The sequence below is a fragment of the Glycine soja genome, chromosome 11 (genome assembly GCF_004193775.1).
Source record: "Glycine soja cultivar W05 chromosome 11, ASM419377v2, whole genome shotgun sequence".
NCBI classification, from domain to species: domain Eukaryota; kingdom Viridiplantae; phylum Streptophyta; class Magnoliopsida; order Fabales; family Fabaceae; genus Glycine; species Glycine soja.
In genome coordinates this window covers 4,585,669-4,706,090 of record NC_041012.1, presented here as the reverse complement: position 1 = coordinate 4,706,090, position 120,422 = coordinate 4,585,669, and the positions used below count along the sequence as shown (strand labels likewise).

Genomic DNA, 120,422 nt, shown 5'->3' with positions numbered 1-120,422 from the left:
TCAGCAGAATTACTTAATGCACCTCTATTTTGTTTGGTATACCCAAAAATTCTTTATATTCCCTTCTTATCCTTCTCCTTCCAAGCAGCCTCTCCTCCAAACCTCCATGACCACTGCACCCAACCTCCACCCAATCTCCCAACACCACCATTGCACTCAAACATCTCATTGTAACCACCTAATGCCGCCTCCACACCGCATCATACCCATCATGGTGTCACCACCTAACCACCGTGACCCATGAACCTCCATGCATTGTGCAACACCATTCGAATATTAAGAGGATTGGACAATCCGTAACACAAATTTGTTTGGAATGATTAAACTATACTTTGATACATCAATGTTAATTTTATTTCTGTCTATTTGTTTTTCAACAAATATTGCGAAATAAACCTTCCAAGCAAATTTATGGGAAAAAAATCCTATGAAAAACGTATTCTAATGATTTGGTTAAGACTTATTCATGGAAAGACCGAATTAATCAAATATTTGAGTACACGAAAGAAATTTACTATTACAACTTTACTATATTTTTCTCAAGTGCATATCAAAATCTATTTTAAAATGTTTAACGTTTGTCATTTTTTTATTATTTGAAACCAGGGATTATAGAATGTTTTTATATATAAGAATAAAGTGAACTTAGAAATATCACATATCCTTATTTGGTACATATTTTGAAAAGACACAAGTAATTATTATTTTTTTGATAAAGCATAAGTCAAAATTATTAAATATTCATATGTATCTTACTTCTTATTTTAATTTTCAGTAGTGAAAGGTTAATATTTTACATTGTCATGAGAATAAAAATTACTTTTTACAATAATTATATACCTCTATTCCATTCATTATTTTTATTTATTTTTAATTATTTTTTCTTGAAATGACTTAATGCTAATCAAACATATAAATGAAAATCAAATTAAAGAGTATAACTCAATTGATTGAGTAGTGTGGGAATTGATAATTCATAAAAAAATATTAATGAGAATAATATTCTTAGGCATAGTTTGTACTTTTCTACGTACCATTTTTGTTTTCAAAGTTGGTTCAATGACTGTTGTTTCCCTTATCTTCAGCATATAAGTTAAGAAAAATTACTTTTCACTGTGATTGATTGGGGGTACAAACTTCAAAATCGTGTATTTCTAAGTTTTAGTGATAGACGTACTTAATAATTTTGATGTGAAGGATGGTAACTGTAGAAGTTAAAAACTTCTCTGCACGGATAAATAAATACATTATTATCATAGCTTATACTCATAGGGAAGGTGCATGAATGCATGGTGTCAATGTAAAAACTAAAGTAGTGTGGGTAAGCAAATTAAAGCACCCGGAAATTTTGGAGTGAAGTCTTATGTAAATTAAGAAAAGTAAAGAGGAAAAGGAAAAAGGACATAAAGACAATGAGGTGGTTCCTGGATGATGTTATGCGCCATCTTCAATTCTTCACTAGGATTAGACTAAAGATAAAGCCTGTGAAGGATGTCAGACCCTTTTGTCAAAATCTCCATATGCAAAAGGCCTTTCTGCCAATTTGTTCTTGCTTCACATGTGATTTCATGCCCCCAAATTCATTTGCCTATACCAACTCCATGTTGGAGCAGTTTGTTCATGCACAGGAACGAGTTGGCATGCAGCAAAAGTACAATTAAAGGTTATCATCCACACTAAAGTATATGTTTAAATACTATTAAGTATATAGATGAATTGACTTGACTGCATATATAATTTGTTTCAGTTTAATTGGTATCTTAAATTTAAATCGTGAATATGTAATTACCTTAAATATTAATACAAATAGAATTAAAAGATATTTGTAATTTAAAAAAAGCTTTAATTTGATAAAGTTAAATAAACTATACTGTAAGGAAATATTTGGTCTGAGAGTGATCAACGATGCCTTGATACTTGCTGTTGCTGGCGCTATAAAGAAGAATGTTAAGGAACACCATGAGAACATTAATAAAATATTTTACTGGATTTATTAGATCTCTAAACGCCATCCTGAAACCACTTGTTATCTGGATTCAAAGAATTATTACAAAAGATTGATTTTTTTTGTTTTGTTTTCTAGCGAGTTAGGGGGGGAGGGGGAGAGAGAGAAAGAATATGCCTTTTGATGGATATATATGATTGGCATTCACTAGTTTGTCCAAACCTATTTGGAAAGCTCACTTGTTCTGTCCCACAAATGGGATTCTAGTCTACTAGGCCTCCCCAAGCCCAAAACCAAAACCAGTATGTGTCCATATTAGCCTCTTTTCCACTTTCCCTCTAGGACATACACAAACAGTTATTCACTGTCTCTTTCACCCTTTCCCCATTTTAACTCGAAGCATCCTTATCAGATCAGAACCCCCTCTCCTAGAAGATGCATGATGCATGATGCTGCATTAGCCAAATTTATGACTCGCATTTTGGAACAGCACCTGTGATTTGTTTTGGTCACTTAGTGGTCTCAATAAGTAAACTTTGTTCGACAAGTCACTTTCATTTTATCTATAATTTATTTTCTCCCATAGCAAGTTGAAGCATGCTGTGCCACCACTTGCCAAGTGAAAAGCCTTGCCAAAAACTAAAGACTAAATACAAAATTATCACTCACATAATGAATGATTGAATGACATTGTTCCACTAGCTAGTGCCAGACATGGTACGTACGCTATGTGCTTATGTAACAAGTTCGTATGAAGACCAACTTTAATTCTGTTTTAAATTATGTGTTCAACATTATTTTGGTTCTCATATGAAAACAAACAAACACTACCTAATATAATATAGCTGGCCAACAACGACAAAACATCACAAATAACAAGTACCATTCTACACACTAGCTTAGAAGCCCTCCGAGCTGCTTTTGAATTTACTTGCCTATGAAAAACTTCTAATTTGTCTTCTTTTATTAGTTCTGCTAAAAATTAACCGTCTTCTTATGTTAAAATAAGTATTTGACCGTTTATGCATAAAATACAGCCAAATCATTTGAAGATGTCTCTGTAAAAACAACAATTTTACCATTTAAGCATGTTCACCTAACCTTATCTTGTGTTTATAAACTGGTTTTTTTAAGGAGAATCTCAGTGCTATAGAACTTAGATCCTTGTTATAGGGATGGCATAATTTGTACTTTTGTAATCCTGTTCCTCAATTAAAGAGGTTGCTATATATGTTTTTCGATGATTACATGGATCAAGGAAGCATGTCTGTCAGATTAATTTGAAATTTTACCCATTACTTGATCTAAAACCATATACTACACTACACATTTCTCTTGTTATATTGGTGTTTTCTGGCATTGAAAATCGTCCCTCTGACATGTATACAATTTCTATAATAAGATAAAATAGAAGTTTCATTTGTTTATTTGTTGGGACCTGAAATGAAAATTTCCACTCTGCAGTGAAGCTTATAATATATGATGCGTCCAAAGAAGAACCCCAGCATTTTGTTTTGTTGTTACTCAGTCTATAGGGAGAATAACACCACAAGGATTATGTCAAATTTATCACTTACTTTTATTATATGCAAAAATTAAATTAAAGTTCAAACGTTAATATTCATTTTCCCTAGAAGTAATGCCATCATTGCCATGTGTTTTGACATAATCTCCTTCATCAGGAAAATAGATAACGCTGTTTGGGCAAAACGCTTGTTCTCTAGCCTATCAAAGAAGTTTACTAGTCTTTTTCTGTAGCTTTTGTTGGCTCTGCTTTTCCACCTACCCTCTATGCCAAAAAAACAAGTTAGGTTAAGATAATTTTGTGCACTGAATATCAAAACGGTTAATCACCCTCCTTTCCTCAATTGTCAATATATAAAATATTTTCATTAGATAATAATTAATATAGCATGTGAAGATTTCTTAACAATGATCCTTTGTTTTTTCTTTTATCTTTTCCCAGCTTCAGCTTCTTTTGAGTCTCCTAAGCTCCTTTTTTTCTTCTTTCTTTTTTACCTTTTCTTGCTTCGTCTATATATGTCTAAACAAGTGTGCAGCTAAAAAAGAAACTTTTTTTGTCAATAGGTCTGTATGATTACAATAAGCAAGAAACTTTTCTTTTTGTATTGGTTTTGGAACCAAAAAGGTCAAGCCCCATTAGTATATTATTATATTTTTAGATTCGTTGACAAACGTTAGTCTCTATGATACTGAAGGACAATATGGGTATCTCCCAAGTCATCATCCCTCAAAAAGCCATTTAGACAAAGAGAAACCCCACAATGTAACCTCTATTCCTTTCAAGCATCCAATGTTCTTTATCCCTTACCTTTCATCCCTTTTGAGGTAAATCTTTGCTTTTTCTTTCTTGCAATCCAGTATTTTTGTTACGCTCACTTGTTTTCTCATCATTGATTATAATCTGTAAAACTTGAGTATAGTCTAACCAAGACCGTAGGCCTAAAAACTAGAAAAGTACGAAATAAAAAAAAAGACAATGATTAAGCACTTAAGCAAGAGAAAACAATTATTATACAAAATGTTTGATTCGTGATACACATGGAATTTACATGTTATAGTAATTATAGTAAAATAGTACCGCTCTAAGTATGAAGATTTTAACTAAGGCTTTCTAACACTGTACACAGATTGCTCCAATACACCTAAAAAATAAATAATAGCCATTTTACTTGGATCATAATTTATCTTTTCAACCAAAAATAAACCTCTATCTAATATTAGTGCCAATATTTTTTTGTCTTCATTGTGTTCTATCAAATCAACTGGCTTAATGTCTAAGGTTTAATTAAATGAAGGGTGCAAAATGAGACGAAAGGGTGGACGGACGGTCACCAACTCCCACTTGTTTTTCCTAACAAAGAGAAGAGAATGTTGAAAATAAATACGCTGCTATTCACACATACACTCTCCACTCACGACTTAACAGTTGACAGTACCCCAGCCACTATTTATTTTCTTCTTCTCGTTGGTCACACCTTGGATTGGATCTCTAGTCAGACTTTAAGAGTGAGATTTGTCCACTTTTTTATGCTTTGACATTTTCCTCTCGTTCACCATTGTCAAAGTTATTCTATAAAGACTTTGTTCTTGAGTTAAAGCACACTCCAACAACTCCTTTTCATGCAAATGCAAAAAGGCCATCCTTTACCAAGGCAAGTAGTGGCTTAGCACTAGCAGGAGGGTCTTGATAGAGAAGACTAACAATCTTTTCTCCACATTCATGCTCATGTCATAGACACTTAACAGCCAATGATCACTTTGTGGGAACATGTGAGGTGAAGTATTTGAATCTGTTTAGTAGTCTCTGGCAACTAAATTTGTAGTGTGGAGTCTTGACTAGTGCTTTTAGCTAATTTCTCAAGTGTGCTTCATCTGAGTTCTGACCTGTGAAGTTCCAAGGTAGGATGGTTCATGGTATCTTTGTTGCTTGGTTTTTCCACAGTTGCAGTTGTTATTTCTGTGAATTGTCAATTGTAACTGCTTTACTGTGTGAACAACTCTGATTTGGGTGGCTTTCAGGTATGATGGTTGAAAGCGTAGGAGAAAATAGAATGCTGGGACTGAGATTTACTCCAAGGCACAAACGTTCAAAGAGGTTTCTATCTGTTTCTCATGCTTATGCTTCTCTAAAAAAACTGATTTTTAACTTGTGTATAAAACTATTTTTAGTTTATGGGAGAAACTTATTTCTTTTTTTCCTTCTATAAGTGTTTGTGGAGAAACTTATCCAACAGGGTCATGCTTAAACAGGGCTTCTTTGGTTATTTTATTTGTAATCATGTATATCTATAATATCCAGATTTGGAACCATACAAGAGGACTTGCTTTTTTCTTATCTTTACTGTGTTTTACATGGCAGTCTTCCTGATAAGAAAAGAATTGAGGAGGATAATCCAGATAATCACATTCAGGCCTCAGATCGAATGAAGCTGGTATACTCAAATCACTTCTTCTATTTTTTTTTTCTTTCTAATTCTTAGAAATTGAAGGCACTACATGTAGATAAAGTACATTCTTAGGCATGAATGAGGCGTGTATGATGCTGAAAAGAAATTTCATCATTTTTTCTTTTGACTTTTCAGACAAATCTTTATCATGAATGATGTCAACGGTGGCCCAAAATATAATAGCAACTAACTATATTTCCAAAAATTTAATGTAAGATGGACAAATAGAGAATTGGTTTTGGCCAACAGTGTAGTTTGATTTCATTAATCACATTCCATACTGTTGGAACATTGATGACTATTTTGATTTTATTCTCTGTAGTCCCCACGCACAACAAAATTCATTAACTTTTACGCCTAAGTATGGGTTTGATTTGATTCCAGGACATGGGATACCTCACGGAATGTGATAAAGCTAGGAAAAACCGAACCCCTACAAATGAAGTCCACAGTACTCTGAAGCAAGAGGTACAATACCAGAATTGCTGCTCATCAATCATCATAATTCTTTTGATGCATATTTTGCTGCAATCATATTTATTGCACTGTGGCCCGTTTATCCGTGTCCTTTTTGGGTTTTTATTTTGGTTCATTTACATCTATTATTGAGTTTGTGCATCCCGCGAGTGTGACTTGGACCGTATTCTTTTAATCATGCTCCTGCTTCGCGAAGTGACTCATCATACTTTTGCCAAATTACTATGTATATTTCGTTCATGTTATTTATTTATTGTTAAATTACCCTGTTACAGATTCTACAGCTTGAGAGAAGATTACAAGACCAATTTCAGGTCAGATCCACGTTAGAAAAGGCACTTGGATTCAGATCTTCACCTCTCGTTAATTCAAATGAGATGATGATACCCAAGGTAGCAACAAGTTCAATAAATATGCATATGAAAAAACAGTGTCATATATGTGTCTTGGATCATAAGATTTTTGTGCAGCTTATACATGATTATACACTGATATACATTTCTGTTGGTCTTAAAAAAAATTGTTACTTTTTGTATTCCAGCCAGCCACAGAATTAATTAGGGAAATTGCAGTGTTAGAGTTGGAAGTTGTGTATTTGGAGCAACATCTTCTCTCCTTGTACCGTAAAGCTTTTGATCAACAATTATCTTCTGTATCTCCGACTTCTAAGGAGGAAAGTGTAAAGTTCCCTCTAACAACACATAGCGCACGATTCATCAATGTTTCTGTGCCTGAGGTCTTAACCAAGAGAGAATCTTCTACAGAACAATCTAATGAGCATAAGCTTGAGACTTTGAGCAAGGAGTATGACATATATGAGCCTGAGACTTTTGGGAAGGAACATAATAGAAATCTGCTAGAAGAAAAGCATTTAGGTTCTGGTGTTTATCGTTGTCATTCCTCTTTGTCCCATTGTCCAGCATTTACAAGAGAATCTCCTCCAGCAGATTCTTTAGCTAAATCTCTGCGTGCCTGTCATTCCCAGCCGTTGTCCATGTTAGAGGTAAAAATCTAGGTCTTATTTGGATAAACTTTTCAATAAACACTTATAAGAGAAGAAAATAAGAATACAAAATGAAATAAGGTTCTTTGGAGTTAAAATTAGCTTATGCACTGAGTTGCTGCATAACAATCACAAAATACTTTTGACATTCACTGGTTTCTGACCGAGTGCATGATTGTATGCAGTATGCTCAAAGCTCTTCATCAAACATAATCAGTCTAGCAGAACATCTTGGCACACGAATATCTGATCATGTTCCAGTGACACCTAACAAACTTTCTGAGGATATGGTCAAATGCATATCAGCTATATATTGCAAGCTTGCAGACCCTCCTATGACACATCCAGGACTTTCATCTCCAAGTTCATCCTTGTCCTCAGCAAGTGCCTTTTCCATTGGAGATCAAGGTGACATGTGGAGTCCAAGGTTCAGAAATAATTCATCTTTTGATGTGCGCTTAGACAATCCTTTCCATGTGGAAGGACTTAAGGAGTTTAGTGGGCCATATAGCACCATGGTTGAAGTATCATGGCTTTATAGAGAAAGTCAGAAGTCGGCTGATACTGAGAAGCTGCTCCTGAATTTCAGGTGAGGCTGTTATATACTTATACTTGATTGAGATAGTAGAGTTGAATGAACTCTTTGGTTCTAGGTTGAGTTTTAATGAGCATGTCCTTTTATGTTGTTTTAGGTCACTTATTTGTCGGTTAGAAGAAGTAGACCCCGGCAGGTTGAAGCACGAGGAGAAGATAGCTTTTTGGATCAACATACACAATGCTTTAGTGATGCATGTAATTTATTATTATACTATCAAGAATATGTTTCAGTGTAATATTTTTCCCATTTGATTAGTTGTGTTATAATTTGTTCTTTCGTTTCTAATAGGCATTTCTGGCTTATGGGATTCCACAAAACAATGTGAAAAGAGTCTTTCTTCTTTTGAAGGTAAACATTGAGAGAGTGGTAGCTTAAAGTCATTAATTAAAGGATGAAACTCTTAAGCACATTTACTTGCTTGGTCTTTGCAGGCTGCATATAATGTTGGGGGTCATACAATTAGTGCAGACACAATACAAAATACTATACTCAAGTGTCGGATGTCTCGCCCGGGACAGGTGAATCCTATGTTCCCAATTACTTCCCTATGAAAAAACAAAGGAGAGAAAAAATACATTTGAAATTCCATTCAAATATACTTTTAAAACAAAGGAGTATTTGTTATTATTTATTAATTCTAGACACTGGTGATTTACATGGTCGCTTCTTCAAATTTGCTTCCTCTTGCAGTGGCTGCGCTTGTTATTTTCTCAAAGTACAAAATTCAAAGCTGGAGATAGACGACAAGCCTATGCACTGGAGCAAGCTGAGCCTCTTTCACACTTTGCACTCTGTTCAGGAAACCATTCTGATCCTGCGGTATTCCCTTAATTCTCATGGGTGTGCAATTTCGTTACTCATTTTTGCAAAGCTTGATTATATGAATAATTGATATTTGTTTGGGCAATTCCTTATACATTGGCAAGTAGTCAAGCACAACCATTTGGAGAACATGGAAATTTTCCATGCCTTAATTTGACAACGCCATGTGTAATGCTTGCCTTGGAGGTGTTATTACACATGGAAGAAAATTACTTTTAACTGAGTTAAACAATTAACATGGAATGCACTTTGACAAGTGAACTATTCTCACAGGTTTCCCCTCTCGTTAATTAGACTATTTTGGGGTGGGAAAGGGGTGAAAAAAGGACAAAAGATTTTATTTCAAATATGCCATGCTTTCTATAAGAAGATAAAATGGATCATTCCATGTTGTAAAACCACAACATCATCATGTACTAGTTATGTTAACCAAACAAGTTGTCTATAGACTACAGGGGATTACGAAATAAATATATGGACAAACAGATTAACATACGATAATCAATTTTCAAATTTGACTTGCTTAACTCTAATAAGTAATGAGTTGTTTGTATGAACCTTCACAGGTACGTGTATATACACCAAAGAGGGTGTTTCAAGAGCTAGAAGTTGCAAAGGACGAATATATTCGAGCTAACTTAGGCATACGCAAGGACCAAAAAATACTCTTACCAAAGCTTGTTGAGTCATTCACCAAGGACTCAGGTTTGTGCCCCAATGGTGTCATGGATATGATCCTAGAATCACTACCCGAATCCCTGAGAAAGAGTGTTAAGAAATGTCAGCTTGCAAAATCCCGCAAGAGCATAGAATGGATTCCACACAACTTTTCTTTTCGATACCTCATATCTAAGGATATGGTCAAATGATTACTTTGCAGCGTTACTTCTTACTGTGGCAAGAAAAGAGCATTTGTTTGATCTATGTATAATTCTTTTTTGTACAAAGTAGAAACGGTACAGCGAAATACAATATTGCAGTGTGACAACACTGTAAATAATCTTTGTTGCTACTCTAAATCTGATGTTAACGTGCCTTGAATTGGACGATTAAAAAAAGGACAAAGGATTTTATTTCAAACATGCCTTGCTTTCTGTAAGAAGATAAAGTGGACAACTCCATCCAACAACAGAACAAATTTTAAAGCTTCAGGAAGAGGCTGCAGTTTTAAAAGACAAGATTAAATATAAATTAAGAATGATGAATTAGTTATGAATGATGATTATTTTCGCAATCTAATCTGATAGAATTGATTCTAATCTTTAATCGGATTATTTGTTACTGTAAAATAATATCTAAGATTTTTAAATGGTTTATCAATTAAACCGTTAGTTTTGATTAAAAGATAAATTTAATCGGATTACTATTTTTTTAAAGAAATCGAATCACTATATTTAAATGGCAAGAAATAGGATCCGACAAAAAAAATATTAAATAATGGATTAAAAAATTATTATTTTCATCATCTAATTTAATTTTAAGTTCAATTTAATTCTCTTATTTTTAAAATATTTAATTTAATTTGATTCCTTAATTTATTTATTAGGTTTAATTTAGTCATTTTATTTTTAAAATGTTCAATTTAATTCTTTATTTTTTAAAGACTAAAACATTTAGGAGATCTTTGATAAATACTTGAATTTTGTGTTTATTTTCTAATATTTTTTTTTCATTTTTTCTATCTGATAAAACAAAAAATTTGTTTTTAGTCTTGGACACTTTTTTTAATTGAAAAAGACTAATAACAAATGAAAAAAAAATTATTTGGAAGCAAATATAAAATTTGCTAATTTGTTGAGGACTAAAAACAAGAAATATCAAGCATAAAAAATAAAATTATTATTTTATTATGAATTCAATAAAAAAATTTATTAAAGAACTAATATAAAATTCAAATATTTATTAGAGACCAAAAACATATCTTTTTCAATCAAATCAATTAAACCCCTTTAAAATATATTCAATTTACTTATATTTTCTTTGATAAGCTACTCACCTTTTTTCTCAAAATAATACACACACTCTTTAATTATTATTAATTATTTAATTTAAATTTAAATCGATGATTGTGATAATTGATTTTTTTACTCTTAATTTATTTTAATTACTTTTAATTATTTGGTTTAGATCAATTTTTAAAATCAAATCCAAAAAAAATGATTTTTTAATTTTTCAATCAGTTTGGTTTTCAAACTTTTGGATCAATTTTTTCAGCTGTGTTGAATTAGATTAGGATATGAATATTAAAAATAAAAAAAAGATCAGTACATGAACATTCCTAAAGATTTTTTTTTAATTTATTAAAAAATGTGTCGATAGTATTTTGGATAGAAGAAGAATCGTTCTTCATTCACTAAAAGAAATTTTCTTCACCATGCTCTCCCGAAGGACTCCACAGACATCCATAAGCCAATTCATTAGCAAAAAGGCGCACTTAAAATTCAGCAACGAGGGAAGGTGAAGGAGCTAAAGTGGATTTACCAAGTTGCCCTTCATATATGTTGTTCCAAATCCACTTGCCACACCATACATGGACATTGAGTGCAAGCTGTAATGCAGATTGCAAGATGAGATCACAAGTTTATTAGTGAAAACTTTAAAAGACGTATGTATTGAATTTTACATGGCTAAAAAGATATTTTTTAACACAAAAAAATAGAAATTAAACCCATATTTTATTTCATTATATTTTTAAAATTGTTTCATATTGGTCTAATTAACGATGGCCTAATCACGATTGGGATCGGCTACGTCCAGATTGGATCAATATCCATTTGTATGTAATATAAGTCAAATTGGATCAACCCAAGTCTTCTATCCGCCAGGAATTTTCTTCAAGCATCCAACAAATCTCGTATATACTATTCAATTTTTCTTTAATTTCAACACTGTTCTTACACATAATTTATATAAATTAACAATTCGTATGGATCATATGAATTAACAACCCATATCAACCTTACGGATATATGTAAAAAAATATATTGTTAGATTAAAATTAATTGTTACAAAATTTATTATATAAACTTATATTTGTATTAAATATATATTAAAAAATTTAATATTATATATTGTGACATTAATTATTTTTTATTATAACTAACCTATTAGTTGAGTTGGTTAGTAAGGGTGTATGGATTGTCAGTATATATAAGGATATTTTTATTTTTATTTTCTCTAACTGCTTGGTGTATAAAGAAATTTGCTACGTGGAGGAAGAAAAAACCTCCGCTTCAAGTCACGTTAGTTGCATGCAGATTTGCAGCCCAGTTTAGAATATTCTAACCTCTTACCAAGGCTTCGGCTCCAAGGAGTTCCTATATTTCACGAAACAATATTCTGCACATATCAATCCCTTACAGTGTGTTTTGTTTTGGTTGAGATTATGAAAAAAGAAAATGAAAATAAAAGTAGAACGTAAAAGATGTAAGATCCACATAAGCCTTGTTTTACTTTTGTATCTCTTTTTTTTTCTTTCCTTTCTTCCTCTATCAAACACATCATTAAGTTTAGTGTATCTTTAGTTTGATCCTTTTTAAAATAATTTGTCAGATTTTATTTATTTTTTGGTTGAACTCCAAATCAAGCAAAGATCTTTTTTCATGAACGAGAGGGCTAAGATCAAAAATCTCTATTAAGTTTGTGTTTGACAAAAATAATTTTATCATAAATTAAAAACTGAAAAAATTAACAGTTAAAATTTAAAAATTATTGAACTAATTTATTAAATTATAAATATTTCATGAAATAGATCCCATTATTGATTAAAAAAAAGAGTTCTCATTATTATGTATCTCACTCTCTTGAAACTTACATCCATCTCATTTTCTCCTCTATTTCTACATTAGAATTATATAATCTTTCCTTCTTTTTCTTTACATAAATATATTAATAATATGTTAATCATGGAGTTGATAAGGTCTTGCTGCGTGTAGGGACGGATCTAGAAACTTAGTATAGAGGGGGCTGATTTTTTTTAGTAATAAGTATTAAATAAACATTGAATTATAGTAATTAAATACATCATACCGTTATCTAGGTTGTAGACGTCGATCTTTTCTATCATCGAATTTATTTATAATAAAATATGTACCAATCATAATTCATCATATATATATATATATATATATATATATATATATAGTTTGATATTTGTAAAATAATTTTATATTATTGTCCAATCATAATTCATCATTTAAATTATTTTACGATAATTATTTAAAAAAGTAAATAAATTGAGTATCATACATGATGAGTTGTGATTAGATAAGTATATAAAATTTTATAAAGTATATAATTATTTTTCTCTTCATTTAAAGAATATTCTAATTAAATACTACTCCAATCCCAAATATAAAAAAAAATCATTGTATCTTGATCTCAAATATAAATAAATCTCAACTATTTTAAAAATATCTTTCATTTAATAAAAGATTTATGTCTGATATCAAAATTTAATAAAGTTTAATTTAAAAAAAATATTTTTAATTGAGATTCAGACAATTTAATAAACATAACTAATTTCCATTATTACTTTTTTCTTATAATTTTGATTGAAGGAAATATGTATTTTAAAGTAATTTTTATGAGCATCAATTATCTCACTATATTACACTGTTGTTATATTGTGACAGTACAAAGTGTAAAATAATTTTATATTATTATTTAATCATAAATTATTAAATTATTTTAAAATAATTATTTTAAAAGTCAATAAATTTATTATACATGATGTATTATGATAGAATGATTCTCTAAAACTTTTATAGTGTTAGTGTATAACTTTTTTTCTCTTAAAAATATTTAAATACTTTTCTAATAAAAAATTTATATTTAAATATTTTTGCTAATTTCTTCCGTTTTGGGGTAGCATTGTTTACTCGCGTAAGGGATGAAAAAGCACGAGAGGATATGAAACATATTTCCAGCTGCCTTAATTTTACTTTCAGCTGGTGTGTTCAATTTAGGAATGTATCAAGTTCTCAAAGGAAGCTAGTGGGAGGGGGGCTAAACCCTATAATAACAACGCCTTGCAAATAAAATTAATCTTTGATTTAAGGGTTAAAAGTCACATAATTGATTCTTAAAAAAATTAGAAATATATTACCTTTTGCATATATTCATAACATTAAAAAACAATATATTCCTAATATTTGTAATAAATATATTCCTAATTAATACTACTATGTCAAAGATGTGGTATCATTATTACAAATAAAAAGGGAAACTATTGCAAGTTCCAACTCTGATTGAGGTACATGTTGGATATTGGACAGCAAATGGATAGAATGAGGAAGGATGGTGCATTATTTCATTATTCCCGTGGGGGCAGGCACACCAATTCACAGACTATTCTTGTTTTTCAACCAATTACTCTCATTTGGGCCCTTGCTCGTACAAATTTAATTAATTGCCCACCTCTTCCAAGTAAATCGATTAAAACCACAAACCAAACATAAAATCATCAAAGTTCAAAGAAAACCAACTTACACGCTGACGGCACAAATTTAACGGCGCTTATCGGCGGCTTTTTTACCCTGACCATAGTAACGGTTATTATTAGGGTTGGGAAGAGCGGAACCAGCTTTAACGGCGAGATCACAGAGGAGAGGGAGTGAAAGTGGGGTATCGGAATGCGAGAGAGGGACAAGGAAGTAGATTCGACCGGCTAGAAGCTCTTCTTCATCGGGGACACGTGGCATGCACGTGCCGATGTGCACTGACTCCGAGTTGCAGAGGTAGTAATGAGGATTCTCCGAAAGCACGTTTCTCGCGGGGATTGGTTGCTTGTACTCATTGATGCGACCGACCATGTCCATCACCATGATCGACGACGGTCGTCGGAAAGATTCCGACGCAGGTGCACCGCCGCCGCCGCCGCCACCACCCTTATTCACACTTGCTGTTGTCGTTTCCATTTCCACGGAAGCAGAAGATGAGCACGCGCCCATTGCGCAGAAAGAAATGATGGTGCCGTTTTCAGATTTCTTCTTCTTCCACTTTTTATCTTGCTTAGTGGATCTAGTTTCTTCAAGGATGAGGGATCAGTGTGACGTTGATGTAGATGTCACATAAGCCTTTGACCTGTGCGCGTGCGTTAAGGAAAAAGACTTTACGCAAATAAAAACAAATAAATTATTAAATCCTTAAATTTGAGACATTCTAGTATTATTTTTTTATTTTTTTCTTATCATAATATTAATATAAAATGATTATTTTCTATTGAAAATATTAACGATTTATTTCAATTTTAATAGTGAATTAAAATTTGAACTGTAGTATTGAATTGATAAATATAGAAATTGACATGTTTTTTATTTTAATGATTTTTTTATAAAAAGAATAATTAATTTTTTAGTTATTAACTTTTTTGGATTCTAAGTTATAATCCTTGGTATGTTTTTTTTTTGTTAACTTTTAGTTATTTATTAATTTTTAAGTATTTTTTGTTCTTCTAAATTTTTTTGTTTATTTTTAATCTTTCATTTACTTTTATTGCTTAAAATTAAATTTTTTACTCATTTTTAGTTTATCATTTATTTTATATTAAGACTAATTTTAAAAAATAAAAATAATGAAAGATTAAAAATGGATAAATTTTTTTAAAGGGACTAAAAATGCAACAAAAAATTAATAAATAACTAAAGGTTATAAATTTTTTTGACAGACTAAAGTTTAAAATCGAAAAAATTCAAGGAATTAAAAGCTTAATTAATCCTAATAAAAATATTTTATTTTGCTAGAACATATGTAATGTAAATTTTCTAGAGGAAAAAAAATTCGTGTGGATGAACATCATATCATATAGCGATAAAATAAAAGTAGATAAAATAAAAGTAGGGTGAGATTATTATTTCAGCTTAATATAGACTTATCCTTGATATTACATTTAAACTGAATTACTATATATTATGTTTAATTCAAATCACTTATTTTTTCTAAAACCACACCAAGTATCACTGTGATTAATACCCGTCATATAATCTCCAATTAAATAAGTAACCAATCCAAGTTATAAATGTTAATGCATTTTTGTTAATTATGTATTTTGAAATCAGATAAAAACTCATTTTAATTATAAATTTTATAATTATTATAATATTACAACATAACGCTAAAGTCGGTGACGGTCACTTCAAAACTGTTTTTGATTAAGGTTTTTTTTCCACAACTAGTACTGTTTTTTTTTTTTAATTAAGGTCGAGATAGATTGGATGGTCATTTTTCATTTCGGAGTTAATGCTAGGAATTACATTATTTTGACGATATACAAAGTCCAAGTGCATGTTCTTCTAGCTTTAATTAAGGGCGATTGAAATATGTAGTAGTACCTTTCTTTGACCACGAACTGAACGTTATTAACATTTAGCGGCATTAAAAATGAGAAAGAAGAAAAAAAAGTTTAAAATTTAAATTAAGAAAAAAAAATTAAAAAAAATGTTTTTCAAATTAATCTTCTTGTCTTTTCATTTCCTTTTTAATTAAACATATATGAAATATCATTATTTGCATTTTCTTTTATCTTTACATCCAAACATACCATTAAAATTCAGTAGTATTTGTGCGTGTAAAATTCAGTAGTGGCAGCCTATTTTGAGAAATATATAGACCATATAAGTATTTCTTTCTTCATCAATAAAAATCGAATACATGTAACTTACGCATATATCCAAGCTCAACCAAATGAGCTAATAATTTAATTTTTTTAAAATGTAATTTTCGTCTTTTTTTAATTTTTTTTTACCATTTTAGTCTTCTTATTCTTTAGTTGGGACATTTTGTTTTTCACTGTTAAAAAAATTATATTTTAATTAATCTTCCTCCTACTTTTTAATTTAGATATTTCATCTTTTATTTTTTAAAAATATGTGATTTTGATTCCTTTTTTTAATTTCAGACTTGAAAATGTACTTTAAAAAAAAATTAAATTTGTTAAAAATTAAATAATTTTAATAAAAAAAATTGTCATGTGGATAATAAATAAACATATATTAATAAGTATTTGCATACTACATAAATCAATGTTTGAAATTAAATACAAAAATTAAAATTATAAATTTTTTAAAAGTACGAGATTAAATGTTTGAATTAAAAAATAAATGACTAAAATTATCCACTTTTAAAAAGTAAAAAGTAAAATATCTCAATTAAAAAATAAGAAGACAAAATTATATATTTAAAAAAATAAGAGACAAAAATTACATTTTAATCTTTTGTAGTGAATTTTCATCAATCAATTGTTAAATTTATTAGCTCATAGTGCAAATTCCAACCATGCATTTTCTGTGTCATGTATTAATTGTTTGTGGAAAGTAAGAATGCTCACTTTCTAAATAAACGGGGGAAGTGAAAAGCACCCACAATTTGCGATCTATAATCCGTGGTAGGTTAAAATAAGCTTAGTATAAGAAAGATATCTAGTCAATTCCACTAACGAAAAAGACGACCAAAGAAAAAGTGATCCACTTGATGATGGGTGAAGAGCTTCATGCATGTGCAGTTTGATATACCTAGGTCTTCTAACAGGAAAAATAACAATCTACAGTAAAATGTAGACCTTTCTTTTTCATTCTCCTGCTCCCTTTTATTTTACTATTAACAAGTTGCTTGGCAAGTTGGGGTCCCAATCGCACTCACGTTCACGTAGCTGAAAATTTTCTTAACACTGAAGGATCCGTATTTTCTGGGTTTAAATTGACAACGGATAAGAATGAGATACCACACCCATGCCGGAAGGAAGAGGCATCAATGATCAAATTGTTTTTGGTACAGATCACACACACACACATATATATATATATATATACATTATTTGGTCTGTAAGTTAGCTTTTTTTGTTTCCTCTGTTCGACTTTACTTTGTTGTGCATGCGACTATCGAAATCCAATCTTATTAACTTTATGTTGAGTATAAAGTTCTGTAAAAAAATGTTAAAAGTATAAATTATATATTTTATTCAATGAAGGAGTAGTTTTCATATTTTATCGTACGCCTTTACTACTAGAAAATATGACTTTGATGGGAATTTGATGATGATTTTACAAAAATTGTCGTCGTTAAGGAGGTGGTGACATTTTTGCAAATATCCATACTATTTCAATAACAATTTTTTAAAAAAATGTAGAAATTACAAATCAACATAATTTTTAGGAGAATTATCGATGAAATCAATAATTCAAAGATAACTTTAAAAAAAAGTCTTTGAAAGTGAAGTATTTTTCGTATTCTCAGTTCAAATAGGTTTAAGAGTCTCACTCCCTCGATCATACCCTAGCCTCTTAGTCTCTTTGTGACCTGTATCTCTCGCCCTATATCTTCATCTCCATCGAAGTTTGTTTGTGTCGTTGGCGACGGCACATGCCCTTGCTTTTCGTGGTCGCTTCACTCACATTTGTCTTAACATTTGAATTGAGCCTGTGCGGTGATTCATGAAATGTCGTCGTGAGGCTGATGGAGGAGAGTGACCTTCCGCTGTCGAAGCTCATGGACGAGATTAACGACAAGTTGAACAGAGAAATAAGTAACAGCGCAATCAAGGAAGAGCTTGAAGATGATGGTGGTGATGGTGATATTGGATATGATTTAATTAGAGGATTGACAGACATTTAAACAATTTCTATGTTTTTTAAATGCTTTTATTTTAAGGACTTATGTTTTATATTTTATGAATTTATGTTTGATTGGATGTGAACTATGTTAGTTTATTGAATTATTGTTGAAGTTTTTAATTTTGATTTATTTCAGGATTAAAATATTTAGTTATGATTTTATATATAGGAATATTAATATAGTTTTTATATTGAGTAAACTCTTATGAATTTATGAATCAATTATTGGAGTTGAACTTATGGAATCTCCAGAAATTTATATAGAATTGTGAGTTTGATAATCTTGTGTATGCTTCTTGACTGTCTATTTATATATAATTTGACATTTTTTTATGTTAAATCTTAAGAGTTGCTTTATTATAAAATCTGTATTAAAATTAATTTATTCTACCATGATCTTCATTTTTACCAAAATCAATGACATTTTTTTCCAGCATAGCTACTATTCAAATTAAACCACAAATAACCAATCTTAAATTTAATCCAGACATGAGTGATTTTTTTTAATGATAAATACGAGTGAATTTAATTCATTACAAACTAGCTATAAGCTTTAAATTTTTTTCTTCTAATTATTGTCAACTCAAATAGAATATAAGTCATACTCATAATATTATGTCGTGCCATTTATGTTTACTACTATTTTACATAATATCATATATTTTTTTTATAATATATAGCATCCTATTTGTTACTATCCAAAGGTTTTTAAACAATTCTTATTTCATAAGCTATCAGCTATCATCTCCATAGATTACTTGCTAGTAAATTATTAAAAAAACTTGTTTATTGAAAGGTTAATCAAATTTTTTATCCAGTAAGAAAAATTAAAAGTTAGTTGAAATATTTTATCAAACATAGCCTATGATAAACTATAACTAAAAAGGTTTGGATTTTTACCAAAGAAATTTAACTTAGTTGGTTGAAAAGAGTGAGTGAGTGAGTATTGTAAACTCTTAATATCATGTTCAATTCATATGGATAAAAAAGATGTTTGAATCTTTTAAGTGTGTCATTTTATTATATTTTACTTTAAAAAAATTATGTATGTAAAATATATTATTAGTGCAAAGGATACTATAAGAAAAAATTAGACTTAAATAAGTTTTTGAGCCTTATAAATGTCTTATTTTTTATTTTGTTCCTTTAAAGTTATTTTTTAAAATTTAGTCTATGTAAAATTGATTTTTTTGGGTTTAGTTCATGTTATCAAATAACAATAATGTTGATAGTTAATTAATTTGTTATGTTGTAAAAAAAAATCTAATAGGATAATCAAATGTATTTTTTAATAAATTATATTTTAAATTTCTCATCAAGTAATTTACTGTCATATTATTCTAAACAAATAAAGATTTTAAAACACGTTTTATTAAAAAAATACACATAATTATTTTTTCCTACCCCTTAATAACATAGAAAGTCAATAAGTTACAAACACCATAATTATGCCATTAGCTAATACTTAATATTGTTACTTAACAATAGAGACTAATATATAAAATTTTAAATTTGACATAAACTAAACCTAAATTTTATCCTTAAAGTATTAATAAAAAGATATTTTATAGAACCAAATTGTCATTTAAGAAAAAAAAACTGCAAAACATTAAAAATCTACCATGACTACCTTTATAAATTAAAATAAGCTAAGAGATGACAATGATTTTTCAAAAGTATGTGTTTTGCTTTTTAATATGTATTTCTGCTTCTTGATTAATGCTTAAATTAAGATTCTCGATCGTCAGCATGCATACAGAATGTATATACGTGCCAAAGCAATTGAGTTTACGCGATTTATTTTAAAAAAAGAAACATTATTTGACTTAAGTGATGAAGTAGGACCCCCGGATATCAAATAAGTTTATAACTCAGAAGCAATACCTTCCTCAATAATAATCCATCAACTAGGGATTATGAGGTGAAGGGTGCAAAAGTGATAGGTTTCATATAGTGTTTCTGTGACTTAGTCTACTCCACTTTACAGGAGTAGATTTTATTTTAAAAAAAAGTTTGTAGAATTTTGGTATTATAATTTAATTTATGCTTGTGTATATATTTGTGATAGTTTCTGGTGATTTTCTTTTACGTAATTGGTGATGTCTCATTTCTCTTTTATTGATCATGATTTTACGAATATTTAAAAGGATTAAAGTGAAGATTTAGAGGAGATGTTGACAGCTTATTATATCAAATTTGAATAGAAAACTTATTAACAGAGACGGTGTTAATGTCTAGATCATGAACTAATTCTGTTTATGGGATTGAATGGATTATAGAAGTACTGGTTCGTTTTTGTTTTTATGAGGTATCCTATTCGACTTACTTGAGGTTAAGGTTTTAGATTTATTTTACGAATCCTTAAGAAAATTTGTTATTGTATTCATGTTTATTATCATGAATCACTGTGTTCATGAACTTTTTTTATATTTACATTTTTCTTTATTCTGTGTTTTTGTTTTAATTTTGAATTTTTATTTTTTAAATTAAGAGAACTAACACATAAATCAATTTGAGTCAACCACCATGGGAGTGGTATATTGCCTCAATTTTTTTTACTACCTATTTTTTATGTTTGATTTTAATACTTATCACTAGTAAATATCTATTTAAGTGATTATATGATAAACTAAAAAAATATTATATCATCATTTAGTAGACATTAATTGATAATAGATACTAAAATCAAATATAAAAATATTTCAGATAGTAAATTAAAAAGAAGTAAAGTTTAAATATAATAAAATCAAAACCAACTATATATTACTATGAAAAACATATTTAAGTATTTATAAAATTAAAAATTAAAGTGTGTGATTAAAAATGAACTCACTAAATTATAAAAAGTCATTACTAGGTGCTAATATGTAATTTGTGGCTTATTATGGGTGAATCTTAGCCCACAGGAAACAGCTACTTGCTTTCCCAACTCACCTATTGCCATTCCACAGTTTTAATTACTATATCGATAATGTTTTAGCACAGATTTCAGATACCGGTAGCTGGCTTTCCTTCGCGATGAAACATTTGCTAACCTACGGGACCTATTATTATAATTATAATTATGTAAATAATTCACAAAAAAATAATTATTATAATTATGTATAGTAAAACTCCAACCTTAGGTGTTGCCATGAACTTTCCCTGTCTTGTAAAATAAATAAGTCTAGTAAAAATGAATTTATATAAATTTAAAATATTATCATAACACTTACTTATTTTTTGCATAGTGTGACATACAAAAATTCAAAAAATCAAAATTTCTTTTGCCTAATTACACTTTTTTTATATTATAATTTTCAATGGAATAAATCTTATAGATCAATTAATAAAAAAAACTTAACTTTGTTATTTATTAACCCTAAACACCTCTTATTATAGACCCAATGATTAAGCACATATTATTTTCTCACACTAATCACAATTAAGTATACAAAACCTGTAAATAATTAATCATATTATTATTAGTAGACTTAAATTTCGTCAAATAAATTATAATATCAGTCTATTTTTGATAAAATAAAATATTATAATTAGTTGTATCACACATTAATATATGAAAAAATTCTAACACGCTAAAAAAGCTTATATATATATATATATATATATATATATATATATATATATATAACATATACCCCTTAAACAGCAGCATACATTGGTGATTGGCGTGATCAAAATGGCTGTCTGTAAATCGATTATATCTTTAACTGAAAAAAATGTTTAAATTTAAATTTAATACAAGTTAAATTCAAGTTTATAATTAATTTATATATGTATAAACACAATTTCAATAAACAAATTAAATTGTAATTTTAACTAAGAAAAAAACACACATAATAATTTTATCTATCATAAATATTGTTTAATGAGTTATAATATTATTTGTTAAATTATAATTTTCTTCGTTGTCTATTGCATTTCCCAATTTTTAAGATGTCTCTTGCTCTCTTTTATTTTTAAAACATTCATCAAATATTTAAGTAAGAAAGTAAAAATAAATAAAAATCAGGACCATATTTTCTCCAATGTATAAAACATTTTGAATAAGCTAAATTAACGAACTAAATCCAAAACTTTAAGTCTCATCTTTTTGAGATAAATGAATCATTTAAACTTCGTTATTCTTTTAAAGTAGCATACAGGGAATTTTATTACAACTAAACAAATAAGCATCACCATTCACTGGGATACCATGCTCTTCCATAAGCTTCAAACAGCAGTCAACTAAGTTAGGATCCAAGAAATCAACATATCTATCTTTATTGGAGCCTTATCTTTACACCGAAACATATATATAATGAATGATATAAATGCTTCAAAATTCATTTTATCCATAGATTATATATTATATATAGAGAACTAAAGTCCACTCATGCTTTGAAGTTTAAACTCAAAAGTCCTGCAATTTGACTAAAAAAACAAGTCCTGCAACTCATTTAAGGTGGATTACGGTACAAAGGACCCAAGCAAAAGCTCGGGAGCCTTTCCCTGCTTAATTTATTAATTTAAGGAAAAAACTCCAACATTGTACCTACAAATAACATCCATTATTGCCAATATGATTAAACTCCCAAAAGGTCACACCGTCCATTAATTTACAAGCACAACGGCCATTAATGCAGCTGCCTCCACACAGGATTCTGAAAGAACTTAAAACTTTTGCTCTCCCTGAACAATTCCCACTAGATAATTTTGCATTAAAAATTCACTTCTTTAAGTGTATCTTAATCAATGAGACAAAAAAAAAGAGTTATTTCTTCTCTTTAACCTTGTTCCGTCCAAAATTAGTTCTATAAATTAATAGCGAGTGAGCCGGGCCTTTTTTACACGAAGTGCTAGTTTGCAAATGTAATAAAAAATTTCATCTTACCTGCTTTACCGACCACTAAGCTAATGCATGCAATATATTTATCAGAAATAGTAACAACATATTCTTTATCAGTTTTTTACACACTCTCCTACTAAGTGAAATTTACTTGAGTTTCACTATGTATGAGAGTCCCCTTTTCTATTTGATAAATCATATTCATAAACTAGCAAAAGACACACAAATTTCAATTAATAAGTACTCTGCGAATTTTTTAAAAGGTATTATTAACACTTCCTGTGCAAGAAAGTTATAAGTTTGATTTGATAATAAAAGAAAAATGAAGAATGAAAAAAGTGATGGATTTAATTCTCCCCTTAACAAAAAAAAATAAAATAAATTTATAACTTATATTTGACTATAAAAAAACACTTATCGTGTATTGTATCAAAACTAAAGCCCCACAGTAATGGCGGTAGACCAACACCATAGACGTAACCGTAAATCAAACGTGTGTTTTATTACTCTCCTTCATTCTTTCCCCGGTTTTATGCTATGCAAAGTAGTAAACGAATGCTACTTCTGGCTCCACTTTACCTGAATTTTAAATATGCAAGCGACATTCAATGGGACTAGTTTTACAAGGGTGTTGTATTTTGAGGATTCTAAAACTTATGGTGTTTATAGAATTTGGTCTACTTTTTAGGTATCTGATGGGTACCATTTTGAAAAATAATGTTTATAATAAATCTTAATTAATTACACATTTTATCTCAGCAGTTATAGTCATAAGTGAACCCCTGATTTTGAATCACGACAGTCAATGGGACTAGCTAGTTTTATATAGAGAAATCCTCTTATATACAATACAATTATAAATTCAAAATAATTTGTGAAATTTATTTATTTTTTTCTTTTGAAAATATTGATGGAATGCACCTATATTTTGTTAGAAATTAAATTCGATTTGGCATAACTGTACCCGAGTCATAAGTCATGGCATCATGACAGCTGTACAAGGGAGAGCATTCTCCATGCACTAAACTTAATTGTCATATTAATTAGTGACAACCTAATATGTAATTGATTTAACAAACTTTGGGACCTCAATCTCCCAATTATTCCACATCTAACCAAAATAGAAATATAGAATGGCCGAAAACAAAATGGCCTTGTCCAAACAAACCTTATTCAGGTTCGGTAAGTGTGGTAGTAGCAGTAACTAGTACGTGCTGAGTGGTCACATTTGCATTGTCACGACAGTACGATTTTATATGCAGCACCTTCCCAAGTTGCACGTACCAGCTTAATTGGGCACTCATCCATCACCATCATCATCTCAGCCTGTAACTGTATTTTTTTACAAATTTGGCTTTTTTACTGTCTTCTTTTCTGTACTGTACTTATATTACCTTTCAAAAATATATAATTTTTATAATTTTTAAAATTAAATATCATTATTAAGTATTAACATAATTGTTATATATTATTATTTTAATAAAACAACATAAAAAAAGACAACAAAAAAGTCAGATCCAAATTTATATTTTGTGCATGCACACGAGATGGGGCTCTGTTTGATTCACTCTCATTCGTTTGAGCTAAGTTAGGACCCATATGAGTCATGACAAGTGTAAGCCAATTTGATCTGATTTTTTTTTATATTATTATTATTATTATGAGTATCCATTCACCCATCATTTTTCATTTCATATATCCCATTAATATCTCTCATTTCTTTTCTTATTATATCTATATTTTTCCTATTTTTTTACTTTCTTTCTAAGTGTTGAATTTTTTGTGTTAATCCTCTTATTTAACAGAAAAAAGTATGACTAATATAAAATTTAGTCAAAAAATAAGTAATTAAAAATTATTTTCACCAACAAAAAATTAAATTAAGATACTACTTGCAAATTTCAATTTCAACTTTAATACATTCTTATGTTGAATGACTTAATTTTAACTCTGTGTAAGTGTTTAATAACATATTAATTGTTGACGAAACATTTTCTTATTACTGTACGAACAGGCTTGTTACAGCTGTAAACAATTCCACAACGGACAGATAGTACTCTCACCTAATACCCTCATCCCACCCTTCCTACTCTGACTCGTTATATTGGGTCCGGCATGGCCTATGATTTCTATGCCAATTTGTACTCTTTACTTGCTTCTCCACCACTCTTTGCTATCTTGGGTCCCCGCCTTTTAGTTTTTAGTTTTACACATAAAATGGAGGGTAAATTGATCAAATGAGGTTAATTTTACAAATTATTTTTTAAAAGTAGTCTCTTTTGAAATTAATTAGAGGGAATCTTTTTTTTTAAAGACATTCTGATAAGGAGACTTGTGAAACACGGTCGAGACGCGATATGTGAGAGATTCACTGATGTTACTAGCGATTCTGTCAAGTTGACTCGCGATACAATTGATATACGTGATAGACAGCAAGAAGAGTGTATTTCACCATTACAAATAGCGAAATACATTGTGCCTATTGTCATGTGTATCATCTGTATCGTCAGCCTCCTTGATGAAATACAAATAGCGAAATACATTGTGCCTATCGTCAGTCTCCTTGACGAAATACCTTAAAAAAAAAAAAAGATCCCCTGAAATTAATCTCAAAAGAGACTCCTTTTGAAAAATAGTTTAAAAAATTAACCCAATTTGGTCAATTTGCCTAAAATGGAGACATTTATTTGGCTCAACCAAGATTTCTTCTCCTTCCTTCAATCGTCCTATAGCATGCCACCCCTCCAATTGTTCATTCCCTTCAACACTCACCCGTTTGGTATCTTATATATCAAACTATTGTTCACCGTAGATCTCTTTAATTTAATTATATATAGTACAAAATATAATAGCCTCAACTCAACTGTCAACCTTTGGAAGAATTGGATCAATATGAAAAGTCCAAAACTGGAAAAGAACATTTTACGTGCATAATTATATTTCTCTGTCCCATCTCTTTGGATTTTAAGCTGCCTAAGGATCGGATAAGGATAAGGTTACGTTCGTCAACCCATTCAATCATACCTAGGTTTGCTTATTTAACCCTTTGAGTAATCCATCCGAAAATGTATTCCGTCGTTTTTCTCATTTCACCATGGATCCAGAATTCCTTCCGTCGTTTTTTAGTCTCACCTCATTCTTGCTCTCTGTTTCTTATGCTGTCCTCTACTACGTTCTACTTTTGTCGCAACACGACTACACCAGGCCCGTCTTTATCTTAGTTTGCATTATAATACATACGATTCTTCCGTGTGAAGTTGTATTTAGTTTATAATCATGAACTCCTTTTTGCGTACAAGGCTGGTAATTATATAATAGGAAAATTGATTACACTTATATATGCCTGAGTGATTACACTTATATTACTATTCATAATTAATTTTGAAATAATATCATTTATCATTAAATATTTTTATTGTAAAATTAAAGTAAGAGTGAGATTCAGTAAAACAAAAGTTATCCAACATAAAAACTACTCAAAATTATTTAAATTCATAATCAATTCTAAGCTTAAAATTAAAATCAATTATCCATGTAATCGAACATACAAATAAAGAAAATGTTTTGCAAAATACTATCGTATATAAGAAATAATCTTACTCAACTTTTATAGAATTACTTGAACACAAAGTCTTTTCTCCAAATCTATAATATAATTATATATTTAAAACTTAACTTAAAGCAAAAAGAATGTTAAAAAAAAGAAATAAAAAACATTTTCATGCTAAAACACGAACGACTTAGTTCATCTCCAAGAATCTAATCGCTTCATCTGAAACAGCTTTTTTTAGAAAAACTATTTATATACAAACGAACAAAATCACCACCGTATAATTTTCTTCCAAAACAGCCCCTACTCCGGTATCGAACTCAACAACGCCGCAAACCTCCCCTTACCACCGGAAGCGCCAGTGGCTCTTCCTCTCCTATGTACAGTTCCGGCATCAGCAGCGAGTGTGGGAGACACGCGCTTAGGGTTAGAGTCATATTCGTTAGAGAACAAAATCTGTTTTCGGCGAGAGCCGCATTTGTGGGCGGTTTTCATGAGCGCGGAGCTGGCCTTGACGGCCAATGCAGCCATCTCGTGAGGCTGCAAAGAGTGCCTCAAGAGACTCAATGGAAGCGCGAAATAGAGTTGTCCGGGTTGCAGCACTTGGTCCTCGTGGATGGGCGAAACGACGTCGTGGAATTCCATTTCGTCGGAGTTGCATATGAAGCAGGCGGGATAGTTGTGCAAGAGGAAGGAAACCTTTACCGGATAGGAGAACTCCTGCAGCCTCCCGTCTTGCAGAAGGAGTTTGGCCGTGGCAAGCTGAGTGGAATCGGAGGAGCTGCAGTTTCCCATTATGGGTGGTAATTACTAATTAGTTGGAGAAGGGACAATTTATATAGTCAAGGGAGTCTGGGAACATTTAAAATTATCTTCATTTTCCAACTTTCCAGCCTGTAAGTTGGTGTTGACAGGCTCGCATTACTGTGGTTTGTTTTGAATTGAAGCAAGTGCAAAATGTGAGGTCTGGGTTTTTTTAGGATACTATGTTAATGCTAAAAATTATATTTATTTTTTAACAATAAAATATTTTTAAGATAATTAATGAGTTTTTTTAAATAAATAAATATTTAGAAGTGAGATATAAAATTTATTTTTTATTATATATATTTTTTAAAATAAATAAGTTTCTAGTTTTCAACTTAATAGAAAATTAGTTAATATTTAATGTAAATTATGATAATAATTTCTATAACTTTTGATAAAAGTATTTTTATTCAATAATTAGTTTGTAAGTAATTTTGATAATAATAAAAAATAGAGATTAAAAAAATAAAATTTTGAAAAAAATTAAAAATAAATTTACAATATCAACGATCAAATTACATTATTTCAATGTCTACATCTAACTTTAATAATTACCTTCGCATAACTTTTTTACAACCATATAAAATAGTATTTTGATTTGTAAAAAATATTTTACTTTCCGTTGCTTTTCAATCTCAGATATGAATGAAATCATCAAAATTCACATTTTTAATCGAAATAAATTCTTTTAATTGCATGGTCAAATTTCTTTGAATTTTTTTATTCTGATTGTTTTTTAACAGATTCTTCTATCTCTAAATAAGTAAATAAAAAATCAAATTTTACCTAGAGATAACACCTTCATACCTAACCTTTATTTGGTGATGCTGGATTGATCTTCTTATCCTTCCAAATTAAGATTGGGATGCAAAGATAAATGTGATAAAGTAGTGGAACGGTAAATTCAATTTTTTCTCTGACATGGATGGAAATTCAATTACTCATTCTTAATGCAAAGTAACTCTTGGAATAATTTGTCAGATTTTAACCTATCTTGACTCAAGGACTCAAATACGTATGAGCGAATAATAATTATGTTTTCGAATAGCACGCCATCGCGTTCGCCAGAAGGATAAGTATGTATTTGGTTTCATGCTCATAAACTAATTTTAGATTCAGAATTATGTTGATACATTTTTATATGCTTTATTTTATATTTTAAAATTTTAGAATTGATTTTGAATTAAAATAACTTTAAATAATTTATGTGTTGTATCTAAAAAATTTCAATTAAATTTTACTCTTAACTTGATTTTTAAGAATGCTCATAATTTGGATATTTATATAACTATAATCATATCTAATAAATAACTAGATTATAAGTGAGTATTATAAGTATAAGAATAACTAATTTTTAAAATATGAGTATAATTTGATATAACTATTTTATTCATGACTAATATAACTCTTTTTTTTTTTTGTTCTAACACGTGAAAATCAATCTCTGGCTCTCTCGCTAGTCGCAATGTGCATTATGAGCACTTTATTTCATAATGACGATGCTGAGAGATTTAGCAGACTGACTTTAGTGTTTTGTTTTTCTTGATTATATTAAAGTAGTACATGGTGCTTTTCGCGATATCATGTTGAAAATTAGAGAATTGCTAGGTCAATATTAATGCTACCATATCAAACAGTTTATTGCTTTTACTTTTATATAGCACTAGCAGTATAAATTTGTGTTTCATTATTTATTTATGTAACCTGGTACTACATTATGAGGACCCAAATGTGTGGAGAGTGGCAAGGCAGATGAGAAGCCACGTGGAGGCAAATAAAACAATACTAACATTAATGATTGAAAAATAAGTAGCTTCGACAGAAGCTGGCGTAAGGTGGTCTGGGTTAAACCCCTGCAGCCTCTCCAGCCACCATAACCCATTCCTGCTACTGCTTAGCTTCTTTTTCCGGATCCAACATTATATATATATATATATATATATTTTATGCATATGCAAAGCAAACAAGTTATGTTCCCATAACCTTGTGTTTGATAAAGGTTTAGAAAATTGATTTTAAAATTATATAACTTATGTTTGAATATTTTATTATAAAATTAAGTTAGAAGTATAGTTTAATATAAAATGTTAAATTCAACATAAAAATTACTTAAAATTATTTTAATTAAAAATTAATTTTATATTATTTTTTAACTTGAAATCAAATATATAAAAATATATTCAAAATTAATCATGAACTCATAATCAATTTTACAAATCACAAACTAAAAAATGACAAACTAAACAGACACTAAATATTCCTCTAATGTTGTTTTACTTTCAAATAGTAACAGCAAACATACTACTGCAGGGACTAAGAATAACACCTACCTTCATTGATTTCACTCTTTCTTGAATGTTATGCTTAATCTAATCAAGAAATTCTTCTCTACGAAGTAAAGAGAAAGTATACATCAATGCCTCCCTTTTATGTGGTTTTCAGTGGGGAACTAAAGTGCAATAATCTTTTTTCAATGTATGTAAATTCGAGGTCCATGATGTTGTTCAAAAGGACTTGTCTTTCTTTTCCTTTCAAATATTTGGTTGTTATATTAATAATGATCGACCTGACCCACCCCTCAAACCATAGCATGAAGCTTCTTCACTGATTCCCTTCCCCACTCAATCATTGTCTATATCAGCAGAGAATTCTTTTTATTTAATTTTGAATAAATAATTATTTTTATCTTTAAAAGATAAAAATTTAAATTTTAGTTCTTAAAAGTAGAAAAATATAACAAATTCATCTATTCGTTAATTTTTTATTTGTTAATGAAAGAGCCTATGTGACACAAAGAAACAAAAATATCACAAAAATAATTGTCAACATGATTACAGAATAAAATGAATCAAAATGTCAATAAATTTTTATTTGACTAATTTTTCAGACTCCAAATTTAGTTTCATTTAAAGATAAAATATAATTTAATCTTCATTTTTTTATTATAATAAACATAACATTATAATAAACACTTAAAATAATAGAGAAGTAAACAAAAGTTAAAACAAACATAATAATAAACATAATCTGTTTATTGTTATGAAATTTCTAATGTGATAATACCTTATAAAAAATATGAGACTAAAAAAAATGTATAATCATTAAGTTAATCCTTATAAAAAAATATTATAACAATGTACCAATCATTTTTTTGTAACGATGAACTTAATGACTACATTTTTGTTTGAGTCTCATTTTTTGAGTAATGTATAGTCACATGAGAATTTTTTTAAAAAAATAGACAAATTATATTCATTAATCAATATTATGCTTATTATTATGATTGTTCTAACTTATATTTGTTTCCCTATTTCTTTTAAGTACTCTTTATAATGTTATGTTTGTAACTATAGAAAAAGGGGAGAGAAAGATAAAAATTAAATTATATTTTATCCTTAAATAAAATAAAATTTGAGGTTTGACATTTTGGTCAAATAAAAACTTATTAACACTTTGATCCAATTTATTCAACAACTATATTGACAATAATTTTTGTGACATTTTCGTTCCTTTGTGCCACATAGGTTATTTCATTTACACTAACTAACATAAGAAAGTTTACGGATGAATAAATTTGTCGTACTTTTTTCATCTTTGAGGACTAAAATTTGAATGTCTATCTTTCGGGGATAAATTTATCCATTCTACAACTTTAATAACGAAAATAACTTGTTTACCCTTTAATTTTTCAAAACCATATTCCTTTTATACCCTTTTCACATCCGTGACACCAAATTATAATAAATTCATTCATTTATTAATCTTTTAGACTTTTTAATATTTTAAGCTGTATTTGGATAATTAGATCAATTTTTCAAAAATATTTTAAATCTTCTTTATAAAAAGTACTCTTTCTAATTCATGAAAAAAATTGTAATTTTTTTAAAAAAATTACACTTAAAAATTATATGTTTTGTTAAAGAAAAACAGAGAAGAAATGAATAAAGAAATAGAAAAAAGAAGGAAATATGTCACACTATTTTTTAAAAATATTTTCACCCTTTGTCTTTCTCACCAATCAACTCATATTATATCCATCTTATCTGACTTTCCTATTTCTATCCTATCAAATAAGGGTTAAAATTTAATTCAAATCATATGTTAATATTTATTGAGTTGAAAGTAAAATCTAATAATTGATTGTGAAAACTGAAAACGACATTCATATTTATTCTTTTCTCTCGAAAATGACTTGGTGTACTTGCTGATTATCTCCCTGCTGTCACTATAAATTTTCTGTTTATTTTGAGAATGCTATGTTTAACTCTTTAATGTTAGAGTTTGTAATGGCATATTACATTATTAATCTGACATGTTCATGCTTAAAGGTTCGCAAATTACCAAAATTCCATATTTGAGCAAAATGTCTTTCAAAAAAAAAAAAAATTGAGCAAAATCCCTTGTCAATCTTGGCGTTTATTTCCTTTCGCCATTTACAAAGTTTGAAGGTTGAGTTGGAAGTATTGTGACACGTTTCCGGCATGAATAGTGGTGGGGAGGGGGAGAATCAATAGCCACTGTAATTATATGAAGGACAAATTGGTAGAGCCCCACATTTATAGAAAGTACCTACCTGTATTATTTTAGTACTTTAATGAAATTAGTCTTATTAAAAAAATCATTTTTTAAATGTCGACTGATACGAAAATTGTATTCAATAAATATAATAATAAAAAAGATTGTTTCTTAAAATATTTTTTCTTGATTAAAACCATTTCTCTCTCCATTCGTATATATACACTCATTCTTCTTGATTAATTAAAAATAACAATTGTTACATTTCTCATAAAAAGTCATTTGTGCAAATGGCATTACTGTTATATTTTTTGCAAACAACTTTTTTTTCTTTTTCATGAAAATAACTGAAATTACTTATTATTAGCTGTGTCACTTATTAAATTACAAATTACTGAAAATGGTTGACCGTAGATTAGATAACAGTGTGAGGAAAATGACTGAAGCACTGGGATTCATGTTTATAAATGAATTTTTAAGTTCTAGTTTTGACCACCAATGGTTGTGTTTGCGACAAAGCTAAGGGGTTGCTAAAAGGCTGTTGTCATTTCAAATTACTTAAAACTCTTTGTTGGAAGTGTTGACAACCAAGTTGATTTAGTCTGGTTCCATTCCATTCCACCTTTTAAATAATCTAAACAATAATAATGTCAATCCATCAGATTCTTTTCCTAGATTTCATTCCTTTTCCATTAATCCAATCAAACTGTAAGGCTTAATATAAGTTGGGAATCTCTATTAATTGCATGCCATTAGCTCTAATTTCCACATTACTCACTTTGTCACGAATTGAAAATATATATTTAATGGTAGAAATTAAGGGGACAAAAAACTGAAAAATTAGGACAACTGTGTTGTTCTATTGCTGTATATGCTACTATATTACGGATATGATGCCTATATGGCCAAAAATAGTAGACATCATTTATAAATTTAAGATAGGAGCATTCTTTTGCTTTGGTACTTCATACATCTGGCTTTTCATACCAACAAATTAAATCCTTTGAGCAATATTTATTGTGTTCAAGTTATACACTGGGATCATGGGAAATTTCTTATCATGATTATCGATCTAGGCTCATTTTTATACTATTGTAAGATTTATGTACCTTCTCTGTGGTTGTTGCAGATTCATTGAAATTCACATCCGCATTATCAGTAGGACTAGCAGTTGTTTTTGTTGTCATTGCTGTGTGAATCTCAATTTTCAAGATTATAATAGGAGGCCTTGAGATGCCCAGACTCTTCCCGATCATTACAGATGTAGCATCAGTTCTTGAACTGTTCACTGTTGTTCCTGTGCTTGTGACTGCCTATACCTGCCACTACAACGGTATGTAAATTTTTTAGGCCTTTGTGTAGATTTCATTTCCCTTTGTTTTAGTTTTTTATGCACATCATACATATATAACTATAAGCTATTTTATAATTTGCATGAAAAATGATGTGAGGTCAATCTGACAACTACAAATTTGAAAATAAAATATCCTTGTTACTTTTTTTGTTTCTTGCTGTACACCATGAGTTCAAACCATTTATGCATTTTACAGTTCATTCTTTCTTAACAACATGATGAATGTCAGTATATCTTTTGCTTCCTATGCTTGGTCGCTTGAAGTCTGATATAGAATTTTCAAACTGATTCCCCAAGGCCAAGTTAAAAAGGGACAACCGTTGCAAAAGTTTCAGTTACAAAGGAACATGACATGATTGCAGTTAACTATTTGGATCTCCCTGATTGCTTCATGGATATATAGTCTGATGGTTGCATTGTGTGCACTCTTTATTTGCTCTATGTGCTTTAGTGTACTTACTGACAAGCTTCTTTGGATTCCTTCTATTTGGTGAAGGAACTCTTGATGATGTGCTTGCCAATTTTGACACTGATCTTGGAATTCCTTTTGGTTCTGTGCTCAATGACGCCGCATCTTGTGCTTGTATTTCCAGTTGTCTTCTATGCAGTGCGCGTCAACCTAGATGATTTCATATTTTCATCATATATATATATATATATATATATATATATATATATTCAAAAGTATGTGAAGGCATATAAGTTTGCTATAGTGTGATCTTTGCTGTTGTAATTGTAGAGGTTATTGTTGCTATGCCTATATTCCCTATAGATATAAGACCCTTATTTCCTTGTATATGGGACTGAGCTTGCATTGGCTAAACATATACTACATCCATACCTATATATAAGATTTAATTTTTGTTCCTCTCTTCAAAAAGTCAGTTACATTAATTAATTTTATCCTGTAATCTCTGTGATTAATTACAGTATTCTCTCCGAACATTAATTATTCTTTAATAAGAAATAATTAAGTAGAAAGACAAATGAAAGATAATTTTGAAAGATTAGTATAAATAATTGATAAATTTAAAGTGATAAACTAAATTATTTTTCTTAAAAAATATAAATTAATTAAAAGAATCTTATTTATAGAGATGGAGGTAGTAATAAGTAAAAAACAAAGTTACTTTTTTTTTTTTTCTATTTCATTGAGTTGCTTTTACCGATTTTATCTGGTCAATTTATCCAACTATGTCACATTTTTTACAAAAAAACAAAGTAACAACAACACAAGCTACAATGACACTTAAATGTGCGCCACATAATTGTTGTACGGTATCATAACAAGGTTTAACAGGAAGATCACGGGAAGATCACGTTTTATGTTTTAAGAAAAAATGCACATCAGCACCCTAAAAATTTGGATCATACAAGACTTAGTCCTAGCCTTTGGAAAAATTTATGTTGAAACTCAAGTCTTTTTAAGTGACACAACTTTTTTGTTAGTTTTTTTCTTCTTAAAAATTGATATAATTTTGTGACTTCATTAATATTTTTTCAAAATTGTCCATGTGACTAAGACTAACTCATGCCTCTTTAACTCTCAATTACCACTCTGCTTCCCATTTAGATTTCGACCCTAAATCCTTAACTTAATTTCTAATAACTGCACCTTCTGGTTTTCCTTCATCTTCTCGTCATCCAATAGTAATGATAAATTTCAAACTCTATCTTATGGTCTATAATAGAAAATTCAACTTTTTTCATTTTGGTTTGCCATAACACTTGAGAACAATCTCCAATTAACGTATAAAAAATAAATAAGGAAAACAAATCGATCACATTGCCCCAAATGACTTATACATTCTACTATGAATATTTGAATATTTAATAATTACCTTTGGCAACTAACCAAATTATTTGTTTTTTTAATAGCATAGTAAAAAAAACTAAAAAAACTGTCCTTTTAATGATTATTATACGCAACGTACTGAATTCCTGGATCCTCCAAACTATGCAGACTGTTAGTGAAAGACAAAAGCATATAAAAAAAGAGCAAAATCTTATAGGACAAGAGGGAACTGAAGAACAGCATAGCAATGGTGAATTTTACCAACAAAGTTAAATTGTGCATGCTATTTGAAATCAAAATGATTTTGTTTACAACTACACAGAATGTTACAAAACTCTCATCCCAGCCTATGTAGTATGTACAACCTCTACCCTGTAGCAATCCCTACATCTTTGGACAGAATATATACAGCAAATGAAATTATACAATCATGGGTTACCAATATTGGCCACAAAAGGGACTAGCTTTTTCTGGTCCTTTCTCTTACCTAACACACTTCTGTCCAATACCCGACCAATTATCAGACGAGTATTATGCAGAGCAACCTCCCTTGGTGACATCCCAGACTCAGTTGACCCAACCTGTCCAGGAGTAGAAACTGAGCCTAGTCCTGATCCGAAACCATATTGCAGAGGGCCACTGCGGGCCTTGAATGAAGTCTGTGGAGCAAGCAACTTTTCTTCAGTTCCACCAATTCCATTCTCCAACGAACCAGGTTCATAGGGATGAGAACCAGTCAATGAACTGCAACTTTGTAGAAGGGCTTCTAACACACTTAGTGCCTCCCAACACAAAGTGCTTTCTACTAATTGGGATACAATTGCATAAATATGTGGACTCTGGGTAGCATCCATTGGTGTGTGCTGGAGGAGAGCTTTGAGCATAAGTAGAATCACACGTTGATACTCCACCGGTCCTTTTTCCAGAAGCCTTAATAAGTGTCCAAAAGCCAAAGTTGAATGTTTTGGAAACCATTCATTGCATAAAAGTGGTGAAACACAAGCCAGAAAATTATCAACACTCTTAATCTCACCACGAGAGTAAATCATAAATACAGTAGCTAATTCATCAAAAGATTTTGCTCGACACCAGATTGCAACATTGGCAGCAACGGAGCAAGCCTTTTGATATTGATGTTGGAGTGGAGAAGCTGGACCTATCACTATGTCTTTGCTAAGTTGAAGACAGAGCCAAGGGAGTAATCCTATGATGTGCATCAGGAGTCTAGTCTCAGCATCACCAAATATAGAATCACATGAATGAACTGTTATACGAGAGAGGACATCAATTGAGACACTGTGACTGACACTCGACATAAGTCCTTTAAGAACAAGAGGCTGCACCCCTTCAAATGTCGGCAAACTCCCCTCTTGTAGAGGTTCATAGCCACTTTTAGATTCTGTGCGCTGAAATTCTCCTAAATCACTAGTATTAAGTTCATCTCTGGGCATACTTGAAAGGAGTACATTTTCTGTTGTACGATCACGGAAAGATAAACGATCAATCACATGAGAGAAAAGCTCTAGAACCTGGCGGTAGACATGGACAAAATCCGTATGCATCATAGCAACACACCCCCAAAATAGCTGAGGATAGAGTATCACTTTCTCTGGCTCCATATTCTCCACCATAACTTGCAATGTCATCAAAATTTCCATAACAAATCCCAAAACTTGAGGTACTGGATTTCCCAGACATCTATGGAGGCACCGTAGAAGGGATACACAAGCACCACTTGTTACACTAGGTCGAAGTGCTCTGTAGATCTGATGTGAACGACAGGCAAGGTGTTTTGATGTACATTCCATAGCCCATCTAAGTGCTTCTTCTCCCCAAGTCTCCCGAAGGTCTCCTTGGAAGAAGATGGCATCCACCATGCTCTGCACTAAGGCAGAAAGAAGTGCTGCACTTGGAAGCCCAGTTCTGACAACTGTTGGATCTTCATTCTCCCACATCATGCTTCCTCGCTTTGATTGTACATATTTAATTAAGCTCACAACCTGCTGCTTGTTCTCCCTATCATTATTTTCCACCTCATACTGCTCCAAGTGGCGGCCTGCTAGGGAATATAGCAGATTAACAAGTAAATGCTGGCAATGCTCTAGTACAATGTCTTCTGAGCTATCCATTGAAACAAAGATAACATGAAAGAGTAGAGGCAAGTATTGGCGGAAATCTTCATCATTCTCATATGCAATTTCAGCAAGAAGAATAAGTGCTATATCTGCATGCGTAAGTGAGTGCTGCTGATGTCCCTGCAGAGCTGATTGAAGTTCTTTTGCATTCACGGCATGCATAGCACTCCCAGCATGCACTCCATCTTCACCTGAGTTTGGAGTGTCAACAAGATAATCTCCACTGTCTCGTGAAACATGGCGGCTACGCAAACTCCCTGTTGAGCTTCTAACACCCATCAAGGGTCCTGACATATTAACCAAGGCTGGAAGGAGCTGCCCTGATCGCCCAGTGCTTACTGGGACAATATTCAACTCTGGAGGCATTGGACTTAATGGGCCTGATACACTCCGGCCTGTCATGCCTGTTGTTCTCCAGCTCAAGCTCCCACTAACATTTCTTAGTGGACCATCAAGAGAACCTCTTACAAGCAATGGGGACATGTGTGGTTGGTTATCCATAACTGATGTCATTTGGGCCACAGCCGGACCTTGTGAGAATTCTAGCACAAAATTTGCACTGGCATCACCCTTACTTGCAACCGGCTCAATGCTATCCTCTAGAAGTCGCTGAGACAATTGGAAAACTAGGTGATCTATAGTCCGTTGAGGGCATATTCGTGCTAAATATAGACTTACCCGTTTTGCAACGCTGAAGTATGTAGCAAAAGCACCACTTATTTCAGTTGATGCATTTGAATCACAATCTTCAATGCCTTTTGTGATCAAGAAATCTAAAACAGGGCTGATATTCTTATTTTTGCTCGCAATTGTGCTCCAAAGTTTCTCAATTTCATCGGGAAATTGGTCTCCATGCCGCCATGTTACATAGTAGAGACTTTTCAATAACCTTTCACTCCAGCCTTCCTTGAGTTTCCAGAAATTCAGGTTCTCAATCCATGGAGCCATGCATGTTAAGACCTGATGCTGTGCAATTATATCAACAGCATCTAACTGCCTCTGCATAATCTCCTCACAAAGAAGTTGGCTTAATTCAGGATGATCTTTGGCAAGTTTACAGGAAAGCTTGTATTGGAATTGTTGGTAGGAATCAGGAAGATTACCAACAACAGCAGCTCGATAACTTCCTGAGCCCTCAATGCCATCCTCAGCCCATTCACGAACAGAAAGTGTCTCCAGCATCTGAAGGGCATCGTCACGAATTTGCCTTGATGGGTCTACTACCTTGTAAAGGATCAGACTCAATAATCTCTGTATTTCACAGTTTGGTATCTCTTGGCGCATGTAGACCTCAGCCAGTACACTGAAGTACCCATCGGCTACAGAAGAATTAGAGTGGTAGCACTGCAGAAATCAATTAAGTTGAATAAGCTAATACTAATACTAATAAAGTGGAAGAAACAAAGGCATAATTTGACTGAAACCGTGCGCTTGAAATTTGAATACAACACCGGTGTGATTTTATATAGGCTTATTGAATTAATTACAAATAAATTAGAGGATATTCAGTTTCCTCTAAATCAGAGATTATATGCCTATAAACTACAATTATCACAACGAATGCAGAATATCACATTCTGTCCGATTCTCAATAAACACATATATTCTAAATATTATCATTGTTTTATAAATATCTTCACAATCACAATTTCTAATGATTATATTTGTTTAATGTAGTTGCTATGAAAAATAAATACACTATAAGCACTCAGTAAAATAAACTGAGCTATATTTTGCTTCCCACTGATTTCTTGAAGGAATTCGGACCATATAAAATCAAATAGAAACTATCAAAACTTTAAATATAATGAAGTTTAAAATTAGGAATGTTTTTGTATTAAAATACTATTGTATAATAAAATCAAAATCATCTAATATTTAGAGTAAATATTTGTAAAATACAATGTCAAAATTATATTGCATGTAGTAAAGAATAAAAATGAAAATCAAATATTGTAAGGAACAAACTATGTCTCCTAAAAGCTTATGCTATTAGGTGCAGGCTCATGAATGACTTTGCACATCTATACATATTTCCTCATCCAAGAGTCCTCTAGACTTAGAAGAGTAGACAACCTATTTTTAATTTCACATCATGTGTACAAATTCATTTTTATTTAGAAGAATAGAGACAACAAAGATCAAATTACTAACTCTTAGGTCACAAGGTTCAGATACATATCAAGGATCGACTCTCTTAGAGGCAAGTGCATGTTTACTTATGCTATTGAATTGGAAAACAGACATCAAGTTAAAAGGGGTAGAAAAGATAGTTTCAACTAACAGTGGGTGCGAAATCACATTGATAAATGCCAAACAAACATGCTATAAGCTATTAGGTGAAAGTTCATGAATGACTTTATATTATTATGTCCTTCAGCATCAAGACAAGTTACTTTTGTCATTACCTTTTTAACCCTGTATAGTATACCACCCATCCATGGCTTTTAAACAGTGACGAAACTTCATTGCTAACTCTTAGGTTCCAAGGTTCGGATACATATCAAGGATCGACTCAATTAGAGGCAAGTGCACGTTTACTTGGAAAACAATCCCTAATAGGATATAATGCACAATATAGCATGAAAATGAATTTACCTGATCAATACAGGAGGGGAACAAGTCCAAATTTGTAAGCAAAAGATTCTTCAAAGCCAATTTTGCTAAAGAAACACGGTGATGCCCCCCCTTAAGCCTGTCACGACCAGCATTTCCCCGGCCACCTTCCCCCTGGTACTTGGTATATGATGGAGTTCTAGGATCAGCTGGTGAGAAACCAAATGGAGCCCTTGGTGTAGGCTCCAAAAACAAACCATTAATCCAAGATATCACACGTCCACTCATTTTCCTTGCATTGTCATCAAAACATGGTCCATATAAAAGTGATGCTATTGCATTCATGGATGCCCATTGGATTGCCTCAACTTGTTCATTCAATTCTTTGTCAAATGATATTTTATCCACAGAATCTTTTGATCTTGCATTTTGGGAAGACTTATAACGATCAACTTCACGTCTATAATCACTGACACCATCTTGACCCCATGTACTGCCTGTATCATCACACCAGGAGAGAAGAAGATCAAAGTGCCGCTTTCTAGTTCTAACATCAAATTTCTCAGATTTTGAATCAACAAATTCAGGGGCTAATGATCGTAGAACACAAGCAAGTGCAAAGCGGAATGGTTGCATGTCTTGAAAACTTTCAATAGATGTTGAGATTAGTCTGGTTGTCTCATCAATGAATTTAAGATAATGGAGGCGGAACACTGGCTTCCGTGTTAGCATGCCAGGCCATATATTTTCTGCAACAGTACGATAAATATTTGCGATGTGGACACGAAGTTCTTCCCGGCGAGCCTTTTGACTCTACCAATAAAAATATAACTTGTAAGTGCCAAACTCTAATTCAAAAATCAAGGAGAAGAAGCATCTTAAACAATACTACAACAAAAGATTTCTTAGTTTCATGACTTTTAAGTTGAAATATGGATATTGTCTATAACATTGTTTGAATATGTTGGAAAGGTTTAGGAATTCTTTTTTTTTTTTTATAATTTCTATCACTATTCACTACCATATTGTCCATGTCATTTATAATTATAATTTATGATAACTACCTACCTCGAGTACTCAATGGCTGATAGATATAAAAACAAATTTTACAGATCCATAACAATACCTTCCACTTTGGTTTTCCTTCTGTCTCAGAAGAAACCTCATCAATAAAAGATGAAAGTTCACTGAACATGATTTCACATGCTTCCAAGTGTGAGCGGCCAAGAGCCATGGTGGCTGCATGCTATATCAGAAACCTTGTTAGCAATAAACAGAGACAACAGAAGTGATGGATAAAAAATTTGGCAGTTGAAAATTTAAATGCCTTTATATCAATAAAACTGCAGTAATTAACAGCCAATAATCCTCTTAATAAAGACTCGAAACAAGCAAATATAAAAAGGATTTCTTTCAATGGTAAAATCTCACAAAAATAATATTCAACAGGCATAAATGCAAGAAATCGAATGAAATGAATTTTAGTTTGGTTTTCTAACATCACTAGATATAATATAAAATCCATGATTTGTCTTCACTTAACAATTTAAGCTTTTGAGATAGTTGGTTCATAACAATTTATTGTGAGAAACTACAAAAGCAAAGCATAAACTTCCTTCAAAAAGATATATGAAGGTTTAAAATTATCAGGGTTTAATTGGGTGTGGATATGATAAGTTTGGTCAAACTATAGGCAGTTACGATTCTAAATACATCTCCTACCCTCATACATCAATTAGAAGAACTATAAAGGAAAACAACGAGATCAAGATAGGTAAAACGAAGGATTAATATTTCATACTTAAGTCTAAAAAAGTTTCCAAACCTGTCACCACAAAATTATATTTAGAAGTAAAATAAGAAGCACTATGACAACATAGCATGTACTCTGCATAACTCACATCCAACTTTATCTTCAATTTCTTTATTCAAATTGGAGACTTGATTGGTCTTTCTTACTATTCAATCAAGGACCTAATAATAGTTTTAATCATATGAAACAGAAATTAAAATATAGTAAACAAAAGATATTTTAAGTTTATCATTTATTCATTTGGGTTAGAAAACATGAAAAATAGTACTAAACAATACATCAAGTATGCATGCAACTCTTCATGCTTTGACATAGACTGCTTATGAAGATAGACTAATGGATAAGTTAAGTGAGGCTCTCTTACAACGTGAACATCAGATCCTGATTTCAATGAAGGGAAAATAAGATGGTAAAGATCTTTGGTAGACTCTCGAGCAACTGGTGGACATGAACAGACAAACATGGCATACATAAGCCACTGGTCCAGTTTATTATCAACATCCTGTGACTGATGAGCTTTTCCACCCAATTCAGCAGGTGTGATATGAGCAAGACGTTGCATGACCTCTTTCCTGCCCAAATTTAAGTGATATTTGCTAAGTTTTGGATAGCAATTAAAAACAGACCGAATGAAGAAGGGGTGGAGCAATGCAAGTGAGAATAAATCTTTTTCTTTTCACCATAATAATTATAAATCACTCAACGCAACTTTTTTTTTTTAAATAGTTTATATGAAAATTAATGCAAAAAGTACCAAGACCTTACTTTATATTGTAAGCCTAGCAAAGTCAAGTACTCAACAAAAACAACAAATAGAACGAATATTTGAAGATTATATAAACTATTCAGAAAAACTCAAGTCCCTTGTCGACCAGAGATAAGGCTAAAATAGAGTATATAAGTGAGAGACAATCCTCACCGTATGAGTTAACTTTTGGGGTTGAGTTAGGCCCAAATCCACATTTTAAGATAGTATTAGAACCTATCCTAGATCCATTAAACGGGTCACCCACCATGTCATCCATGCACCAAGCCCAATATTGCTGGGTGTGAGGGGGTGTATTGAGAAAAACCTAAGTCTCACATTAGCTAGAGATAAGGTCATAATAGAATATATAATTGGAAGGCAACCCTCACCATATGAGCTAGCTTTTGGGGTTGAGTTAGACCCAAACCCACATTCTAAGATAAACCAATGCCTTTTTCCTTCTAGATGTTGTTGGCTACATAAATCAAGTGAAACCATTGTGTTCTATCAAAAACCAAAAATATAAATAAACCAAGAAAATATATATCCCAGCCATTTATTTCAGCAGGAGAAAGTAAAGCAATCTGCAATGAAGAAGGATGCAAGTGATTAAGGGGAAAAAATGTGTATGTTACTGCCCATGCCTTTTTTTACCTTCTTCTATATGTGTCCTTTACATATTTGCTTCCCTTGGAAGTGGTAATGGTTCTAATATTAAATTTTGGGAGGAAAACTGGATGGGACTAACTAAGATTGTAGGAGATTTGTCTGTTGAGAGAAATTTTCCCACATCTATCATCCAGCTTCAGTACATAGCTCACTTACCACAATTTTTATAGCATTCGAGATTCCATTTGTCTAGAAATTTCCACTTTTCTCGTAATTTAAATGATAAGGAATGGTTTGAACCGAGGCCTCTTTTGGATTGCATCAACTCTCTTTATTTGTCTTGTAATCGGATAAGAGGATTTGGACTCTTGATCCTTCTAAGGTGTTTTCATTTAAATCCTTTTTCGAATTTTTAACTTATTCATTGAATAGATGGTATAAATTGGATGAGTAGTTTTAGGATTTCGATTAAGGTTAATTTTAAAATTAGGGTTTTTTAATTTAGGATTATTTGTTGTTGGCGATCCCACATCGACTAGTGATATGATCATAATCGTGTATATAAGTGGGGGGGACAACCCTCACCATAAAAGTTGGTTTAGTAGGATTGAGTTAGACCTATAACCCACGCTCGAAGATGGTATAAGAGCCTATAGCAAGTATTTTTGGACTTATCGGGCCATTATCCGACAACCAACAAATGTCCAATCCTGCAAACTTTAAGCTCAAAATGTCACGTCCTCATTATGAGAAGGGTGTGTTGGAGATCTGACATAGACTAGTGATATGGCCATAATAGTGAATATAAGTGGAGGGGTAACCCTCACCTTAAAAATTCATTTTGTAGGGTTGAGTTAGATCCATAACCCACATTCTAAGATTTGTTATAAATTTTTAAGAATTTTATAATATTTTGTAGTAACTTATTTCAATTCATTGTTAATTTGTTATCAAATAACGGTTATGGCGGCGTCATGGTGGTATGTTGTAGTTTTTTCACATGGTGGCACAATGGCACTGCAGCAAGATGATTTCCTTTTGAGTATTCTTCTATTTTTGTGAACTTTGATTGTGGCTTGATGCCTGCTGAGAGCCAAATCAACAAAAAGAGTTAATGGATGAGAGGTAAATTTCGTTTGGTTGCTTATCCAAAAGAGCCAAATCTTCAATTTCAGTTTTCGGCGTTATCCTCATCGTTGCAGATCTGATATCTGCAGCTAGCAGATTCATGCTGATACTTGCTTGTTGCCAAATAATACCCTTTTGTTTTGGGAAGGGAAAGAATCCAAATTGATCAAACACCCGTGGAAGAGAAAGTTACAGTAAACCTATTTGAATTTTGTGGAATTTTTTAAAGTCAAAGTATTTTTTAGAAAATGAAAATAAAAGTTTAAAAAACAAGTTTTCTAATAGTTGCAAATTTGAAAATGAAAATAGAAAATATTTTCTTGAACCAAACGCCTAGCTTTTCTAAAAACTTCCTTTAAAATGTTTTCTTCATTGAAAAACAAAGATCCTTTTATTTTTAGAGCTTTTATATAATTGTGTTTGGCTTAAATATTTTTTAGAGAAACCCAAAAAATGTTGAGCCATACACCACCTAAATACTCATTAGGTCTCTTAAGTTATTCATACTTTCTGCATAACTGATAACTGATATTTCCTATATTTATTATGGGGTATCTGACACCTGAGCTGAAAGTAGTTTGCTTTGAAGAGGACCCTAGCCTTGTTTATCAAGAGAGTAACTTGCCAAGATAAGCATTTAGTTGGCACAAAATGCCTATATTTTTAAGGATGTGTCATTGTCATTGGCAATGCAGCTGACTTCTAAGTGTAAGGTTACTTGCTCTATTGATTTTTCTCTTTTGTCTCTGTTATTCATTCTCCCATTTCATTGAAGGATTCCTTATCTTCCAAATTCCTTCTACTTTCTTCTATTGAAAAAGTATTTATTTAAGGGTTGACTTTTATTTATTAGGTTCCTACCCTCTGTAAAGGGTTTTGACAATTGTTACAGGGGTATTGTTGGATCAAACATAAAGAAATTTAGTATCTTTTCTTGGCTTAACCAAAAAGACCAGTCCCCTTTCGATTGCTCTCTGGATCTCTTTGCCCATGATTTTCCTTTAAAATATATTTACAGAGCTTGGAGTTCACTGAAGACAGAAGAAGGAAAAGGAAACATATACTTACTTAGCTTCCTGAACTGAGCTTGGAGAAAGTTCGGCAGCATATTTGACTAGCTCACTAAGACACCGAGCCCACCTGTTCTTGTCAGGGCTCTCAAATATTATAGATTGAAGTGTCACTTCAGGAGGAATGGCATCAGGTTCTCGTTTCAAATCAAATGGTCGCCCTGAGTCCCAATAGCAGTTCTGAACAATCTCATCCTATAATGCCAAGGTATTTATATCTTTAAGGGGACAAAAGCTTAATATGACATGATTGAACCCAAAATAAAAGAATAAATATGATAAAATAAATGAGTGTATCCCATAACAAGATAAAATATCATTCTGACGAAATTGAGCCTTAAAATAAAAATAAAAATAAAAATAATAAAGGCAAATGCATACCCCATGTTCTTCCAGAACATCAATAATAAATATTGGTTCAGCTTCATATTTCAAAGTATGATTTGGTTGTTCATGCATCTTCAGATCCCGAATATCATTCCTCAATGCACGAACACAACGCAATAATTCTAATGCTGTATGCCGAATTTGACTATCAACGGAACTAAGGAATATGAGGCCAACTGCATCAATTTCTGATGCGCGAAACTCAATTGCTTCGCCTGATTGTTGAATGGAAGACTTTCTGAATCTCTCAGTTTCATGCCCTAGAGATTTTACATCTGCTTCAAGTTGTATCCTATCATCTATTAGACAAGATCTCCAGAAGCGCATGAGTTCCAACAGGCGCCCTAATGATGTTTGGATGAGCAGAGGAAATTCATCAGGAAGTCTTAATATGAAGTTGGCCATTCCCTTCATTACTGCAAAACGACGGTGGGGGAGGTACTTCACAATGCGGTTTAGTACTTGCACTGCTTCTTCACGAACACCGGGGTCAATACTTATTCCATGTTGTGGTATTATTTCAGTAATTTTATCAGTTCGCCCAACTTCTTCTATTAGATTTGGGATGCACTTTAGCACAGAACGGAATAGATACCCTTGAGACTTTTCCTTGGTTACAGCATCTACAACATAGTTATTATGATGTCACAACGGGCAGAAATTCAATAGTCAACCAATTAACCAGATATACAAAATTCTATATTTAAAAAAAAAAAATAACAACAAAGAAACTCCCATCCTATGCAAATGAGTAGTTTTTCCAGTTTGCATCATTTCAATCCTATCATTTTTTAGAATACTGATAGGCATAATTAAGAAATGTACTGAAACTCTGAAAGGCAGACCAATTTGAAAATATCTTCAATTCTCATAATTGACTTCAAGTCCTCAAATCTAAAAAATATTTATTCTTCAAATTCTGCTAGTACTTTATCAAGTTCAGCAGTGTTCCAAAGTAATTGTGAAGTTAACCAACATTCATAGAAATCAGTACTGTGCAAGAAAGAGTCAGAAAGTGAGAGAAACGTGAGAAAATATTCAGAGAAAATTCAAAGAATTTAAGTGTTCTATTACTGAGAAAGTAACTGAATTAATTGATTAACTTTGCAAGGAAGGCCATAAATATATTTATAATTAGGAAATGCTAACTGTCTAACTGCTTAACTACTCATCAGCAGTAACAGCCTAGCTGACACTGCATAAAGTCCAATAACAGACTCAATTAACTGCCATAAAAGTAGTTACTCTAATATATATAAACATGAATTATTTATTTATAAATCAGAAAAGAAACTTGTCAGCAGACAGAAGACAAATGGAGAAGCAGATAATAAAAAATAGCCCTTGAAATCAAGAAAACAAAGTGGAAAAAAAAATAGACACTTATATCCCCAATCTCTCTGAATGAGATCTATTGAAGATGAGTTCCTAGCCTAAACACATTAGTTGTGAATGGTAAAATAGCCAATGCGGTCCTTTCAAATATACGCTAGTAAAGAAGTCTGTTTTCAGAATCAAAAGTACTCATCTTTTTATGCATTGTTTCCCAAAGCATTGAAAAAAGAAAAAAATATTCTTAAAACACAAGACCACAAGACTACCAAGACAACATATATATATTAATCTAGAACTAAGTTACAACTTTTCATTTCACTTTAAAAATTTTAGAAATCAATCAAAACATAAAAGTAGAGATGCTGTCCTCTTCTTTGAGGAGGAAAAAAATAATTACTTGGAATTTTTTTTCTCTTTTTTCATGAGTAGTTCAAATTTTATAAACTGTAGATAAGACAAACTATCGTGCGAAAAAAAGTAGTACTTAGAGATTCTGATTCAAGGAGTTCTAAATGAAATTGAATCTAGGTTTGCACACAGATCTGTTGTTTATAGTGTGGATACAATCAGTCAGGGAGCTAATTACTTGCTAATTTAAAATGATCCAACGAATACAGCCAACAAACTATATGTGCTAAATATGCTAATTTTATAACAAGGATACTGCCCTTAGGTTTATGATTTGTATCAAAATTAAAAGAGAAAACCAAAGTGGTGCGATATGCAATTATTATTATTGTCAAGAACTAAATCAACGATAAAGCTTCAGTCATTATGAGCAGGCATGTTAATGGGTTGTATCTCTAACACTGCCCCCTCACAGAAGATCTAGGGTATGTACAGGATGACGTTTTAGAGGTAAAGAGAAAGGAGGCAATTTTTATATTTTTAAATAGAGTTATATAGTGTTTATAAAATAAACAAAAAAATTGGGATATTGAGTTATGGAAAGTTATCATTGAATTTCTTTTATTTTGAAAAGTTATCAAATTAGAGAATATTTATTAGAAATGAAAATTTTACCCTCTTCCCTTTCCCTCCAAAACTCAACTCCCAAAAATAAAATTAGGCTTGAAGTGTGCACAATGCATAGGATCACTTTACCTTGTGCTAATTTTAATTTAATTGTGAAGAATGAGAGTAAAAATTGTTGTTAGGAAGAATGTAGTAAGGATTTAACTCCTAACAATTTGATTATATTCACAATACACTTTATATACCATATCAAGAAATAAACTCTCCTAAAAGTTTCAGCTATTGAATCTGGTTTTTGTCGAGAATACTGATAACTGCGAAATTTGAGTTAATTTGATAGTTAATCTTGACTAAGAATGATTGCAATTTCTTTACTTTATCGTTATTTTTAATAAAATAATAAAGAAATTAATATCTTTGCAGTTTTTTATTAGGAGAAGTTAAAAGAAAAAGATTTCAAGTGCTTTGGAGGAAAATTAATGCAAAATTTTTAAAAAAAAGCCTTGAAGAAAAAGTTGAAGATTGAGACAGCTCACTTAGCGCGCAAGACAAGTTCAGCGCGTTTTGCTTAGCAGCTAACTCACGCTTAGCACGAAGAAGCCTAAAGGCACGCTTAGCGCGAAAGCCTGCATCGCGCGAGGGTGCGTGATAATTAAGTTACCTTAGGCCTATAAAAGGAGTAAGAAGCAAAGGAGAAGTACACATCAGGATACCAATCCCTACACACCTACAGATCGAGACACCGAGACTCAGAGCTCTCTAATGAATATATCCTAAGCCTAAGTATGTCAAATAAGGAAAATCCTCTATCTATGTCTATTATCTCCTTTTCTTCCTCTATCTATGTTTATTATCCCCTTCTCTTCCTCTATCCATCCCTCTTCTTCTATCCGCATTAGCCCCCTAAAGTGTATAGTCTCTCATGATAATGAGAGGCCAAAACCCTATTGTTGAGAGCTTAGCAGCCAAATGCCCTTGTAATGTAATTTTTCCTTACTATCGATTTAATGCAATGTCAATTTTTTATTGTTTCTTTCCTGTGCTTTATTGTTATTGTATGGCTTCATCATCCATGCATTAGTTTTAGGGGTTATACATTGAAAAATGATAATTTCTAAAGAACTGGAAACGGACATCTAAACAATTCATTGTTAGGGATAGAGTGACTTTGTTTTGCCTATGCATACATCTCCATATTTCATGCAATTTACTATTCTATCTTCGGAAAGGGATTTGGAAGAGAGAATAGATAAATTGGATTCTTCATCGTGAGGGATCAGGATTGAGTATCTTAGTAGACATGGGTAGAAATTGTAATAATATTAAATAGAGACACACATTCATATTGCATCAACGATAGTTAGGTATGTTAGGCCCCAACATATTTAAAATTCTGAATTGATCTTTTTATCATCATTTTTTATCTTCTACTTTTCTTATATTTTACATTAAAATCTCTTATTTATTTTATCTTCTAATCTCTTATCTATTATTTTAAATCTTTATCTTATCTCTTACCTCTCTTTATCTTTGGTTTGTAAATTGGATTTGCATCAATCTAAGTACAAAAAAAAAGTCTTTGAGGATTCGACACTCGGACTTCCGAGTACTTTACTACCTGAGACGATTTGATGCACTTGCCAACAAGTTAACAAATACAACACTTGAATGCTAATCAAATAAATATTGTGACGTTATTGTCAATTGAAAAGTATAATAATGTGTTTTATTAAATATTAAATATGCTTAATTGATCATATATTTTGGATAAATAGGTTCACCATTTCTATCCCCAGTTTTCTCATTCTCCACTATCTTCAATTCTTAATGCCTCTACCTTCCTCCTTATATATATTTTACAAAAGCACAAAGAAAAGTATTTGTACATCACAAAATAAAGAGAAAATTTTGAAGCAGACTTAAATACATAAAATATGATGAAAGCAAAAAAAAAAAATTAAAAATCCCATAAGTTATAAGTAAAGAAATATGTTTTCCACAATTTAATTTGAGGTTTGATTCAGCCTTTTCACTGTCATGCTTATACTCAAACACACTTCAATCCAGGTAGCATATAATAGAAGCAATTACCTATTGTGGTCCTTGATGATGTCAAAAGTGCTTGACTATACGTTTTATGACAAGACCTTAATATTGACTCAATTGCAGCTTTCACTTTTGGAATATAGTGGCCTATATCAGGACCTGCTCATTCAACAAAACTGTCAGAGTTCTACTGCAGAAAATGAACCTCTAAACACAACCATGTACAATTATTCTTGGCATATGATTAATTGTACCTTTAAATATATCAAAACCAAAATGCTTACTTGAAGGCGACATGACAATGGCAAGCAATGCACGAAGACCAATAACCTTTGCTTCACTAGGATTGTCTTGCTTGAGTAATTCTAGTATCATATGGTTCATGGTAAAATCAAGGTTATGTTCAGCTATAGTTACACAGAATTCAACCAGTTTATCATGTTGAACATCCTGAGTAAGCAATCCTTTCCTTAGAACTGCTAAAAGTTGTGAAGTTACACTGTCTAGGTTGTCCCATATCCGATTTGGGGCCTGGTTTGCCGCATGGACACTCAAGTAAAATCTTAAAACTCGATGAAGACAATCTAAAGCCATGAAACGATGATTCTTATCCTGCATGACCAACCAGGGAATAGATTCTTAATATAATTTATAAAAAAACACACAATGGATAGAAATAATGAAGTAACTATGAACTGTAGTCGGCCACTTATACATCTTAGGAGTTAAAAATGTTAAGATAAATTCCACATTTTCACCAGGGAAAGAAAAGGACATTTTATCCACCCTTCTCTGACTTGCCTATTGCTTGGACTAAATGCCTTTGAGGACACCCTAAATGAGGATGATGGAATACAGATTAGGAACATGTACAATATATATATAGAGTATGAATATAGATCATATCATTTAGGAATGAGTTTTTTCTTTTCTATTAATCAATTAATAATTCTAAATCTCATTAGGAAAGAGAAAAGAAAAATTCCTACGTGTAGCCATCCAATTTAATTGTATTGGATGCAAACGATTATTTTGAATTTCATTCTTTTACCAAACAAAAAAAGGGAAAAAAAACCTTTTATATATTCATATATTCAATCATGCCCCAAATTTATATTCATATATTTAACAGTTATTTACAAAAATAAATAACTATAACCAAGTATTTTCCCACTAGGTGGGGCCAGCCACATGAATCAAGCAACATTATATTATTCTATTGTAAATCATGTCTACATGAATCAAACAACACTATAATATTCTGTTGACAGTTTCTCAGACCTTATAATGTCGTTAAACAGTTTTGTAAGCCAGCCAACACCCTTCTCACCTAGACCCATACCATAATAAGTATAACATCCGGTCCAACCACTTTGCCATTTGCCATGGTTTTTTAACCTCAAGCTCTCAAATTCTACAATAAAAGGTATAATTTTGGTCTTCATCCCTTTTGTTTAGCCTATCCAATTGCAAAAAATTAAGTCATTCATTAAATAGCTTGTGAAAGCAATTTCTCCATCTTTCCTTAATATCTCCTTCCATAACAAAGACTTAACCTTCTCCATCCTTAATGCATGTAACTTAATCCAAGTCTCTTGATTTTCTTTCCCAACTTTTAGCAAGCAAGTAAATCTTTTGGTGCCTAAGAAGTGGTATAACCCATCAAAAACTCTAACTCTAGCCTCACCACCTTCTGTATTCTTCTTAGCTACCACATTTTTTCCCCAATTTTTAGCATTCTTACACAGGGGCATGCTTTATAACATCCCTTTTAACCCTTACTTTATCTTGCTCACTTGCATTCCACCACCATGATTCTTTACCTTAAGTCCAGCTCTTGATTCACCAAGAGTCTCATTTGCTACCTTCCTAATCCCTTTGCCACTATGTCCCACACATCATCTACACTTCCATATGCCTCCTGGCACCCTTCCTCCATAAATATTCACCAAAAGCTTCTTTGTTTTTCACCTTCAATTGCCATCACTTGATCTTTGAAACTCTATCTTGGCCTTTTGTCCTTATTCTCTTCTCCACTCTTACATTACATCCATAACCAAAACTCTATGCTGGGTGGTTAAGCTTTGCCCAGGAATGACTTTGCACTCCATGCAAATTTTTCTATCTAATTTCCTTATGAAAAAGAAATCAATTTGTGAGCATGCCACCCACTTTTGTAGATGATAAGATGCTCCTCCCTTTACATAAAACAAATGTTAGCTACTGCAAAAATGTTACAAAAAGACTACTACATATTAGAAATTCAATGAAAACATATAAATCTATATGAGCAATGCTGCAATTTATTTATTCGAGGAAACTTTTTATGTAGAAACACCACATTGAATCAAATAAAACTTTAATCTCAACATAGTAAATTTAGGAGAAGGATCCCCATACCTAGAGAGAGAAGTACGTAAAAGGAAAGGAAACAAAACAAAACAATTTTTTAAAATATATACTTTATCTTTCTTTTCTCATGCAAAAAGTAAGTTTAGCAATGATGAGTAATACTTATCTGAAACATGAGCATTTTACCATGCATGGTATGCGAGATAACTTTTTAATTAAAAAATTCAAGACCAAATCTCATTTAACCTCTTATATAATAAATTCTGTAAAGTTTATTGATTACCACAATTAAAATGTAAACTAAACATGTGTGAATTGAATTTGAACTTACCCTAAGAAGTTTGTAGAGTTGATCCATGTGAGGACTTAAGTTGTTGTGAAATATTTGAGGATCACCAAGACATAAAAGAAGAGTTACCAATGGATACCCAACCTAGATGACAAAATGAAATAAAAACTTCAGCAAAATTAACACTAGAAGAGGAAATATAATAAAATTGGTAAGAGAACCACATACTGCAATGTGTTTGCTCTGTTTATCCATCCAATGCATGAGCTGAACTCTTATACGTCCAACAGCTTCATACCACAACGTTAGTGCTGGCTCTACACCAGAAGGTGGCCACTGGCTTTTCCCAGCATCTGCAAGAGGTGCTAGGATGTTTGAAAGCATATTGCATAGAGCATGGTGAAGCTCACTTTTCCGTTTATGAGCCTGACGGTTTATAGGGTGTGCTTTTGCAACAAAAGAAGCAGAAGCATTTAATCCACCCTCGGTTTTAACCTGAGAAGGAGCTTATATTTAAATTATACTAACATAATGTAATATTTTACATGAAACATTTAATTGTTACACATACCCCAAGCTTCAGGTAGCGCATCCCATTAATGATACTAAGCGTTTCACTTCTAGCGGCGCTAGTATCAATTCGACGGGTGTTGAGTTCCATGAAAAACCGCTCAGTAACAGAACTAAACCTATAAAAACAAGAAAGGAATACCATGAAATAACAAAACAGTTTTTCAGTCGAGACACAAAACAATAAAATAATGGTTCCACTTCGTATTATAAGCCATGGCAAACTGAACAACAGTAAAAGGAACTGAAGCAGAATCACCCAACAACAACAGCCTTAACCCACTAGAACTGATCCAGGCTCACCCATCAAATTTTAAAATTAACACATACACAAAAACACCAAAAGTTAAACATGTAAAATTACCAATCTTTAATATTTAGGGAGACAACTCCACATCTGATATGAGAACTGAAGTATACAATTCATTTCTTCTAAACTAGTACACGAGATTTTATGTTCTTAAAATATCTTCAGATACACTTTAGGTTGCCTTACTGCAACTAAGCCAACAAATGAATGTCGGGTACTGATAGAACATTAGCAATCCCAATACAGAATGAAAAGGCAATAAAGACCCAATAAAATCTTATTCATTCATGAAGTCAAGCCCATAGGCATCCAATTTCACTTTTCTAACAAGGAAAGCCAGCACTAAGGGCACCAGAAGGTGATTCACATCTCAAGAGAATTTCTAAGTGTCAGTATATTAGTAACGCTATTTGCTTTTTTGAATAGAATCTATATACCATTGTTTTATTCAAAATCGGTATTAAAGGCATCAACTAATAAATCAGAGAAAACCAATTAAGGTATTTAGTCCATACTACAATTCACTTAAGAACTAAATCATAAAACTGTTGAATTTCTCCTGCTAAAACCAATAGTCTACATTTGTCAGGACTGAGTACAACACCTTAAAAGCCATGACACACCTAAAGAAGAAAACTACATATTTAAAAAAATTAAGATCAGTCAGATTTCAATGTATAAATTATCTATATAATGGCCCTTCCAGAATTTAAAAAAATATTATCTATATAACTCATGAGGCCCAGCATAAATTTGTGTATGTGTCAAAAACAAATGAATCTGATTGATATGAAGATGTATTCATTAAATGTATTAACCTCATAATCATCAAATAATTTTTTATCATGCTGGATAAAATTTAAATACAACTCTGATAAGTCGGATACCTGATACGGGATAGAGCACCTAAGAGTTGAGCAACTAAGTCCAGAAGAAGCCCCCTCAAATCAACCAGTGAGGGATATTCAACCTGGCTAACAACCCTGCAACAAGAGCACAATAAGTTCACACCAAAGTTAATAGAAGAATAAGAGAATTAAAAAGTCTATGGAAACTTAATCATGAAACGTTATATTTTGTTTCAAAAACAACATATTCTTAGACTGAATGAGAATAAATATATTATTTCTTTCAACATAATCTTATCTATAATTCAGCTTAACTATATTGAAAACACATCCAATATTGAATAGCCCAAAAATCAAATTGAAAAGAAGAGTTGCCTGAGGATTATACAATTACTACAGACTTTAGGACACCTCAAGAACATTTCAGCTGTGTTTATGATGTGAGTTCTGTTGGAAAGCCACCTTAACTGCGGTCACCCCTAGCCCACCTTAGTTGTACGTGTGGCTGGTAACTGTGGGCAGGGGGGGAGTTGAAGTCTAACTCTTAACAGTGTAACCAATAACAGAAGTACTGCACAAGTAGAAGACTAACTACTCTACAACTAATAGCAGCTTTGGAAATGGACTTCTACAATTTATCAGGAGCAGTGGGTTTAGCCAGCATTGCTAGACAATTGCTTTATATCCATCTAAGAGGTTTTGGTTGAAGAAATAGTGTAAGATCTGTTATAAAAAGAATATCTAGGAAATATCTCAGAATATGATTATTCATGTTAGAATATCTTAAAAGTATCTTATATGATCTCTTAGGATTGGTTCCAATATTTCCTTATATTTCATTCTTTGTTACCTTATTTATTTAGGAATCTTTTATTAGCATAAATAGAGCTTAGTGTCATGTCTTTTGTATCACGTCACATCTCATCATATTTAATCATCACATCATATAACCTATCAGGTTGTTATACACAAGTTAATGTATTCAGAATCCCTATCCTCTTCCATCCTCCTTCCCTACCTAAGTTGCCATAATTTCAACAAGATCCTTGAGGCAGTGCTTTTTCAGGTTTCTGGTGATTTTAGCTGAATTAAAATGCGGAAGCTTTTACGTATAATCATAAGTTTTTCTCTTCACATTTTTTTATTTAGAAAACTTTTCAGGCTTCATGGGAGATTCAACCCATGAACTTATCAGGGGGGCTTCTCATTCTGTATTGCACTTATAAAAAGAAGGAACTTTTTAAACATATAGGTTAGGGGCTTTTCTTTCCCACAAAAATGACACAATCTACATAAAAAATGAGCAATTAAGAACCTAACGTTGACTTCCACAGTCTGAACTGAAAAAAAGTGGAATGGTATTTGATTGTTGAATCCTATATTACATAATTCAGTGACTGGCCCAATTGCTTTGGCAGTGACTACAGTTTTATTATAAAATATTTTTATATTAACTATGAGCACAATACAGGGATCTAGCACAGCATTACCTGTCTGCATTTATTAACCAGTCAAAAACAAAATTTTCAAGCCCAGACCACAGCTTCTCTGCAACGAAAAACGTGCAAAGGTTATAAGTAAAAATAAAAACTCATCAGACAATAAATGCACATAATATATTAAAAACAAACACAATAACATAGCTACAAACAATGTACAAACCAGTAAGCCCCTCTTGTGGACAACACTCTACAAAGCGGATACACGCTGAGCAAAAAATGCACTCCACCGCAAGCTAAATTCCATGCAAAACATGCTATCATAAACCTCAGAACCAATTAACCATAGTTCTCAAAATAAAAAGTGAAGCTTGTGTGTGGAAATTCAAAATTTCCTAGGCATTCCTTATTTCATTAACATATTGAAATTCTTGCACACAAACCTTTCTTTGGAATGTTGATGCATCATTTGCACCCTTCGGAGATTCACTACAACAGGGAAAAAAATAAAAACAAAAAATAATCATTTAAGTTCGTTACTTAAGTGCAACAGGGTTGGAGATGTATAAGTTCATGCACAAGTAAAGTTTCACAACATAAACTAAAGGCGAAAATACACTCTTGGTTTCTCATCTTGTTTTTTTAAACTTAAATCCATTAAGATTAAAAAATTTCACTTTGGTCCCTTAAGCTGTGTTAAGACCGAGTTGGTCTTTCTGTCTGTTTACCACACTAAGGGTGTGTTTGATTTGGCGTTTGGCCACCCAAACAAAGTTGCACCTGTTTGTTTGGCAAATTGTTTTTCAAATTGAGTTGAACATGACTTTCACCCAACTGAGGTTTAGCCCAAAGCTACTCCTCTATTGCTTTATTGTTGAACGTGGAAAGTTCCAAACATAAATCAAGTTACATTATACCTACTTTTAACTAAACTTAATTTTACAAAGTTAAGTTCAACCAAACTCCAATTTTTCAATTGTAATCCAAACACACACTAAGTTTGCGCTTCAATATTAGTTGGGTTCAACTAAACCCATGCTTGACGTCAATCAAACACACACTCACCTTGCTTCTCCATTTACGCATCAAAAAATGTACAACTTAACGCAAATCAAACGGTTTCCAAATACACACCCCAACTTGGTCACAACGAGTGACAAAGTGTCAGAGATGTCTTGTCAGTTGCGTGAATGACCCAATTTAGTCTCACCAAGACACTTAAATTAAGCGAGACATCTTAAACTTAGTGAGATTAACAAAAAAGAAAAAATAAGATAAAGGACCAAGAGTGTATTTTAGCCTAAACTAAACTATACCAGTTATGTTAAAAAAAACATGAAAAATACAAAAATCACCAACAACAAATTGTTAATTAACTAAGATTAATAGAAATAAATAGCAAAAGAGGAAGAGTTAATTAATTGCCCTAACCTCTCTCTCCATCTCAATAAGGCTTCCAGCAGCGGAACAGGAGTGTGGCGCGCCACCATAGCAAGCGAATCCAGCACTTGCTCGTAGGCCGGATCAGATGGTCGCAGGTATTGCCCATCCTACGGTACACCCTCACTCACACCAGTTAGTTACCGAATCCAAAAAACACGAAGTTGAAACTTAACTTTCAAAAAAAAAAAGTGTGAATGTAGGTATGTACCTGAGCTTGCGCGGTTTCGATACGACGCCGTGCGAGAGGGAGGAAGCGCTGAAGCAGAGCGTCGACGATCAACTTGGCGGCACTCCCTGCCTTCATTTCCAATTTCAATTAGAGAAAAACCATTCGATTTTTATTTTTGTTCTGATTCTGATTCACTTCGCAATTGCGATTGCAACTAATAATAATAATGATAATTGAAGATAAAAGGGAAGTGAAATTCGGAGGAATGTTTGTTGAATTTGCAAGGGTTTGAGGGTTTCAGAGTTGAGGAGGATCTAAGTTCTGAGAAGGTCGTTCGAGGTTTGGCTTCCGTGACGTGACCATCGCGGTGAGCCTACGCCGAAACGAAATTATTAGTGATTAACTTAGGAAACATCAAGCCACTCTTCCCTGTCTCTAACATAGCAGAAGCCGGAACATCAATGGGGAAGTAAACAACAAAGAAGCAAGGAAATCAATTTGAAGATATAGAAGAGCTTGAGGCAGGGAATGATGGCAAAACATAACAAGTTGATGGTGCATCTAATCTAACGATTGATCATGGAATGACAAGATCTAAAAAGCACAACGAAAAAACCGTCAGCTTCGAAACTTCATCTTCACCATCGAGCTTCCAATCTCGGAATCAAACAGGATCGTCGATTTACAGGGAGGTTAATGCGCGCGTTCACTGACGCCACCGTTCTGAGTTCAGGGAGGTTCGTCTTCGATCATGTGTGCGTTCTCCCTCCGACAACGCCAGAGTGACACAACAAAGGATAGAGGTAGGCTAAGAATTTTTTTACGTTTTGATTCGGGTCGGATAATTCTGCACAGCTCTAGGAGTAAGTGTAATGAACAACCATAAATTAGGAATTTTCTTGGTAGGGTTCTAAAATGAAGGGGTATGAGGTCTAACAAGGGTAAGTGGTCAGTGTAATTAATTCTTTATAATTATATACAAATAAAATTTCTATCCTATGCAATAATAGCTAAAATATTAATCACAATAATTTTTTTCCAGATAACATTATTTTAATGTATAATTTTTTTTTATAAACTATATGAATGGATATTATTAAATTTTTATTTTTATATATTTTATTGTTTAATGAGGGTGACAAATATATTTTCTCATTTTAATAAAGTCACATGTATTTATCTTAAAAATTTATATTTTAAACCTTCTAATTTTGTGTTTGAATTCCACAACCAATTCTCATGTGACAAATAAATGCATTTCTTATTTTATCAAGATATAAGTATTTAGATTAGTGTCGTTCTTTGGGGTGTGTTTTTAAGTCCAAGTACAAAATACTATATTGTAGTGCTTAATATCTTACTGCCGGCAGGTGGAGTTGATTATAGCTTCGCCAACACTTACAACTACGGCATCTGGACAACTAGGCAACACCGCCAACACATGTAGGCTTTCATTACAAATCAACATCTTAACAATGTCGGATCATGAATATAAGCTCCTACTTATTTCAATGTTGAAAAAACAATTATTTCAATATAAATATATAATTTAAATTAATTTAACTATTTAAATTCACGTCTACATTTAACAATTTAAAATTAACTTAACCGAATTTTGAGATACTAAAAGAATCAAGATATAACACCATAATGGTTTATATACATGAAAGAAGTTGACTTTGTTTTCTTTTTGTTTCAATAGAAGACGACAATATGTCATTTAAAGTGATGTTGATTCCATCCAAAAAATTTGAGGCTGAATTAAATATTGCTAGAGTAGTAAATTTCATCCACATCATAATATTTACATGGATATTCTACAGACTTTAGATGACCCATTAATTGATCCAATATGAAGTATATACTAGTTGAAGCACCATGCCTTTTGTCATCCACCATGAATTGATAAAGCCATCGATTTCAATGAAGCTAATCGCCCTGCTCTTTTTTATCCCACTTGTCATCCATTATTTTCCTGTTCTTATTCATGTCATCCCATATTTGAGATTCTGAATACATGTTTGAGAGAAGCACATAAAGCCCAGAATTAAATCGTCCTAACTCTAGCAACTGCTTCATGATTTGCTTAGCAATCTTCAGATTCCCATAGGTCCTGCAAGCACCAAGCAAAGCACCCCAAACGGACATCTTTTGTATTAGGGTTATTGCTTCTCCTAGGAACCCCCCACGCCCTAAAAGATCAACCATGCATGCATAATGTTCAACACCGGGAGAAATCCCAAAAGTAGAATTCATTATGTCAAAGTAATATCGCTCCATGTCCACAAGACCACTGTGACTAAGGGCAGAAAGTAACCCTGTGAAGGTAATCTCATCTGGACAGAGTCCACTAGCTTGCATCCTCTTCAACATCTCAATTGCCTCTTCTCCAAAACCATGCAGAGCAAGTGCTCCAATAATAACATTCGAAGACACCACATTCTTCTCAGGCATCCACAAGATGTCCATGGCAGTCTGAAGAGCACCACATTTTGCATACATGTCTATTAGGGAGTTACAAAGCGTCACACTCACTGTAATATTATTATCACAAATGTAAATGTGGGCTTGTTTTCCCAATGCCAGATCACCCATGTTACTGCAGCATGAAAGAATGCTAACAAGAGTTACATCATCAGGCATCACACCTGAAATACACATCCTGTGGAAAACTTTCACAGCTTCTGCTCTTCTTGAACATGGCAGCAAATTATTGAATTCCAAGAAACCACATTCTTCACCGGCATCTGAATAAAAATTTGCACAGCATTCTCAACAAGCCCATGATTAGCATAAGCATTAACCATACAAGTCCAAGAAACAACATCTTTATGGAGCATTCGATCAAAAACATGTTTAGCAAATTGCAAATGCCTGCACTTGGCATACATATCTATGAGGGCATTGGTCACAATTGAATCAATTTCAACTCCAGTAATAACAATATAAAGATGCACAAATCTTCCCAAATCCAAATCACCATTCTTTGAGGAAGCAGCAAGCAAGCTAACCAAAATGAATACATCAGCCTCCACTCCGAGCTGTAGCATTTCTTGAAACAACAAAACGGCTTCATTGCAAAAGCCCATTTTAGAATACCCAGCAATCATGGAATTCCAGGACACAAGAGTCCTATCAGAAATATCATCAAACACTTGCCATGCACTTAGTATGAAACGACAAGCAACATACACAGTCAAAATTGCGTTTTGCACGCAGGCATGAGGCCCCATTCCGAGCTTAATAGCCTGGGCATGAACAATAATAACTTCCCAATAGAAGGGTTTGGCAGCACAGGCTTTGAGGACAAAGGGGAAGGTGAATTGGTTTGGCATAAGGCCAGCACGCACCATCTGGCAGTAGAGCAACAAAGACATTGGGTCATCAATATTCGAATAGCCCCTTATTAAATGATTGTACATAAATTTATTGAGTTGGGGAATTTGATCGAACAGGAGGTGTGCATAACGGAGATCTCCCGCTTGAACGCAAAGAGAAACTAGCTTGCCCAGTGTGACAACCTGGGCTGCGAGTCCATGGAGGATGATCTGGGCATGGACAAGCTTGAGTTGTCTCATGGAGAAACATTGGTCCAAGAGATGGTGAAGGGTTTGGTGACTTGGTGACTTCAACTGGTGCCATATGATTTTGTTGATTTTTGTTTGTAGAGAGCCAACACAAAAAAGGCGGGAACCAACGCTCGCAGGTTTCAGTTTCAAAGCGGAGAACATCAAATCTAACCTGATATCAGGTTCCCAAGGTTATTGTATTTGTACCAATCCTATGCATTCATTTTTCTGTCGTTAATTAAAAAATTATTACAGTGTCTGAGATTTTGTCATATTTCGTGTGTCGGCGTGTGTATGATTATAGTTGTAATATGTACCTCTCATTTCCTCCTCGGACCTAATCTGCTTAGTCTCCAGAACTCCAATTTTCCTCTTCAAATCCCTAACCTCACTTTCGACCTTCACTAATCTGCTTGAAATTCTCAAGAATTCCTTTCACCGCGCTCAAGACCTCGTCCTTATTCGCGTCCTCCTTCAATTTCAAGAAGCTTATTCGAATCGCAGAACCCAGCAACGGAACGAGGTTGTCGGTGCTAAGGTCGTCGGCGATCGAATCAACGGTCATAATGTCATTGATGATGGGGAGCATGTTTCCCTTAACGATGCTGACATGGCTAGGGTGTGCGGAGTATGCTTCAAGAACACGAGCCTCCGAAACTACTGAAGTCATGCTTGTGGACGAGATGTTCGGCCTCCCTCTGCCACCGCTGACTCCGATCTCTGTCACTGCCAAACCCCTGAACCTCTCTCCTTTTCAAAACTATCGTAACCTGCTGAGATGAATTTGTGATTTGGGGTTATGATTTGTGACTCGGGGATTTTGGGTTGCAATTTGGGATTCTTGATTTATTCTGGGTTGTGTTCTTCATGTTGGCTCTGGATTATGTTCTTCATTTGGGTTCCTAGATATTGTTGTTGCCTTTACAGAATGAACACATTCAAAGAAAATTTTTTATTTTATGATAATCTTTAACAGTCGATAATTTTATACTTTTAACAGCTTTAAATTTTTCATAATAAAAAGATTATTTTGAATCTTTTAATTAAAATAAAGGATTAAAATAAAAATTTTAAAAGATAAATGATTAAATTAAAAAAAAAACTAAATTTTACCTTGTTTATTTGTCATAAAGTTAAGACTTTATATATAGAAAAGAATATATGTCAAATCAAAAGTATTTGATTGACAAATTAAAAGGAATGATTAATAACAAAAATTCCAAATTGCGTTTAATCGCAAACTATACAAAATATAAAACGATGATTACGTTAAGGATGGTTTGAATGTCTAGTCTATTTCTTGTCGCATGATTGTCGTTCAAAGCTGAATAATGTCATCTGAGAATTACCTGTTCGCATAAAAACCTTATAATTTCTATATTATTTCCTTTAAGTTCTGCGTAGCTATCATATTCATGTAGATATAAAAGTTTACTGGTTTTTCAGATAGTAATGTTAAACACAGATAAAAAAAGATGATAATAGAAATTAATCGGATTCATCAAGATTCAATATTAGTCATTATTTATAGTAAAAAATTATTTGTTGGATAAGCCAGTATAATAGATACCACTTATATATTTAAGAGTTAATAAATAATAACCACCCAAGTTCATACCAATAACAATTTTGAACCCCCCTCCCTTCATAAAAAAAAATATATTGCTTTTCTAAAAATATACTGTATATAATTCCTTTTATTAACATTTTTAGTTTCACATCTATAACATGATTATAGTATTATGCTAACAAATTGCAGGCATGCACATCCTGAAAGTCATGCTATAAATCCAGGAGTTGAAACCAGTTGTACTTGATCAGCATGGAGTCTCCCAAGTCTCGTCTGTTAACAAATTTCTGCCCAATGGTGTCATTTCTGATTGTGAACATTGTCCTTGTGAAATATTGGGAGTTCATGTTTTATAACTATCAAAAAAAGGAAAGTAGAAAATTGGGGGAGATGCAGAAGAAAAGCAGGTAGCACTTGAGAGTTGAGAGCCAAGAAATAAACCTTCCATATTTCCCTTGCATTGAAAGAGCAACTATTACATTGTTGAGTATTGACTAATCACAGAGGTCATCAAAATTTTATTCTCAGGGAACAAAAAATATATATGCCTAAGAACAAATGACTTTGTCATTTGCACCCTTTTCATTTATCTACAAATCAACAGGAAGCAAGATATTTTACAGAGAAGAGAATAGCCAAAAATTGAAAAGAAAGGAAACAGATGAAAGAAACCAAGACAAGAAGGCCATTGCAGCAGACAATTGATATCTACCACATAGCTTTGGTGGACAGTGTGATCCTCCAGCATCAAGTAGAAGATCTGCGATGCTGGCTGTAGAACATGCTGCAGCTAGTGACAGACATGACAACATCTGGAGCAGAGAAAAATATCCTTAGTGCAGTATGGTAACAAATTAACAATGAGGTCTCTAATTTAGTCTTAGAAACAAGCTGCACGTACCATGTCTCCAAAAAAGATAATCATTATGAGCCTTCGTTGAACCGGTAAATACTGTATGAAGACAGAGTAAGCATCTACCACCAACAATGTTATGCTCCATGGAATTACCAAACCCATGACTGTTACCAAATAGCTGTGGAATAGCATGATATGAAGACAAAAAGTTAAGAATCCCCAGGTGAGGCACATGCATATACGATAAACTTGATAGAATAAACTGCAAGACACGCCAATATAAGTTCTTAAGATATAAGGGCATCCGTATACCTAAATCTTTTTCCTTCTGTATTAAATTACGAAATTGCTACATGGACAAACATAGTACAAGGTATTGCACTCTTTTATCACAGCCAAATCGTGTCAGATACTATTATATGATTTTAGTGGTGCAGACAAATTTTAAAATTTGAAACGCCTCTTCTCCTTTGGCATTATACCAACAATTCCACTTTGATTCTGAAGTGGGGAATGTAAAAGATGTTGGCAAGTACAATTTTACATTAACCTCACCTAATGAAAGGTTAAACATTAGTTAAAAAGTAATAGAACTCAGTTCATTCTATCTCCTTTGCTAAATCCTACTAATTTCCAAAATTCAACTTACTTATGGAGATTAGGCCTCGTAGTTTGTTAGTACACCACTTCAATGCAATTTCTCCTCAATTGGCGTACATAAACTTTCTTTGGACAAATAGCACATAATGTTTCTAAGAACCCTCCTAACGTTGCAGAAAAGCAATTTCAAGGCTCCTAATTGCAATTTCTTGAGAATATACTGCTGCTCCTATTCTCTAGAAAGCATAAAGAAGGAATCTGCAACATACCAACATTCATTCACCTTTGCAAATTGTATTTTTTAGTAGCATAATGAATCAAATCTTTTAATTCCCACAAACTTATAGGAATCATTGATTCTTTTGATTTCAGGTAGCAGTTGACATATTTTGAAAACAACACATCAATATGTAATTCTACTTTCTATCTATCAAATGTTTACAACTCATAAAAGATGGGAAACATAATTTACTTTTTGCATGTTTCGAGGGAGGGAAAGGAAAGGCAATAAAATCAACAAGTATGAATCAAAATTAGAAGTGAAGTACCAGAAAGCAGTGTAGGAGTAGAAACCAACGTCCAAACACATTAAGAGAAGGGAAGAAGAAGAGAAAACGGTTTGACCCAAACGAAGAGCAAAGCTGGCGCTGGTGCCAAACGCCCCTGCCAATTCCTCCATCACTCTCACTCACTCTTTAGTCCTGCAAGATAGGCTCATGAAACATGCCCCAGGTTTCCTTTTAACATCAAAAACCAATCAGAAAATCATTTTGGCAAATAAAACAAAAAAATTAATTAATTAATTAATTAAATGAAAACTCAGGTGCAGACAGAAAGGAAAAGGAAAGGTTAGAATATGAAATTATGAATGTGAAACGAATATAGATGTGGAAGGAAAATACAGAAAGAGCATAAGACACAGTGTCACAGACAAAATGGTAAATTTAATTTTATTCTTGCTTTTTCTTTTACGGTGAAATGCAGAAGAAAATGAAGTCTTCTGATACGCAAAGTTGAGAGACGACGACAGGGATGGAATCGATAAGTGTATGATTTGTCTGTCGAGTACGTAGAATGTGCTCAGTCGACGCGAACACGGATTGTATTCGGATACCCACCCGGATCTTAATAATTGAATTTAGGATAAATAAATTCAATTAAATTTTATTTTTTGATCTTTTAAAAAAAAATTTATTACTGTTACATATTTTCAAAAACAATAAATAATTATTTATCCTTTAATTTATCAATGCCAAATACCAATTTACATCTATCAACTAGTATAGCTCACAATTGAACAGTGTGTAAATTACTAGAATTTGATATATTCAACAACAACAACAAAAAACAAGTAGAATTTGATATCCAAGTTTGACTCCCCTATATATATTTATTGTACATCAATTATAGATTGAGATATAATTAATAATTGTTTGACTTTGGTCATTTATAATTTGTTAACCATACAAAAGTACAGTATTTGTGTTAATATTGTATGAAATTTTCTACATATACATATCATAAAAATTAGCATCCTAAAAAAATGAAAACAATAAATATGACAAAATAAAATAAAATAGTAAGCAAAGGAAAATTACAAATGACCCAACCCATGAATCAAAACTTAAAACACCAAAATTATATAACCCTTAATCTTTGAATTCTTGAAAACCTTTATCTCCAATCTAACTTGCCAGAAAAAATGTTAAATCTGACAACATATTTTAATTAATTTTTAATTTTTTTATTAATTAAAAACTTATTTGATTATTTGGTAACTAATTGTTTATTAACTTCTGAGTTGTTTTTAATATTTTTTCAAACTTTCCTTGAAGTAATATTTTTAAAAATGTTAGTTTCTATTTTTTATTCTTAATGTATTTATTAAATTTTCAACTTATTTTTTTAAATAAATCATAGCTTTAATATTTTTCAAGTCATTTTATATTTTTTAATTATTTCAACAACCAGCTAACGAACATATAATTTAATAAACTAATTTTTCTAACTAATTTTACCAAATATAACCTAAACTATTCCATTTTAATTTTTCTTCCTCAAACTTAAATCTCAAACTTAAATGTCACATCAAATTTGACAAATTATGTAGCTCACAATGTAACTGCCATGGTAATACTTAATGGTAAAGAGCAAAATTGTTAAAGGATTAAGAGCAAATAAAATTTAGATTAAGAACTAAAAAAATTCAAAAAAAAAAAATAGGAACCAAAAGATATGAAACAACAACAATAATAATTGTTTCGTTTTGTATGTCGATATTTCTTTTCTTCTTGCACATTGTTACAAGAACAAAGCAGTGACGGGAGTTATTAGATAGGTGACTGGTCGGTTCAAAGTTAAGGGCACTGAAGTTTGAAGCTTTAAGTTGATCAATAAATAATTATTTGTTAATATTTTTTATAAAATAAAAATGTCATATATATTGATAAAAATACTAACACATAACTCTTTCATCTAGAGTTTAAAAAATCTCTTTTAAAATTTACTTTGGATTTCAGTCATCAATCGGCCAATCATGAAAACAACAAAATGATATATTTTCCTCTCATGTTAAGATTAGCGTAAGACCGATACAAAGGAATTCTTTTCGAATTACCTCCAGGGTTTACTCTTAGATTAATATGGATGTGCAAGATAAAGTGCGATTTGGATTTTCATTTGAAAACTCCAAACTATTAAGTCTTAACCCGAAGCATGGCCTTTGGTTTGAAGATTTCTAACAACGTAGACAACACACCAAAAATTGGTGGCATAAAGTTATACATTTATGATTTTACAGCTCAAAACTCTCACAATTATTTGCGTAACCTTTAGATGTTTATAAAACCGAATGTCGTTGTACTCTCTTTTGTTACAATAAGCAGTTTGCATCCAGTATGGTAGTTCTTGTCAAATTTAAGCATTTTAGTTGAAAATATAGTATTTATAATGTGCGTAAAAGTTCATATTAAAAACAGATTTGAGCTTTTCTTTCCACCATTTTTTGGTGAACCAGAGTTACATTTGTTTTCTTTTGTTGTGAATCCAGCAATACATACCAAGTAGGAAAGAATAAACACCATATCAGAATATCCAGGTTGAATAAACTGATCCAACTTGGGGTTTCAATGACAGACTCTCCAACATGTCATTCAGTTCATTTAAACAATCTAAGCTATATTCCCAACAAAAATAAGCACTCAAGGGCAATCAGAAACACGTATACGTTGATAATTAATAGTTGGCAGAAGTGAAACTGAAAAGGTAAGTTGGACATTTTTAATTTTAAGCATTATAATCGAAGTCAATATAATATACACACGTGATAACGCTCTGAGTGCTTCGCCAACTGGGGGAGTTACAAGAAAGTAGAAATACAGCATTAAGAAAAAGGGTCTATGAGTCAAGCTGAGCATACCAGATGCCTTGGATCTTAACATCCTTAGGAGCTTTAGCCCCCAAATCAGTATCAGAAGGCTGAACACTCTCGAAGACCCCAATAACCTCACCAGTCTCAGGCTTGGTCTTGGTGACACTCAAGGTGATTTTGCCCTTGGAAGAAGAAGCACTCTTGTTGTTTTCTTTAGCAAGTTCCTCTTCATCTCCTCTGCCACCAGCAGGCAAAGCAACAGCATTGTCATAACCAGTTGAGGCACCCCTTCCCTTGGGGTCCAAGAAAGAGGAACCACGGTAAGAAGGCACTAGGAACTCCCCACTGAAGCTGTCTGGTTTCCCAGATGCCACCAACTGCTTAATGGTAAAGAGGAATGGCACACGCTCTCCCCCGGGAAGCTGAACAGTGACAGCAGCATAGTCAATTCCGTCTTTCTCCTCGAATTTCACGGTTCCATCGGATGTAACCTCGAAGGGACCCTCAATCTCGTCCAGGGTGTAGGTGAGACGAGTCATGAGCTTGGTGTTCTGGAATTCGGGTGGGGCGTTCTTGGCCACGCCCTCTGCCTTCACCGTGAAGGAAGTTGGTTCCAGGCACAACTTCTGGGCGTTGTATTTCCCTGGCTTGAAGGCGAATGAGTCCACTCCACCTTCAATGGTTGGGCACTGGTTAGCAGTTCCAGTTCCCTTCACTTCCAAGTATGTCTTGCTCTGGATTTCGTCGAAGGTTAGCCTTTTTGGAACACCTTCTGCACTTGCTCCCTGAATATATACAACACCAATCACTTGTGCTATTCTTAAATAACAACTATTTTTGTGTCTATTTCTCTCCCATTTACTTGTATAATCTATTGCACAACATTCTCACTTAGTCATGCATGATGCCACCCAGTTAAATTAAGATGTAGTATCAATTTTAATAAATAAATTGCCCACTCAACAAGCATCACAATATATTATTAGATGAACTAGCAAGTTAAGACATCTCAATTTTAATAAGTAAATTAGTTACCGATATTTAAAATTAAGATTGTGTAGTTTATAGAAGCCGCAGTTTGTTATATGATTTCAGAATAATTCAACAAATTAAGGGAGAAGGGGAAAGAAAGACATACAGAAACAACGAGAGCAGAGGTGGCAAGGGCGAATCCTGCAATTTTGGTAGCGTCGACACATTTTTGAGCAAATTCTTTGAGATCAGGCTGAAGGGAGCAAGTGAGTTTAGCTGCAGCAGGTTCCAAGCCAAAAGCCTTAGAAATGCATTGTGTAGATTTGAGGTTGCGAGAGGCTATGCCAACCTTGGTGGGTTGCATGAAGGTAGCTGCAGCTTGTAGTGAGGCAGCCATTGTTATTGTTGTTGTGGTCACCAAAGAGTGTGTTTTTGTTTTTATTGAAAGCAAGTAGTACTAGTTTGTAAGTGATGGATCATGGATGGCAGAGAATCGACACAACACAAGTATTTGGTGGCTCTGCTGTGAGTAAGATTTCCGATAGGATAAGGCCAACTCTTATTGGATGACTCAAGCTAATGTCAATGGTTTTCTTGTTGCCACGTCCGAAGTTTCTCAATTCGGATCAAGTTATTAATTAACACCATCTCCAACAACTACCCCTTTGTTTGTCAAGCTGAATCAAAATAATATGAGCCTAAATTATTTTCGATGTTTAGAGGACCAAAAAATTTAATTATAAATAACATCAGTTTTTTTATTCCTAATACCTTTGTATATTACACTAATACCCCTTATTATTTAAAATTATTATATTAACGGTCCTTATATACCACATGTGTTCGCTGTAAGAAAAGTTACTCACTTATATATTAGACAATACTTCCTATAAAGAAAGTTGTTGTAATGCTAAAAAAAATAGTATTAATTTATATCATTTCACAAAAGTTTTAAGAGCGATTATTTACTCATTTAAAAATTATAAATCTTATTGTATTATTTATTATTCATTTTAATTTATTAACTTTCTTATTTATATTTATTCTATCTCTTATTAAACATACACATTTAAATTCCACTTTATTTCTTATTTATTTTAACTCCTATTTTTTATCTTCACCTACCTTATTTCTCACCTCTTTGCTTACACATCGAATGAATTTCACTGCTATGTATTATAAACGAATTTTTTTGTCTTTAATGTAGCGGTTTTAAAAACTTTAGTCGAAAAATTTTATAAATAACCTCACATTCTGAACAGTTATTTGCTTTTTATTTATAAATTGTTATTTTTTAAGCTGATTTTTCATAAGCAAGATTTTAATTGATTTTTTGTGAATAAAAAAAATATAATTAAAAAGAAAATTTCACTAAAAATGACTAATTAAATTTCCAACAAAAATGAGTTAAAATAATTAATGAATATTTCATATTAATATCAAATAATTCAAAAAATTATTTTATTAACATTATCCACAAACAGTGTTAAGCATTAAAAAAAATAACAGAAGATATCTTTCTATGACCAATCCCTTTTGTTCATTATCTCCAATAGATATTATTTTATGGATCATTATTTCCAATAGTGTATATGTGAAATATCAGCGAGTTTCATGTTACCTGCTAGAGCTTTACACAACTCTCTTACTTTATCCAGATTTGGAACCAGCTGTGACACCTTAAGTGATTCTCTCCAGTAGTAAAATTTGGCAAAGCCAGTAAGTTGTTCATTTAAGTTATTTCATATGTTTATATTTTACCTTACTTTTTGATGAAATAGTGCATGGATAATATTTTAATTAGTGGACTCGATTTTGGATGATGACTAGTTATTGTTTCAGGTGTAATTCACTTGTCCCAATTTTTATCATAAGCTGCATAGCTTAGTTTGGGTTAGGAACGGTAGTTTAATTTTCTCTACACAACCATAAAATTGAGTTTAATCAGAATAGTGAAATAAGCAGCTTCAATAAAGTTTGAAGTTGCTATTGATTTTGCCAAACGTTTGTTTTAATAATTTTATAAATTGTATTTCATTTTAGTCGTATATATTTCCATTGCAAGAAAAACGCTCAAGGTAATAATTAGTATTTAATAAGTTCATATTTTAATTTTATGCAGTAAATTAAAATGAGAGATTTTATGATGTAAAGCATCAAATGGGAGTTTGAAGAAGATTTGCAGTCCCATAAAGCTAATCGCTCTACCATGCAAGTTTTTCTTATTTATAACAATTTTTCATAGTCCCATGTTTTTTATAATCTTTTTGCATCACCTTACTCATGAATGTTAAAAACTTACTGTGCCCAAGTGTTGCTTTTGCAAAAACTGTAATTTGTCCAACTATTTTTAAAAATTACAATGTTGAGACATTAAGATCCAAACCTAAAACCTAAAACTTGCAATATATTACTATAAATTTTTTAATATGTTGGAGTGTTTTTAAAAACAGTTCATAAGAAAATATTGAAATAAATACAAAAATTTCTTTTAAACTTCCAGCTTTGGGGGAAATCATTTTATTGGGAAAATTGAATTGAAGTTCATTTTATAGGCTAACTAAAAAGAAAAGGACCCATCTCCCAAAATTGTTGTTTTTACATATGCAGGAATCGGAGACCATTGCTGTTGAAATCAACGGTCCAGGAATGCAATTAGTAGAGAGAAAGACAGTAGTAGCTCAAAAGTGCTTGAAATGCAATCATCGATAATCTCAACACAAAAAAAATGTACCTCTCATCACAGCCACCATATCGTCTTTCTCTACCTTCTCCATAAAAAATAAAAAAAAAACACTAAAACGAAAAAACAATAGGCATTCAGAATGAGTAGGAGGTTTGGAATTCATCAAATGATTCATCAGATGACAATAAACAATCATCACCATGCCTAGATTCAAAAGGCACAAAATAAAATTTAAAATAACAAACAACAGGCATAAAATTAAACAACGCCAAAAAAATAAAAAACGGAAGAAAGAGTGGAATCCTCTCAGACAAATGCCTCGATTTGTCGTCAGTATTGTAAAGAATGGATTATCAGACTCGTCATCGTTTTCATCATCACAGAGAAAACCACATCTCACATCCCCTTCCTCCGTCAAAACAACAATAGTCAAATCGAAAACATCAGACAAGAAAATATAAAAGTAACGATGACAAAAACATATTTTACAAACAGAAGAACAAATACATAAGCTGGTTTTGGTAGAAAGAAACGGTGGCCATGGTTCCTTTGAGTTTCAGAATATGCTTCAATTTTATAGGCCCCCGGGTTCCGTTTCAAGGTATTAGGGTTTTGTCTAAAACGTTAAAGTTTAATGGGCCTTTACCGGGGACAAATTGGGCCGAACATTGTCAATGGACCACGTAAACAAAATGTTCCGTAGAAATTAAGTCGGCCTGCTAAATTGTCCTCACAAAATTAATTTGCGGTCATAAAATTGTACCCAAAAAATACTCTTCCTCCATACCAAAATAATTTTCATAAACTTAATTTGCGTTCATATTATTTGAAATATGAAAAAATAATTATTCATCTAATTGGTACTGTATTGTTTCTTTTTCTATTTCTCTCTCCTTTTTTAATCGCATTACTTATTACTTGTTTTTTTAATTTGTGTAATTTACAATATGCATCACTTGTTTTTTTTTTCCCTTCTTATCTCCTATTTCACGGCAACTCACCATATTCTCAGTGAATGAATATCGCTGCTAAAAAAAATATTTGTTGGGTGATAGGCCTTTATTCCTCTGGTTTAAATGTAGTCGAATAAGTCCAATAACGATTGCTCAGTGTCACAGCCACGAGCAATCATGGATGAAATCCAAAGAAAATTATGATCTATAAAATTAATCAAGGTGGGTATCACATCATATCAGCTGTTAGTGTTTTTTTTTTTTTTTCAGTGAACAAAATTCCAATGTATCGGTCTTGCTCGTGCAAAAGTATGTTTGACTTTAATTTTTAGAGCATTCTTGCATCAATGGCAAAATTTTGTCACTTGAACATACATATCCAGTGTAGCTGTAAAATGTGTTTTTGTTTTGCCTAGACAAAGAGTTGTTTTGTGAAGAATAATGCACGTTTTAGATGTTGAATAATAATGGAAAGAAGAAGAAGGTCCCTTTTATCGTAAAAAAAGAATAAGGTCCCTCCCTGTTCTCGGTGACTTGGACTGTCATTTTTCAATTGCACGTTCTCTACTCAATTATCAATAATACTAAAAACATAAGATGAGACAACTTGCCTAGAAAGTTCAAAGAATTGGACTATGGACGAGTCCCTCCACAGCAATTAATGATGGCTGACTGGCTGTAGAATTGCGGAACACAAAGGAAATAATCCATTTGACTACTACTACCTACTCCCCAAAGCAAGAATAAAATCAAGGATATTGTTCCTGAACAAGACAAGGGCACCAATAATGTATTTTGCTTCTCAGTAAAGGAAGAAGCCTTTGCGGCTTCCTTTCTTTCGCCGACCACAAGTACTTCCAGTTATTTGGGTCTCCGCTTTAGCATGGAGAAACTTTCATTAGAAGCAATTAAATGACTAGTTAGCTGAACTGTGTCACCAATAGAGATTTGTTAATTAAGTGTATGTATGTATGTATGGACTGTTCCAGTATTGATAAATTAACATTTTCTTACACTTCTTAAACGCTATATGATTAAAATTTCAAGAGGAATCATTAATTCCTTGTCACTCAGCAATTTACCCAGTCATCCAAATAATTGGCGCAGAGGATCAAAGTCTTTAACTTTTTACAGTATTTCCTATTATTTTTTATGATAAAATTTACGTGGTGGGATTGGATTCGATTCAGTTGGATACAGAGAGAAACACACAGTGAACAACTCCACTGAATAATCTCATAAATACACAGACGACAAATGCCAAACGTGCAATTCCACCAAAACGCGAGCGGGACCCATTCTACCGTACTCCAAAGCCCAATCATATTATCACGTGCCATGAGAGAGGTGCTACCGCCGGTGGGGCCTGCCCTCGCGTGTTGCTGGCTCATGCGAATCACAAACCTGCGTTTTGAACTTGCAACCGAACTTCCTCCCCAGAGCGAGTGAGGCCCGCCAGGGCCCACCTCCTCGTGGGCCCATCTTGTCCATCTTCTCAATCGCTCGTTTCATCGAAGAACACTCGCGTTCCAGCTCATGCACCCGCGTCCTCATGCTATCCATGTCCAAGCGAAGCACCTGATTCTCCCTCACCGTCACCTGCCACGTATTATTATCATCCTCCACCTCCTCTTCCTCCGCCATCGCCGCCGAATGCCTCGATGGCTCCTCCGCTGCCCCCAGCTTTCCGGCGATGGCGCGTCGCAGTTGAAGCTGCTCGAAGAAGAGCACCCGAACCACCGCTCGCAGTGGAAGTCTTTCATTCTGCGCGGCGTGCGAGCACGCCTCCAACGTCAGCTTCTGGCAGTCTAACACTGCACAAATCTTCTCCCTATCCGATTTCGAAACCCACGGATGCGCCTACAATTATGAATTTAACAATCCGAATTTATCGTTTTCAATAACTAATTATTTTTCTTATGGAAACTCGTAACGCAATATGTTATAGCTTATTATAGGTACCTTGAGGTAGACATCAACGGCACGATAGAGACCATCGTGGAACAGTCTCGCTCGATCAGGAACTGAGATGGCTAGATCGTAGAATTTCGACGGCTTCAAATTCGCATCGGTAGCGATCTCCGAGAGATAACCATCGATGAGTTTTCCAACGAGCATCAGCCCCGGCGATCTCGGAGCGCGGCCGTCGATTGCAGCAACGTTTCGTTCTTCTTCCAAAAAATAACCTAAAATCCTCGCCACGCAATCAATGTCATACAGAGTTTCGTTTAGGTAGGAATAGCTAGGTATGAGAAGGTCATCCAGAGTAACTTCATCGAGCTGCGAACCTATCTTCTTCTCCAACACATCATTGCATGCTTCGGAAGCTTTCAGTACGGTGGCGGTTCGTAACAGTCCGAAGAGAAACCTCACAGGCGTGGAGTGCTTGGATGAGAGGTTCGTGATCACAATCTCGAGTAACTCTTTCTGTTCCGCTTCTGAAGAAGATGATGACGTCAAGGCTTTACGATTGGATCTCGATAAAGCTGGAATGTGTTTTTTAGCGTATTGCAAAAGGCAGGTTTCGATTATCTCTGACTTTAGCGCAGAATCAGATCCTTTCATGGCGAGAATTAATTGCTTGAACATAGGTAAGCCTAGAAGCCTAAGCTCCTCAAACCAGGAATCATCTTCACCGGTTCTTCTGCTTCTTCTTCCGCCGGTGGGGAGAAGCAGCGTAGAAGCGGAATCGCTCACCGGCAACCTGAACAGTGTTTCGGAGACGATGGAATCGACGCACCTCCGCGTGATGGCTAAGGTATCAGCGAGAGGCAGTAAGCGCTCGCAGGATTTTAATGCTATGATGGAGTTCTTGATGCTGTTGAGCACGGAGTGAGAGAGAAAGGTCTCCGTCTTGGAGATGAGGTTTTCTTTGGAGTGTTGTTCCGTCATTTCGAGAAACTCTCCGGCGCAGCGTAGAGGAACCACATTGGAAGAGGATAAATCGATTTTGGCGCCGAAACAGAATTTCGCGGCTAATTCAAAGGTCTCGGAGCCGCCTGGGAAGTCTGTGAACACCAAGTGACGGTGTTTTTCTTTCTCTTCAGCTTCTGAGGAATGATTTGTTTCATGCTCAGCTATTAGCTGCTGAAGCTTTCGACTCTTTGACATCAGAGGAGACTGAAATGAAACATGTCGCGACACGGACAAATTTTAGAGAACAAAGTACAGATTACAGCGTATTGTTGGGTGTGCATGCATATTGCATAACATAAGAATATTCGAATGAGTATGGTATTGGAAGCTCGCCTTGTGTAGATGGAAGTACATGTCATCCACTTCGATCACAATGTCATTTGGCAATCCTGTTGTGCAAAACCTGCATAAAAGAATTGTTATGGATATGGTCTCGTTTGGAATAGGAATATAGTGATTCAGAAACAGTGAGGAAGAAAAGAGTTATCCATCTAACCATGCTTGCCCTCTGGAGCTTAGTTGTTCCCCAGTTGCCATTTTCTCTGTTAAATAACTAGGACTCTCTTGGAAATCTCAGACTAGCTTACTAATAGAGTCGGATTCAAGAAAGTCAAAATAATACAAATAAATTTCAGTTGAACTGGATTCCAAAGACACTGAAAACTAAGCGAATATGAGAGTTTGGAGGTAAATAAAATGTGAAGGGGGATGGAGGGGACAGAGATTTTATTATCAGCCTGAATTATAGACGTATTGTAGAGAAGTAGACTTGAGTAGCACAGCCAATTGCAAAGAATTGAAGATGAGAATGAAAAGAAATTGTCTTTTTGTGCTTTGTGTTGAGATTTTATGTAGAAAAGAACAGATAAAAGTTTAATGTAAGAAGGAAAAAGGACTGGGGTGAAACAGTAAGGAATCCACAAACTCAAAACGGACAAATAGACCTATACCAAATTCCTAAAAAGGGGATCCATAGGATCCTTTTCCTTCCTTTGCCAGAACTTCCTTTCTTCTTTCTTCTTCTCTGAATTAGATCAGAACCTCACTATCACCCACTCTTTCTCTCATGACTTAAGATGGCAAATGGACTCGACAAAAAAGAGGTGCCATTGATTAGTTTTCTTTTTGGTAAGACAATATTCTCCCATTAGCGCATATAGCCTAGTATTGCTTGCCAACCAGGTTGTTACTTTTGCGCAAATGATGGAATAGATTAGTACTTTTAGTTTAGTAATGAGAATTCTCGTTTCCTCACGTACTAAGTTTCTTTGCTTAGTTTAATAAATCATTTTAGCATTATTTTACACAGAACGAGCGAAATAACTGTCTAAAAGGCCTAAGGGGGGCCTTCAATTTGCTCGCTTTCCTACCTACATTACATTGTATCATCTTTCTTAAGCTGGTTAACCAATGCAATATTATTGATGATAGACCACATGGGAGCATGGAATTCATGAAGCCTTTTCCCATATTTACTCTTACAGAAAGGAAGTAAATATTATTCACCGTGATGCATAATGAACTTTCCTCTTGTCTGCAGTTGATTAAGAATATTCACTGTGAAATTGATTGAAAACAAGACATTAGGAGAAGCCTGTGCAGAATAGGACAAATCTATCTGGTAAAGCGTAAGGTAATGGATTTGAGTCAGCTCATAAATCTTATGACACATGACACTAGTTTGCTGATGTTGCTATTCTCTCAATTTGGTATAATTGTATATAACAGATGGTATATAATAGAAAGTTGGTTGGCATATATATGCAGGTGTAGTGTGAATTTTTGCATTATTAGTTTTAACGGAATTGATTTTCCTATAATTGAGGAATATGTTTTAGAGAATAAAAGCGTAAAGTCTTCAAACAAAACACAAATTTAAGTAGAAAGAAAGACAAATACTAAGAGAGCCATGTCTTCATTTATCTTAGCATATTTATCATATTATACTTCCGTAGAATTTACGGCAGCTTTTTGTTGAGTAGACAACCACTGTAAGGTACATCGTTGCAATCACTAGTTCAAAGTGATTGAAGTTTTCAAATTGAGGCACGTGAGAATGTGGACAAATATAGAAAAGGCTGGGAAGACAGTTCCAAGAAGAGCAACAAAAGTCAAATAAACCCCACTCATCTTACTATTTCAAATTACTTTGAATGGATCAATTTACATTGATTAGTTGAGGATGCGACTGATGGTTGTAGGAATTTCCTTATCAATTACTGCTTTTCGCTCGTTTGGTGACTCATTATCAGATGATTTGCACAAGAGAATTTTAGTCAAATTGCCAATAATATATCCTATATAGCACTACTATGATTTTGGGCATGAGGGATGATTACAAGATGCAATTTGTGGATAACTTCCTTTGATCAGGTTTTCAGAAAACAACAGTTTTATAACAGCAAGTCTTACGGAAAATTTAAAATTTAGTTCCTGATACTATATTTTATTTTAGTTCCTAAACAATATTGGGTACACAACCCAGTAGAACATGAAAGCATATGTAATCTCAAGTCTCAACATACTAAATATAATTAAAAAAGTGACTCTCAACAAGCACCCAAGAATCGTGGCAACTCGTGCATGCATATCACCCATGCACACACAAGGATGACACTAACAAAGTGGTTAGGAACTAACATAAAAGGCAAGCATTGATTGAAAGTATACAAGGTGTACATACATTCCAATTTTCATTCATCTCTCGCCATTCACAATCACTAACTTGAGTGATATAGTCTGTAGAGACTGGAGTCACACCTTACGTGACCTAGAGAGCTTCTCAACGACCTCATTCAAGATTCTACCTTTTCTAGCGAATATTCTTCTCCTTTAAATTGTTGCAAAACAAACTAAACAAAACAATTTAAAATATAGAAACTAAGTTTATAGTTTAACCTTTCAATTATCGTTATATCCAAAATTTCAAATGTTCCTCCTCTCCTTTCACCAAATTCCCTCCCACTCACCAACAAGTGGTTGATTAGGAAGACTAGTCATTAATAAAACTAATAAATACTTTACACAAATATCATGGATACCAAAAAAAGAATTCCCTCCCACTCTGGTTTGAAGACACCCACATTCACAAAGTATGGGTTAAAGAAGTGACGCACAAAACCACAACAGAGAATAAACAATAATATACCTAAATCCAAAACTTAAATTGACCAAATTCGAAGCATTTGATGTTAGAACACACGGCACAAGAGCAGAGGAATTTATTCTTTATTAATAGATCCATTAACATAGAAAAGAATGCAGGTCTACGTTGGTCAGTTTCACATGACCATCCCTACATTACATTATTAATATCAACCCCCTTAACACTTTTAACATACACTAGTACCCCGACAGTACCGATCTCTATCCCTCTGCGTGTCATATAACCCGAAAAGAACTGCTGCGTATCAGAATCCAACGCAGCTTCGTTAATTTTGAGAATTCCTATTCCCTACAGAAGAAAGCAACATTTACAAGAAAGGGTAAACTCCATGTCCAATTGTCCACAGCGAATTGGTACTAACATGATAAAAAAAGGCATTTCTTCATAATCATAAACCACTTTAGTACGCTAGTGTGTCTGTTAGTTAAAGTTTTCTTTTTTGGTTAATGTACTTATGTTAGCTCTATACCATTTTATACTTCAATTACTCTTGCCTCTTAAATAAGTTGTTTCTTTAGCTCTATGATGAACATTTCAAAAAAGGAAAAAAAGTTGAGCCACTTTCAAATTTATCGCGTCACGTGTGAATCGATCGTGAACGTTATTGCATGCATTCGCTCCAAACGCAATAAAAAAAAATATGCATAATCATTTTGAATTCTTCTTGATTTTGTGCAATCATTTTGCTTTATTCAACCACTAAAAATAGTGAAGAACATCGTTTTCTCTCCCTCTTTTTTTTTTTTTACCACGTGTAGCCTTGAATCTAATCATATTGTTTAAACCACCATAGCTGTGTTTTTTAACCTTTGACCAAGATCATGTAGAAAAGGTTTAATTACCTTGGTTGGGATTATTGGATTGAGTAGGTTGCTGAGTGGTGGTTGTGCGTGTGCGTGTAACAACACCCGGCCAGGAGCGGCACGTACAGTGCATTCCCTCATCAATGCTGGCGTAGAGGGTGGTCAAGTGATCACCACATCCCCCCCATGTATACTTCCCACAGGTTTTACAGTCCACCCTATAACACATTATTTTGGCTTTGAAACTCTTCAAGACGCTACCTTGCTTGCTTGAGAGTATAGTATACTATGACACAACACCAACCGATTTTATAACAGATACATATTCGGATCATTGCTAGCATCTCGTTAACATCAACGTTAGCTTGATTTAATTTGTCTCGTGTTATCCACTCGTGGGGCCAGCTCGTCACTGAAGGTAACGCCCCCCATAGTTATCTATCCGATTATTCCATTTCAGAGATTCGCCACTCTTTGTGGTTTGTCTTTCAGAACCACCATGGAGCAGATATTGCATTCGACGACTGCAATGATGCCACGTCCTTAGGAATAATCTCTCGAGAAAAAACATCACTCTCACTTCTTGTCCCGGTCTCTTTCATTTGTTGCTACTTGCCAGACCTAGTAACTAGTAATTTCTCACAGCTTTGTGCATTAAGTAGAGGTGGTGATTACATAGAACTAATTTTAAATTTACAGCGCTAAAATATTTCTCGCGTCGCCCCATCCTTTGGGTCTCTTTGTTTCTCAATTTTAAATATTTTTCTTATCTAAGGCCAAAGAATATAGAAGAAAAGTACTTTTGTAAAAGTTTACACTATGCCAGAATAATACTTCATAGAGAGACCAGAAATCAGTCTTGTTACTTATCAGAACATAACCAAAATTAACAATTTGTTAGAAAACATATTAAGAATCCAAGAAAGAACGTTAACTTTGATTTATAAAAATCTCATAATCCCATTATATCACAACGGTGGAAAAACCCACGCAAATTTGATAATACTTTCAAGCGGTTTATTCACTTGGGAAAATACACCCGGCTCAACCAGTAATTTAGCTTAAATCGCAAAAAACCTAATGTGGAGAGAAAAAAAAAACTAATAAAACTACGTTCTTCCAAAGGACAGAGTCAGGAATTGTCTCGAGGATGAAATCCTTTTATAAAGTATACAAAACATAAAATTGTTTTATTTCTTTTTTAGTTTCCCAAAATTTTCAGGAAGGTATGCTACTATATTTGAAAGAAATTGAGGGGAAGAGATGAAAATTATTTGATTGTTTGGTAGAGAAGAATTAGAGTGAAAACAATTTGTGGAACTCATACTATTTCTCACCCATTTTCACTCATCTTTGTCTCTTCTAATCTCTTTTATTTCTCTTCGACCGAGCTCTTACATTTCTATTTTATTTTTCACCTATTTTCATGCACCCTATTTATTTCCTCTCTACCAAACAGGACAATAAGGTTCTGACATCTGAGGATTGGAAAGGTCCTGGCCATGGGCCTTGGCCAACCCCCTTGGCTCCACTCATGGCTCCTACTAATACATAAATGGTAAGTAAATTATCATTAAAGAGAATATTAGCTCAGATCAAATATCCTGACATTTTGGCCTTGGGTTCAAATTCATCCTTGAATGAGTCCGCTTCTTGCCCTAATTTTTTTTCAGCCAAATTGCAGCATGTTTCACTAATTACCCCCAAATCATACCTCAAATGTTTAACATAATTGACAAGCATTTGATGGTTTTTATAGGAGTAACATTTTAAGTAACTTGAAAGTTTTGACAATATCAATTAGCTGCACATAAAATCAATAAGGATAATATATGGCATAACACTATTCCCCTGAGAACAGTCAATCCCCTTAAAATGTCCTTATCAATAGTTCAAAAGTGTAACCAAATTGTATGGTTGCATTCAAAGTTCAAATTAAACACACCATACAAACAAACCAAGACCTACATCAGTGTGCGTTGCCATCACCTTTGTCTTCAGTAGACTCTAATGCCGGTTTCTTTGGTGTGCTTCCTTCTGCCGGAGTGGCATTTGATGCTCGCTTAACTCCTCTTCCCACCACACCAAGGTGTGTGACTCCACCAGATCCATTGGTGTGGGCAGTTGAAATGGTTGGGGAGTCAAAACCTCCACTGCTGTTGGCAGTAGCCAACCGTGAGGAACTCACCGTTGCTGAAGATGATTCCTTCACATTGCCTACCTTGGCAGCTGCTATTCCTAGGATCTCAGCAAGAATTGACTTTGGGTTCGAGACTAACTGTTGCAAATCTTCAAGCTGCAACCCCATAAATTCCCATTTAAATCAAAATAACAACATAACACAGGACAGATAGTTGTTTTAACAAAGTTTACAAAGTCTACCTTCTTTTCCAGCTCACTTGATAGACCTTTGAGAGTTTCAATCTCTGATTGTTTATCCAAAATTGAGTTATTAGACTCAGATTTGGGGCATGCTGGTAAATCCTGAGCTAACTCAGAAGCAGATGTCAAATCTGAACAACTCTTTACTTCATCTGTAAGACGATGTAATCGTGCCTTACAAACAGATGTAGCCTTCTGGCAGTAAGCAATTGCTTCTTGAGGCTTAGAACTAACCTCCAAACATAAGCATATGCGAAAATTTCTATGCTCATGAGTTAAAGCAGTCTAGCGGTGGAGAACATATTTGGTTATCTACTTATCTTAAATTGCAGATCTTGTTAATCAGTCAATTCAGTAATTTATTGCAACTTCTTAAGTTGTTACATTTTTCAGAATCATTGAAACCAGCAAAGTCTACAGATACCAGAAAAATCAAACATGTAGATAAGAATTATACAAAGGATACAAGTCAGCAATATTTCTATCATCTGGTTCAACCAGTTGTTCCAAGATGGTTAGTGCCTTCTGGTAATCCGAGAGGGAAGTTTCAAAATCCTCTGTATATGAGAGCCAAGAAATAATCAGCTTTTACTATAACCATATCCCATTGTTTTGTGTATTTGGGGAAGAAAACATTAGTTAAATTTAAAATGAGGATAAGAGCATGAAAATACCTCTTTCCAATGCAACATCTGCCAATGTTGATAATATGTCCACCTGTTCTATTGTATTGACAGATTGCTTTTCAGCAATGGCTCTGGCAATATCAAGCATTTTCCATGCCAGGTCCAAGTCAGTCTCATCTTCATCAGCTTCTGCCAAGTCTTCAGCATCACTATCCTCGTCATCTTCTTCCGGGTCATTCTTAGTTGACCCTGTTATATATTTGAAAAACAGAACTAACATTAAGAACTGATTGACCTGCAAACTACAACTTTTGTGGTAATGCAATAGTATAATTAATCCCAAAAGTGAATAATACAATGCACTTCAATCTACAATAATGACCATATGCTAGCTTCACCAAATTTGGCAACTATGGTTCATATTGTGACACAAAGTATCTCTACTTCTAACAATTTTAGGAGGCATTGTTACATAATTGTATTCACAAATTCCCTGTATATTATAATTTGCATCAACCATGAGCTTTTACTTATCCTCCTGGCTTAGTCCCTAACAGGACATAATTCATTTTAAATCTCAACATCAGTACTATGCATCTACATCTGATTAGTTTGTATAAACAACATAGAACAATTTATTTTTTAATTTGCTATTAAACAGTTAATAAATTAGGGAAATTCATGTCTACAGACATAAAGAATGCTTTAGTTACTCTAAACAAAAGGCATGTCTCATATATTTCCTATCATGAAATCAATGCTGCAAAATACTTCTCCTTATTTGAAATAACTGGTGAAAAGGGTAGGATAACGCAGAGCAGAACAGACCATTAACAAGAAAACATGCTCTCTTAGCCAACTAGGTAAAATGTAGCAATTTTTTTAGACAATTTCAAATTTATAGGGCATAAATAACCAATTCACCATACAAAGAGCTATGGTCTCCGAACACCTAGACCAGATTAAACAATATTATATCATAAACAAAACTCAAAATTACTAAGCAGTAAGCCCTAGAAGCAACACACTGACCATCATCCACTGCTCCACCCTGGTCATTTGAAGTCACATCCTGCCCGGCATTGTTTGAAATAGAAGCTGTGGAAGATTCAGCATTCAAAGAACCCTTCACAGAACCATCTTTGTTAGAGCCATGTTGAGATCCATCCTCCTTCTTGGGCACATCAGCTAAAGGATCAGCTTCCTCCTGAGCCTTGTATAAAAGTGCACACCCATATTTGTAATATGTGTGCACACACTCAGGAGCAAGTTCACCATAATGTGCCACTCTGTTTCGATTCAAATTATATCTCAGAACATTGTATATACAGCAAAATGAAGGTTAGAAATGTCAAATTAGCTACCATTTTCAATTAGTCCAGCACACAAACAAACTACTACATAAACCATGCACGCATTCGATGGATAGCTTAATAGAGAGAACATACACTCTTAAATGAGAATTTCTCCAACTTAATTCAGAATCTTATATTAGTAGAAAGATCAAATTCCACGCACGATTGAACTGTTAAAACAGAGAATCGGAGAATGTATTCTACGATAAAACTAAAAGAACCTGATTTCGAGAGCACGGCTGAAGTTATCAGCTGCTTCTCCAAAATCGTTCTCCTTAATTGCCTTGTTTCCTTTTTCCATCAGCTCGTTCGCCAACTCCAGAGACTTCTGAGGATCGCTACCGGAAGGTTCAGCGTTGGACACCGTCTTTTCACCGCCGTGCGCGGCGGCATCGACGGAGATTCCGCTCTTGTCATTCTCGGAAGAGGTTAGGGTTCCGTCGACGGTGATGACTTCCGCCGGTTGAGGCATTGTGACGGAGGTTTCAGATGCAGGAGCTTCTTCCGCCATTCTAGAATTTCGCTTCAGGGACGAGACTCACGAGAGAGAAAAAGAGAAGAGGGAAAATCAAGTCACCTCAATTCGGGAGGGTTTGGGTTGAGGTTTTCGTTTCTGGCGCAAAACGTGAAAATGAAAAAAAAAAAAAAAAAAGAAACCCGCGTGACACGTGTCGTTCTTATAACGGTTAATTAAAAAAGGGGCATTATCGTAATTAAATAAATTGATTAAAGTTTGGAAGTGCGAGTGGCCACACGTAGAGGATCAGTGAGATTGTTGCAATGGTGTGTGCAATCTCATCATCACCGTTCTCAACTCTCTCGTTTCGGCGTCTCGTCGTGAGCAATGCGACGGTGTCTCCGTGCAAGCCGCGTGCCGTGAAACTCTTAACGGCGCTTCCGAGCGCGGGGCGGAGGCAGTTGCTGTTTTTTCTAACGGCGACGACAGCGTTCACGGCGAGGGAAGCGGCATCCGTGGCGCAGGACATTCCCTTGTTCGGGATACGGAAGAGTCTAAAGAAGGTGGAGGAGGAAGCGGAGGAGATTGTGAAGGAGGGATTTGAGGCTGCGGACAAGGGGTTGGTGGCGGCGGAGAAGGGGCTGGAGACGGCGGAGAAGGGGCTGGTGGCGGCGGAGAGGGAGATTGAGGAGGCGGTGAGTTTTGGGGGGTTGGCGCAGGCGGGAGCAGTGGCGGGAGCGGAGGTTTTTGGGATTTTGGTTGCAACGGCGGTGGTGAACGGTATTTTGGGGCCTGAAGCTCAAAAATCGTGACTTGGTGAGTTGGTCATAAGTAAAGACTAGTACATTGTTGTTGTCGATGGATAACGTAGTGTTAAGTGTTGAATTGGATATGTTTGTGTCTCTGTAAGACTCTGCCTGCTTTACGTGTTTATGTTTGTAGCTTTGTGATCATATCATGTAAACGAATCAATGCATCTAGAATCTAATAGCCTTGTTCCTATGTATAGAAAATCGTTCCTTACGATAGATTTTTTTGTTTGTTGACTATCAGATCACGGATTCACTAATTGTATGATCGTATAGATGATAATTTACTATCGGAATCACTCGCATCTGGACTTGGATTTTTAAGCTATCATGTCTATGATAATCCCGTGTGGACTTGGATTTTTGAATGATGAGTGCATTATTGGAATAGTAGGAAAAAAAAATCCTCTGTAAGTTATCGAGAGTGAGTTTTTTAATCTTGAAACCACTTTATACAAATATACACAGACAAAATTAGTAAGTTTGCATAAAGATAAACGCATTTAAAATCAATTTAAATCTTTTTAATTGAAACTTGAAAGTTACTACAAAACTGTATTATATGAAATAGCTGGTTTCCTTTGATGCCCCGTGATCGAAGGTAATATGCTACGTTTTAATTTTTATGGTAGTTAAAAATGGTTACATTTTGTAGTAATTTTTTACTGCTGAAATTTAAATCATCATTAATGTTAGTTGACGGAGTCCGTGATTGGGTTCAATTGTGACATATTTTACAAAATTAGAGAATAAAGTCAATAATTTATTGGACTTAAGAACATTTTCCATGTGAGTGTTTACCTTTAAGTAACGTTACTTAATATTTTATATACTGAAGGAGATAGGAGATAACATGATATTTCTAATACAAGCATTAATATTTTATCTACCGAAGGAGATAGGAAATAACATGATATTTTTCATACAAGCATGTATAAGTAATTATTGCTTAATAAATTTATATTATAAATAAAATATTTTTTAAGATTTGTAGAACCCGTAAAATTAAGTTAATTATTTAGTAACTTTAATATTAGAATGAATTTTCATATGGTGTTTAAATTGTGAGACTTCCCGATAAGTCATTTATTATAGGAATTTATTACTTATTGAATTGCTTCGTGGGAATGAACTACTAGTGAAAATATAATGCTTAGTGGGATTACTTAGTTGGAATATTTCTTTGTTTGCTTCAAGGGTTTCTTAATTTAGCTTATAAATAAATTTTTCTTGTAAGCAATAAAGATAGAATTTGAAGATTCATGATATTTTTGTGTTTCTTCATTGTGAAATCTTTTTCTTTGTTTTTTGAAAAAATTTATAGTGTTAATTTTATTGAGAGGTCGTTATTAAAGTCATGTTTTATTTTTATGAAAATATTTGTACCGACAAATTATGGTTAGGGTCAATTTTTTCTTGGTTTTCTTTTCCTGTTTTGAAGACAATCATAAGTAAATAAATAAATAAAAATCCAAAGCAAGACTAATTGTGCCAGAGACAAACATCAATTTCAAGCATGACTAAGAGTGTGCTTGGTTCCACATTTGAAATCAATGTTAGAGCAAAATCACAATAAAATCGAAGGAAAAGTAAGTATTGATTGCGTTGGGGATCCACATTTAATGGTTTTTAAAGTGTTTTCAACGCATCATCAACATTTGGAATGATGCAATTGTAAAAATTATCTTTAAGACAAATAATATTTTAATTAAGGATCAAAGACATCTATAATGTGTATCATAATAATTTATAAGAAAGGAAATTGACCTTTTTAAAATGTCAATCACGATTCAACAAATCTCTGAATCATTTGTAAATTTTTAAATAAGATCGTAAACTTTTTATTTAGTGGGTCTTGAACTAAAAAAGTAGGTCGTAAGATTTTAATTTTTTTTACGGCTTAAAATCATCACAATGTGATAATCTATGACGATTTTAAAATATCAGGAACTAATTAAAAAAAATTATAAGATCAGACTTAATTAAAAAATTAGTTTAGGAATCTATTTGAAAATTCACAAATAGATAGTAATTTAACCTATTATTGTAAGATAAAATAAAATTATTGTATCATTTAATCATTTTAAAAATTCACAAATATTTATTGTTTAAGAAGTAAACGATCGAAAATACAAAACTATGAATGTCAATTAAAATAATATATCTGACATTTTAAATTAAGAAAATATGGTTGTATTTTATTTGAATTTTAAATATTACTGACAAATCCTTTTCTACTAGCATGATCCATTTCTGCAACAATAGTTTTTATTTAAATTATTTAGGATCAAAGTGGTGAGTGATATTAAATTATTTGGATAGATGTTGAATTTATCTAGTTTATTTCCATGTGATGGGAAGGAAAGAAAAATGGTTATGGTTTGATAGCGGTGTGCGGGTGTGAATCTCAGACTCAAATTCAGCAGTAGAGCACATGGTAGCTGCAAATTCCAACCATCACCATGCCTTCCAATTCCTCCTCACTTCACTGCAAATTCCAGACCTTAGCGTGCCAAACAAATCCCAACCTTGATCAAAAGGATACCCCTACCACGGTATGCTACTTTCCTTGCTTTATTTCGTACCTTAACTTCCTTTAACCTCCTCTGCTCAGGATGAAGAAAAACTTGTGGTCGAGCCCAGCCATACAAAAACTTCACTTCCTCAATTGCCCGCCAAAGACATCAACAACAAAATCTCACTTGTTCTACCTTAGCGGCTTTGGGCCTTTTCTTGTCTACGAGGTTGGATTTCGGTGTTTCCCTCAAAGATCTCTCTGCCATTGCAATGCCTTACGAAGAGGTTTCTTCCCCCACGCTTCACTGTTTCTATCCTCTTAATTAATTATTTTAATTAATTAATCATTTGATTCCTTGTGCCAACTTTACGCCTTAGTCCTTACACTAAAAAAATTATCCTTTAGTTTGTGGCAAGTTTAAACTGTCAGAACACTTATAAGAGGGACTAAAACGAAGAATCGCCACACAAATGATTAGTTCATCTTCATTTTAAGATATCTGTTAGTGCTGACTAGGTTTTCTTGTTTCATTCGTGGTTGTTACTTGCTACATAATATCTGCTTCATATTTTCTCATAGTATTTGTGCTTTTGTGTTGGATGGTCCAGGCTCTCTCCAATGGGAAGCCCACTGTGGTGGAGTTTTATGCAGATTGGTGTGAGGTATGCCGGGAATTTGCTCCTGACGTCTACAAAGTAGAGCAGCAATTCAAGTAGTCATCTTTATGCACACATGTTTCCTTTTTTCTACATTTATCTCTTTTGGATTTTGATGCCTTATAGATTTGTTATCACTATTTATGATCACCCATAGTATTTCGTAAAACATTAATTTTTGTTAGTACTAATTGGTAGTCTTGACACCTTTTAATTCTCAATATAGGGATCAAGTTAATTTTGTGATGTTGAATGTTGATAATACAAAGTGGGAGCAAGAGCTTGACGAGTTTGGCATGGAGGGTATTCCACACTTTGCATTCCTTGATAAAATAGGCAATGAGGAGGGCAATGTTGTGGGTAGGCTTCCAAGACAGTACTTGCTTGAAAATGTCGATGCCCTTGCTCGTGGAGAAACATCTGTTCCTCATGCTCGTGTTGTAGGTCAATATTCAAATGCTGAGGCAAGGAAGGTGCATCAAGTTGCTGATCCAAGACGTCATGGTTAGATGACCACATATACAGTACCTTCTTTTACTGTTTCTCAGGAACTGGTTTTATTTGTCAGTGAGCATACAACTCATTGACCTTGTTTCTTACCCTTCACAAGCATACTATGTTATAAACATTGTGCGAGTCTGTCATAGATTAGGATCCGAATCTAGATATCAACCAAAATTGTTAGTTCAAATGTGTCTATATTCTGGCAATCTTGTTATAGGTGAAGATGCACTTGAATGTTTACAAGTCTGCTAATCTACTCGTCATCTGTTTTATAACAATTTATATTTGCCCGCGGCTCACTATCTAAATGCATGGAATTCTTAGTTTATCAGAAAGTGATGGTTTTGGTGTAAATAATATGATTGCTCTGCCCCGATCATGGTTTATTACCCACGACTAAGAAATTTAAACTGACATATGTTGTTTGCATTATTACCCGACGCAAGTCTGGATCCAACATTGTGGTTATCTTTGATGTTTTCTACAATATTTGCATCTTCCTTTTGCTTGGACTCTCTTCCAGTTCTAGTGGCTAATGTCTTAGGATTCAAAACACCACTGGCTTAATAGAAATAATCTTTTTTTTTTTAAAAAAAAAAAAAGAGCAGTAAAATAGGGCATGGCACAAGCATTGTCGCTGATATCATTCACAGCCAGAAGATCTAGAGTTCTCTGACAACTGAAGCAGCGTTAAGACAAAAACATGGATCATGTGTTCATGTGGCAGCCCTCAAGTGCTGCCAATAAGAAATCAACCACTTTCATGGCAGTTATTATTATCTCCACTAAAACCACTCCAAAACTGTAGACATCACTTTTATCAGAAAGATGGAAGTTCTGGTGGTATTGGGATCGACATAACCTGGAGTCCCTTGTGGGGCGGTTGAGATATGAGATGTTTCTGTCAATGCAAGCCTAGAAAGCCCAAAATCAGCTATTTTATATTTGAAGCCATAATCCAAGAGTATATTACTAGATTTTATGTCTCTGTGGTAAATTGGGGGATGAATTGCAGAATGGAGATATGCTATAGCATTAGCGGTTTCAGTAGCAATGGCGAGTCTTATTGTCCATGGTAGTCCTTTACTCCTCTGTCTTCGCAAATGCTGAGAAAGTGTTCCATTTTGCATAAACTCATAAACAAGGATCTGCTCTCCCTTCTCTATGCAGTAACCTAAGAGGCAAACTAAATTCGGGCGACTCACTGAAGAAAGTAGCTTGATCTCATTCATGACTTTGGTCAGCACTGTTGGTGTCTCTTTGCCTTAACTTCTTTATAGCAACCCACTCATCATTGTGCAGTTTTCCAGCATAAACTGTACCAAATACCCCCCAGTTCCCAGCCTGTGTTTCTCAGAGAAAGAATTTGTGGCTTTTTCTATTTCTTTGTAGGGATAGAAAGGTACACTAGAGTTGCCTGCAGCTTCGCGTAATTGGCGCTTTACTATGGTATGTTGCGATCACTGTCAAGTGTGGACAATCATGCAGCATCAGTACAAATATGAAATTTCAGAAATTCTTTTTTCTATGCTTGTTTATATCAGGAAATGGGAAAAGAGACGTGAAAAAACATGCATTCAGTAAGAGGTGACAGATTAACAAAGATTCTCGTATGAAACAAAAGTGCAACATGTTATTATATAGTGAAAGGAACATTAAGATTAAGGTTCTATAATACCTCCAACAACAACACCAATTTTGGTTGCTTTCCCACATCCACCGGACGTTAGTGTTGAAGCACTGCAACTTGAAGCCGAAGCTGATTACAAGGCAAACATGGATAGAAAGAATTAAAACAATGACAATATTTACGAAAGGAACTATTACATCAAAAAAATTATTATTCTGGATAAGCAGTATCTACTAAAATCTTCCTGGTGGATTGAGTCAAAAATAACTTCCTACAATATTTAGCTTTTGAAGACAGGATTGTTATTGATCAGAAATTGCTTGTTTAATTCTGAATATTATTTTCTGAAGATTGTATTAAGTCTTCAGTAAAGTTTTAATTAAAAACCATTTTGAATTTAAAAAATAAATCAAACCCTTGCAATATGCAAAATCTACAAGAAGTGGCACAGTATGGTTCTTATGCCTGTATGATAGATCAAGTGGAAAGGGTAATTCGTATCACACTGACACTCAAATTGCGTTGTCAACATAAGGGTGATAAACAAACTGTCGGTGATGCCCAAATGCCTAAGGTTACAAGTAATTACCTTAAAATTAGGTCAGTTCCTAATATTAATTGCTCACGTTGAGAATGCATATCGTCACCGATATCTGCCGTTTGACCACGACTCATACATAGTAAATTCAAAAACATCCGACCACGCATGTGCCGCAAGAACACGTTGACTTTTGATTTATGTACTTCTGTTTAGTTAAGTTACCACTCAAAACAAAGAACGTATCCCCACCCCCTAACCAAAACATCAACAACATTCTGAACACGAAGCCGAGAACCTATCCAATTTCCCTATTCCCTATTTTCCATGAAATTGGATTCATTAGAGAAGGAACATCAAAATTAGTATGAATATAATTAAACAGGACTAAACAAGCTATCAATAGCCGCTTTACTTCCACATATCTATGCAAGGGGCCTGTAAGGCCTTACCTTATAGTCTACACGACTACCAGAAGGGATTTTGTTATGACTGAAATAAACCAGCAACAATACACACAGCAGAGTACTAGTGACACAAGGCTACAAGCAGACAAGGAGCTAGATTCGAATCAAAGGCCTAAAAAGAAAATTACCAAGCCTAGCATCTCAAGGATTTTGTATGAAAAGGGTGCTGAGTTGGCAGCTTCTCAGTGGCTATAGAATTAGTGGTTGTCTGCCCTTTATATCTTTCTGTTATAATCTGCTCCTTGTTACTCCTTTTCTGTTATTCCTCTAAGGCCAGTGGTGTCATTCTTGTTAGAATTCTGTTAGAATCCTTATCATTACCAATAGCTGCAGTGCTTATAAAATGAATGATGTATTGCGAGTAAAGGCAGCAGAAATAAAACTCACTTTTTCCTCACCTTTCTTCTTTGGAGGATCCTAGGCCTTGAATGCTAAGAAATTACTGAGCTGTTTTCTGTTTTTTTCAGTTCATAACAGATTTTTTCACACAAACATACAAGAAGTAATAAATATATACATAAACATACATATATATATGTTATTATTATTAACACACAAACATGCAATTTTATTTATAGTGTAAATTCGAGTTATAGGACTCAATTTTACACCGTGATTTTTCAAAAAATATTTCAAAACAAAGTCAAGAATTCGAGTCTCCAAATTCTTAAAAAAAATTATTTTTTTTGGTGTTTTTTTAAGAAAAAAAATATTTTTTTAAAGATAATAAAATAATATAAATAAAGAAAATTAATTCAAAATAATAAATTATAGAATATAAATAAAGACAAATTAATTTTAAGTAATATTTTAGCATGTATATTTGCACAGAATAATTTTTTTTTTATATGATTAAAATTATAATGCATCGCACCGACACTTTTAACCGTCGAGAATGCATCGAGAATTTCAACTACAGTACCATGAATGGTGTTTGTACCATATATGCACAAGAATCTCTAACGTACAATACCATGAACAATGTTTGCATAGTGCCTCAGCAGGATTCCTAACACGTATAGTGTTTGAACAGTGATCCGACAGGATTCCTGACATGCACAACGTTTGCGTCTTGATAGGACTCTTAATGCGTACAATATTTTGCACAGTGATCCAACAACATTCCTAACGCGCATAGTGTTTTGCACAGATGGTAGGATTTCTGACACGCACGATGTTTCACACATATTACACTGACACTTCTTTCCACGTATAACACTTCTTGATGCGTATAGATACCCTACACCAAGTTATTTAAAATCACCAAAAAAAAATTTTGTTAAAAACTTTCATTGTGTAGAGGGGAAATAAAGCCAACAACGTTATTATGGAAACAAGATTGTATTGATCTTCAAAGATACAAAGCATGGTAAGTACATAAAATTATATTATAACCTTTTATATTGATAAAACAATTTTTATTGTCGTGATAATTAAAAAATGTAACTTTGAATTTACAGGGGCAACAACCAATAATCATTGCTTATTGTCATTCCATACCCTCATCTCATCCTTTAATGGAGTCGTTATTAAGTCATATTGGCTTTGCTAATGTTTTCAAATTACAATACTTCAAAATTGATCATCATCTAGATATTGCACTTGTTGAGTGATGAAGACGAGAAACTCACACTTTCCATCTTCCTGTCAAGGAATGCACAATTACACTCGAGGATGTAACACTAAAACTTGAAATAAGGATTGGCGGTAGGCCAGTAACCCACTCAAGGTACTATGATTGGGAGGATATGTATCAACAATATTAGGGTGTGGTTTCGCCAAAAGAAGGAGCACTAGTCAATTTTGCCATCAAAATTAAGTGACCGCAAGATAATATGTCACTACTTCTCATAGAATCAACACAACAATTAGAAATACATTGTAGAACTTACATTTTGTGGCTAACTATTGTTGTGAGGGGTGATTCCTCTTAATAGAGAGGTAAAATGATTTTTTTTTGCAAGATTTTTAAATTTTTGTAGGGGCCTGGATAGGAACTAATAGTAACACCTTTTTTAATCTAAAAAATCAGTGTGAATCTAAGGCCTAAGGAGGTGGATTGGAGCGCTGAGGCCCTCATTCTTGGTCTTTTACTTCCGCGCCTCCATTTTACTTCCTACACTACCTGTTGTAATTTGAGTGGACAAAATTGTCCCTCATAGCTTATGTCTGGCCACCCCTTCGCTAACCCTAGCTAGCACCCTCACTCGTGCGGCGCACAGAACCCGTTGAAGGCTTGAAGCCACCCCGACGCCGTCGAAGGTAAGTTACCTTCTTTATTGTTTTCCAAACGTTTTTCCGAAGTCTTCTAGCACTGGTAGAAGAGATAAAAACAAGTGTTCTGCGTTTGCGTTGCTTAAACCTTAGAAAGAGTTTGATTTTGACGTTCTCGACAGAGAGAGCGAGCAACAATGTCAGACAGAGAAGACAACGCCCCTGAGGAATTCACTGCCGAACAGGTCCCTTGCTCTTTTCTTATTTTTGTTTTAATTAATCGAATCATCATCTTCTTTTTCTTTTTTCTTTTTTTTATGTATATATTCGGACAAAATCAATACACACTTGATACAAGCATGTGTTTTGCTTGCAGGGTATACAACAAGACGAAGAGATTCGAAGGATTCAAAGAGAAAATAAGGCCAGGTATTGCGTTAACCTTCGTTTAATTAGTTATCAGGTTCAGTTTACTTACCTAGTTGTTGAGAGTGAAAACTGAGAATTAAGATTTTTTTTTTAAAACAAACTGCTTTTGAGAATCTTCTGTAATTCCTTTGCATTATGATTCACCATATAGATAGATAGATTTTGGGATAATTTATAGCTTGGTCTAAATACCATTGAGGGGATGAGGGGGAATAGTTGCAAAGAGTGTTACCGGAGAGTAGATTCAAAAGCTCTTTTCTATTGAAAGATATGACTTTGCGAGCTTCTCATTCTGCTGTTTAGTGTTTATTCATCGATTAGCATTAGGTGCTTAATGGTTTTGAAGAAATTGTTGGAAAAAGTTTCAGTAAATCCCATCAAACTTGGGTCTGCTCAGTGTAATATATAAAAGGGCTTTTCAGCTCAACACTTGTGAAATGAGAGTCCACGAATTCATGTAAGGATGTTGAATCATATGGATTGATATATGCTAATTGCTAACCTTTAGCATCAGTTAAATGGTATCACTCTTCTTTCATTGCTAAACCATAGGTTAAGATATAATTGCATGCTCTTCAACTTTGTTGAAAAAACTTGCAGGATTTGTTTTTGGACTTGTGCAAAACAATCTAATTCAGTGAGTACCTAATTATATATATGACTTTGCATTTTTGACTGGCAGGGTTGTTCGTGAAGGAAAAGAGCGTCGGAGGAGATGGGCCCAAAAAATAACTCCTCGACCATCCAAAGCTGGTGAAAAATCCGAAGACGTAGGAGACTCTGAACCACAGAAAGAATCAAATACAGCAGCGGGATTTCTTCCCGACAACATTGTTCAAATGCTTGCAGCTCGCGAGAAGTATTTATGATCTTTCTTTCTTTTTCCTCGTGTCACAAATATGCATTCTTATTTGGACAAAATCTCTAAGAGATTATAATTCATTTGCAGACAAGTTTTCTTATCTGACAACAATGAGGAGAAAGATGAAATAAAGCCTACCACTTCTAGGAAGAGAAAATCAAGGAAATCAGGGTTAGAGATTTCGTCCCTTTTAATTCTATATTTTATTTTGATGCATTCATGTTGCTTTCTACCCTGTATTTATTTATATTCCTGCTGTGATTTGCAGTTTGAAACCTGTTATTTTGAGCGAAATAGGTCCTCCTCCATGCTTAAACACTGCCTTAGATTTCTTGAAGGAGAAGCAAATGTCAGTTCAAAGATCTTCTTCAGTTTTGAACAATTCCAACAAAGCATTCCGTCTCCTTTCTCGGTCAGGGGTGCTTCGCAGTAAATGAGGATTTTCATTTATTTATAAACATTTGTTTTTTGCTAAGTGAGGTTAGAATTGCAATATTTATTTTTAACCAGTTAGCATTGGTGCTGCTCTTGGTCTACTGTACTGTGTAACCTAAAGACATCCTTATGTTTTGTTTGGATTAGATGTGAAATACAAACAAAAGAAAATAAATAGTAAGGATATAAAATAAGAGAAATTGAGAAAAAATAGATGTTTGAATGGATGGAAATATGAAGAAAAAAGTGACGATATTTTTATTCCTGTTTCTCTGAATGTGTAGAAGAGAGTAGAAACAAAAAAAAAAATTATGAAAAATATAATTAAGCTAAAAATAAAATTTAAGTTTTTATTCCATTATTTATTTTTTAACATAATGTTTTTTTAAAAATAAATTTCTACCAAAGATTATTAAATTATTTAGAGGTCTTCATTTTCCTTTCATTATGTCATTTTGAGGGAAAAGGTGGTGATTTTTCTTCTGTATATTGTGGATCAAACAGAAAAAAAAAAACTTTTTACTTTTCGGCTTAAAAAATATTAAAAATTTAGTTTTTTTAAAATCATATTTCCTTTCCTTCCTCATTTTCCCTAAAATAAATAACGGATAAATGTTAGTTGTATTGCCCACGTGTGTTTTCCCTTCATATTCATAAGAGACATAGACCACCCTTCCCTAGCATTGAATTAGTTTTTTTTGCTTAAATATATTATTGACTCATGATATGTACCTGATTTTTGCATTTAAAAATATATTTTTTCTTCAAAATGGATTTTTAATATTTGAAAAGTTTTATTTGAGATCCTTGTCGTAGATCTGTTAACTGCTTATGTGATTGTTAATTGGTCACGTTGACATATGGTATACGACGTGTGGTGTCACGTGTACTTATTACTGAGTGAGATTCCACATAGGAAAATGTTTTTTTTTTCTTTCTCATTTTTCTTTTTTTTCTTTGTTTTCCTAGTTTGTCCCTTTGGACAATCTCTTTCTTTGTTGAGTGTTGATCTCTCTTTTCTCCTAGAAAACCTAGCTCTTTCTCTTCACCCTCTATTGGATAGATCAAATCATTGCATTGATGCTAACATCCGCAACCACCTTTGTAGATGTAAAGATGCAATGATTGCAACCACCAACATCTGTAACATTTGCAATTGCGAACTCCTTGCCATGTGCTTCCTTTGACGATTCTTGGTGGTGACAACACTATGTGTGTGCTATTGGTGAGTGGGAGAAATGAAGACAAAGTGACAAAGTGCCACCCTATTCCAAATTGACCCCCATTATGTTCCCCCCATCATTGACTCCGTGTACAATGGCCTCGTCTCCTTCGACGGTCAAATCTGAAATTTGGGAGGCAGATTTAGTGGCCCTCGTCTTCTTTGCTTCAAGTTCAAGACCATCACGACTGATGTAGCACCACTGGCAACAGATTTGGCACCACGGCAAAGTATTCAGCATCATTGACACTAGATGTAGCGTTGCCACAAGATATCCGACATAGTGGCAAGAATCCCATCGGTGTAGACAAGCCAGGAAGAACATCTAGGCAAACTGAGTGCCTTCTCTATCCCTCACCTGCATCTGTACCCTCCATCTCCCTCATCAGTCTTGACCTTCTATTGGGAAAACAAGAAGAGAAAATGGGGAAAAAAAAAACTTTTTCCTACATGTAATCTTATTTAGACAATGAGTACACGTGACACTGCACATTGGATGCCAACATGTCTGATTAACAATTATGTAACCATTTAGCGGATTCCGATTAACAGATCTCAGATAAAACTTTTTAAATATTAAGAACCCAATTCAAAAGAAAAATTTATCAGGGACAAGATGCAAAAATTGGGTATATACGAAGGATCAAAAACATATTTAAACCTATTTTTTTAATTAGTAGATATTTTGGACTTTTTTTTTCATCAAATATTTGGGATTTCTATTTGGCATTTCTATTAATCCTTCTTTCATAGGAACTCAATTGTTGAACCACTTGGGTAAATATTTGTTGGTACCAAGAATTAATTTTAAACGAGGAGATGGATTTTTTTTGGAAAAACTGTTTTTTTTATCAAAAAATTATATTACTCAACAATTAATTTCTCATTTAAAATTATTTTCAAAATAAATGTTTTAAATACTAAAAAACAGAGCAAGTAAGCGATATATCTTTATCTTGCTTAATAAGTGTTTAATAATCCCTTTGTTCTTAATCAACTTTGTTTGATTACATTTTGAAATAATTTTTAAAAATAGAAATCAAACGCTCCCTAAAATTCTCTTTTGATTACAGATTCTGTCTAAAGGGACAGAGCATGAAAAAGAACGGGCACGTATAAATTGTATATTTTTGTCAAGTAAGAGGGATCCTTCTTAACCTTTAGTCGTGGCACGACATACAAATTTCAGTGGTACAATCATCATATATTTGTTAAAAAAATAGTCAATTTGAGGAGTGACGATAAATTATAACTTGAGTAGTTTAGTACTAAGATATTCAATATACAAAAAGAAAGTAACAGTAACAGAGATAAAGCGATAAGTTAATAGTCATATGGGAATAATCTTAGTTGATGGGTTACATATATTTAAGGAGAAGAGAAAGCGTCATCTTGTTGGAGCCAAATCTGGTCTTGTGCTGAAGTTGTATTACCTTTGGAGTTGCCCAAAAGACCCTGAAAAGCGCCTTTGATTCTGTTTAAGGACTTACGGTGTCGAATGCGATTGAGAACTTGTTGTTTGTTCAGGGTTTGCGCCGAGGCTTTGGATGACAATGAGGACTTCAACTGGAGCTGGCTTGAGACGCCATCAAGTGTGTTGGTCGAGTCCTTGTCTTCCATGTGTTTAAGGCTAGACTTCTCTGCCTCTGATTCAGCTCTGGAAATCATGAAAGCCATTTTGTTTGTTATGCTGCCAAAAACATAGATTGCATAGGAGTATTGAAATGGGATGAAGTTCAAATATATGGATGGGATAAACCACCAAGTTAGGAAGTGGTTTTCGTTTCATTTCAGGGTTCTCAAATAGCCTGTTGTTTTTTCTCAAACAGGGGATGCCGACGTAAGTATCGTCCAACAGACAAAAAGTACGTGTGTTAACTCACAAAAGTATTTAGATAGATTCAGTGCATTTCTACGAAACCACCAAGCAGATTCCGCTGGCTGTTTTCTGTGGGGTGATTCATATTTTGTGTCCTTTTTATAAATAAAATAATTTAAATCAAAATTAATAGTTTAACCTATAAATCTAAGGAGAACATGAATGTAACATTTTTTTTTTTACACTTATTATGTTCTCATTGAATCTATTGATTCAACATGTAATCTTAACCCATTAATGATTAACACTCACGTATTGATATTTTATTTATAAAAATAATTTAAAATGGTCAATCACTCTTTTTATTTTGAGCGATAGTTATTAATAATCTTTATTATTCCAAGCAAGTCAATTATAAAAATAAATCAATATGTTTCTTCCTTATTTAGGAAAATATTAACCGGACCATAAGGCGTAAGTTAGGAAATCAAAAGTAAAAAGTTTAAGTATAATAGTACATTTCTCATTGATTTCCAATGCAGTTCTAACAAACTTTTTTATTTATTGATTTTTTAACTAGTATTCCATGGACACTAGTTAGTAGGACTCCGTTATTCATTAGTAGGATAAAGATTGTTAGGGTTTGCTTATTTTGTTATTTATAACGCATGGAATTTCATCCATAAAAAAATATATATCGTCCTGAAAGGGGGTGCAGTCAGTAGTGTATTGAATAGAGATTAAGGGGATCTTAAAAAGTCATATACCAATTTGTGGGTAAATTCATTGTCTATTTTTAAGATGGATGTGTGATGGCGAGATACAAGTTGGAATTTTACTAAGATCTTCCTTCCTAATTCAATTTTGGCACTCATATCACTGAAATCAGAACCTCCTCTCCCCAAAAAATGAAAAAACAGAGACCACGAGTAAGAAATACATTGCACGTGCTATATTTTTTTGAAGATAAGTTTGATATTGATCTCATCGATGGAGTCGACTTGGCAGGAAAACAATGGGCTATGTGAATAGTTTTCATTTTTCAAGCAAACAAGTAAACTTCTGGCGTTTCTATGTAGGAGTTATTATTGGTAGCATGCAAATTGTTTTTGTCCTTATCAAGGGGTGGCAGAAATTTTTTTATTTTGGAATTATTTTTCTCACAGAATCATGATTCCTTTGGATAACGGAATCATATTCTTGTGTTATATTATTTTCATACCTCTCTCATTACAATGAAAATATGTGTTCGTGTAATTTTTTCCACCCTCTCTCTATTCAACAGAAATATGTTTTTTAGGTATTTTTTAAGAAAAAATAATTATAGAATTAATTTACTTTTTTTACATTAATTTTTATTCAAATTATATTAATGACAACATACATTATCTTTTTTTAACAATAATCAAATTAATTTACATAAATTATCTTTTTTATTTAAATTTAAATTAATGATAAAATAAATTAATCTTTTTAATTTTAATCAAAATAATATCATAAATTGATTTGATTACGATTAATAAAGATAATTCTTATAATAATTAATTTGATTATCTTTATAAATGTTAACTTATATTCAATTAATTTAATTTTAATTAAAAAAGATATTAAGTACCATGAAAAATGATAAATTACATCGCAATTAATTTGGTTACTTAAAAAAATATAGCTTACATTTATAATTAATAAAAAAATCATAAAAACAAAAAATAAATACAATTTCATTGTTTGTTTAAACAAATACAAAAATATAATTTTGTTGGGGCTCTCAAAAGAAGATCACATCATACTTATGTTTTCATTGTATATTTATTTTTTATTTTAAAGATACAAAATAGAAATATAATTGCATTATATATCTCAACAAATATCACATTAAAATTATGTTTTTGTTGTGTATCTAAGAGGAAGTTAGGGAGAAAGAGGATAAAGGTAAGTGGAAGGATGGAGTGTTTAAATAAATGAGTAAAATGGTATTTTCTAAGAATTTTAAAATTTTGTAGGAATAAAAAATAATTATGGTAGACATCAATATTAACACCCTTCTCTTTATATTCTTTATTTATGTCATTCCACTAAGAATCCACTTTACTGTTGTTAAGTGAAGGCAATAAAAATTGTCGTGGAGAAGCTGGAAGAACATCAGGAAAACGAAACAAAATTGAAAACTAATGACTAGTGAGAACTACGAATTCCAGTCGTTACCACTTATAGTCATTTAACATTAATTTTATAGTTTTATATATTAAATATGTGTTGATGTAATTTAATTCAAGCAAGACGAGTTCTACATTTAAAAAAATATTTCAAAGCAGGAAGAAAAATAAAATTGAAAATTCACAATTTAAAGATTTTTATCAAATACACATTGGATATCGGTCATAAGTTCATGAGTCATTTCTTAGGGAGTTACAAATTTGAAGATTTCAAAGATAAATATCGGGCTAATCTTTTCAAATTTTGAAGATCAAAATCGAGATGGTTTGTCAAGACTTGAAGCATTTTTAGGGAGATGTGTAAATTTTAAATTTCAAATCGATGGGGGTTATTATAACGATTTATTATTGTCTTTTCCAAACAAAAATTATAACGATCTATTGTATTTTATCTATTTTTTTTTCAGCACTATTGTAATTTATTTATAAATACTATATTTAAACTACTATTTTTTTCTAAAAGATACAGACAACACTTCAATTTGAGAGTAATATCTAGAAGTCCGAGTTGGAAAAAAAAGGCTTATCATTTAAAATTTTAGTGCATGTACTCATTTTAATATAATTTTAACAATTTTGTAAAAATCTTTCATTTCAAATTTAAAATCCCAAAGAAGTTAATTTTTCTTCTTAAATTGTTAATCTTAAAATTATTTAACTTCTATTGATTTCAAACGTGCAAAAAAAAAAAAAAAGATTGCTATATGAAACCATCAGTGTAACATTTTTATATATAACTGGAAAATTATGTACGCAGCAGGTGGAAGGCAGGGAGATGATAAATCGGAAAAACATGGATTAACAACCTCTATCTACTCCTAGCTAGTGTAATTTTGGAATATGCTTTTAGGTGAGTTTTTCCAGGAAAAGCGCATAAGGGATAAATTTTTTTAGAGGAAAAGTGAAGAAATAAGGTCTTAGTTTTGTCATTTCTCCTCCGCTCTCTAAAATTCTAAAATCGAAACCAAATGAGATTAAAAAAAATTCTCTTTCCTTTTCTCATTTCCTTTCACTGCATATACTAGAAAGGAATAATTTTATTTTATTTATTTTTGTTGTTTACGAAACATTTGCATTTAAGTAATGGAAATCTATATACACCTTTTGTCTCTATTATTATTATTAGTAGTAGTAGTGTGATCACGGATTTAAAATATTTTTCCAACATTTCCGGATATATTCTCTAGCATCCAAAGTATCTACTAATTAACTAAAATTTCTTTAGTATAGAAGTGTTGAATGGTTGCATAGTTGCACGTAAAGCATGTGCATGTCTCGTGACAGGTTTATTTGTTTACATAATAATCAGAGAAAATGCACCAGAATTTAGCACCAATTTTAGTTTTTTTTTTTGGAAGAGGACGAAAACTTACAAATTTTAGTCTATTGACCAAATCAAACTTCGTTTTCACAATCAACCCGTTTACTCGTTCTACACATCTAAAATCGCACATTTCCTCAGATTAGCAGTTTGGATATCATCACCTGATAATTCTCTCTCATCATCTATCTTAGTTACAACCTGTTTTCCCAATCCAAGGTTTCCATTAGTTTGGCATGAAAATTGACCCACGTAGTCGCACACATAGAAAACGTGGCCTAACATAATAATTAGACAAACAGCACACACAGATAACGTGACATAACATAATTAGACAAATATCACCACATAGACAAGGCCATCTCAGCAACCCACTGCATGCCAAATAAAGTTTTGTTGTCAACCTCAATACCAAACCCCTCAACGCTCCCTCCAACGACGTTCGGCGGTTTGGCACGACAAGGAATCATTAGCAGTTTCCTCATTAATTGCACGAATCCTCAACCTTTATAGTACCTCTCTTGTAAAACAAACAAAAGCTTAAGCTGCCTTTCAAGTTTGAACCTTTCGGTTCCTATATATACTATTCCCTGTACTTTGCATGAGTGCGTAGTGCAAGGAAGGAATATATAACATATAACTAACAAAGAAAGAATGACAGGGTCATCTCGAAAAGGACGCGGATACTTGGATGAAGGAAGTGTGAATGGAAGAATGTACGGAAAGTTAAAGAAAGACGAGTTCGACGGTTACAACTCCGATAACCATCAAAGAAAAAACAACCCCATCACAATGGACGCGCCTCATTTGGATCCTCAAATGGAAGCTGACAACGCTCCCTACGACGCTTCCCTCTCTCCCTTATCCAAATCCCCATGGTCCTCTCACATGAACGAAGACGCTTTTGCCGGCTCCAACGAAAACGACGCTCTCGTGGGCTCCCTTGTCCGCGAAGAGGGTCACATTTATTCCCTCGCTGCAACCAAGGACCTGTTGTACACGGGTTCTGATAGCAAGAACATTCGCGTGTGGAAGAACCAGGAGGAGTTCGCGGGCTTCAAATCCAATAGCGGTTTGGTCAAAGCCATTGTGATCGCCGGAGAGAAAATCCTCACGGGACACCAAGACGGAAGGATCAGGGTTTGGAAAGTGTCGGGGAAAAACGACCAACAACACAAGCGCGTCGCCACGCTTCCAACGTTGAGAAACTACATCAAATGTTCCATGAAACCGAGCAACTACGTGGAAGTGAGACGACGCCGTAATTTAATATGGATCAAACACTACGACGCTATTTCGTGTCTGAGTTTAACGGAGGATCATTCTCTCATATACTCCGCCTCGTGGGATAAGACCTTTAAGGTGTGGCGAACGTCGAATTTCAAGTGTTTGGAGTCCGTCACGGCGCATGACGACGCCGTTAACGCGCTTGTTGTGGGGTTGGATGGGATGGTCTTCACGGGCTCCGCTGACGGCACCGTTAAGATTTGGCGGCGCGAGGTTCAAGGGAAAGGGACGAAGCATTTGTTTTCGCAGACGCTGTTGAAGCAGGAGTGTGCGGTGACGGCGTTAGCGATAAACGAAGAGGGGAATGTGCTATACGCGGGTTCCTCTGACGGGTTGGTGAATTATTGGGTTCGGGAAACGAATTTGGAGCATAAAGGGGTTTTGAGGGGCCACAAGCTGGCGGTGCTGTGCTTAGCTACGGCGGGGAGTTTGGTGTTCAGCGGGTCTGCTGACATGGCGATATGCGTGTGGAAGAGGTCGCTGAACGACGACCACACGTGCGTGAATATTCTGTCGGGGCACACTGGGCCTGTTAAGTGTCTCGCGGCGGAGAGGGATCCTGAAGCGATGTGTAATGAGAGGAGGTGGATTCTGTATAGTGGGAGTTTGGATAAGTCGGTGAAGGTGTGGAAGGTGTCAGAGAATGCTGCGAGTGCGCATAACAACCACCAGCCACCCAGGCCCAGTCTTGATCAGTTCCCCAGAGTTTCGTCCTTAAGGAAAATGGGGTCAAAGAGATACTAGATATATAGCTGCATGCGTGTGTGCACAGGACAACAAACATGTTTGATTTGCTATTTGAAATATCAGCTCTGGGTCGTTTGTGATGCCCACGGGGAAATATTTGATTTTATGGGCATGCAGATACTGCATTGTACATACAACTTAATTTATGCGATTGTTTGGGTTCAAGAAATGGAAATTGGAAAGGAAAGGAGTTAAAGATAAAAAGGTGATAGAAATAAAATTTGAGATGTCTTTATATTCTTAGTGTGGATGACAATTTGCTTGCTAGTAATCATAATATTATATAGTCATATATATGGGTCGAAATAAAAAAGTTTCTAAGAATTGTGAGATAAAAAATCTGAATTGAATACGTGGCTGTTGATGGAAAAGATTCCTATAGATGATAACGGTTTTGAGCTCAGAGTTATTATATAGATATGAATGTGACTCAGGTAAGACTTCATTAGATATTTTTAATATATGAGTCTACTTATAATAAGCTTGGTTATCGTCGAATCCATTGATAATGATAGCTATTTGGTTCCTCGATGAGGCTGTCCTTTAACGCATGTATGCTCATTGTAATTTTTATATATATATATAAAATGTGAAGATGCTCGATTTCAACGTTGTACGTGTAGTCGCATTTTAAAGGCAAATTAATAAGTTGTAGATTTGTTTGTGAAGGAGAGTTTGTCTCAGAGAAAGAGGGAAAAAAGAGAAAAAAAATATATAAATATAATAGAATTTAACATTAGGATTATATTTGGATATCCGTTTTAAAGATTGATTTTTTTTATTTCTATAGTTTTAATTTTTAAATAATATTATACTTTTATAATCAATGAAATTTGATTTGTCAAATAAGTAAAAATTGAGTTGGGGTAATAAAGAGTAATGATTAGTTCTCCGAAATAAATCATTCGTAGCTTCTTCCTATTCAATTGAGTTTTGACGCGTGGTGACACTTTTAGGGGAAAAATCTCTTTCCAAACGTACCACTTTTCACTCAATCCTTTCCTCCCTCTCTCTGATTTGTCGCCACGGCATGCACTATTTCGACGGTGCGCGAAGAAGCTGTTTGACATACGACAAGGTCACTCCGAGAGTCCGAGGTGCGATTTGAAATGTTGATGACACCCTGGAGCTGTTGCGGAACTAATTAAGCATCGACGGTGCTGTTGTTGCAGAACTTAACACGGTTCAACCAAATATAATGCCTCCTCCATTCACCAAATTAAGCATATATATCTTTAGATTCATTTTTTGAACTGTAAGTGCTTTTAAAAATTGGTTGCGAGTAGGAATTTCATGCTCCGCCTGTTTGACAATTAAGGAAATTAAACACCAAAGAAAATTTACATCAAAATCTTAAGATTTAGGATGTGATCTCACACTTGACTAGGGATTCAACATCATATTTTAAGTAAAAACATTAAGATTTAGATTTGACATCATAGTTTTACTATAACTTTTTTATTTTTATCTAACCCTTATACTCCAAGATCTGGAAACCGCGGTGGACGAGTAACTGATTTTTCGTCGTCCGTCAGCTCTTTGAAACGCCAGATATATGAAGTGCAGGCGTTATGTTCCATAAAAAGAGTAAAGGGTACGTTAGGAAAAAAGAAAAAGTTTTAAAAGGTTAAAATTAATTAAAATTTTATAATTAATAGCACGTATCCAATTACTTTATCTTACACTTTAATCAATTTCATTTACGAATTAACTAATATTTATCTAATTCAATCATTAACTGGTTATTAATATGAAACACCATCGAGTAACTCGATCAATTAGTTTACTTTGATGTAATCATTACAATATCTTACAATCACTTAATTTAATAATTTGTGTTTAACATTTTTTAATCAGTTTTTGTTTTAACATTTGATGTGAGACTAAACATTGATGCAACAAATTAAACTAATGAAGGTAAATTACACTTCTATATTTTTCAAAATATTTTTAATTACATTATGTTTCCATTTATATTTTAAAAATATAGATGTTAACGTTTACTGTTGATATCTGATACGATTAATAAATATTTGAGCTATGTGTACGATTTTTTTAAGAAAGATAAAATTCACTTGGATAAATATATATAGTTTGAAGTCTTGAATTGTTAGTTGAAAGGTATTACTATTTAAATGCATTTTAATGAAAAATAAACATCTTAACAATAATGAACAAATATTAATAAGTCATTTATGTACACATTTACTATGCTTTAATAACTCCAAATTCTATCGATATATTTAAATTTAGAGACTTTAAAAAATTAAATAGAAATCTGATCACTCATTGTTATTAGCATCGTAATTTTACTTTATTTTTTAAAAAAAATTGAAGGTCCTAAATTTAACTTTGAATTTTTTTTTGGTAATGTAATAAATAAATTGTTTTTAAATTTGATAAGCTATAGTATAGTTTTGTTAGGAATCTTACATTGTCTAAAAAAAAGAATTAATGTGGTAGTTAAGTCACAAGACTCTCATTCAATTGATTAGTGTTTTGGATTGGATTCCTGTTATATTCTTAAGTTTTAAAAAATGATGTTTTGGTTGAGAGTGAGATTACCAAGAAAACTATTTATAAGTTGAATTAAGGTGTAAATCAGATACTGACAAGTTTTTTTTTTTATAAAAAAAAAAACAGAGTGATAGTAATATATTTGTGGATAAATATAGACAAGATTGATTAGAGTTAAAAGTAAATATAAATAAAAAGAAGAATAGTGTATTGATTGTTTTGTAGGAATAATAAAATTGATAGGCAGAAGTGAGGGAAGAATGGCGCGCAAGAGAGTGGTGGCGGGGAATGGAATGAGATTGGGACAATAAACAGATCATTGGCCATATAAAAGAAAACAAGTGGACGCAATTAGTGTGAAAAAAGGTGGCATTGGATTGGATAGGATGCCAACCTTGGCTACATAAAAGGACAAAGCCGTCCCCACGTGGCCCAAAAAAGAAGAAAGATTCCCCCAATTCCCGTCCCGTTTTAGTTTTCCTTTCCTTTTCATCTTCACTCACTCACTCACCTCCACCGTTACCCTCTCTATTATTTTATTATTATATTCTCTACCTCCCTCACCTAAAAATTACCTTTTTTTCCTTCTCACGCACATTCATTCCCTAATCTCTTCACCACGCCACACACACTGCATCATTCTTCTTCTTTCAATCATCATTTTCAAAACCATTTCTCTTTTCCTTTCATGCTTTTCTTGTATTCCTATTCCTATTCCTATTAGGGTTCCACCGCATCTCTTCTTCCCACCATGTCGCCGGCGGCGCCTGATGCTGCCGAGTACTCTTTCGCCGTCGAGTACGACGGCCCGCCGCTCACCTGCGACCTCCCTCGGGCGGTGCCGATCAGCGTCGACAACATTCCGGTCGCCGCCGTCGTTTCCCAGGTTCCTCTCTCCGACTCCTTATCTCTACCGGTCGTGCAGCCGCTCCTGCCGCCGCAACAACACCACCAACCCCTCCGAACCGAAGCTAGGGTTTCCAAGTTAGCGTCCGAAACAACGGTCTCTCCCACCTCGGTGATCGCCTTCGAGCACCGAGCTTCGCAGAGCAACGTCGGCGAACTCTCCGGCGAGCTGAGCAGCTCCGGCGCGTTTGAGTTTTCCACCGGGAACGACGGCTCCGGCGACCTGTCCGATTTGGGGGGAAGCTCGAGAGTGCTGGAAGAAACTAGAAGCTCTAGTACCATTGAGTTTAGGGACAAATCAGGGAGAAGTTCCGGCGCGTTAAGGGTTCTGGAAGACGGAAAAGAGAGTTTGGATTTCAACGAGTTGAATCAGCAAGATTGGGCATCCACTGAGTCAGTGCTGAGTTTGGAGTATCCATCAACTCGGGTTTCTTCTCTCAAGGCTGAGGATATCGATGCTAAACGTCCCCCTATTGTTACTTTCGATGTGGACTCTGATGATGCGTTGGTTGAGGAGTTTGACGTGGAGGACACTGTGAGCAGCAATAAACCTGTTAAAAGGGCACCTCTCACGAAGGGAAAGAAAGGGTCTTGTTATAGGTGCTTCAAGGGGAATAGGTTTACCGAGAAAGAGGTTTGTCTCGTTTGTGATGCGAAGTATTGTGGTAATTGTGTGCTTAGAGCTATGGGGTCTATGCCTGAGGGGAGAAAATGTGTGACTTGCATTGGATTCCCGATTGATGAGGCCAAAAGAGGGACTTTGGGGAAGTGCTCTCGGATGCTCAAGCGTTTGCTTAACGAGTTGGAGGTTCGGCAGATAATGAAGGCTGAGAGGTTTTGTGAAGCGAATCTGCTTCCACCTGAGTATGTTTGTGTGAATGGACACCCACTTTCTTATGAGGAATTGGTAACTTTGCAGAATTGCCCCAACCCTCCCAAGAAGCTGAAGCCAGGGACCTATTGGTATGATAAAGTATCTGGTCTTTGGGGGAAGGTATTTGTTTACATGCATTTGTGATTTGGTTTGTATGGTGTTTGAGTTTTTTGTGTGTTACTACGGATGCTGATTGGTTTAATGATTTCACAGGAGGGACAGAAGCCTTCACAAATTATAAGTCCGCATCTGAATGTTGGAGGCCCCATCCAACAGGATGCCAGCAATGGAAACACTCAGGTTTTCATTAATGGTCGGGAAATAACAAAAGTGGAGCTTCGAATGTTGCAGGTTGGAAATTCATATTGAAAGGCTCCCTCTTAATAACCATATATATTGTTTATTGTGAAACAGAATTGTTGAAAGGATCCTGTTTTGGTTGTGTGCAGTTGGCAGGAGTTCAGTGTGCCGGCAACCCACATTTTTGGGTCAATGATGATGGTTCCTACCAAGAGGAGGGGCAGAGGAATACAAGGGGTTATATATGGGGAAAGGTAATTTTTTTGTTTGTTTTTTTTTTCCGGGTGGGGGGGGGGGGGGGGGGGGGGGTATTTGTCTCGTTTTCTTCCAGCAAAATGTTATTTATTACACACTTTTTTCATTTCTGCTTGTTAGGCTGGAACGAAGCTTGTATGTGCTTTCCTGTCCCTGCCAGTTCCTTCTAAATCTTCAAATTCTTTGGGAGAACAACCCTCCAGTCTGGTTAGCAGAACAATGCCTGACTACCTTGAGCATGGGATAGTTCAGAAGCTTCTCTTAGTTGGTGGCAGTGGATCTGGAACGAGCACTATTTTTAAGCAGGTAATTTTTACTTGATAATTGAGTTTGTGAATCAAGTCATACTTAAATTTCTTTTGGATTATTAGTTACATTAAATTGGTCAGAATATGGTCTGTACTTTTGTAGGCACCTGCTTCCAAAATAATTGTTTCTTAATTCACTTAAACTGAATGGAAAGAAACTTCTGTGAGTTTTCTAAACACTAAACATGAGTGTTTACCTAGTTAATCACAATAAATTGTGGACACTGGACAGTAATAGTGTCAATCCTGCAAAGGTTTCTGTAAAGTAAATGTTAATTGGATGCACATTTATGTTACTCTCTTTTGTCGTCTGGTATTTCTTTGTTCAGAAAGGCCAATTTTGGCAGTAAATGACAACTGACTTCATAGTTGGATGTAGTATGTGATTATTCATGGGTACTTTAGGAATTGTTTAAATAAAATTGTGGCAAGCCCCCTCCTCTATGTAAAGACAAAGTCATCAATAGAGATGCTGGTAATGGTCAATGTATTCATAGAATTGCAAATATTTGTGGCAGGCCAAGATTCTGTACAAAAGTGTCCCATTCTCAGAAGATGAGCATGAAAATATAAAGCTGACCATTCAGAGTAATGTTTATGCCTACCTTGGCATGCTGCTTGAGGGACGTGAGCGTTTTGAAGATGAAAGTTTGGGGGATTTTAAAAAAAGGCAATCATCTGTACATGATACAACAGGTAGTAGCATTTTCTCCCACCCTTACACTTCTCCCTCAGAAATATGTGCTTTATATTGAGGTTTGAGTTGGTATCCTAGCTATCTTCCTTTTAAAGCACCAATTGTGCACCATTTAGTTGTCACTTGGTCCAAATGGCTTGCAGCATGCTCGTGTGTTTGTTTGAGGTGTTGTTATGGTACATAGTTCTGTTCTTATCTCTTTCTGTATTGTACTAAAGGATTGACCGCTACAATTATGGTTTTCAACAGGAACTAGTCCAAAACTGGATGAGAAGACTGTATATTCCATTGGTCCAAGATTGAAAGCATTCTCTGATTGGTTACTGAAAACTATGGTGTCGGGCAAACTTGATGCCATCTTTCCAGCTGCTACTCGTGAATATGCACCATTGATTGAGGAATTATGGAATGATGCTGCCATTAAGGCTACATACGAAAGGAGAAGCGAATTAGAAATGCTGCCTAGTGTTGCCAGTTATTTCTTAGAGCGGGTAAGATAATTCTTAAATTGTATTACTTTGTATGCTTTTGTCAAATTAATTGTGTAAAGCCCTTAACCTTTTATATTTTTATTTGTTACCTGCATATTGAAGAGAATGTTGTGCATTTTCAATTATACAATGTGAATTCTGTGACTATTGAAGATAATGAGATCCTCTATTAAGCAGCATAAATAAATCTTCTAAATATCAAAGGGAACAACTAATTAAGGTGCAATTGTAAGAAGTAATTTTATGCTCCAGGCTGGTAAATTTGATCTAAGAAGCTCCTTAAATATGTTATTTCATTTAAAATTTAAGGTTAAATTAATTTTTTAGTGCTCTAATTTATTTTTTAGATTCAATTTAGTCCTCTAGTTTTTTTCGGGTTTAATTTGGTTCTTCAGTCTAAATTGTAAGAAATCACACTTTGTGGTGGTTTAAAACCGTCACTAAGTGGTTTCAAACCGCCACAAAATGCACATTTTCCCAAAAAAAAAAAAAGAATCGGTTTTAAAAATAATAGGACCAAATTGAAACAAAAAAAACTAGAGGACTAAATTGAATAGGTTTTATAAATTAGAGGACCAAATTGAACCTAAATAATAAATTAGAGGACCAAAAGAGTAATTTATCCAAAATATAAAAACTGGGTAACTGAGTTCTTTATGGAATAACCACTTTTCATTTTATGAAGGGATTTTATCTTTAATCAATTTCTTCTGCAAAGATGAGAAAAACAATGGAGGGATAAATTTAATTGTTGTACATGACGGTTTGGCAACTTTTAATGAGAGTAGGTGTTGGACTGGTGGCGGTGTAAATTTGGTTGTAAAAGGATCATTTCTCAGGGAGAGATAGTGACTCTTGTCTATTGTACAATGGACATTAGGCAGAAGCATTAAGCTTGAGGAGTAACATTAAATTTCAGTCTAGCAAATTCAGCTGTTTATGAGTATAAATTAAAACCACTTTTCACATGTTAGCATTATTAGAATGCTTCATTAATATTATTTTATTGCTGTACCATCTTGCTTCCTTATTGTCTTTTAGGTTTCCATTTCTACTTTTTTTCTCCTAGAAAAAGCTTGTTGAGTTAGAATCTTTAACAACTTGTGCTGTTCATGGACATTGTTGTTTCTAACTATGACAATTTTCTGTTTTAGGCTGTTAAAATATTAAGGACAGATTATGAACCCTCAGATTTAGACATCCTTTATGCTGAGGGAGTTACTTCATCTAATGGGGTGGCTTGTGTGGAGTTTTCATTTCCCCAATCAGCTTCTGACGAAACTGTTGACACTACTGATCTACATGATTCTTTGGTCAGGTATGTGAAAATTTTTGTGCCATTTGTTATGCATCAGAAATGTGTTGCGGATTTGATTAAATCCAATTGCTGTTGTAATTGTTTTCTCTTGGAGATTAATAGCACCCGTGAAACTGCCAAGGGTTGTAAATGCAAGCACATCAGAACTACAAAATACCAAAAGAAACTAAATGCTGGATAAGTATGGTAGAATTGTAGTAAGGATGAATTATAATCTTCACTAATATGATGTTTAAGAAACACAATGTAAGTTTCTCCCATCTCTGGATATGGATATGGATATGAATTGCTCTCATGTTTAGTGCCCCTATTTTTTATATTTTGGATAAATTTTTGTATTCATTGGATAGAAGTGCCAATATCATACTGTAATGGTTATTGAAGTGCTTTTATTGTCAGGCTTAGTGTGTAAAAGTTGAAATTCTTATGCGAAAGATGTGTTCCAATTTCTATATTTGTTTCAAATGCGTGAAAGTGAAATCTTGTCGCTCAAGGTCATTGTTACAACTGCTGTTGAATGTTTCTGATGATTCATACTTTTTCGCTGGTTAACAGGTATCAACTAATTAGAGTGCATGCAAGGGGGCTAGGAGAAAATTGCAAGTGGCTAGAGATGTTTGAGGATGTTGAAATGGTCATCTTCTGTGTTTCCTTGACTGACTATGATCAGTTTTCTGTCGATGGCAATGGTTGTCTCACTAACAAGATGATATTAAGCAGAAAGTTTTTTGAAACCATTGTCACTCATCCAACCTTTGAGCAAATGGAATTCTTGTTGATATTGAACAAATTTGATCTGTTTGAGGAGAAAATCGAACAAGTTCCTTTGACCAAGTGTGAATGGTTCTCTGATTTCCATCCAATAATCAGTCGCAATCGTCCCAACGGCAATAGCAACAGCATTAATAATAATCCCTCCCTTGGTCAGCTGGCTTCACATTACATAGCGGTTAAGTTTAAAAGGCTTTATTCATCTCTTACAGGACGAAAGTTGTATGTGTCGCCGGTGAAGGGGTTGGAGCCTGGTAGTGTTGATGCATCACTTAAATACGCCAAAGAAATTTTGAAGTGGAGTGAAGAGAGACCAAACTTTAGCTTGAGTGAGTACTCGATGTATAGCACTGAGGCGAGTTCATTCTCTCATTGATTGCTAATTCAGGCAAGAGTTGCAAGTCATACTTGTGTATGGCTTGACACCTGTTCGTGTACATATACTGCTAACTCGGAGTAAAAGGGATGGTTTCTTCTACTAGCTATCCACTTGTAAGATTTCACTAGACGTAGACACATGTAGGTAAGGTTTCCAGCGATTAGAGTATGCTGGTGAGTCAGTCGGCACATACCACAGATCATGGTGTAATGTTCAAATTCATTTTTTTTTTTCATATGGTAAGGTAGCATCTTGATCATAGAATTTGTATATCACTTTTAGTCAGTGGTCTGTCAACTTATATTTGAGTTGCAAACCTGATTCTGTGTGCTAGAAAATACATGATGTATTCAAGCCTAAGATATTACTAGGCTCTCTGGCTTCATCCCGTTTGTGAATGGCATAAAAAAGACATAATATTCGTGAAGGTTACTCATTCGATTCATTTATCTTTTACACAAGTTCGGAATTATCAGAATACTACAAATTGCACCAGCTATCATAATACAGTGCAACTTAATTAAACATGTTATTGTTATTACAAGATGGAAAACCCCGATTTCAGAACCCAGAGGCTTCCTGCACATATTTTGAGGAACCTAGCTTAATATAATATAGTCCTCATAAAATTTGGTGTCTAGACGTGGAGTTAGGAGAACTTCAAGCGGGGTTGCTTTTAAATTTGTGAGTCCAAAGCTCTCTGTCATGTCAACAACTTGATTTGAAGGAGAAGCAACATCGAAAGAATGTAAGAGTCTAGCCAAGGTCAAGTGCACCACACGCAGAGCGAGCGAGGCCCCAGGGCATGCTCGCCTTCCAGAACTAAAAGGGACGAGCTCATAGTTCTGACCCTTTACATCAACATCTTTGTGGATTGTCAAGAACCTCTCAGGCTTGAAATCATTAGGTTCACTCCAAACACGACCATCCCTGTGGATCTTCCAAGCATTCACCATTAATTGTGTGCCAGCAGGAATGTGATAGCCACATGAAAAGGTGCAGTCTTCCATGGCGGCACGAAGGGTGATAATGGGACTTGGTGGATACAGGCGCAGAGTTTCCTTCACAACAGCTTGGAGGTACACTAACTTCTTTATGTCAGATTCTTCCACCTTCCTGTCCTTCCCAATAAGAGTGTCCAGTTCATGTCGGGCTCTTTTAAGTTCCATTTGATGGTTAAGTAGCAGAGATAGTGCCCATGTTAGCGTGACCATGGTGGGGTCAGTTCCTGCTAAAATCAAATTCTGCAAAGATATACAAGTTCATGGTCGTAATTCAAAGTTAGATGTCAAACTGAACGTTCATGTGCACCAAAAGCTGAGACAATAAGGTTTTCTTCAAAACAGAAGGGTGGTGTCGTACCGAATCAGATTGTAAAACACAACGTAAATTTTGGAGAAGTGGACTCCTGTTGTGGGTGTTAATTGCTTTTGATATCTTAATACTGAAGGATGTTAAAAGAAAAGAAATTTTCTTCTAAACAAGTGGACCTTTGTGGCCTCGCAATATATTCTTTGTTCGTTGTGAAAAGACTTGAATAGACGAGCCAAATTATTAAGAGTTTGTTACATCGTACGAAAACTCCTAGTACGAAATAATAAGAAGCGAGGTTGAACAACGAAATAAAAAAAGTAAAAGGGAAAATTTGACAGAAATCACAGTGGTAAGGGTAATGGTTTTCGTCAACACAAATTTTTACTTTTTAGAATTTTCGAATCATTATTCAAAAGATATTATGTATCAACTTTTTCCAAATTTATGTCTTGTACTCCTCCGTTTCTGTTGGAATAATTCCTTTTGATGGACTCAAGATTGCAATTGTTCGTTATTATATAAAGTGCAACGCTAGATTCGGCATAATATTCTCTTCTCTTAGAACCAAAGGCGTAAAAGCGTCTTACGAATATCCTTATTAGCAAGTCCTAAATTATATGGTTTATAGCACAAAGTCTTAGATTCCTTTTGGACTCCATCAATTGTAAAAGCATGTAGCAACCATGAAAAAAAATAGCTGAGCATTTTACTTACCAGGCAAGTAGCCTTGATGATGGTATCTGAATCATAACCAGAAATCTCTGTACCCTGCAGAACATTCAGCATGACATCCATGAAATCATCCTGTTCTTCCTTTCCATTCACACTCAAACCTCTTTTCCTTTTCCTTTTCCTTTTGTGTTCCTCAAGCCACCCTTCAACCAGAGCATCCAATTCACTGGCGGTTCTCTTCATATCCTTTTCATATCCATTGATATCCAACCACCCCAGAAATGGAAATGAATCAGACAACACAAACACCCCAAACAAACACACCCAGTCTCTCATAACTCTCCTATACCTTCTTGCCTCACCTTCTGCATGATCATCATCACCAACCCCACTATATGACTTCCCTCCCACCATTCTCAGAGCAATATTATGAGTCAAATCACCAAACCACTGCTTCATATCCACCAAAACCCCTCCCTTTGGACAACCTTCTCTTGTCCAAACCTTATAAAGCTCCCTTATTGCAGCATCTAACTCAACCGTTCTTGTGTCCTTGAGTGGCTCAAGACGGTTGTTAGAAAGAAGCTCTATGGTGGTTAATTTTCGCACCTGGCGCCAGTACGAGCCATAAGGAGTGAAACCAAACATGGCATAGTTGTAGCCCATTAGCTTTGAGGCTGCAACACAGGGTCTGGTGGAGAATGCTTTGTCATGGGCAGTGAAACACTCCTTGGCCATCTCCCAGCTACTCAATACTAGAACTTTGTATGAACCAAGCTTTATTGTGAAAATTGGACCATGTTTCTCAGCCATTTTGCCAAGTGTTTTGTGTGTGAGTTGATGAGCATTGAAGAGGTGCAAATGGCCAATGATAGGCCATGCACCTGCTGCTTGAGGTGCCCTACAGATCTTCTTTGTATTGCCACAAAGTGTTTTCTTAAATTGATAAAACAAGGCGCATGCTAGCAGGGCAAGAATGCCTGAAATAATAGTTTTGAACTGAAAAGCATCCATGACTCTGATGCTCAAATTTAGCTAAAGATTTTATAAGCTACACATATGTCGGTTTTCTAGTTGCTTAGCTTAAACTCGCTTCTTACCATCTATATAGGGGTGTCACTTCATGGTGGATGTTATTTTCAAGATTTTCACCATTAGTAGTGGAGTTAAGTCTTTTCTTCTTCTTTTTTTTTTCTGTAAAAAAATGTCTTTTTTAATTTTTTTTTTCCGAATAGTAGAAGAGTTAAGGGCTCCAATAATATATAAAAACTTTTATATACCAAACACTTTGTCCATAATATTATCACATCTTATTGTGTATGGATGACTTTTCTAGTGTTTTAAGGTAAAAAAATGTAAATTGAGAAATTGAAAATTCTATTTATTAATAACAACTCACTTAAAATTAATGGAATATATATTTTTTAATTTAGTCACTTTATATATATAAATATATATACACATTTTTTAGGAATTATATCTGTGAATCAAATACAATGAAAGTAACTTAAGTTTGTGCTTCAAATTGTGTTGTTGTTAACCTAATGGGATTTCGCGACCTGGTTAACTTGTATTATAAGATTTAAAATTAATTATTGCTCAAAATAGATGAATGCGTTTTAAAATAATATTTAAATAAGTTTTAAAAAATAATGAAATTTTTAGCAATTAATTTCAATGTTTTGAGTTTGCAACCTTGTTGTTTGATGAAACCAACTGATAGTATTTCATTCAGGAATTGGTTTACAATGCAAGAGGGAATTGGTTCTATTTTTTTTTTATCCTTCATTTTATTTTTGGTTTTAGTTTAGTTTTTCAATTAAGTTTAAAATATTTGACCTTGATTCTTTAAATTATTTTTTTTATTAAATTAAGTTCATCTTTTGTCAATTTATCATACTAATTTGGTCAAATTGATAACACATGATAAAATTGATGGTTTTTAATAAATTCTAACTAATTGTAAATAAAATCTTCGAGAGAGGATGTCACTGATATTTCTCTAAATTATTTTCAAGTTTTTAGTCTCATAGAAAGTGTATGAAAGAATTGCCTATTGTAGAAAATATTGGAGGTTTCATAAAGAAAAAAAAAAAAAGAAGCAAGAAAGGAGGGTGAGCCAAAACAAAAGGGTGACTTGTATGAAATTTTGGTGAGAAGTCAAGTGGTGCAGATTAGTTTGAATAAGAGAAATGTTATTTATATAATATTGCTTTATAATATATTTTTTAATTTCTTTCTATTACACTAATTATTTTATATTATATTTTTATTACATAAAAATATATAAATATGATTTAATTTAAAATAATTCAGTTTGTCGAGTCGCTGGGTCCCCGAACTAAAAGCTCTCGTGTGCTGCCATCCAATTCCTATCCTTTGTGTGTGCACGTTAGAGTCGTCGTGACTGTAAGGTCGTTCAACTATTGCTTCACAATAATTGATTGAAACCAAATCATTCACAACAATTTGATCTAAATAACTTCGCTTTCAATCGCTTTTTTCCTTCTCTTTCTCTCTAATTGTGTGGAAATCCGAAGATTGCACTCTGTTTTACTTTTCCAATCCACTATAGATTTAATTTTTGTTTTCATTTTACCTTTTTATATACCAAATGGAAGTTTAGTTGCTTGATAAGTTGAATTTCTTAAAACACTCGTTCTAAGGAATGATGTGTATTTCTTCATTTTTATAAAAATTATTTTATAAGTTTAAATATTTTTAAATTCATTTGAATTAATTATACATATTTTTGTTACTATTTTTTATTTTTTTACTTAAATATTTATTTAATCTTTATATTTATATTCTTTTATATTTTATATCAACTTTAAAATGACAGTAGAATGTGTACTTGGTTGATTCAAGTAATACATATATAATTTTCTGTTAGGCACTGAACGATTAAGATATTTTTTAAGGTTTTGATGAAAATAAAAATAAAATTTTTTATTAATTATTTTGTTGCATATAAGTCAACAAGTTTGATGAGGAAAAATAATACGTGAGACTTATCCACTAGTGGATACTTCGTTTACTGTAACAAAGAAATATTCGTCCAATTCATCTAAACACTAATAGGAACGAATATTTAATTTGAATTATCTATTATGATAGTTTATATGATTTAGGTGAGACCTATCCATTAGTGGATATTTCATCTACTTGAAGCGAGAAGTACTCGTCCAATCCATCCAAACACCAATTGGAATGAACATTTTATTTGAATTATCTATTTATGATAGGTTATATGATTTTGGTTAAAAGAAATATATTTGTGAATCAATCTTATATTTCCTTTCATATGTCTAACGGTCATATTAATTATGAATGACAGATATGAAAAGTCTTGATCTTATCAGACAAAGATTGAAGAAAAACGACAAACATACATAGAAAGATAAGAGTTGTGAATCAAGAAATGAGAGAAAAGAAAAACATTTGTTGAGAAACACACTTAACTTAAAAGAGTTCATCCTTTATAGTATACAAAGTATTCGTAAGAGATTAGAACTTTATTATAAATCAACTCTTTAAGTGTTGTAAAGAATCTTTGATTCTGTATGAAGCTTCTGTTTGTGAAAATCAAAAGTTACTTAGTAATAAAATAATACTTGAGTGTTCTTAAATTTAGAGAGAGTTTAAGGGTTGTGTTAGGAGTGATTTTGAGAATACTTATAAACAAAAAGTGGTAGGAAAAAATACTTTTTGTAATCAAGTTTGATGAGTAGAATTTTTTACTGGTTGGTAAAGAAGAACTAAATTTAACTCATGTTGAGTAAATCAATATAAAACTAAATATTTTCACTATTCTTCTTTAACTTATTAAAGTATTTCATTGTCCATTATTGACACATTGTACACACAAGATTTTCACTAAAAAATAAGTTTTATATCTCATTAGACGATAATTCACTTTTAGGCACTAGACAATAATTCTTATAAACTTGTTTATTATAACATCTTTCATTTCATAAAAATTTTATATTTTGACTAATACGCTATTCAATCTCTCTTCTAGTCTGATTTGTTGTATATCATTTTCTATAATCAATGCTTAACGTTCAAACATTTTTTTATTTTGAATTTTTTATTATTAAAAAATTAGTATCTTATAAATAGTTTTGAATTGAATAGAACTGATTTCCGTTAACGTACATGCAATCTTAGAGAAAAAAAAATATAATACACAAAATATGTAATAGTTGTAAAATAAACGCCACAAATCTTTGCGCAAAAGTAGAGATTGATTATTTTCCTTGACTAGATTACTTGGCTCAAACTTAAAATGAATGCAACTTGGGATTATATATATGTGGTGGTATATTTATTGTTTTATATTTGTTTTTTTATTTACTTGAAGTGGACATTTAAGTAGAAGCAACAAAGGCTGAGGATGTCAAAGAAAGGTAAGAGAGTTGAAGAAATTGTGGAAAACTTAATTACTAAAATTAAGACATGCAATTGTGGATAGTAACAAGAGGACTTAATTCTATTTTATATATCCTATGAAATATTATGAATATGTTGGGCAAATTCTGAAAAGTTTGTTTGTCTATTTATTAATTTTTAGTATTTTTTAAAATTTTATTTAAAATAATATTTTTTGAAACGTTAGTTTTTAGTTTTTCATATTTAATTTTTTTATTTTAAAAATATTTATTATTTTTCTTATTACTCTTTTTATATAAAACAGTATTTTATTATTTTAACCATTGTACTATTAATTTTTATATATATTTTTTATTTTAAATATTTTTCTATTTATAATATTTAATTTATTATTTAACAATTACACTTCACAAAATTGATAATGATAAATGTTAGATTTATTTATTTTTTGAATATTTTTATATTGGATGATTTATTTTAATTATTATGTTAATTAACACAATAAAAGTATAATGTTTACTGAGTGCATTTTTATACTTTATTTTAAATTTGATTAAAAATATTTTAAAATATAGTATAAAATTAATAGAAAAATACATAATATAAATGGTGTAGTAATTGAAATTAAAAATATATAAAAAATATTTATCTAAAAAATACAAGCCATTAAAATCAATTAAAAACTAAATTATAACACTTCAAAATTTATCTTCATTCATAAAATAAAATTGAAATTTATATAAAAATATATTCATTCTTTCATTTTATGTAATATTTTTTAGTTAGCTGAACAAATAATTTTATCACAAAAAATACTTATGATTTAATTAGTTAAATTTGATAACTATTGGCCACCATTTTTAACTTTAAGATAATTTTTCAATTAATTTTCTCAAACATAACCTATATTAAATTTTTTGGCTTCTAATAATTAAGAGAGAAATTAAATGATACCCATGTAACTTACCCCAGCTATTACACGATATAGGAGAAAGAAAAGATACATATACTCTGAAAATGGTGATATTGACACGATCCTCTTCAACTTTCATGTCCCTTGCTTTTTCTTGCTGGACGGTGGAAAGAGTTTTGAAGTGTACCACCAGTGCATCGATTCCCCGAATATTACAGGAATGCTCTCCTTTATCAGTACAACTAACAATTATTATATATGAAGACTTGAATTTCATCTCTGCCTGTTTTAATTCTATTATCATAACCATCTAATAAGGATGACTAAATGAGTTAAACTTTGATTAAGACCAGTGTTTTTGTTATAGGGACATTATGTCTCCTTATTGGTTTCAAACCTGTAACAACATACTAGTTGGTGTCTGGGATATGTTGGATGTGGGTGATGTAAGCCATGGGCTAATAGCTTTCTAAAGGGGTTGAACCTCCAGTTTATGACGTCAAATCTCCATCTTAATCTTCAATTTTTTGGTCAAATTTTTCAAGCATCAATATCTGATGATTCTCTTCAGACAAGCATAACTATTTAGAAACGTGCAAATCAATCAAAAATTAAGAAGTTGAGAAGTCACTCGGTGACTACAAGAAAACTAAAAAGTCTCATGTTGGTAAATACAAAAAGGTTCAAGATTCACCAAAAGACTCAAATTCCCAAAATTGTACTGTGAGCCATGTAAGGAAAGGAAGTACACTAAAATTCAAGAATCCGCATTAGAAGCTCCGGAAAGCTACTTAATTAGAAAGTTTAACAAGAAAGGAACAGGGAAAACTAATGCACTACAAAGAGTCAAATTTTACCGAGATGT

General features: G+C 33.3%; 14 protein-coding genes, 2 non-coding genes and 3 pseudogenes across 18 annotated transcripts; 7 read left to right on the top strand and 12 right to left on the bottom strand.

The window, feature by feature from the left end:
- The first annotated feature begins 4,820 nt into the window (after positions 1-4,820).
- LOC114372915 lies at positions 4,821-9,838 on the top strand. Of its 2 annotated transcripts, none has more exons than XM_028330476.1 (12): positions 4,821-5,244; positions 5,489-5,564; positions 5,829-5,901; positions 6,301-6,384; positions 6,669-6,785; positions 6,935-7,396; positions 7,582-7,985; positions 8,089-8,188; positions 8,283-8,342; positions 8,426-8,512; positions 8,685-8,813; positions 9,383-9,838. In XM_028330476.1, the coding sequence occupies exons 2-12, from the start codon at positions 5,491-5,493 to the stop codon at positions 9,683-9,685; spliced, it is 1,893 nt and encodes a 630-aa protein (XP_028186277.1). In that variant the 5' UTR covers positions 4,821-5,244; positions 5,489-5,490; the 3' UTR covers positions 9,686-9,838. The 2 variants fall into 2 exon arrangements, with proteins under 2 accessions (XP_028186277.1, XP_028186276.1); XM_028330475.1 differs by having other exon boundaries at positions 4,821-5,368.
- A 4,485-nt stretch (positions 9,839-14,323) lies between these two features.
- On the bottom strand, positions 14,324-14,767 carry LOC114376691. Its single transcript, XM_028334927.1, has one exon. The coding sequence runs from the start codon at positions 14,765-14,767 to the stop codon at positions 14,324-14,326; it is 444 nt and encodes a 147-aa protein (XP_028190728.1).
- A 12,067-nt stretch (positions 14,768-26,834) lies between these two features.
- On the bottom strand, positions 26,835-27,621 carry LOC114375450. Its single transcript, XM_028333231.1, has one exon. It carries the CDS (start codon positions 27,595-27,597, stop codon positions 27,106-27,108), a length of 492 nt encoding a protein of 163 aa, XP_028189032.1. The 5' UTR covers positions 27,598-27,621; the 3' UTR covers positions 26,835-27,105.
- A 5,502-nt stretch (positions 27,622-33,123) lies between these two features.
- LOC114374368 (amino acid transporter AVT6B-like) lies at positions 33,124-34,113 on the top strand. The gene is made up of 2 exons (XM_028332006.1): positions 33,124-33,457; positions 33,975-34,113. The coding sequence occupies exons 1-2, from the start codon at positions 33,358-33,360 to the stop codon at positions 34,103-34,105; spliced, it is 231 nt and encodes a 76-aa protein (XP_028187807.1). The 5' UTR covers positions 33,124-33,357; the 3' UTR covers positions 34,106-34,113.
- A 1,390-nt stretch (positions 34,114-35,503) lies between these two features.
- Positions 35,504-58,427, bottom strand: LOC114375182 (protein furry homolog). Its single transcript, XM_028332943.1, has 17 exons — positions 57,535-58,427; positions 57,315-57,433; positions 56,327-56,372; positions 56,107-56,179; positions 55,935-55,992; positions 54,484-54,579; positions 53,288-53,405; positions 52,945-53,211; positions 52,759-52,860; positions 50,360-50,687; positions 50,121-50,234; positions 45,714-46,342; positions 45,331-45,527; positions 42,142-42,349; positions 41,091-41,210; positions 40,007-40,777; positions 35,504-38,752 (listed from the first exon to the last, which is right to left on the bottom strand). The coding sequence occupies exons 1-17, from the start codon at positions 57,628-57,630 to the stop codon at positions 35,702-35,704; spliced, it is 6,393 nt and encodes a 2,130-aa protein (XP_028188744.1). The 5' UTR covers positions 57,631-58,427; the 3' UTR covers positions 35,504-35,701.
- An 817-nt stretch (positions 58,428-59,244) lies between these two features.
- LOC114374638 lies at positions 59,245-61,257 on the bottom strand (annotated as a pseudogene).
- A 1,798-nt stretch (positions 61,258-63,055) lies between these two features.
- On the bottom strand, positions 63,056-65,182 carry LOC114375216 (CASP-like protein ARALYDRAFT_485429). The gene is made up of 3 exons (XM_028332985.1): positions 64,639-65,182; positions 63,536-63,668; positions 63,056-63,446 (listed from the first exon to the last, which is right to left on the bottom strand). The coding sequence occupies exons 1-3, from the start codon at positions 64,767-64,769 to the stop codon at positions 63,252-63,254; spliced, it is 459 nt and encodes a 152-aa protein (XP_028188786.1). The 5' UTR covers positions 64,770-65,182; the 3' UTR covers positions 63,056-63,251.
- A 2,149-nt stretch (positions 65,183-67,331) lies between these two features.
- Positions 67,332-68,958, bottom strand: LOC114376048 (oxygen-evolving enhancer protein 1, chloroplastic-like). The gene is made up of 2 exons (XM_028333958.1): positions 68,599-68,958; positions 67,332-68,245 (listed from the first exon to the last, which is right to left on the bottom strand). The coding sequence occupies exons 1-2, from the start codon at positions 68,827-68,829 to the stop codon at positions 67,487-67,489; spliced, it is 990 nt and encodes a 329-aa protein (XP_028189759.1). The 5' UTR covers positions 68,830-68,958; the 3' UTR covers positions 67,332-67,486.
- A 2,294-nt stretch (positions 68,959-71,252) lies between these two features.
- Positions 71,253-71,325, bottom strand: LOC114377722. Its single transcript, XR_003659161.1, has one exon. It is a non-coding gene; the product is annotated as a small nucleolar RNA Z105 (small nucleolar RNA).
- Positions 71,326-71,419: 94 nt separating this feature from the next.
- On the bottom strand, positions 71,420-71,504 carry LOC114377751. The gene has a single exon (XR_003659188.1). It is a non-coding gene; the product is annotated as a small nucleolar RNA SNOR75 (small nucleolar RNA).
- A 1,680-nt stretch (positions 71,505-73,184) lies between these two features.
- On the bottom strand, positions 73,185-79,386 carry LOC114377103 (BTB/POZ domain-containing protein At5g66560-like). Its single transcript, XM_028335499.1, has 5 exons — positions 78,996-79,386; positions 75,484-78,441; positions 75,321-75,390; positions 74,034-75,191; positions 73,185-73,931 (listed from the first exon to the last, which is right to left on the bottom strand). Exons 2-5 carry the CDS (start codon positions 75,522-75,524, stop codon positions 73,422-73,424), a joined length of 1,779 nt encoding a protein of 592 aa, XP_028191300.1. The 5' UTR covers positions 75,525-78,441; positions 78,996-79,386; the 3' UTR covers positions 73,185-73,421.
- Positions 79,387-80,741: 1,355 nt separating this feature from the next.
- On the bottom strand, positions 80,742-83,945 carry LOC114373452 (NASP-related protein sim3-like). The gene is made up of 6 exons (XM_028330914.1): positions 83,541-83,945; positions 82,997-83,253; positions 82,013-82,213; positions 81,805-81,895; positions 81,339-81,600; positions 80,742-81,252 (listed from the first exon to the last, which is right to left on the bottom strand). The coding sequence occupies exons 1-6, from the start codon at positions 83,828-83,830 to the stop codon at positions 80,926-80,928; spliced, it is 1,428 nt and encodes a 475-aa protein (XP_028186715.1). The 5' UTR covers positions 83,831-83,945; the 3' UTR covers positions 80,742-80,925.
- A 111-nt stretch (positions 83,946-84,056) lies between these two features.
- Positions 84,057-84,909, top strand: LOC114373454. Its single transcript, XM_028330915.1, has one exon. The coding sequence runs from the start codon at positions 84,100-84,102 to the stop codon at positions 84,586-84,588; it is 489 nt and encodes a 162-aa protein (XP_028186716.1). The 5' UTR covers positions 84,057-84,099; the 3' UTR covers positions 84,589-84,909.
- Positions 84,910-86,875: 1,966 nt separating this feature from the next.
- Positions 86,876-88,594, top strand: LOC114373453 (annotated as a pseudogene). Its single transcript, XR_003658404.1, has 4 exons — positions 86,876-87,140; positions 87,200-87,387; positions 87,712-87,815; positions 87,986-88,594. The product of XR_003658404.1 is annotated as a thioredoxin-like protein HCF164, chloroplastic (transcript).
- Positions 88,595-88,609: 15 nt separating this feature from the next.
- On the bottom strand, positions 88,610-89,723 carry LOC114376682 (annotated as a pseudogene).
- Positions 89,724-93,013: 3,290 nt separating this feature from the next.
- Positions 93,014-95,049, top strand: LOC114374796. The gene is made up of 6 exons (XM_028332488.1): positions 93,014-93,160; positions 93,295-93,357; positions 93,489-93,541; positions 94,224-94,400; positions 94,491-94,574; positions 94,672-95,049. Exons 2-6 carry the CDS (start codon positions 93,310-93,312, stop codon positions 94,838-94,840), a joined length of 531 nt encoding a protein of 176 aa, XP_028188289.1. The 5' UTR covers positions 93,014-93,160; positions 93,295-93,309; the 3' UTR covers positions 94,841-95,049.
- A 6,636-nt stretch (positions 95,050-101,685) lies between these two features.
- On the top strand, positions 101,686-103,619 carry LOC114375885 (protein JINGUBANG-like). The gene has a single exon (XM_028333748.1). It carries the CDS (start codon positions 102,071-102,073, stop codon positions 103,445-103,447), a length of 1,377 nt encoding a protein of 458 aa, XP_028189549.1. The 5' UTR covers positions 101,686-102,070; the 3' UTR covers positions 103,448-103,619.
- Positions 103,620-106,490: 2,871 nt separating this feature from the next.
- LOC114376369 (extra-large guanine nucleotide-binding protein 1-like) lies at positions 106,491-112,698 on the top strand. Its single transcript, XM_028334461.1, has 8 exons — positions 106,491-107,867; positions 107,961-108,098; positions 108,197-108,301; positions 108,423-108,608; positions 109,129-109,306; positions 109,557-109,798; positions 110,953-111,116; positions 111,672-112,698. The coding sequence occupies exons 1-8, from the start codon at positions 106,719-106,721 to the stop codon at positions 112,261-112,263; spliced, it is 2,754 nt and encodes a 917-aa protein (XP_028190262.1). The 5' UTR covers positions 106,491-106,718; the 3' UTR covers positions 112,264-112,698.
- On the bottom strand, positions 112,672-115,337 carry LOC114376370 (cytochrome P450 CYP82D47-like). Its single transcript, XM_028334463.1, has 2 exons — positions 114,295-115,337; positions 112,672-113,510 (listed from the first exon to the last, which is right to left on the bottom strand). Exons 1-2 carry the CDS (start codon positions 115,264-115,266, stop codon positions 112,866-112,868), a joined length of 1,617 nt encoding a protein of 538 aa, XP_028190264.1. The 5' UTR covers positions 115,267-115,337; the 3' UTR covers positions 112,672-112,865.
- Between the last annotated feature and the right edge of the window lie 5,085 nt (positions 115,338-120,422).

What these genes read in the sequence shown, in the direction of transcription:
- LOC114373452 (XM_028330914.1), bottom strand. Translation starts at nt 83,830, where the DNA reads ATGGCGGAAGAAGCTCCTGCATCTGAAACCTCCGTCACAATGCCTCAA. An exon ending in AGATGTTGCATTGGAAAGAG is followed by an intron (nt 81,896 to 82,012) that starts GTATTTTCATGC and finishes TCTCATATACAG; the next exon opens with AGGATTTTGAAACTTCCCTC. An exon ending in GATAGAAATATTGCTGACTT is followed by an intron (nt 81,601 to 81,804) that starts GTATCCTTTGTA and finishes TCATGAGCATAG; the next exon opens with AAATTTTCGCATATGCTTAT.
- LOC114376369 (XM_028334461.1), top strand. Translation starts at nt 106,719, where the DNA reads ATGTCGCCGGCGGCGCCTGATGCTGCCGAGTACTCTTTCGCCGTCGAG. An exon ending in TGGAGCTTCGAATGTTGCAG is followed by an intron (nt 108,099 to 108,196) that starts GTTGGAAATTCA and finishes GGTTGTGTGCAG; the next exon opens with TTGGCAGGAGTTCAGTGTGC. An exon ending in GGGGTTATATATGGGGAAAG is followed by an intron (nt 108,302 to 108,422) that starts GTAATTTTTTTG and finishes TCTGCTTGTTAG; the next exon opens with GCTGGAACGAAGCTTGTATG.
- LOC114376691 (XM_028334927.1), bottom strand. Translation starts at nt 14,767, where the DNA reads ATGGGCGCGTGCTCATCTTCTGCTTCCGTGGAAATGGAAACGACAACA.
- LOC114375450 (XM_028333231.1), bottom strand. Translation starts at nt 27,597, where the DNA reads ATGGGAAACTGCAGCTCCTCCGATTCCACTCAGCTTGCCACGGCCAAA.
- LOC114372915 (XM_028330476.1), top strand. Translation starts at nt 5,491, where the DNA reads ATGATGGTTGAAAGCGTAGGAGAAAATAGAATGCTGGGACTGAGATTT. An exon ending in ACAGTACTCTGAAGCAAGAG is followed by an intron (nt 6,385 to 6,668) that starts GTACAATACCAG and finishes ACCCTGTTACAG; the next exon opens with ATTCTACAGCTTGAGAGAAG. An exon ending in GAAACCATTCTGATCCTGCG is followed by an intron (nt 8,814 to 9,382) that starts GTATTCCCTTAA and finishes GAACCTTCACAG; the next exon opens with GTACGTGTATATACACCAAA.
- LOC114375182 (XM_028332943.1), bottom strand. Translation starts at nt 57,630, where the DNA reads ATGAAGGCAGGGAGTGCCGCCAAGTTGATCGTCGACGCTCTGCTTCAG. An exon ending in CATCAACATTCCAAAGAAAG is followed by an intron (nt 56,180 to 56,326) that starts GTTTGTGTGCAA and finishes CATGGAATTTAG; the next exon opens with CTTGCGGTGGAGTGCATTTT. An exon ending in TGCGCTACCTGAAGCTTGGG is followed by an intron (nt 53,212 to 53,287) that starts GTATGTGTAACA and finishes GCTCCTTCTCAG; the next exon opens with GTTAAAACCGAGGGTGGATT.
- LOC114374796 (XM_028332488.1), top strand. Translation starts at nt 93,310, where the DNA reads ATGTCAGACAGAGAAGACAACGCCCCTGAGGAATTCACTGCCGAACAG. An exon ending in CAAAGAGAAAATAAGGCCAG is followed by an intron (nt 93,542 to 94,223) that starts GTATTGCGTTAA and finishes TTTGACTGGCAG; the next exon opens with GGTTGTTCGTGAAGGAAAAG. An exon ending in AGAAAATCAAGGAAATCAGG is followed by an intron (nt 94,575 to 94,671) that starts GTTAGAGATTTC and finishes TGTGATTTGCAG; the next exon opens with TTTGAAACCTGTTATTTTGA.
- LOC114377103 (XM_028335499.1), bottom strand. Translation starts at nt 75,524, where the DNA reads ATGGCAACTGGGGAACAACTAAGCTCCAGAGGGCAAGCATG. An exon ending in AGCTCCAGAGGGCAAGCATG is followed by an intron (nt 75,391 to 75,483) that starts GTTAGATGGATA and finishes TCTTTTATGCAG; the next exon opens with GTTTTGCACAACAGGATTGC. An exon ending in TGTACTTCCATCTACACAAG is followed by an intron (nt 75,192 to 75,320) that starts GCGAGCTTCCAA and finishes GTTTCATTTCAG; the next exon opens with TCTCCTCTGATGTCAAAGAG.
- LOC114376048 (XM_028333958.1), bottom strand. Translation starts at nt 68,829, where the DNA reads ATGGCTGCCTCACTACAAGCTGCAGCTACCTTCATGCAACCCACCAAG. An exon ending in CCTCTGCTCTCGTTGTTTCT is followed by an intron (nt 68,246 to 68,598) that starts GTATGTCTTTCT and finishes GTATATATTCAG; the next exon opens with GGAGCAAGTGCAGAAGGTGT.
- LOC114375885 (XM_028333748.1), top strand. Translation starts at nt 102,071, where the DNA reads ATGACAGGGTCATCTCGAAAAGGACGCGGATACTTGGATGAAGGAAGT.
- LOC114373454 (XM_028330915.1), top strand. Translation starts at nt 84,100, where the DNA reads ATGGTGTGTGCAATCTCATCATCACCGTTCTCAACTCTCTCGTTTCGG.
- LOC114374368 (XM_028332006.1), top strand. Translation starts at nt 33,358, where the DNA reads ATGCCCAGACTCTTCCCGATCATTACAGATGTAGCATCAGTTCTTGAA. An exon ending in CTATACCTGCCACTACAACG is followed by an intron (nt 33,458 to 33,974) that starts GTATGTAAATTT and finishes TATTTGGTGAAG; the next exon opens with GAACTCTTGATGATGTGCTT.
- LOC114376370 (XM_028334463.1), bottom strand. Translation starts at nt 115,266, where the DNA reads ATGGATGCTTTTCAGTTCAAAACTATTATTTCAGGCATTCTTGCCCTG. An exon ending in TCATCAAGGCTACTTGCCTG is followed by an intron (nt 113,511 to 114,294) that starts GTAAGTAAAATG and finishes ATATCTTTGCAG; the next exon opens with AATTTGATTTTAGCAGGAAC.
- LOC114375216 (XM_028332985.1), bottom strand. Translation starts at nt 64,769, where the DNA reads ATGGAGGAATTGGCAGGGGCGTTTGGCACCAGCGCCAGCTTTGCTCTT. An exon ending in TACTCCTACACTGCTTTCTG is followed by an intron (nt 63,669 to 64,638) that starts GTACTTCACTTC and finishes GCTATTCCACAG; the next exon opens with CTATTTGGTAACAGTCATGG. An exon ending in TTATCTTTTTTGGAGACATG is followed by an intron (nt 63,447 to 63,535) that starts GTACGTGCAGCT and finishes TCTCTGCTCCAG; the next exon opens with ATGTTGTCATGTCTGTCACT.